The 141,712-nt window shown below is 47.6% G+C and overlaps 4 protein-coding genes across 6 annotated transcripts; 2 read left to right on the plus strand and 2 right to left on the minus strand.

The window, feature by feature from the left end:
* The first annotated feature begins 236 nt into the window (after positions 1-236).
* DOLPP1 (dolichyldiphosphatase 1) lies at positions 237-22,358 on the plus strand. The gene is made up of 8 exons (XM_073314754.1): positions 237-354; positions 8,205-8,305; positions 13,337-13,421; positions 13,697-13,796; positions 14,780-14,878; positions 17,843-17,971; positions 18,947-19,036; positions 19,748-22,358. Exons 1-8 carry the CDS (start codon positions 279-281, stop codon positions 19,782-19,784), a joined length of 717 nt encoding a protein of 238 aa, XP_073170855.1. The 5' UTR covers positions 237-278; the 3' UTR covers positions 19,785-22,358.
* A 998-nt stretch (positions 22,359-23,356) lies between these two features.
* Positions 23,357-47,229, minus strand: CRAT (carnitine O-acetyltransferase). 2 transcript variants are annotated; one of them, XM_073314742.1, is made up of 15 exons: positions 46,973-47,229; positions 42,874-43,032; positions 41,158-41,421; positions 40,416-40,534; positions 38,148-38,201; positions 34,932-35,097; positions 33,345-33,519; positions 32,580-32,758; positions 31,431-31,531; positions 30,694-30,813; positions 30,023-30,145; positions 29,249-29,384; positions 28,094-28,156; positions 27,434-27,571; positions 23,357-26,802 (listed from the first exon to the last, which is right to left on the minus strand). In XM_073314742.1, exons 2-15 carry the CDS (start codon positions 42,901-42,903, stop codon positions 26,587-26,589), a joined length of 1,884 nt encoding a protein of 627 aa, XP_073170843.1. In that variant the 5' UTR covers positions 42,904-43,032; positions 46,973-47,229; the 3' UTR covers positions 23,357-26,586. The 2 variants fall into 2 exon arrangements, with proteins under 2 accessions (XP_073170843.1, XP_073170845.1); XM_073314744.1 differs by lacking the exon at positions 42,874-43,032.
* Positions 47,230-50,759: 3,530 nt separating this feature from the next.
* On the plus strand, positions 50,760-92,715 carry PTPA (protein phosphatase 2 phosphatase activator). 2 transcript variants are annotated; one of them, XM_073315012.1, is made up of 10 exons: positions 50,760-50,853; positions 55,312-55,412; positions 58,475-58,561; positions 64,962-65,087; positions 66,208-66,325; positions 68,547-68,646; positions 70,619-70,743; positions 73,039-73,139; positions 80,416-80,523; positions 89,576-92,715. In XM_073315012.1, exons 1-10 carry the CDS (start codon positions 50,829-50,831, stop codon positions 89,648-89,650), a joined length of 966 nt encoding a protein of 321 aa, XP_073171113.1. In that variant the 5' UTR covers positions 50,760-50,828; the 3' UTR covers positions 89,651-92,715. The 2 variants fall into 2 exon arrangements, with proteins under 2 accessions (XP_073171113.1, XP_073171114.1); XM_073315013.1 differs by lacking the exon at positions 58,475-58,561.
* Positions 92,716-114,260: 21,545 nt separating this feature from the next.
* On the minus strand, positions 114,261-116,886 carry IER5L (immediate early response 5 like). Its single transcript, XM_073313979.1, has one exon. It carries the CDS (start codon positions 116,695-116,697, stop codon positions 115,576-115,578), a length of 1,122 nt encoding a protein of 373 aa, XP_073170080.1. The 5' UTR covers positions 116,698-116,886; the 3' UTR covers positions 114,261-115,575.
* Positions 116,887-141,712: the final 24,826 nt, after the last annotated feature.

Below are 141,712 nucleotides of genomic sequence, written 5' to 3' on the forward strand. Positions count from 1 at the left end.
TTTTGTTCACCAATGATAAAACATTATAACCCCCGCCTTTATCCTGATTGGGACTATAGCTACCTGTGTCTCGCTTGGATTGGACAGTAGTGCGGACATCTCATTGGCTATCGCGCTCCCTGGATTGGATATTTAATTAGGTTTTTATTGATTGGTTGGCGTCTCACCTGCTGCGCCTAGCCATTGGTAATCCAGATTTATCTCCCCGCCCATTGGCCGCTCCGCCTCTTGCATGCGTTCCGATTGGCTGTGGCGGCCCGGCCCGGTATCCGGGTAAAATGGCCGCAGTCGGAGAGTGCTCGCTTCCCGCTCCCTGGCGCCCGGTCTCCCTCACCCATGTCGAGTATCTTGCAGGTAAAGCTCGCTTGAATACCTTTACAGCCTCCGTGGTGCCGGTTCCGCGCGAGTGGGCAGTTCTCAGCTCAGGGTGAATGGGGTCCCAGCGCCCGGTGGCAGTTGCCAAATAGTGAGCCATTGAACAACAGCTCAGGGCCGGAGGGTCGCGCATGCGCACTGGTGCTGCGGGATTTACTACCAGATAGTGAGCCCTGTGTGCTCCATATTGCGCATGTGCATACCCCAGGCTCTGGACTTCTAGCCTCAGGGCAGGGGTTGCTGAGTGCATGGAGGTGACGGGGTCCCAGGGGACCTGCTTCAGCCCCCCTGCAGCAGGCTCCTGGGGATCATGGCGTGTCAATGCCTTGAGGTGTGTCGCCATGTCACCCCTCCACATTGCTGCCTTGTCTTGCCATCTCTCGTTACAGTGTGTTCTCGTTATTCCTTGTTATGATGTCACTGCCATGTGCTAACACCAAGGGTGCACCTCTCCTCTTACAACAGGAGGTTGCAGCATCACTTCACAGTACTCCTGTGTCATGGTGTTGCTGTGTCTGGACATCACTGTGTCACCCTTCTCCCTTGTTGTGTTCTGAGTTGCCCTGGTGTAGAGTTGCCTTAGTGGCACAGAGAAGCTGGGATGCAATGACCCCATATTATGATGCTGTCATGACTGAGAGAAGTATTGTTTTGTGGTGCTGCAGTGATGTTATCCTGGTCCTGAAATAGTTTTCAGGATTATTTTTAGTGTGTTCTGGGTAGGCAGGACTGTGTAAGTAGACAGTATTTTTGGAGGTGTTGAACTTTGTCAGATCATGATAGCATGTTTCAGAGTAGCAGCCGTGTTAGTCTGTATTCGCAAAAAGAAAAGGAATACTTGTGGCACCTTAGAGACTAACCAATTTATTTGAGCATAAGCTCCGATGAAGTGAGCTGTAGCTCACGAAAGCTTATGCTCAGATAAATTGGTTAGTCTCTAAGGATGCCACAAGTACTCCTTTTCTTTTCATGATAGCATGCATTCCCTGGTGGGAGATGTGCAGATTACAGCCTCTGGGCTCCCTGCTTGGAAACTTTTACAGGGCTTGATTTGGGGACTTGAGTAGTACTTAGAAGGGCAGCTGTCAAAGTCCCTTCAACAGCTGTTAACCTCCCAGGACAGATCCTTTCCCAGCTGTTGCATCATTGTCATTCAGTGAGATCCCATATTGTCTTTTGACATTGCATGCTCGCAGTCCAGCCTATTTTGTGTTATGATGATAATAGTTCTCTGCAGCTTGCAAGGGCAGGTTGGGTCGGTACTTTGAATTTCTCTAAACAGCACCTCTGGTGGTGGTGGTTTTTTTTTTAATTATTTATTTGTTTTGTTTATTTTTGGTGACAGAGTGTTAGCTTGCATGACCTGGTGAAATTCCAATTTAGTAATTATATGCTCTCCTAAAATTCTTCCTGAAGACGCAGTAGTCTGATGCACTGTGGCAATGGTCCTTTAAAATCTCTCGTCTCAGGAGAGCTTTAATGTGGCTGGAGACCTGCTGCCATCCTGTCTTTCAGTTGCCAAAAAATGATGCTCCCTGGTTTTATATTCTAGTCCAGAGTTTCCAGAGGGAACTTTTTGACCAAACAGCTTTTCTCTACCCCTGGTGTAGCTGCTCCATGTCTTTGTTGAGTGTTCCTCTGGTGTAATTCAAGAGTGATCATTTACCACATTGCATCTAATTTGGAGAAGTAGCAAACACACTGTGACAGAAGAAAACTGCAAAGAGGCCTGGAGAGATAGGAGCAGTGGTGGCTGCAAGCACCAGTCAAAGAGTTTTTACTAATAAATGTAAAATCCTGCATGCCGGAAGGAGAAATAAACAGCACAGAAACATAATGGTGAGACATAACTCAGCAGCTATTCCCATTGTATTAAAGCAGATCTTTTTTTTTTCAGCTTGTCTTAATGCTGTCCCAATATCACTTTCATGTATAGTCCTGGAACCTTAAAATTCTGTCTGTCCTGTTAAGGGATTTCCTGTCTGCAGGGTGAATTCCATTAGAGAAACATTCAGTTCCTGGTATGTGTGCATGTAAGTGTAACCCACACACCTTCTGGGTCTGGTGTTCTGTCCCATCTAGTGGCACTGAGAACACGAGAGAGAGAGTGTGAGAGTGTGTGTGAGTGTGTGTGTCTGCCTGCTCTACAGCCTTAGCTAACAGCCAGTTGGCTTTTAACTTATGCAGCAGAGGCTCATGCACTAAGCTCCAGAGGTCCTAGGTTCTATCCTGCCTGCTGACGACCAGGGTCTGTTGGTGTTAAATAAGCATGTGTGCACGTTTTTCTTCAGGACAACTGGGATTTTTAAGGATCTGTGACTTCTCGTTTCTTCAAGAAAAATGAAGGGAGGTGTCTGTAAGAGGCTCTGTTTTGAGAAATTGTCCTTGGTGTAGAAAGATGTGGCATAGCAACTCCTGTACCTATGACATATGGAGAATTTTCTAGTTTCTTTGCGTAAAGCACCCTTTTAAAAATTCAGTCTTTGAGAAGCTAAACATGTTTAGGTGATGCTGGGCACTAGCAAAATTAGTATGTATAATTAAATAAGGCATATAAGCAAAAGGTTGTGCACACACATTTTAAAAATATTTGTTTAGCACTTAGTTGTTGCTACTTAACTAACTGACTGTATGTTCTATAAGAATTTTTATTCTTCCACTTTCTTTATTGTGACTTCTGCTGGGACGGTAGCTCTTCAGAGCCAATGCTTCTTTCATATCTTAGTGCTTTAAGCTTGGTCTTCCAGCAGAAACGTGTCACGTTGTGATGTGAACCTTGTCATGCCACAGCATCACATCATCCTCAAAGAGAGCTTGAGACTTTTCTTAATGTCCTGCAAGTTGTACTGGCAGGATATGGACAGTCCCATGAAAAATAAGACAAGGGACAACACTTCATGCATTTTTCATCAGTGTAGAAAGTATTGATGGAGTGGAAAGTATTCATATCATGTAACCGACATGTCTGTGGGTGGCTTCTTTTTCCGCAAGTTTGTGTGATAAACAGCGCTGCCACAAATAGACATTTCTATAGGAAACAGTGGTGGCGGCGGTAAAACAAGACTCTGATAGGATGTGGTAACAGTGCCATTAATTCATATTTTCACGTTGCATTCAGGTTATGCTAACGTGGTAAACCTCAGATCTTTCCAGTCAGTGCCAAAAGGATGCTGGGTAAAAATCATACTTTAAAATAAATATATAAATGTGGCCAGAGGCTAATGTAGAAAATCGAATGTGTTTTTCACCATAACTGCTGCTTCATCCATTTGCATTCTGGATAACTTAAAATAAAGTAATCAGTTTAATCTTTTGGTTCTTGAGCCCAAAATGCTCTCAGGAATGTTTGAGTTAAAATAAAACTCAACATTGAGTTCTTGTTTTTTATTTTTCATGGATTCATTCTTCTTATCAACCCTATTCCATCCCCTTTAAGCTATTAGAGGTTTGGGGAGTGGGAAAAGTCAAAAATAGGTGCATAGTCTTGTTTTTAAACCAGGTCCATGGAAGCACTTCATTTTTTTAGCCGCTTATTAATTTTTTCCTTGGAATAAACTTCTGTAAGACTAGATAATATATTATCTACTTGTGCCACTTCTAAAACTTGAAAACATTATGATATAAACATAGCTGGCCTTGTTTTCTCAGATTCCCCTTCTGCCCCCAATGCATTATCCATCGAAGATTTAAAGCCCTTTCCTCCGTTGGATCAGAACTGCACTAGCTACAACCATCTACTAAACTAGTGAGTACATTATTGGTGTAGCAGGTTTCTAGCATGGTTTACTTGACCAGTGTGGACAGGCAGGGTCTCTCTTTCCTGAGAGCAAGGCCAGAAACAATCACTCACAGTCAACACATCACTACTTAAGTATCTATCCACCTACATAGTCTACTCTGTAGTATGGCTTTAGAATATGGCTGTGCTAGAACCCTGCTGGTATTAATAGTGTTTAATATATGATAGCACTGCTCTGTTCCAAGTAGGGCTGTCGAGTAATCACAGTTAACTCACGCGATTAATTCAAAACAATTAATCGTGATCAAAAAATTTAATCATGATTAATCACAGTTTTAATTGCACTGATAAACAATAGAATACCAATTGAAATTTATTAAATATTTTTGGATGTTTTTCTACATTTTCAAATATATTGATTTCAATTACAACACAATGCAAAGTATACAATGCTCACTTTATATTACTTTTGATTATAAATATTTGCACTATAAAAATGACAAAAGAAATAGTATTTTTCAATTCACCTCATACTAGTACTGTAGTGCAATCTCTTTATCGTGAAAGTGCAACTTACAAATGTAGATTGATTGATTGATTTTTGGTTACGTAACTGCACTCCATAACAAAACAATGTAAAACTTTTTAGAGCCTACAAGTCCACTCAGTCCTATTTCTTGTTCAGCCAATCGCTAAAAGAAACAAGTTTGTTTACATTTGCGGGAGATACTGGTGCCTGCTTCTTATTTACAATGTCACCTGAAAGTGAGAAGAAGTGTTCACATGGCACTTTTGTAGCCAGCACTGCAAGGTATTTATGTGCCAGATATGCTAAACATTTATATGCCCCTTCATGCTTTGACCACCATTTCAGAGGAAATGCTTCCATGCTGATGATGCTTATTAAAAAAAAAAATGTGTTCATTAAATTTGTGACTGAACTCCGTGGAGGAGAATTGTATGTCTCTTGATCCATGGTTTTACCTGCATTCTGCCATATATTTTGTGTTATGGTAGTCTCGGATGATGACCCAGCATATGTTGTTTGATTTAAGAACATTTTCACTGCAAATTTGACAAAACACAAAGAATGTTCCAATATCAGATTTCTAAAGATAGCTACAGCACTGGATCCAAGGTTTAAGAGAAGTGCCTTCCAAAATCTGAGAGGGATGAGGTGTGGAGCATGCTTTCAGAAGTCTTAAAAGAGCAACACTCCGTTGCAGAAACTACAAGAACCTGAACCACCAAAAAAGAAAATCAGCCTTCTGCTGGTGGCATCTCACTCAGATAATGAAAATGAACATGCATCTGTCCACACTGCTTTGGATTGTTATCGAGCAGACTCCGTCAACAGCATGGACGCAGGTCCTCTGGAATGGTGGTTGAAGCATGAAGGGACATATGAATCTTTAGCGCATCTGGCACGTAAATATCTTGCAACGCTGGCTACAACAATGCCATGCAAATGCCTGTTCTCACTTTTAGGTGACATTATAAACAAGAAGTGGGCAGTATTATCTCCTGCAAATATAAAAAAAAAAATTGTCTGAGTGACTGGCTGAACAAGAAGTAGGACTGAGTGGACTTGTAGGCTCTATAAAGTTTTACATTGTTTTATTTTTGAATGCAGGTTTTTTTGTACATAATTCTACATTTGTAAGTTCAACTTTCATGATAAAGAGATTGCACTACAGTATTTGTATTAGGTGAATTGAAAAATACTATTTGTTTTTTTTACAGTGCAACTATCTGTAATCAAAAATAAATATAAAGCGAGCACTATACACTTTGTATTCTGTGTTGTAATTGAAATCAATATATTTGAAAATGTAGAAAACATCCAAAAATATTTAAATAAATGGTATTCTATTGTTGTTTAATAGCAAGATTAAGCACAATTAATTTTTTTAATTGCTTGACAGCTCTAGTTCCAAGTGCTGAACAGATTTTTCAAACAGGATTCAGATTACCTGAGTAGATGATTCCTGTTATACTTCTCTACAGCATTCTGTGTCTGAGGTTCTGGTTCATGGATTTTGGCCTCAGGTTCTTCTGCAGGTCACCAGCCATTACTGACTAGTTGACTTGTATTGGTTCTACTATGTGATATTGGTAGAATCTTTTGTTATGCTCTCTGTAGTTCTACTTTGTGTCCACTGTGACTTTATCTAAGACCAACTGCCTGTAGAGATATTCTTACACCATCTGTGGGAGAAATATAGTCCCTCCTGAGAAAACAAAGTAAAAATTGTCTGCAATTTCTTTATTTTTTTAAATTAATTTTACAGTATTTTAGTCTAATCAAATTTTAAAATTTGCATGTACTACAGATTAGGAAAGTAAATGCTGCGATAAACAATGATCCCTGAACTAGAGACCATCTCTAATATATAATCCTTGAATCGAGACTACTTGAAAGCTTACCCAAGACTTCAGTGCAATTTTGATTGTCCAGTAGTCTAAAATTCTCAGGGCATCTGACGTTAACAGTCACTTAAGGTGGATTTCCTCTTGCATTTATGTAGTTCTTGATCAGTGTTTAGACATAAGGAGCCTGATTCTCTGTTTTCTGGCACCTTGTGCTGTCCCTTACACCAGTGCAAAGTCGGCATAAAACATTACCATTCTGATCTGATAGCATTTGAAACCCACTTTGCATTGGTGTTAATGACTGCACAAGGTCATTGAGCCAAAGATCTATTAAGGGACCCCAGGTTAAATTCAAAACAAAAGAATTTTTTAGGGCTCTTCTGCAAATAATTCCAAATTCCCATTGGTTTTGCAGAATGAAACTCTTCAGCCCATTCTCTTGGTGTTGATGCTCTTGGTGCTTCCTAGTTGTAAGTGACACAGAACCTGCCATGGGAAGCGAGTATGCACCGTGTGTACAACCATCTGGCAATACACCCAGCAATGTGAACTTTTGTAACAGTGAGAATACTTTTGTTCAGGCATTGAAGTTAAAGTTCATCACGTCAAATGCTGCTCAGCTCAAAATGAGGCAACTAGTGTGTGTTGGGGAAGAAGTTCTGTATTATACAGTGGAAGGAAGTGGAATTGATTTAGGAAGGAATCAGGTATTTAGTCATACAGAAATATCCTCTTTTCTTAGCTGGTAGGCAGGAGGGATCAGGTGCTTAGTGATGGGGATTGATCCTTCTGTGGCCATGTGGTGAGACAGGAAGGATTTTGCTGTCTTTTGGAGACTAGCTGTGACCTTCTCTTGATTCAGTTGATACCAGGGTAGCGTTTTTAGTGTCCTCCTTCAAAAATATCTCCACTGTAGCAAAGCCTTTTGGCACGTCTTTTCCCCTGTGAGTTTCATATTGACTCTCTGCAATGATGATTGGCATTTTCAAATGATGCTGCTGGTTTATGTATCTTTTACAATATCTTCTATTAAAAATAAAATTGAAAAACTCTTCTGGTGAGAAGCTGATCTTGGAGCAAAATAGCTTTGTGATTTCCTGTTTGCTTTGAGCCTATGCTTACCTTTTCCAAAAGAGTTCATGTGGAACACATGTTCTTTTAAGTAAACAAATAGATATGGTGCTTTGGCCAGTAGGCAAGGGTGATTTGGGCTGAGTCATATAGTGTGTACCATGTATTGCCATTCTTCACCTCTGACATCTGTCTACCCCGATCTATTCTATCCAAAGCCATCCCAGATGGCTCTTGAGACACTTTATTTTCCTCTGTGAGATTCTGTAATGCAGCTTCCCAACTCTAGCTATTGGAGGCTGTCTAGGTGGGAAACTACTCAGACTCTCAATATCTGTTGTAAACTGGCAGACAGAAATTGCAGTTGAATTATGCTAGGCTCATTTCATTTCCCTTTGGTCCCAATCCTGAAGCTAATAACTGCCATTCTTGCTCTTCAGCACCTTCAGTCCCTGTGAGCACTTGGGATGAAATGCTGAGTCCAAGGAATGGAGCCTGGGTCTGCCATATAATGCTAGGCCATTGATCTAGTGAACTCACACCTTTGCTGTCAGTGAGCTCTGAAGTGCTAGCAAACGGCAGTCTCTATGGCAAGCAAGCACACACAAAATGCAGGCTGATTTGTTTCTCTCATTTGCTTCCTCAGGTGATTTCTCTGGTCAGCTCTTAGCCTACTTGAGTCTCTGTCCAATTTTCATCATAGTCGGCTTTGTTACACTCATCATATTCAAGAGAGAGCTTCATACGGTGAGTCTTCCTCTTCCACCCCAGGTACTTCACATGGCAGGAGACACGAGAAGGGAGGTGAGGGCAGGAGAGATTTGCCATTGCAGAGCTAGCATAACAAATGTGACCTCTTTGCCGAGAGGAAAGCACAATTAATTGTGATACTTTTGAATTACTGTCAAGCCTTAGTTCACTGCCCTGTCTTGCCCTATAGTGTCCCTTCCCTGAATTCCTGGACCAGGACATGCCATACATTTCAGTGACTGTTGCAAATTTTCTGCCTGTCTTTATGAGAAACTGAAGTGGGTCTTTAATATCATTATTATTGCTGTGATCCCATGAGCTCTTGGGTCATGCAGGATGAACAGGAGATACAAGAATAGGAAGAATACCCCATGTGCTGCAGGAGATGGTATTTGTAATTCTGTGGGATGCACTTTCCCCTCTGTGACAGTAGTGAACAAGTGCCTTTAGCATGACTTTGGGAAGGGTTGTGCTGATGGAGGTGCTGTCTCTTGGATGAGATGTAAACATGGGTCCTGATCACTTGTGGTCATTGATACTTTTTGTAAAATGAGGAGGTGTCAACAGTAGTACACTGGCTGAACTTCAGTCTGGATAATTATGTTTGGCCTCTCTAAATTGTCCCTGTGGTGTCAGCTGGATACAATATTCTTCACTTTTTCTCAGCTGTTTGTCATGTTCCCTTGTTCTGTTAGACGTCTGTCTAAGATTGGCTGCATTTTGATGGAGGATGAAGTGATTCTTGTATCTCTTATTTTTCTCCTGGAGAGGTTGTGAAGCTTTATTACCCAATGTTTAAGTGATTTTATTTTTCAGATTCTTTTCTAAATGGGTTTCCCCATGTCATTGTCTTGGTGCTGTATGTTTGCATTAATCTATGAAGAGCACTGACTCTGATGCCAGTTTCAATAAGTGGCAGCCTTGGCTGTCATCTTAGTCGTTAAGGGTCAGATTTTTGGGAGTGTGAGCGCTCACAAGTCCATCTGGTGTTGTGAGTATTCAGGACCTCCATGTCTAGTTGGCAGCCAGTGTCAAGTGGAGTGCCCTAGGGGTCGGTCCTGGGGCCGGTTTTGTTCAATATCTTCATAAATGATCTGGAGGATGGTGTGGATTGCACTCTCAGCAAATTTGCGGATGATACTAAACTGGGAGGAGTGGTAGATACGCTGGAGGGCAGGGATAGGATACAGAGGGACCTAGACAAATTGGAGGATTGGGCCAAAAGAAATCTGATGAGGTTCAATAAGGATAAGTGCAGGGTTCTGCACTTAGGACGGAAGAACCCAATGCACAGCTACAGACTAGGGACCGAATGGCTAGGCAGCAGTTCTGCGGAAAAGGACCTAGGGGTGACAGCGGACGAGAAGCTGGATATGAGTCAGCAGTGTGCCCTTGTTGCCAAGAAGGCCAATAGCATTTTGGGATGTATAAGTAGGGGCATAGCGAGCAGATCGAGGGATGTGATCGTCCCCCTCTATTCGACATTGGTGAGGCCTCATCTGGAGTACTGTGTCCAGTTTTGGGCCCCACACGACAAGAAGGATGTGGATAAATTGGAAAGAGTCCAGCGAAGGGCAACAAAAATGATTAGGGGTCTGGAACACGTGACTTATGAGGAGAGGCTGAGGGAACCGGGATTGTTTAGTCTGCGGAAGAGAAGAATGAGGGGGGATTTGATAGCTGCTTTCAACTACCTGAGAGGTGGTTCCAGAGAGCATGGTTCTAGACTATCCTCAGTGGTGGAAGAGGACAAGACAAGGAGTAATGGTCTCAAGTTGCAGTGGGGGAGGTTTAGGTTGGATATTAGGAAAAAATTTTTCACTAGGAGGGTGGTGAAACACTGGAATGCTTTGCCTAGGGAGGTGGTGGAATCTCCTTCCTTAGAAGTTTGTAAGGTCAGGCTTGACAAAGCCCTGGCTGGGATGATTTAATTGGGGATGGGTCCTGCTTTTGAGCAGGGGTTGGACTAGATGACCTCCTGAGGTCCCTTCCAACCCTGATATTCTATGATTCTATGACCTCTGGAAATCAGGCTGAGTGAAAGAGCGCTTCCCCACAATTTCCCAGGGGAAGCAGTATGCCTGCAAGGCCCATTTCATCTGTGTGTGTGTGACTCCTACTTCTGTCCTGACCAGAAGCTAGTCTTTTCACGACACAGCATGCCACAAGGTCTCTGCTGTTTGTCCTGACAAGTAGCTAGGATGGGATGGCTGAGTACATTCCATACAAGGGATTACAAGCCATTCATAATATTTGCCTTTTGTAAACAGACAGGTGAAATGGAGTTAGTAATAGGATTATGACATCAGGTTTCTGATATTGCTGTGTTTATATAAAGCAACACTGTCATGGGAACTGAATGGCTCAGGGGATTAGTAATGAAACCTCTAGGTTACTAGTGTGATTGCAGCCCAAGGAAGTAGCTTCTGAAAGTCATAACAATCTAAAGGCTTCTTGGAAGCCTTTGTGACCTGAATTGATCATTCCAGTCCAATTTCTAATGGGCAGTTTTCTTTGTCATAAAAAAAAAAATCAGATTAGGCACAAATTGGCCTCCCCATTTTAGCAATCAGCAGAAATACAGAAGATCGAATAGGTCATAAAGACTGAAAGTGTCTTTCATTTCTAGAGGTGATACCTGCTGAAGATTGGGGCACTTTGGCAGGGGATATGCATGTGGGGGGGAGCTTGCATTGCCACTGTCTGTGTTGTATCTGCTCTGTAAATAGAAGACAGTTTTAGGACAGTGAATCTAGCTTCCGTAAGTGAATTTAGGGCTGATCTTTATATGGTGCCTTTCATCCCAGAAGATCCCAAAACACACCCCCCCCACATGGAGAGAGATTGTAAGGTAAGTATTTTGGGACCTTCTGGGAGAGATATAGATATAGGTAGCGTGGGATATATTGTATAATGTGTACATTTTATATATATATATAGTGTCTATATAATACAGTAAAGATCATAGAGATGGAAAAGGCTTGTTGCATCCATCCCCTTGCTAGGAGAGGTTATGGTGCCTTGATAGATGAAGCACCAGGTATTAAACTGCCACTGCACTTGACCTGTACATACATGTTACAGTTTAACATTCTTTTAAGATATTTTACAGTTGCAAGGTAAAGCATTCAAAAATAAGATTTCTCCATGAAATCTTTGCATGCACAAGGGGGTTGTATTTATTATGATAGGAAGTCCAGAGCCAAGTCAGGAATAGACCAAGCTGTACTGGGGCCTAGTGGAGGCCTGAAACACAAAATAACATACTCTTTCTCTTCTTGCAACCCTCTGCCTCATCCGCTGTCTCTCCTGTGCAGTGAATGAGGCAGGGAGCCTCTAAAACAAACAGTATGTGATGACGTAATTAAAGACCGTATCATGAAGGGTAGGAACGAGGAGGCTGAATTAAGGTTGCATAAACAACCTTAATTTTGGCATTTCCTAATGTTGTTTTTTGCAGCATGTGGAGTGCAAAGAATTATAAGCACACCAGGTAGTAGATCTGAGACTAAAACTAATGCTGTCCTGGTGGTGCCCAGAACACCTTCCTCCAATGGCAAAATTAAATTGAATTGTAATGGGGAGCTCTTGCTGCACCAGCCAAGGAGGAATGGGTGCTGTGAAGGAATGCTGTTTCTCTAAACTGGGGAAGACACCTCCTCCTCTCGCTCAGTCCAGAGGGGCAGTGGGCAGATGCCGCATTGTCCTCTGTCCAGAGCTCTAGCTCTGCCTGGTAGCATGCTCAGTTCAGATACCATGTTAAAAAAGCTCTGTAGGGCTGTCGTATTCTCAGTGCAGATGGGATGTTCGAGATTGTAGCAGCAAATCGCTACCGCTCTCTACTGATTTTGTGCAAATGGCAAAGCCCGGAGGCTTATAACTCGTCCATGTATCTGTAGATTTTCATAGAGAAAGCAAAAGGTACCTCTCTGAGTCCAGGACCATTCCCTGGCAGATCTCGCCTTCCTGCTCCAAATGTGGAAGTGCTAGAGCTCTTTGGAGAAACCGTTAATTGAGCCAAAGTTAACATGTTTTTTTCCTACCTTTCTCCCCCAGTCTCATTTTCTGAAATGGCTGATCTGTGTTTGTTTAAATTTAAAAACAAAACCTGCAACCTGAGCAGAGAACAAGCCTGAATGGCCAGCGTTCAACAAAGTTATAAGCAACTGAAAACTGGCTAGTAATAAAAGTGTGAGCAAGTGTTAGTGTTAATGCTGATTACTAATTCTACCCATAGAAAGGAGCCACCATTGGGTTGGAATGTGACAGCTCTTCAGCAGCACACAGTATACTGACCCACAGTTTAGCTCAGGAAGTGAAAAATCCCATAACTATTTGAAACTAGAGGAGGAATTTAGGGAGGCAGAATACGATTACGCAGATTGGAATTTGGCCAGGATGCTAGGGCTAAGAGAGGGAAGAAGTATTCTGGACTACAGAGTGAAATTGATACTATGTTTTTATAATCTGGCCAGGCCCAGAGAATGCCTTGCCTTTAAAGATGTTAGAAATTTGTGGGGAACAGCTTCAGGATGATGATTATTTTCTTTATGATGCTCACTAAAGAGGAAAAATAAAATAAGCCGCCCTTTTAAGCAGAGCATACCAACGGCATCATATGTGCTCCCACTGTTGGCCTGCAGCAAACAGTTGAAGATGTATTGTCAATTTAAAATCTAGGCAAATAAAAAAAAAAATTCCAGCTATGACACTACTCTTGGAGTCCCTCTGCCAATATTTTCTGTTTTATTCTTTTCTCTTCTGTTGCTCTGTGAAAGACTCCCACAAACAGGGGAAACTGAATATATACTCTTTTGGTTAGAGTAATCTTGAGTGTTACTTACAACTGTAGTAGTTTAAAAAAAAAAAAAAGTCAGAGAAAGCGTGGTTTTGTTTTAAGTTGACCATGTCCCTTTAAGGAAAATTCGTCGCAAAGGCTTGATGAGATGCATCACACTTGAGATGACACAGTGGGAAGCTGAGGGATGGATGCAGGGTCATAGGCTGACACAATTATCTCTTTCACAGATATCTTTCTTAGGGGGGCTGGCATTCAACGAAGGAGTGAACTGGCTAATAAAGAATATTATCCGTGAGCCACGGCCCTGTGAAGGTAAGTATGGCCTGGTGGCTTGGGGGAAAGAGCGGGTACATGAATTATCTTTGAACTGTGGTGACAATAATTGGGTTGAAGGTGGTTTTGTCTCAGGTCTGGTATGTTGTGTTTGCACATTCACCTGGGGGTTGGGAAGGGGGGCTTACAGTCCAGATGATCAGATAAATGTATTGTAAATTCACACACTCAGCCAAACACTGACCTGGCTGGATCTTTGAAGTGTTCGGGCAATTGCTGTGTATTGAGCATACTGTTTTTTCTTCTCTTCCCAGAAGCCCATTCAACAGTGACTACAAAATACGGGATGCCATCCAGTCACTCTCAGTTTATGTGGTTTTTCTCTGTTTACTCGTTCCTGTTTCTTTATTTAAGGTGAAGCTTCTTCATTAGGTTTTGGCTGTTTTACACTTTGACCTCTGGGGCATTTGGAATGGGTGGCTACCTGCTGGTGGCATGCCTTTCCTTCTATTCAGTTGATTCCTGTAGGTAGAGCTGAATTCCAGGACCTTTGCAATCTGTTCTGTGGTGGGTGGGATTCCCTCTGGAGTGAGTTCATCCCAAATTGAATATAGGGCTATGGGCTCTGCTGCTGCCTGAGAATGTTGATTAAGGAGGGGAAAGCAAGAGTGAAGGGAAGGAGGCCCCTGATGCCATCGCTCCCATAGCATGAGTCCATTGGAATATGACTGCTGACACAATCTCTTTTGAATCATGCTAAATTGCAAGACTGCCAAAATCCATGCTGAAATGCAATTGGGGAACTAGGAAGGAGGCGAGAGAGAGAGAGAAGAGCTATCTTCTCATGGGGCTCTTCTCCCTTGTATTAGTGAGTTTGTCCTTGCAATCTCTCCAGTGATTCTTGCTGCCCTCTCGCATGACCCATTCATGGTTTGTCTCTGCTGCCTGGTGCTAGGCTTGCATTCTCTGATGTGGGGCTCCCCTTCTGAAGTCCTCTTTGCTCAGCTGTGGCTACCTCCTGCAGCTCTATAATATGGAGGAGCAGACGAGAGACCAGACAACTCTCCTATCCTGTACAAGTGGGCAGCTATAAGGAGATCTGAGGCAAGATGGTTGCATATGCACTCTATGGTACCATGGGCACATTGGCTCCCTTTGTAGTGATCTCCATTAACACCTGGACACTGGGGTCGGGCTTTCTCACTTGCATCCTCTTGGCAGCAGTTGGATACATCAGCACTGCGGTGTTAACAGGTTATCCATGACATCAATGAAGGCTATGTCTTCTTTAGGTCACTGTAATTTGGAGGCGTGGGATATAGGGACTGTTCCGCTCCCTAACACCCTCTCTTTTCCACTGCACTAATGGCTTTTTCCCCGTCTCATTTTTTTTCCAGAATGCACCAAACAAACAATGCCAGGTTTCTGGATTTACTGTGGCGACATGTGCTGTCCATCTGCCTTGTCACGGTGGCCTTTCTAGTCTCATATAGTAGGTATGGAACAGCCGTTTGTCTTACTCTTTTGTACTAATCCTTGGCCTTGTGGGTTTTTGGCAGCACTTTATCCTCCTCCATTTGTGGTTCAGTTCTTGATAACTGTGCCAGAAATACCAAGGGCTAAGAGAGTCCTATGTTACCAGGGACTCTTCAGAATGGGAGCTCTTTCATTTTCTCTTGATTTTTTTTCCTGGTCTAGTTATGTCCCTCAATAGTCACTTCAAAAATTGCAGTCCAATGGGTGGTTTTAAGCTTATATGATTGCACTGGGGCCCCATGGCTGCAAACCCAGCTATGTGGAGGCTGGATCATTGTGAAGAGAGTTCGCCATAGATGGGAAGGGACTTGCATTGAGCCCTGAATCTCTGTCTTCACACGTGGATCTGCAAAACTGAAGACCAGTGTTCCCTCCCCATTCTCTCTGGCCTCCATGTCCAGGATATGGACAGAGTCATTTTGTCTACCTCATCCCTTTTCTGCACTAATCCATAAAAGCATTGAGCTAGGTCACGGGCCAGTACCTTTTGCAGCGTGTGAAGTATTTAATATTGACTGAAATGACTTCTTGTAGAGTCAGTCTAAATGTAGTCACAATTGTTTGGCTTCAGTCATCTTGTAGTATGAACAGACTTAGTCTGTGTGAGTAGTGTCTATGTGCCAGGATAATCTAATATATCATTACTATTGTGACCACTACCAGTAAAAAACTGTACTCTGTCTACAGCAATGAAGCCTTCATTCTGCTAAATTTAAGGTCAGCAAAAACCATGACAAAACAAGTTCCCATCATGCTATATATTCTGAAAGCCTTTAAACCCAGGCTTCAGAGAGTTACTGAAGGAGCAAGTTGACCTGTGGCTGGCTCTGGAAAAATTCTCTCCTGGGATCAACAGCAACAGGCCCCCAGCCAATCTGAACTTCTACTGTGAGAAACATGTAGACACCTTCTTAGATATTGGGCTTCTCAGATTTAGGAGTATTCCTAAACAGAAATTTATGTACACAGAAGGGTCTAAGTTGTTTCCTGATTATCCATTAGTGGATGGGGGGAAGCAAAAGATGTAATAGATCTCAATTTTTAATAAGGCTTTTGACACAGTCCCACATGACATTCTCCTAAGCAAACTATGGAAATACGGTCTAGATGAAACCATTAGGTGGTGCACAACTGGTTGAAAAACCATACTCAGAATAGTTATCAATGGCTTGCTGTCAAACTGAGAGGGCGTATCTCATGGGCTCCCACAGAGTACAGTCCTGGGTCTTGGTGCTATTCAGTATTTTTAGTGACTTGGATAATGAGCGGAGAGTATGCTTATAAAATTTGCAGATGACACCAAGTTGGAAGGGGCTGCAGGCAGTTTGGAGGACAGAATTAGAACTAAAAATGACCTTGACAAATTGGAGAATTGGTCTGAATTCAATAAAATGAAATTCAATAAAGACAAGAGCAAAGTATACACTTAGGAAGGAAAAATTCAGTGCACAACTACAAAATTGGAATTAACTGTCTAGGCCAGAGTTGGGCAAACTACGGCCCGTGGGACTGTCCTGCCCGGTCTCTGAGCTCCCGGCGGGGGAGGCTAGCTCCCGGCCCCTCCCCCGCAGTCACGCTGGCTGGCTCCAGCATGGTAAGGCGGAGGGAAGAGGGGGGGTTGGATAAGGGGCAGGGGGTCCTGAGGGGCAGTCAGGAGACCGGGAGGAGGGGGTGGTTTTATGGGATGGAGATTTGGTGGGGGGGGGGACAGTTAGGGAAAGGGGAGAGCAGGGGGTGTCGGATAGGGGGTGGAGTCCCAGGGGGCGGTTAGGGGCGGGGTTGTGGATAAGGGTCATGGCAGTCAGGGAGCAGGGAGGGGTTGGAAAAGGATTGAGGTCCCGGGGGGCGGTTAGGGGTGGGGTGTCCTGGGACTGGGCAGTCAGAGGTCAAGGAGCAGGAGTGGTTGGATGGGTCAGAGATTCTGAGAGGGGCGGGAAGTGGGAGGGGATGGATAGGGGGTGTGGGCCAGGCTGTTTAGGGAGGCACAGCCTTCCCTACCTGGCCCTCATACAGTTGCGCAACCCCAAAGTGGCTCTTGGGCCAAAAAGTTTGCCCACCCCTGGTCTAGGCAGTATTACTGCAGAAAAGGATCTGAGGGGTTATAGTGGATCACAAATTAAATAAGAGCTAACAGTGTGGTGCAGTTGCGAAGAAGGCTAATACACCCCCAAATTATATTAACAGGAGTGACGTATGCAAGACCTAGAAGGTAGTTTTTCTACTTTAGTCAGCACTGGTGAGGCCTCAGCTGGAGTGCTGGATCCATTATTAGGCACAGCACTTTAAGAAAGATGTGGACAAACTGGAAAGAGACCAGAAGGGAGTAACAAAAATGATAGAAGGTTTAGAAAACCTGATCTATGAGGAAATGTTTAAAAAAGGCATATTTAGTCTTGAGAAAAGACTAGGAGGGAGCACCAGACAATATGTTCAGGGATCTTTAGATATGTTAATAGCTATTACAAAGGGGACGGTGATCAGTTCTTCTTGTTCGCTGAAGATCGGACAAGAAGTAATCAGCTTAATCCGTAGCAGGGGAGATTTAGATTAGATATTAGGAAAAGCCTTCTAACTATAGGGATAGTTAAAGCAAGAAATAGGTTACCAAGGGAGATTGTGGAATCCCCATCCTGTGCGTTTTCTTAGAACAGTTTAGATAAACACCTTGCAGGGATAGTCGATGTATACTCGTTTGCCTCAGCATGGGAGGATGGGATGCATGATCTCTCAAGGGCCCTTCCAGGCCTACATTTTTATGATTTCAATATCTTTTAAATAGGTGCCACTTGGCTGTTTCACATCTGGAAGATAACCTTGCTCTGGCCTTTATAGGGGCCTGTAAAATGCTGTATCCAGCTGTGTGACGCCCTCATTTTGTTTGAAATCCTGTCTCCGGTAATTTTCCTTTCTTGTTTCCTCTGAAGGGTCTATCTGCTCTACCACACCTGGAGCCAGGTCTTATATGGAGGTGTTGCAGGAAGCATCATGGCCATAGCCTGGTTTGCATTCACACAGGAGATCTTAACTCCTTTGTTCCCAAAGATAGCTGCATGGTAAAAACCTTTTATGCTATTTTGTGTCTGTTTTAATCCCCCAAGGCCTCACCCTCCTGCAGAATCAGATACTTGTCCAGCACTGTATGCCTCAAGTTTACTCTGTGTGCCACGAAAGGGGCCACAACAGTGTTTACCTCTTGAAATGTGCTTAACCTACTGGTATCTGGAGCAGCATGACACCCTTGCAAGGGAGTAAAGTCCTATTCAACCTGTACAGGGATAGAGAATTTATACCATATGGTGTAAGAAAACCAATCATGGGATACTTCAGTCCGTAAAACCAAATGATTGTTATGATGTTCTATAGGAATGCAATCCCCATGTAAAGGGGTTTAAACTGCACAGTTTCCCAATGGTCTAGAGGTTAGAGCAGGGGACTCGGAATAGGGACTCCTAGATTCTGTTTCTTGCTCTGTTTACTGACTCCCTATGTGACCATGAGCAAATCATTTAACTAACTTGTGCCACCATTTTATCCATCTGTAAAATGGGGATAATACTTCCCTACCTTTTTGGGGAGGAGGAATTGTGAGGCTTAATTGTTCATAAAGTACTTTGAGATCCTTGGAAGAAAGGTGCTAGAGGATTGCCCAGTGTTATGAGATAGTACCTCCAGGAACTGCTACTTCCTGACCTCCCCATCCATTTCTCCAAACGCACTGTAATGGAAAGGCTGATTCCAATGGGTCAGATCTCTTCTTACCTACACCAAACAAAAAAATGCAAATAAAGTGAAATGGCAATTTAAATTTAACTAGACTAGAAACCTTTCTAATAAGGGAGGGAAAATGGCACTTTTCCTGGTAAACTTATATATTGCTGTTTTCTAAATACACAAAACCTGTCCAGGTTTGCCTTGCAGGTAGCAGTGTTAAATTTCACACGATTTCCTCCATGGCTTATCAGAATTAGGAAAGAAAATGTTTTAATTCTCTGCCCCTCTTTTTCTCCCCCAAACCTTGTTAATTTTAGGCCAGCTTCAGAGTTCTTTTTAATCAGAGATACCAGCCTCATTCCCAACATCCTGTGGTTTGAATACACAGTCACCAGAGCAGAGGCAAGGTAAGCAGGATGGTAGGAGGTTCTGCACACAGGGAGGTGTATCTAAGCTGTTACATGCACTAATAGGGTAATGGTTTATTTACCTGTATCTTGTGATTTACCTTGTGATTATTTTATTTATGTATGAAAATTAAAGTAGCTGATGTGGATAGCTTTTATGGACTGGATAATATAGAGTGTGAAAAGAGACCAAATTGTGGGTTGACTTTAACAGAGTGTATCGTTAAAATATAATCAGTATGAAATGGGAAAAAATGATAAACAAGTACAAATGATTCCAGACACAAAGACATAGGGGACTGCAGCAGTAGGGGAGAAACCAAATGTTGTAACCGTGTTGTAAAGGGTCCCTCTGGATGCAGTAAAGTGTATAACTTGAGCAGAATCATCTGGAGTGGTAAGTCTCCATTTTGTGCTGTGTGAGGTGAATTTGGTATTCCATAAAAAGGGAATCACAATAAGGTAGCCACTGTGTAACTACGTCTAGTCTCTCACATACACCTTGCTAATGCACTTCAGTTGTGACCTACAGACCCTCTGGTTATTGCAGACCTGAGCCTGTAAAAATGGGGAATGAGCACTCTTGACATCGGATGTGGTGGTCTGGTCTATCCAGCTCATTTTATTCCTCCCACCTCTTTAGCCAAGGAATGTGCTATGTCTGGTGATGGGGATCTACCTCACTCTGCCACCTCTACGTTCTCATTGCAGAAACAGACAGCGCAAGCTAGGTACGAAGCTCCAGTGACTCAAGGCATGGGAACAGAATGCAGGACTTAATGGAGAAGGACAAAAGTACAGACCTGGGAGCAGCAAGGAGTCTTCACAGATGGACCAAAGGAACAGGCAGGGACCATACTCAAAGCCTGGAGGCCTTTGCTCTGGCTTTTGCAGCTAGCTGGATGCTCCCTGATGCATGTGGGACCATGCAGGAGCAGAACCTCATTTACCACACAAATGCACATTGCCAGTTGGAATGTACCATCGTGTCTGAGTCGCGGGAGGGGGGAGAAAATACTTGATGGCTTGTTTGGGGGAGGGAGAACCAAAAAAAACATCCTATTTCTGTGACTTTTTTTGCAGCATGAAATATACACACTTATTTATTTTTTTTAATTGAACTATTATTTTTGGGGTGGGTGATGCATGGATTGTGTGTTTGGAAGAAGACAAAACCAAAATTAGGTCTTGCCTAATTCAGGGGTTTTAATTTGCGGGGGGGGGGGGGGGGGAGGCAGGATGGCTTAAGCAAGAGAGGAAGAGGTATTTCTTTCCTTTCTGCAACAGTTGGGAGATCGAAATAAATTCCCACTGCACTTTGTAAGGATATAAAGAAGCTACTTAAAGATTTGCTTTCAAACACTAGTGACATTCCTGTGCGCAAGCCTGCACGGATACCACCTGGGGTGTGGGGGTTAAAACACCGAGGAAAACCTAAAATACACTAATTTTTTTTTTTTTTCACTGCTGCTCCTGTTGTGTAATTAGCCAGGTTGTTTTACCCAGGCCCTCTTCTTTTTAGGTGTCAATAACTTGGTATACGCATTAAATATCCCTTCACTCCCTCTTCCTTTTGTACTTTTATGACCCTAGAGCTGCTGGGACCTCTACAGTTTTTGTTGCTGATCTTAAGCCAGACTCTGTTATTGATTAAGGACACCATGATTAAGTTTAAATAACTGCTAGTTAAGGCACAACTCCATGCTTTTAAGGATTACCCCAAAGTCATTAAAAAAAGCTTTTACTGGTATTAAAAGTTTGTATGATCAGTCTCTGCCCTAAACCCTCTTTCTGATAATGAATCTTCCCATTGAGCTTTTCAGCCATCAGTAAACTTTTTATAAAAATAAAAATTTGGTGAGTGCTGATGTCTGGCTTTAGCACTGCATGAATTACTTTTGGAGAGTCCAGTTAGATTCAAACACAGGTTACTGCTGAAATGAGGCAGTAAGTTTTAACCCTGGCAAACATTTCCATGGGTCATGCTGATTTGTTTTGGGTTCTGCAGTAGTCAAGACTATTGCAAAAGTCTGCACCAGCTACCTAGAATGCATAACTCGTAAGGGATCTTGCCCTTACTTTGTAAGGACTTTCATTTCTCCTTCCTTTTTCATTTTGACTGTTTTTCAAGTGATGAACTTCCTTAGTCTGGAGCTCCGGACAGTAAGTTCTGCTGCTAGATGTTTGGGTACCATTCTCCTGTGATAGGATATCTGACAGCCTCTTCGACTCTGCCAGTACTTAGATCCTCTGCAATAGGCTGGTAAATGGTTTGAGAAGACTATACTAACAGTGAGTCAGCAGTGCATCCTGAATGTACTTCATGGCTGTGCAAAGACTGTTCTATTGCACTTTTTAGCCTATAATCAAGACATTACAATGAAGTTCAGCAACAAGGTGGAGAGACTAACGGTACAATTGCCTTGAAGTTTCATAACAGGGGAAGGCCAGGGCAAGTACAGCTACCAAGCTGGGTCAAAAGAGGAGTATGTTAGCATCTGTCTGATATTGTCACCTGTACAGAGGGTTGGTGACTATGCATGCCCATCTCTGTCTTGCGGCATGTTTTACTAGCTTCCATTAAAAAGCTATTGAGGCTTCATAGAAAACTCATTGGTATGTACTGATGCAAGATGTGATTTTTGGCTCATATCTGATCATCTCTGTATTTTTCTGCCACCTTAATTTAAAAACAGCATTTTAAAGATTTCATCTGCTCCTCTTGCCATGATCCGTGTGTGTGTGTGTGCGTGCTATAGAATCTATTTTATCCTCATCCTAGAATTTGGCCCAGGAGGAGATAGGCCTTTTATTGTAATGTAGTGATTAAGAATGAAAACCTTTTAAAACATACTTGTTCTAAACTGAATATATCTTTCTCTGTAGCAGCAGTTCTTTAGATTTTTTTTTTTTTAAACTAAGGATATGGGGAATTTTTGTCTATTACAATAAATTTCTCTAATTTAGCACTCATTGGAGTGATCTAATATGAACTCTCCATACTGAGATTTCTAGTGCATTTGCACATAAAATAGCACTTTTATTCCTCATAAAAGCACTTTGGCTGGGCTGATCTCTCTCTCTTTTTGAGCTATGGGCTGTGACTTTAATGGGCATTAGCTCAGGCCCATAACTATTTCATTAAAAAAGGCCATGGGTAGGTGAGAGGGGGGGGGGAAAGGAAGTGCGAGTAGCTAAGTTAGCTAGGTAATAGGGTAGTGTAGTAATGAGTTAAGCACCAGAGTAGAATGCAGTACTCATTGATTCTTTTTCTTCTAACCACCAACTGAAAAGCAGAGCCAAATAAATAAAATGTACCACCATTCTTCTCCCTCACTTAAAAAAAAAAAGGGGGGGGGGCAGTTGAGTCATTTCCCAAAGCTGAGGCAAAAAATGTAAATTGCTTCAAAGGTAATTAACACATCCCTCACCTCTTTCAGAGAGACTGTCATCCTAGAGAAGTGGAAAAGTCACCTTAAAAACGACATTTACTTTATTTTCTAATGATTAACATACTCTGTGGCTCTGGCAGTGTTTGTCTACAGTGACACAGTGCATTAAACCCTACAACTTGATAGCACCATCAAGCCTGTGGTTGGGGAAACAGCCCTATGCTTCTCCAGCACAGTTCCTGCCATCTGCTTTCTCTGGCCTTTTATACTATGGCTGCTTCAGCAGTATAGCTGTGGCACCATAGCTATACTGCTGTAACGCTAGCATAGATTCAGACTACAGCAAGGGAATGGTTTTTTCCCCATTGCTGTAGGAACTCCACCTAAATGACTGATAGGAGCATTCTTCCATCTTTCTAGCTCTGTCTACAGAAGGAGTTAGGTCACCATAGCTACGGTGTTCAGCAGTGTGGATTTTTCATATGCCTGCATGCTGTAGCTATATTGATGTAAGTTTTAAGTGTAGACTGGGCTTCGGTCTGCTTCTGCTTTCTTTTTCCATCCCCCAGGAAGCTACACGTTGTTTGACATAGCGATAAAGGCCCCTTGTACATTCTTGGCCAAGTTGAGCAGCCTAGGAGGTGAGAAGAGAAACTTCAGGTAGCCTCCTGCCTTTAGGTAGGTGGATTGAAAAGGAGCAAGGAAGATAGATGACTGCCTTCAGAGAACTACTCCTTGCTTTCCAAGTAGCAGATCTCTTGCTTTGCTCCCTTACCATGGCCTGGGATGGAGATACTAAAACAATAGGAGGAAGATGATAAATTCCTGTGTGATCTATTGTTCTGTGACCCACGATGAACATCCTTCTGTAAAAACGATCATCAAACTTATACCTAGAGCATTTTCTGCATAGAATCAACCCTGTTGGCAACATTTATACTTTTATTTATGTTGGAAGAACATCACCAATCCTTGCAGGACACTGATTACATTATCAAAAAAACATGTAATGCGTTTAACTGGCCGAGCATGCAAAGACACTGGCTATGCCATCAACAACACCTCCAATCCCAGAGTTTAGTTGCACATTAATAATCTACATATTTCCCTAATTGTTCAGTAAATCAGTAGTTTCTTCATAACTTTTACATAGCCTTTAAGACCATGGACACTTCTTGGGCAAGTGACCAGCTAATAAAGGATAAACAAACAAATTGGCACTCAAGATAACTGGTCACTGGAAAAATAAGTCAAGAAGTGATGAGTCAGAGGGACATCACCGCAGCTTGAAATTGGCAACAGTAAAAGGAAAAAACACTTTTTAAAAGAAAACCATGTAAACAGTTGTAATGTAATAAAGCAGCTCCCCTGTTAATCCTGCTTTCTGCCCCCTACATCCTAAAGAGAGAATGGACAAGCTGGATAAGAATCTTTTGTGTTTCCATATGCATGGCACATAAAGACCTCCGCTCCACAGCTGGAGAAATGTCCCTGAAGCCAATGGGATCTCCAGCTTTATATCTGACTTAAGATTAAAACTAGACCCATCCCCTGTATTTTCCATTAATAGCAGAGTGCACTTCCACCTCATCCTTTTCAGGGGGCACTTGCCTTTGGGTGATTACTTCTGCCTTATTGAAGGGGGGAGGAGAGAATTCTTAGTTTCTGAAATTAGCCTTGTAATAATAAGACACGCCAATATGTAGCGATGCTGTGGTTGAAGGCACTTGGTCTTTGGCCTCATGGCCAGAGACCACAGTAGAGTAACATCAGTTATCAGCAGGCACTATATTGACTCATTACATACAGGGAGGAAAAAAACGTTTACTTTGTCTCTGGCTAAAGGAATCTCTTCCAGAATAAAAGCCTCCCTAAAAAGTAGTGTTTTTTTAAATCCCAGCAAGACCTTACCCATTCCAATTCATCCCAAAAGGGTGCAGTCTCTTAAATGGTTATATAAGTACTCATTACATATAATAAATATTAATACAGATTAAGATTTTGGGTGGCCTCTTGTAACTTTCAGTCTCGTTCATTGTGGAAGAATCAGATTGTTAGAGCAGGTGTGTTTGTACCCAGAGCTTTGCATTACATGCTCCCATTGCTTTCTAACCCTCTCATTCCATTTATAATTATTTTTTAAACTTAATTTTTTTTAATGGTGGTTTGTACAATCGTTAGCTGTGCAGGTGAGTTTCAGTAAAACTTTCCCCTCAATATTTAGTTGGGGGGGGGGTGGAATTTGAATTTAAAACAACTGAGAGCAGGTTTGCATCAATTAAAAAGTGAGATGGGGTGACTAAGTGTTCATAAAAGAGAGGTTTTCAATACTAGTAGGATGAACGTACTTCAAATTGGTCAAGTTGCCCTCTACCAAGGCACCAGGATTGTGAATGCTCTCGAGGCCCATCACCAGAAGAGCAGCAATGACCCTACTGATTGGGTGACTTTGTGTTATGGACAAGTGTTTGTGTGATAAAACAGACTACAAACTCAAGTTATTCCTTGGTTCAGCACCGTATGTTTGGGCTTGCAGAACTACTGTTATCCCACTGCAGGAATAGCATCGGCAGGGGCAAACAATGCACTCTCTTCTATAATGGCAGTAGGTCTATGGTTTCACATGTTGCCCTAGGAAAGATATTGGCGGTTTTATATTCCTTTCTTACTGTGTCACAATATTTTTTAAATTGCACATTTATAAATATATAATTCCTTCATTTCTAAAGGTTCAATCAAATTAACACAGATGTGACTATATTCCACAAAAGAGGGAAATTATAAATAACATTAAGGCAAGAAGAAACCAGGTTCTGATGAAGAAGCGCTGTCGGCTATGGAAAAGTCCATTGTTTTGGGCAATGAACAGACAGAGTCTGTACATCCTAGAGTAGACTCCTGTGCTTTCTCCACTACCTCCCTTATTTTAGAGGAACCACAACCTTGGTAGGAGTTGATAATATATGGCAGGGGAGAAGTGTCATTCTGCACCTTTTTTTTCCTTCAGCTCCAACATACATCACCTATGCAATCTGGAACCTATAGGCATTTTGGGAAACTTGATTAGAAGGGCTAATTAAGTTTCTTATGCAGCATCTCCTTAGACTAAAATAAACGCAGCATGGAAAACAGTGCATGATCTCTCAGTTTGCAAGTAACAAAGGGCAACATGGTTCCCATTTCTTTTCCCATTTGAAAGAGAAGGGGCAGAATGAAGAGGACAGGTTCTACAAACAACATCAAGGTCTATGTAATCTCTCCCCACCACAAAATAGTTAAGTGCATAAAGTCAAGGCCAGCAGAGCCTGCATAATTAAAAAAAATCAATTAAAATGTTTAGTAGAAGCAATACAAGAAAGCCAAAGAGGCTCAAGTTGCAGAGCCTGAAGCTCTGAGATGGAGACCCGCCAGCAATCCATCACTTTATGCTTCAAACAAACAAAAGGCCAGAGTAGGGGAAATGAATTCAGTTGTAGCAATGGTGTTTCACAGTTAGTGGAGAAAGTGCAGACCCAAGTGTTAGAAGGATGGGGAAGGGAACGTTCCTAGCTGTGAAAAGCACACAAAGACCAGTCCCCTAGCAAGGTTATGTTAGGAAAACAATTTTCTAGAAAAGCAGCACAATGCATCCTAACAGGACTGGATTTCCTCCGATTTACGGCATTCATCCCCCCACCCCAAAGTTCAATGGCACTGATGACACCACTTTGGGAGGCATAACATGGCCCAAAAGAGATATTCCCAACCCCTCAAAAGCCTGAGCCAACAGAAAGATTCAAGTGGTCTCAGACCTACTCAGCCAGGGGAATACTCCCCCTAGTGGATGAAGAGTGAAGGATGGGATGAAGAATGTGCTTTCTCTGTTCTTTCCACTGTTGCGCCAGTATACCTTCAAGGGAAGAAAGTCATACTTTGCGCATTGTGGGACAGGATCTCTGTCAGATCTAGCTCGGAATAAGGCAGTGCTTCCTTTCACCTTGTAGTCTGATAGCTGGAGATTACCAGTCCTTAATTTCTCTGCAGAGAGATGCGTGCCATATGCTCTTCTAGAGTCCTAATGGAGCCCATCTCCTGTTGCCCAGTTTTTGGAGAGCTGGGAGCTTCTTGTGCACATGAGGCAGCTCCTAAAGCTTAGGGGCTGTGAAGGAGGTTCATTTCTTACAATTTTGATTTGGGTGTGGATTGGAGCAGGAGCCGCATGTCCAGTAGCGCCTTCTCCAGGTAATGTGCCAGGCGGGCTGCATTGGTTTCGGCACAGCTGTTGTACGCCGACATTGCAAAGTTGATGTGGTCATCCATAGGGTTGTAGCAGACTCCGTAGCCATCTGGAACCACTGGACCAAAGCACATCACACAATCTGTCTTTGCTGGGACCTACAGTGGGAAACAACCTGATTAAACACCTCCTCACCCAACTAAAAACAAATAAACGAAAAGGCAGAAGATCACAAGAGCTGTTGGGGAGGGTAAATCAAATGGACTTCTCCCAACTAACACCCCAGGTAAGTTCTCCCGGGCAGGGGCATGATATTCAGACCCATCTGTTCAGCTCCTCGTACACACTGTGGATGCTTTAGAAATACACCAATTGTTTGTGCTATTCCCCAGCACTGTGCTAGTTCTTCATATCGCCCTCTGAAGAGACTTGTGGAGGAGCAGTTATCCACTCATAAGGACAGTGAGCCTCACACAGTACGGCTGCTGTTACAGTGTGCGGGCAGGGCCTCCGCATTACCACAGGCTCTTGGTATCTACCTGGCAATGCGCTGTCCAGCCTGGGGTGGAGAAGATAAATCTGCTAGAATGGCTCTAGTAATGGTAAGGTCATAGTCTTCAGCTTCACCTCACCACCTCTTTAAAGGTCCAGCTCAGCTTGTTGTGGGGCTAGATTCCTATGGCACTATATGCAGAGCAGTTCCTCAAGGAAGGGGGTGGCGGAGGAATGTGGAGAAGAAAGGGAGAAAGAGTGATTGCAGCACTCTCACGGTGGTCAGCCACTTCTTACCTGGCTGGTTGAGAGGTTGAAGTGCATAGCAACAGCGTAAGCTGTATCCATGAACAGTTCCGGCATGCTCACTAGATCCTCAATGGCTTGAATCTTCAGGCCTAGCAGATGACGGTCTATTGCATTCCCCTTTATTGCCTGAAAGGAAGAGAGAGTCTGGATAAGAGATCGGAGAGGCAGGGAAACAAAAATCAGCACCATCTTCAATCTGAACCAGATTTTAAAAATCCTCTTAAATTTAAAGTAGAAAGGGGGAAAAAAAAAAACTGATTGTCCATTAAGAGCAACATTTGACAGACAGATGGAACTAAGCAAACCCTATATCTTCTCAGGATAGGATCCCTGTGATTTTAAAAAAACCCTTGTGCAGCCCTGGCATCTACAGACCCTAGTGATGGGAAGAATAGGAATTCTTCAGAGTATAGCTGCAGACTTGATTTTCTCTCTCCTTTGCCCCCAGTCACCAGGGATACTGAAGGAACGGTACAAAGAGGAAGAGTAAAGACAGTCCTTCAAAGCATTAACTGGTCAGAATCAATCCTAGGGGCAGTATTAACAGGCTGTCTTATATGTCTAGCACCATAAATTGGGATTTTTCTTCCAGCAGCATCTGGCTTACCTCTGCACAGTCCCAGCCTTGGAGCTGTATGGGACACTCACCATATCTGTGTAAGCTCTGTGTGCCTGCGTAGCTCTCCTCAGCAGTTCCACCTTCTCTTGGTTCTAAGGAGAATGCATGGAATGGACGTTAAAAATTTGCTGCCCAGTGATTTCAGTAGCTCACCTGCAGGATGGCATTTCTGGCTTCAAGCTATTGTTAACTTAGATCATATTGTTTGGCTGAATTATTTTTCTCCCCTTCCAGCTCACAAGACTCTATTCTTAAGTGATTCCATAGGAACTACCAGTTGTGGCCCTTTATCCTAGAACTGTTGGAAGCGGAGATGTCAGTGGGACAATTTAGATGACAGAAGGACAATTCAGCAACCAAAGGAGGCAAGTCTTTGCAAGGGGATCACTACAGAGATTCTACAGCCTACAGCAAATGGCTGAACTCTGACTCAGAACTCCATCCCCAGTGAACTGACTTTCATCACTTGCTAGGTTCTAGTCTTGATTCATTGTCTTCTAAGAGAGAACCAGAGTCCCTATCTTTTTCATGGAAGGACTGAAATGAGTCCTGAACACTTAGAATCACAAGTCCTCTCTGTGAATCTGGACATGCTTGGAATCAATAGTGTCTCTGTATCTCCAAGTTTGGGACACCCCAAACACTATACTGTTTGGTCAGGAGCTTGTTTCCTTATTTGTACAACTCTCCATCCAGAAAAACTGCATTAACTTCTAAAATTTTCAATTAAATATAGCATTGTACTAACTGTGTTCATCCCTATTAATTTAAACATTCTAGCAAATCTACTCCCCAAAATAGTACATTTGTTTGCCTGTATATTATCCAAAGTTCATAGGTCAAAACCAAAATGAGGAAATGACCCTTTGAATGATACATTGAGAACCTTCAAGTCCAATAATCTAGTACTTAGGACCTGACTGGCTAGACATTCAGACTGGTCACATGTGATATAGGGTTAGAAACACTCACCTTGGATTTACAGAGATGTAAAAGGAAAGCTGAATGAGACCCAAGATTTGTAATCATATATTCCAGATTGTACCTTAAAACAACCTCAGATCAGATGCAGTTTTTGGCTGAGACCGGAAGATACAGATGCTACACTTCTAGGGTAAGTTGAAAAGCAGTTCTCCCTTTATTTTGGGGTGAAGATAATTCACTCCATCTGTTGGAACTCTCACCTGCTTGCTAGGGTTGTCCATTGCCTCTACAAACTTCAGCGAGTCCACGGAGGCAGAGCGGATGGTGTCTGTCCGACCCAAGCGGAACATCCTCAGTGAGGCACTCTCATATGTAGCACAGACCTGGCCATACATCCTGAAAGACGGGGAGGAGAAGCAGTCACAGGGGAAGAATTGTCCTTGACAAGAAGGGGCTATGCAAATCTTATCCTTCGCAGGGAAATCGTGCAGGTGAATTTCTGGTCCGAAGTATGCAGATACATTTGTTGTATTTCTCCCTTGAATCCTCCCCACCTCCCAGGGAAGAGTAAATTCCATGCAGGAAGGATGAGAAAGATCAGAAGAAATGGTAATTACATGGACCAAGTTGCATCCCTAGCTGACTGACCCTCCTCTACTGGTATTTCATGCATTGCTCTTGGAGGGGCTAATCTTGCCCACTCCTTTGTGACCACGAAGGGCCCTACACAGAGCAGAACCAGTGCCATTCCAGTGCATGGGGAAAGGGCAGGATTTGGGATGTCTGCACATGGCTCTAGATCCATCAGCCATCTAACCCTCCCACATAGAGGCATAGCGAAAAAGTGGGCTATTGCAATAGGTCACCACCCTGTAACCCTGTGGTGTTTGGGGCTCTTTCCCCAAGCCCAGCTAGTTGGGTTTGGTGTTGACCTCTAGTCAGTAGTTTCGTGGAGCAGGGTAAAAATCCCCTGAAGCTCTTTAGAAGGGAGATATAGGGGCTGGAAAGCTAACTGCCTGCAGTGTGCTCCTTACCTATAGTAAGCCAGCTGCAGGGCCATCTGAATAAAGGCATCTGGACTTATCCTCTCCAACTTGGGGAAGTTTTTCCCAAAGTGGTGAAAGACCATCACCTTGATATCCAGATCTTGCACCATTCTGCAGAGAGAGAGGGAGAAGAGAAATTCTTCAGGATGCTCCTTGCTATTACATGACAAAGACCCAGGCCCCAGAGCTTTCGTAAGCCCCAGAGACATCAATCTGCTCAGACCAAATCTACACAAGGACAAAGGGATCTGCCCCACCCAATCTTTTCACAGTGAGCTCAACCTCCGTAACTTGACGCACTATGTGAAGTACCGTGCAACTGGTTAGATGCAAGGGATTTGCCGACTGCTGGAGACAGGATCCAACACTAGTTGGCCCAGTTGTTTGATCTAGTACAGCAGGTCAGGTTCCTGATCAGAGACATCCCTCTTCATAAGTAGATTGGGATGAATAAGCAGCAAGTCCCCTTTCAGCACAGCAGTCACCTGTCAGGAGGAGGCTCAGCAATGCACTTTTCAGCCACATACAGTATAGTTTATGCCCAACAAGACACTGAGCACCATAGAGCACTGACATTTTCCTTACCACCCAGCTCCCCAAGTGGACACATGGATTATTCTCTCGCTCACTCACTGAGCTCTCCTACCCGCTTTACTCACATGTTGAGGTTCTGCTTTGCCTTCTCTATGTCATGTTTGATTTCTGGGGTGATGTTAAACCGCAGCTTCTTGGGCATTGGCAGAGGAATCATTGGTGATCTCACCAGCTCTGGTTTCTTCCTGCACAGAGAAACAGCATTGAAACCATTTAGCCAGACCTTTATCTCCAGCCCCTTGGCCTATAGGATTCTGGTGCCCAGTAGACAGACTCAGATCCCACTGTAGTGAACATAGTGTAAATCCCTGACTATGACATTTTGGGTCTGTGTCACACACTGCAAAGTCCTCTGTCACAAATCTCAGCCTTCCTGACTTGACAGCTGCTCCCTCCACATCTGCTTCTGGTGAAAAACTAGGAGAACAAATGCAGAAGTTTGGTTATAGTGATTCCCTCACCAAGAGATTACAGGTCTAATGCCCTTCGAACCCTTTAAAAAATGTTCTATAGATTCCATCAGGAGCAAACACCAAACAGGAGCCACCCGACTGCCATATTAAACGTAAGCAGTGGCTTCTCTGGAAAGTTCGAGCAGCAGCAAAGTTTACCATTCTCAGCAGGTGGCTAATCCCTGGTCGTTGCTACAAGAGCTGCAGTACCTAACTTGAGATACCGTTAAAGCGCCTCCAGAGCAGATGCCTGGGGGTGAGGGGGGAAATGAGCTGGTGAAGGGGAGCTTTACTGTGGATGGACAGTTTGAGATCCGTGTCTGACTCAGAGACAAGTGAGCAAGCCTCACGTGTACTCCACGATGTGATCCAGAAGGGCAACGATGGGCGGGCCCTCCGCGGGAGCGTGCTCATACACCAGGCCACAGGAGCCGTCCTCAGCAACGATAAACTGCCAGGGAAACGAAAAAGGCAGTGAAGAGAGGCCTCCTCTACAGTGCAAGCACTAGCCCAAGAGGGGCCTCAATGTCTCATTGCTATGTGCTGGAGAAGACCTCAACCCCATCAGCGCATGGTAAACCGCAAAGCCATCAGCCACCTCCCAGAAGAAAGAAACTCCATAACCAAGGTTAGGAGGATTTGGTATCATCATTATATTCAATGAGGCAGATGGTCCCACTGACAGAAGATGCATCAGAGAGGCCAGTGTACCCTGCAGTATGGTACAGCTTCAAAGGGTTTGATTTCCTTGGAGGCTCATGTAACACAGCAGTAACATCCCCCACCAGTTCTGTGAAGACTTTGGTTCATTGCAAAGCTAGAAGAACTTGGCGTTGCCCTGTAAATAAGCAGTGCCAAGCAGAAGCTGAATAACCCAAAATGTTGTTAGGATTGTAAGAGTCCTGTCAAAGCATGGGCTCCATCCCCCTGAAAGGCCCAGAGATAGCCTCCTAATGGAGGATGTGGCCCTTGAATGGTACCATTATACAGATAAAGGGAGATGGGGATCAATGAAATGTTGTTGTGGGATGGCAGCAGATGCCTGAAAGAAGCAGGTTAGTTTCTGACAGAGACAAACAGGGAGAGCAACAATCCCATGGGAAATGCAAGAAACAGACCTTGTTATGCTTGGTCAGCCTCCAGACAGACCAGTCATTGTACACCGCAGGCAGACAGTTAATTTATGAGTAATACAAGGAATAGCTTGGCTGCATTGAGTGAGTGCTGCCAGGAATCTAAGAAACAATGAGAGCTCGGTGGACCTAGCAGGAGAGTGAGAACTTGTTTGATTGCGGGAGAGAATCCCAAACATTCTCCACCAAGCCCACAGGCACTTACGTTGTTGGCATCAGCCTCTTGCTCTTCTCACTTCCCATGCCCCTTTTGATCTGGGAAAGTCTCCTACTGAATGATTTGGGGGCCTGCTGGCCCTTCCAGTTTCAGGAAGTTTGTCTCCCCCAGACCCATGCCTCTAGTTTCTCAAAAACCCCAGCACCCACCTGAAGGGTTTTGTCAAACCATCGGTTCCCACTGTTCCAGCGACTGCCTCCTCCGTGCAGCATCTGAGCTGCCACCCGGCTCTTGTAGATGTCGTCAGACACCCGAGGAATGGGTGAATCCAGGCAGACGGTGAAAATGCTCTTCTCGATCGAACGCACGGACTCCTTGTTGGTTTTATCTGAGAAGGGGGGGGGAAGTAGAAGATGATGGAAGCTGGTTGAAAAACTGCATTTAATTGGAGGGAGGATAAAATTCAGGAGAGCAGATTAATGACACTTGGTGCCCTGACTCCCTTTGTAAGGAAGCATCTCTTGACCATGCTGCAGTGGTATTTGAGTGTTGAAGCTATGGGCTAGATGGCTGTTACAGACTGGAAGCTGTGAGCCTCATAGGGATGCTCCTTCTCACTTGTATCAGCCCTCTGATTTTTTTTTTTAGCTGGGTTATTGGATTTCATCCATTTTGGGGGTGAAATACTACATAACTTCAGCTCTGTCCTGGACCAAACCTTGAACACTTGGAGAACAGAGTGTTTAAACAGAAATAACAATGCTTTGCAATGGGTCTAGTCTGGACACAACCCAGCTGGATAAATACTCCCACACTCAGACTGTTAGAAAGGCCAGTTATCTGGTCAGTGTCTGTTTGCAGAGGGCTTGTAAAGGAGGGAGAAGCCCAGGGGCGCAGCACTGCATGGAGGGCAGCACTGCATGGAGGGCAGCAGTTACTAGCATGGTGTTCCACGTGGGTGGGGCAGGACAGACCTTTGATAAGGTTGTTGTAGGCTTTGGCCCAGCTGTTTCGGTGGTTGGTGGTGAGGATCCCAATTGGCTCCTTGTTTGTTTGGAGGGACGTGTTCCAGATCTTCTCCAGCTGGATGAAGATCTGATCGGTGGTGAGGGGGCTCCCATCACTGCTGTAAACATCCAGCTCAAAGAACTGGGAAGGAGGGAGAGACAAAGGTTTATAGCAGCCAGTCACGCAGACTGACCACAGTCTCATCCAGGAGGCAAGAGCAATGCTGAGGGCTCAGCTAAGGGGCTGATGATTAGTCGGTGGAGAGGAAGGATGACCCAGTGATTAGGGCATAGGCTGGGAGCTGGGAGACCCAGGTTCAAGTCCCTGTTATGACACCGGCTTCCTGTGAGACCTGAGGCAAAGGACTTAACCTCTTTGTGCCTCAGTTTCCATCCATAAAACAGTATAATAGCACTTCCCTACCTCACAGGGATGTTGTGAGGACAAATATATTAAAGATTATCAGGTGCTTGGATACTGCGGTAATGAGGGCCAGATAATTAAGACAGACAGACAGAGGAAAACACTCTTCTCGTAACACCTTCCAGGTTCTACAGTTTCTGAGGCTTGACCATGACTAGGGCCCTGCCAAATTCACGGCCATGAAAAACACGTCATGGATCGTGAAATCTGGTCCGTTGTGTGCTTTTACCCTATACTATACAGATTTCACGGGGAAGACCAGCATTTCTCAGATTGGGGGTCCTGACCCAAAAGGGAGTTGCAGGGGGGTCACAAGGTTATTTTAGGGGGTTTGCGCTATAGCCACCCTTACTTCTGCGCTGCCTTCAGAGCTGAGTGGCCAGAGAGTGGTGGCTGTTGGCCGGGCACCCAGCTCGGAAGGCAGAGTCCTGCCATCAGCAGCGCAGTAGTAAGGGTGGCAATACCATACCATGCCACACTTACTTCTGTGCTGCTGCCTTCAGAGCTAGGCAGCCAGAGTGTGGCAGCTGCTGACTCGGGGCCCAGATCTGCTGGCAGCATCGCAGAAGTAAGGGTAGCAGTACCGCAACCCCCCCTACAATAACCTTGCAACCCCCTCACCCACAACTCCTTTTTGGGTCAGGACCCCTACAATTACAACACCGTGAAATTTCAGATTTAAATAGCTGAAATCATTAACTTTACGATTTTTAAAATCCTATGACCATGAAATTGACCAAAATGGACCATGAATTTGGTAGGGCCCTAGCCATGACTGTTGGGTCCATTATCCCCCCGGCCTCCCAAACCAGCAATTTCTAGCTCCAAACCCAGAGCGGGAGACTGAACTTTCAGGGACTGGAGCTAGGAGGGAAAGAGATATGGGAATGGAGCACTCACATACAGCTCACACACACTGCAGTCCCAGCCATGGGGCCCAAGCCTGCTCTCAGTTAACAGCAAACCCACGACTGACTTCAGGGGGAGCGGGACTGGTTCCCTGGGGAGGCAAACCTCATACTCAGAGTTTTATTGCTTCTTTCTCTTCCTTGGCAAAGCCAGTCAAAGGGGGCACTTAAATCCAAAAGAATAACCTGGCCTTCCTAAGACTTCCACTAAGACTGCTGTACCTGGAAGTTGTGAACCACAGTAATGTGCGAGGGCAGCTTTTTTCCTTTGGTGTAGTTCACAACGGAGTCGTGCTTCGGGCCCGGGATGCGACAGGATGAGAGGATCTGGTAGTACTGGTTCATGCAAAGAGGTTTCCCACCCAGGTATTCCACTGGCAGGGTCTCACTGGCAACGTACACAGAAGAGAGGAAGCAGGGTGGGAGAGGGAAGAAAACAGCAATCAGAATGCCTGCCTTCCAACGATCCACACCTGGCATGCTCTCCCCATGCCCAGCGCCCTTTCGCAGCTGCTCCAGTGAGAGACTAAGGGCTAGTCTACAGTAGAATCATGACGGGTGCAGCTGTACTGATGTCGCTGCACCACTGTAGTGTGGCTAGTGCAGATGCTCCATGCCAATGGGAAAGAGCTCTCCCATTGGCATAATTACTCCCCCTCCTGAGTAGCGATGCCGGCAGGAGAGCTTGTCCCATGTACATAGCACTGTCCACACTGGTGCTTAGGTTGGTGTAACTTACATCGCTCAGGGGGGTGGCTTTTAAGTTTATATCAAAATAAATGCTAGTGTGTACAAGCCCTAAAAGATTTGGAGATTAGAAGTCTCCTCCACTGGGGGCTGAGCATCCCCTGCACCCCCCAACTCTCCGAGCAGAGGCTACCCAGCATGTACATGAGTTGGCTTTTGTTTTATATAGGGGCAAGGTCCTTTTCTCCACATCTGCTAGCATAGGAAAAAACAGACCCTTGGGCCTACACTGCAGCTTGCCCAACTCCAAGAGGAGTTGAGGCCTGGTATACTGAAAGATGCACGGAATGTAGACCCATTGTTTCAAGGGGATTAGCAGTGGGTTACAGGGCACAGGTTCAAATCCAGGCCTATGTCTGGAGTGACCACTAGTTGTTGCCATCTGATTCTTTGTGTGGTGGGTCTCAGTTCACAGACTCCCAAGGCCAGAAGGGACCGTTGTGATCACCTAGTCTGTCCTGCTGTATAACACAAGTCAGAGACTGTCCCTGAAATAATTTTAGAGCAGATCTTTTAGAAAAACATTGAAAATTCATATAAAAATTGTCAGAGATGGAGAATCCACCACACCTCTTGGTAAATTGCTCCAATGGTCTGTTACTCCCACCATTAAAAATTTACACCCTATTTCCAGACTGAATTTGTCTAGCTTCCAGCCCTTGGATCATGTTATACATTTCTCTGTTAAACTGAAGAGCCCATTATTAAATATTTGTTCTCCATTCAGGTACTTATCCACGGTAATCAAGTCATCCCTTAACTTCTCTTTGTTAAGCTAAATAGACTGAGGTCCTGGAGTCTATCACTATAAGGCAGGTTTTCTAACCCTTTAATCATTCTTGAGGCTCTTCTCTGAACCCGCTCCAACTGAACACGGGATTCCAGCAGCGGTTGAACCAGTGCCAAATACAGAGATACAATAATCTCTCTGCTCCTACCCAAGATGCCCATTTATGCATCCAAGGATCATATTAGCCCCTTTGGCCACCATATTACACTGGGAGCTCATGTTTAGCTGATTATCCACCACAAACCCCCAATCTTTTTCAGAATCAGTGTTTCCCAGGATAGAGCCCCATCTCCTGTAACTAGGGCTGACATTCTTTGTTCCCATACACATTTACATTTAGCTGTATTAAAACACATACTGTTGGCTCGCACCCAATTTACCAAGTGATCCAGATTGCTCTGAATCAGTGATCTGTCCTCTTTATTATTCACCACTCCCCATGTTATCAGTGATGATTTTATGTTTTTTCTTTCTGGTCAATGATAAAAATACCTAAATAGCACAGGGCCAAGAACAAATCCCTGTGTGACCCCACTAGAAACACACCCACTTGATGATTCCCCGTTCACAATTCCATTTTGGGTATGACTATCCAGGGATAAAAGACCTGCAGGACACGTCAGCTGACTTGGGCTCGTGGGCACACTGCTTTTAACATATGCTAACCTGGTTGGATTAAAGTCAGGGCCCACTCTGGACTTTAAAGTGACTGGTTTAGCATGTGTTAAAAGCAGTGTGCCTGGACTGCACTAGGCTTTTCAAATGTGTTAGCTAACCTGCTAATATCAAACCTGCAATCCTAGTTCACACAAGGCCTTTGCTGGCAGCCTCATTTTAGAGGCCAAGGACTGAATGAGGCCTAGAGGACTGGACTCCTCTCTCACCTGTAAAAAGAAAAGGAGTACTTGTGGCACCTTATAGACTAACCAATTTATTTGAGCATAAGCTTTCGTGAGCTACAGCTCACTTCATCTGATGAGTGAGATGAGCTGTAGCTCACGAAAGCTTATGCTCAAATAAATTGGTTAGTCTCTAAGGTGCCACAGTACTCCTCTTCTTTTTGCAAATACAGACTAACACGGCTGCTACTCTGAAAGCTCTCACCTGTGGGCTGCTTGTGGCCCAGTCAGCACACAGCTGCAGCGCATGTGACATCCTCAGGGCCATGCAGTGTTAGAATATATATTGTGTGGATGCAACCCACATAACACATAGATATGTAGCCCACAGTGGTAAATAGGTTGAGAACCACAGAGAATGCCCCTGGGGACTTAAAACACATTGAAAGCTTGTGTGTTCTTGCTGACTGAGCTGGACCTGTTCTGTGGATAAATTAAGGATGTGAGTCTGCAGGGCTTCAATCAGGCTTAATTCCCTCCAAGTACAGACATAGGAGCCTCTCCCAAAACACAGTGTGAAGGGAAAAGTTTTTGTGGCACTGCAGCTTTGCAACCCTAAACATCATTACATGAGACCCAAGAAGCAGAATAGACCAGGCTCATTTCCCTATCCAGGTGGAGTAAAAGGCAGAAGTAAATAAAGAGCATAAAAAGGGAAAAGTCAGTTTGCTTTTGTACAGTCCTAACAGTGACCCTGGCTGTTGTCAGTTACACTGATTAGAGGCGCTATTCTTTAGATGCATGGATTTTTATCTTGACTGTTTCCCTTTGAGAGAGAGAGAGAGAGAGACACTTTTGATCTGAACATCCCCTAAGTAAAGGCAGCAGGGACATTTCAGTGTGCCAGAAATGCCTCTAACAGAAGAAGAGCTTGGTGTAAGCTCAAAAATCTTGTCTCTCTCACCAACAGAAGTTGATCCAATAAAAGATATTACCTCACCCACCTTGTCTTTCTAATATATGGCGGCCAACACAGCTACAACACCACTGCATCCAACTTACTTGTCAATCATGGTCTTGAAATCCAGGATGCCCTCAATCAGCTTGGCAGCAAACCTGGAACAGCCAAACATAACAACCGGAGAGATACAAATCAGAACATTTGGGACTTCTGAAATCCTGACCCCCTAGAAATAATAGTGGTTTGGATTTCACCCCCTCTGCTGATAGAATGCTGGGCTTTGGGGACAGCAGAGCAGAGCAAGTTCCTAATATCTTGAGCCCTGGCCAACTGTGGCTGTGTTTTGGTAGCTCCAATGAAACACTTTTTTGTTCACTGACCCATTCAGGTTTTTTTTAGTATTTGTGTGGGTGTAGTACCGAGAGGCTCCAACCAAGGTTGGGGCTCCCTTCTGCTGGACACTGGGCACATACAACAAGAGAAGGACCCTGCCCTAAAGAGTTAAAATAGACAAGACAGACAGGGTGTGTGAGGGGAACAGAGGCACAGAGCAGGACATCACACTAATGTCTCCTGTTGCACAACTTGCACAAGTACCTGAGCTCTAAGGATAGTAACAAAGGCCTGGCTAGCCTAGAAGGGGCTCAGGCAAGTCATCTTGGAGCTGCTCTGCAGCTGAATTTTTTAAAAAATGGAAACTGAAAGAACCGTTTCCACAAAAGATCCAATGGAGAAAGTTTTTAAAAACAACACTCCTTCCCCATCCCCAAAACCCCCCCAACTGTATATTCCCTTGTAGTGTCTGAAAACAAACTTTGCTGCATTTTGCATTGCCCACGCCTGAGAAAGTGAAACTGACTAGAACCAAAAGTAAAGCCAACTAGCCTTTCATCCTAAAAGCAGAGATGAACACAGAGAGTAAAGGACATGATAGCATGTTTTGTTTTCTTTTTAAATTGCAGCACTGCAATGCCCAAGCATTCATAAATTATGTCAGGCCCCATCAAAAGTCATGAGATAAAAGGAAGTTGGATTCTTTTTATTTGCCTTCTGGTTTCTGAGCTGTTTTCAAGTAAAATACAGTACCAAGTATCAGGAGAGTTGGCAACGTTGATTTTAATAAATTTCACAGTCAATAATATAGGGAAGGGTTTTTAAAATAGGATTTTTAGCCCTTACACTGTCTCTTTAAGACATCCTCCCCACTCACTGGGATGGGACAGATTTGGCCAAGTGAGCATACAAGACCTTGCATCAGACAGGGAGGGAGGATTCTTTCACTCTTATTTCTCTCTCACACACACTTCTCTGGTTGGTTGATATTTTTAACCCAGCCAGAAGACATCTTGATGACAGGAGCAGGTGATGATGGGTAAATGTGGAAAAGGCAAACCTGTATAAAGGTCAATGCTATGGCTTTGAATCCACAGAGCCTAGATTTCCCAGAGCCGAACCCAAATCTAAGACAAAACTTCACATGCATGAAAACAAACACCTAAAAACAGTGACTAAATTCAGCGGCAGGCTCCAAAGAGGGTGAGAGAATCAATTCCATGTGTGTGGGGATGACTTCAAAACACCAGCATCTGCAACATGAATTAGCAGGAGGGAAACACACAAATTGCCAGTGTTTGGTTGCATACAGGGCTTGAGTAAGGGGAAGAAACACACTGGAGACAGACAGCAGCTGTGGATTTGACTTGTGCAACTAATGACAGAACAGTGGGAAGCCCTCTGCAAATGCACAAAGCCTGAATGAATCTGCAGACACACACAATATTAGCTGAGTAACCTAATTCATGCAGTAGTCTGTCTCTTCCCCCAAGCCTGCAGAATCTAAAGTCAAATTTAGGGTCTTCTAAAGTATCTTAGGTACTTTGTATGGCTCCTGTCACCATAGTATCTGAGCGCCTCACAATCTGTATTTATCCTCACAACCCCCGCTGTGAAGTGCACTTATCCCCATTTGACAGGTGGGGAACTGAGGCACAAAGATTAATGTAATTTGCCCAAAGTCACAAAGGAAGTTAGTGGCAGAGCAGGGAATTTAATCTAGGTCTTCTAAGTCCGAGCCTCCTCCTCTAACCACTGGACCATCTTTCCTCTTCCATCTTTCCCTTTTGAGGGAATCCTGCTGGGAGAAGCCCTCAGCCTCCCTGTAGCCAGCACTCTTACCTCATTCCCTACAGTGCTTCCTGCTGGGAGAGGCTGCAACTGGAGTAGCTGTGAGCCTCCCCATGGCTAGCAGTCATCTAGGCTGGGAGAGACTTGCTAGTAATCGCCTCCTCCCACCAATCCAAATCAACTCCCCAGCAGCCCAACTAACATCATCTGAAACTTCGGGGAAGAACAGCCAGAAAGGCCTTTACCTGAGCTGGCCTTGCTGATCCAGAAAATCTTGTTTTGGTAAAACCACGCCAGGGCTGGAGTGAACCACAACCGGCAGGCGGTAATCAAGGTAAGCCGTCTTCAGCCACCAGTCAGAGAGCTGGGACAGAAACAGGAAGCATGCAAGAATGGGGGCTCCAGGTTGCAGAGAGCAGGATGCCCACTTTGCAAGCGTGAGTGATCTGTACCCCACAAAATGGCTGGAAGACTTAATCCTGCGACACACCATATCCCACGATACTTTGCAAGTGGAGAAGATTGTGGGATTTGGGTCATGGAATGATTTTTCAGCCATTTTACAGACTAGGTAGAGCAGGGGGCTTGTGGGATGGGAGGGGTGGGGCTGGTGCTCCGTGGGTTGGCGCACTGGGCTTTCCCAACCTTCTGAGGGCAACTATCATTTTAAAGGACTAAGACTTTAGCTGTAGCAGTCAGTGCCCATGACTTCCCATTCAGCTGCACGTGCCTCAGCTCGACATGGGGCTTGGGCAGCTCTGTGCACACAGCGGAGAGAGAGACGGGCAGCAATGCATGGTGCACTAAGTCTCAGCACAGAAGTGTGTGGGGGAGCCTAGATTACCAGTCACAAAAGCACAGGTGCCAGTGGCTGGGAACCACTGGCTTGGAAACCAGGATAGTGATGGCCCTTATAGGACTTGGCTCAGATCCTGCCTCCATCCTCTCCTCTACTGACCAGGACTCAGGGAAGTAGCACCCACCTACCCAGTTCTCAGTTTTCCTGGCTCTCCTCTCCAGGCCCTTCTGCAGCCTTTCCCCAACGCCACCTGGTTTCTGGAATTCATCCACCAGCCCCTTGGTGTGGGTCCATTCCTCCTCGCTGATGATGGGCTGCAGAGCCAGCAGGTAGCGATCCAGGGTCTGCTGAAGGGGTGGCACCGGCAGACATGGCAATCCCTCCTGGTGGGCTAAGTATCTGCCTGTGAGCTTCCCCAAGGCCAAAGGCTTCAGCAAGCCAGATGGCTTTGCCTGCAAACCACAGAGCACACATACAGACAATCTTCCCCGCAGCACAAAAGGAATCAGCAGCTCAGATACATTGAGTCCCCTGTCCCTGACAACACATGGAAGCCTCATCAGGAGCAGAGAGCTCAAAGCACAAACACCAGACATTTATCGACTGGTTACCAGAGCGAGAGGATCAGGAGACATCCAGAACAGCAGCAGAGACACAGCCTCCCACAGGGATGTCAATTCTCAGCCAGCTAAAGGAAATGCCACTGGGATAATAACACATTTGCCCTTCTCTGAGGATCTCCTAGCACTTTACAAACATTAATGGGAATAAGTCTCAGAGTATCCCCTACAACTATACAGTAGGTAAGGAATATACACAGGGACTGTTTTGCCCACTAATGAAATGCAGCCATCTCTGAGGTAGGACACAGCAACGGGCAATGCTACACAACAGTTTAGGATAGGAAGTGAAGAGGAATCCTGTAGCCAACTGAAACTGCTGGAGGAATTTAGCCAAGTTGGAACTGGATCAGGGTTAACAACCCCCACCTGGGAAATGACTGTGCAAAATCAAGAATAATAACCGGAAGCCCGACTGTGGAGCTGGACATTCTGGTGACAGGAGGAGCTTGGCTATGGGATCACCAAGCCTCTCGGGTCAGCAGCGACCGCAGTTGCTCATGTCAGAAAACATAGCTCCAAAAATGATTCCCATCCAGTCCTGCGCAGCAGGAGACTGGCAAGTGCAAAGTGGAGGGAGGGAAGGGGTGTGTGTGGGGGGAGAGAAAATATAGGGAGAAGTTTTTAAAGAATGGGGAAATTGTGGGTGAATCAGAGAGGCTCATGGGGGACAGGCTAGGACAGTTTTGGCAATAAATGCTTCCACAGGGAATATATGCTGTGACAGTTTCTTTTGGGCAGAGAAAAAGAACATGAGAGAGCAAAGAGCAATACTAGCCTTTGACCAGGAGAAGTGCTCTCGCCAACCCTCCCCCAAAACTTTGAGAACATCCTCTTGTTTGGGCAGGAATTTAACAAGGTTCTGTTAGCGAGGATTTAAATCCTGTTTTCCATGCCCTCTTCCCCCACTTTCCCTCCTGTTTCATTCCCTCCCAGTGGTTTAAAATTCCTTGCTAGAGACTTATGACTATGGACTGGAGGGAAATGATACCGGCTAGAACATGCCCTTTGGTCTAAGAAGCAGTCAAGGGAGGGTTTTCCTCAGGGTCAAGTGCAGAGAAGCACAAAGGGTCCAATCCTACAAGGTGCCAATCACCTCCTGCATGGTGCTCAGCCCCTCAAAGAAAGTTCTTGGCTCCTTGCAGGATCTGGCAGCACAGAGGGATCAACATCTCTGGGAAGGTTAAAAGAAAAACTAATCACTAAGCCCGAAGAAAAAGTGCAGGGTTGAAAGGAAGGAAGGGGTTAACCTGCATAATCTAATGATAATGTACCATACTGTACCTTCTCTGACTGCTGCTGCTTCCTCTCCATGGGTGGAATGAGAAAACTGTAAAACTCTCACTCCCTCAGACTTCCTCTCTAATCTCACCCTGTTCTATGGTATACACAGGGAGTCACACACTTTGCAGATAGCAACCTTTGCCATCTGACTGCGCTATTCTGTTGAGAAAACACAAGACCAGGTATTGCAATGCGAGCAGTTGGGTGGGAGGGGCAGCAAACCACGTCCCACGTGCTGGCAAGACACTTTTAAAATTTTTCCCCTGCCCTCAGTGACAGCAGGAGCTTGAAATCGCTTCCTTACTCTATCCTCTGCAACTGGATGGTTTTACTGTTTATTTCAGGGCTGGGGAACTGTATATTTCAGGGATGGGGAAGGGGGCCCAGCTGACAGCTCTGGAGAGAAAAGAGCCCAGTCTATGCACAGGTTGTGTGGGTAGCAAGTAGGGTGACCAGATGTCCTGATTTTGGGGGCTTTTTCTTATACAGGCACCTATTACCCCCCACCCCATCCCAATTTTTTACACTTGATATCTGGTCACCCTAGTAGAAGGCAGCTGTGTGAGCTTCCTCCAACAAACTGATCAGGAGGAAGCGTCTATAGCGATGAAAGTGAAATCCAATCTCCATGGCCTAGTCAGGCTTTTCCCTCTCCGCACACACTGCCAACTGGGGTGGCCACTGCAATGGCAGCGTTCCTGATGTGAATGGTTGTTCACCAGGAGCTAAACCAGGGGTGGGCAAACTTTTTGGCCTGAGGGCCACAGCGGGGTATGGAAATTGTATGGTGGGCCATGAATGCTCACAAAATTGGGGGGAGGGGTGGGGGAGGGGGTGAGGGCTCTGGCTGGGGATGAGGGGCTTGGGGTACAAGAGGGGGCTCTGGACTGGGATCGAGGGGTTTGGAGGGCGGGAGGGGGATCAGGGCTGTGGCAGGGGATTGGGGGAGGAGCTCAGGGGTGTAGGCTCTGGGCAGCACTTACCACAAGCAGCTCCCAGAAGCATGTCCCCCCCCGCCTGCAAGGCGCGGCCAAGTGGCTCTGCACACTGCACCGTCCGCAGGCGCCAACCCTGCAGCTCCGATTGGCCGGGAACCGCGGCCAATGGGAGCTGCGGGGGTGGTGCCTGCAGACGGGGCAGCGCGCAGAGCCGCCTGGCCATTCCTACGCTTACTACGTAGGAGCTGGACGGGGGTCATGCCAGCTGCTTCCTGGGAGCCACGCTGAGTGGGGCAAGCCCCAAACCCCACTCCCCGGCAGGAGCTGAGGGCTGGATGAAATGGTTTGACGGGCTGGATGTGGCCCGCGGGCCGTAGTTTGCCAACCCTTGAGCTAGATAGAGGCCCACCAACCACACAGATCAAACAGTCATCACATGGGAATGAATTCAGTCCCTGGACTGGGTTGATCCAACAGCCTACTGACAAAAGGCCGTATCCTGTAACCAGTCTCTAGAGTCACATGCACACTAATTTAGTATTATAGCACTGCACATCACGAATTCTGAGCTGTTGGCAACTTTGTTTGTCATTAGAAAACATCTCACAACAATAACATTACATGGGCATTCCAGACATAAGGAAAAATAATAAGATGAATATCAGCCTCTTCCAGTCTTACCAGGATGTGTTTAACTAAATGTAATTAATAAATGAGCAGACTTACAAGCAATCAAATTTTTATGCAACAATATTCCAGTAAGAAACACCATGAGAGAGCTATTTTGTTTGTTTGGGATTTTTATTAAAAGGAAAAAAAAGTCATGGATGGATCACAGTGAAAAGGTGAAAAAGAAAAATAAGTAATGAAAATATCACACCCACACAAACTCAAAATCTGAGCATCACATCTGGATATTACCCCAACTAGCCCTTATGTATTCATTTTAGTGCCAGTATCTACCAGGCATGTACTGAGATCCCAGTGAACAAATCAGGAACATAAGAGCAGTCAGTAGACTGCTGACTCTCCTTTCCACATGAGGAAGGGAGGCAATCCACACATACCAGGTGACCCTCCATCAATGCATATATCCACAAGGAATTCAGTCTCATGTGTGTTCTGTGCCAAACCTTGTCCTAACTTTGCTACCAAAGTTACTTCTCTCCCAAGGCCAGACTCATGACACAGCCCTATTACATATTAATTGGTTTACTTTAAGGTAGGGTGTTGTATTAGTTTGGTTCCATCCCACAAACCAAGCCAACCTGTGTTAATCAGAGTCCCTGTGTACTCTTTGCCATGTAGACTGGCCTTTCATGTCCTATTCAGGATGTCACTTAGCAACACTTGTGGGTTTGGAGTCACAAGGAAGGTCTAAATAATGTCTGATTCACTTGTTACCATCACATCCACCCAGCCACCTGCAGAGTGTCAGACAATATGGATCTTTTTAAAGAAAAATTAAAAATCACAGAGCCCATGAATCCCGGGACAGACAACACAGCTGTGATGTGGAGAAATGGGGATTCTTTCAGCAGGTGAAAAAAAAAATCCACAGTTATCCGTTCTCCTGAGCTCTGTCAACTATGGCTCAAACCATGCTAGTTTCAACCATGGTTCAACAGTGATTCTGACAGAAAGGTTCTAATATAATTTCCCCCTTACTGGTGTGGAAAGAGATTTATTAAAGGCACCCCCCTGCTACAGGTACCCACTTCCTTAGAGCCTTGGCTACATCAGGAAATCAAACTGATGCTGAGACTGATTTTCAACCGCGGTTCCCCTTCATCCAATATTGAAAATGGCCTAAGTGTTGTCACAGAACTGACAAAAGCCATTTTATTGCCGCTTCAGACAGCATGACTAGGATCTGATAGAAGCACATGTCTTCCGCATGGTTTAGTAAACACTGGTACGATGCAGTTGTAACTGAGGGAAAATAGAAAAGGAGGACTAATTTGTTAGTCTCTAAGGTGCCACAAGCCCTCCTTTTTCTTTTTGCGAATACAGACTAACACGGCTGCTACTCTGAAACCTGAGGGAAAATATTCATCCATAGATCATGGAAAGCCTGTGAGAATCCTGCTAGCAGCAGCTATAACCCAAACAGAACCATGGAGTCCTTTGCACTGAATGTTCAGCAGTCTCATAGTAGAAGTCAGTTTGTAGGACTTCTCCCCTATGTCGCACATGGAGAACTTTAAGCAAATTTTGGCTGAGTGATGCAATTACTATAGCCATGAGTTCAAGATTCCAAAACGAAAGGAAAGAGTCCAGTTAAAGTACATGGTGGGGCAAATGCAGAAGATTTCACTGACATATTCCTCCTAGAATACGTGAATATTTTCTTAATCAGTTTAAAAAAAAACAAACGGGCAGGTACATATCAGCCCCGCTATCAGTTCCTAAGAAAACCAAGAGGGCGGCACCCCGGTGAAAGGATGAATTAATCAGTAACCAAGCTCTTGGCAGAAGCTTGAGTTGATAGAAAGCACATAATGAAGTTCTGCAAACTGACAAAGGTTACTCCCAGCCCAAGGGAAGACCTAGGAGATGTTTTGCTGGCGACAGACACCAGGGGAAAAAACATTACAAAATCAAAATCCTCAAGCAGAACCTCATTCGCAGCCTTTCATGGACTGTGTCAAACCTGAAGAGTGATCCTGGCACTGGTCAAGACCATCCCATCCCCTTAGTGAAGTTACTATGCATCGAAAGGAAATCCCTGTCCTTTAGCTGAGAGCGATGCCTCGCAGTAATCCTCCCCCGACACCCTCTAATTTGTAATGATCTTTCTTGCAAAACATTTTTGCATCCTACAAGAAAATCACACTACAGCTGCATTGGTACAAGCCAGATCTTCTCCTGCATCATCCTCCCTTCCCCGCCCCATAAAATCAGCGCCGGACATTTATCTCAATGTCCCCCTCAAATCTCCCTGAGCAAAAAAACTTTCAGGTTTCTCCCAACTCTGCCAGTTTCTCAGAGCCTCTAGAAACCCTGGTCTCATCCTCACAGGACCATATCAGACACCTCTGGAAAAGGCCATGGGTCACTGTCCCAAGATTGTTCAAAGCAGGGAATGCTCCCCCCGCCCCCTCCCTCCTTGCTATGAACATTAAACCAGCCTGCAAAGCAGGGATCAGGCTCTTACTTACCATGTTCCTTGCTATGAAGGCCAGCATAGCCCCGTGTATGCACCTCCCTGGCTACCACCCACTGCCCTGAGTGAGCAAAGTCCTGTAAGCACGGCAGCCCCGGCCTTGATCTTGCAAGACACAGAGACAGCTACAGTGTAACTTCAGCAGCAGCAGCAGCCCAGATACAGCGTAACAAGCCCACACTGCCTTCCCTGGCTCAGCAGCCGTTAGGGGAGGGCACAGCAGAGCAGCCATCTTTGTGAGGGGCACATCCCTCCTCTGCAATGACCAATAAGCAGGGGCGCTACCATCTTTGTGAGGGGCAGGGCCCTGCTCTGCATAACTCTCTGATGACAGCAGATCCCTTGCCTGAACTAGTGCAGGCATCTGCCTCCTCTTTCTCTCTTGTATGGAGGGGGGGGGGGGTGAGAAGGCCTGGATTTGTGCTGGGGGTGGCCCACCTTGATTATCATGCGCATTGTGGGGAGAGTGGTCACTTTGGATGAGCTATTGCCAGTGGGATAGTGAGTTTGTGTGTGTGGTTTTTGGGAGGGGGGTGGGGGGGTGAGAGAACCTGGATTTGTGCAGGAAATGGCCCAACTTGATTGTCATGCACATTGTGTGGAGTGTTGTCACTTTGGATGGGCTATCACCAGCAGGAGAGTGAATTTGTGTGGGGGGGGTGGAGGGCGAGAAAACCTGGATTTGTGCTGGAAATGGCCCAACTTGATGATCACTTTAGATAAGCTATTACCAGCAGGACAGTGGGGTGGGAGGAGGTATTGTTTCATATTCTCTGTGTGTATATAAAGTCTGCTGCAGTTTCCACGGTATGCATCTGATGAAGTGAGCTGTAGCTCACGAAAGCTCATGCTCAAATAAATTGGTTAGTCTCTAAGGTGCCACAAGTCCTCCTTTTCTTTTTGCGAATACAGACTAACACGGCTGTTACTCTGAAACTCTTTCTCTCTTTGTCTCTCAGGGGTTGAATTAGGGAGATGAGATCAGTAGAGGGAATGGCTCTGACAGCTGGGACTTGTGCTTGCAGAGAGGCGTGTTCATTTGGAGGAATGTGTATTACATATCCCCCTCTGGGCTGACTCACAGAGGTTATGACAGCCCCTGCTGATGAGCCTTGGGGTCTTTCATTCCATCGACAGCAGCTCATGCTTTTAGCTCCTTGGTGTGTTGTCCAAGGTGGTGGCAGCCGTCACACAGGGTCACTTTACTCCAGTCCATCCAAACTGCTGTCGGTAAAATCACCTGCTTGTCTTGGCACTCTGACCGCACAGCTAGGCTTGGCAGGATTCCATTTCTATGTTTTATAATTTTGATTAATATCTCTGTTTATTTTTAAGCATGTCTTTAGATGTTTATCGAACTTCTTACAGTTGCGGTACATTAAAGGGGGAGTTAGACAACTATTTATTTAGAGTAGACATTGAAATTTATAAAGGTCAAGCTTTGTAAACATTCAAACCCAAACTGTGAACATCACTTCAAAGTGCACAAAATAAATATCCCTAAATCAACAAATCATACCTGTTTTTACTATTCATTTGCTAGCCCATTTGTAACAAGCCTAATTCAAAAGTCAATGGACTTTAATCTAAGTTCTCAAACTATGTTTTTCTTAATTTGCATATCTGTAAATTTCAGTTATTGATGGGAATATTTTTTTGTTGGTTTGTGTGTACAGTGAAATAAATGTTTGCTGACATCTACAGATAAACATTTAATCCTTCAAAGCCTACATATAACCTTTCCCCTCCCAAGCTGTTCAGATCCCTTTCCTGACTTTCTCCTGCAGTAAACTCATGTTCTTCTTCTTTACCTTTGCAACTCTGCAAAATGCTACCCCTTAACTGTTATTTCTGCTCTCTGTTCCTTCCTATTCCCCTTCCACCAGGCAGGGCTAACCCATTGGGGGCCCTAAACAGGAATATTTTGGGGCTCCCACACAAAACACATACTCATAATTAATAGGGGGCCCCCTTGAGCTGCTTAGGCCCCAAGGCAATTGCTTAGTCTGCTTATGCTTAGTGCCCTATTTGCCCCTAGGCTTGCTGACTATGCTCCATCCAGCATTATTCCACTCTTATCTATACATTTTTTTCTCTGTGCCACCCCTTGGGCCAGTTTCTTTCTCATGTGTCACGCATTCTTCCTTTCCTAGGAATCCCTCCTTAAAGCAGCTATCATTCTAGGAAACCTTTAAAGAATAGTAAACAAATAGAAAAGTATAAGAGAAAATATCTGTACTGCAGGGAGATGAGACCCACGGCCCATGTGTTATATCTCAGTGTCTCAGTGATTCTGATTGCCAGCAACTTGGAGCAGGGACAATGTCTGCCTCTTGATCCTGTACAGCACTGAGCATTCTGACTGTGCTCAATACGGAGTTAACAAGAGAGAGGATCAAGCCACAGTAGTTGGACCTGTGTCTGGATTTCCAGCCCTCCTACAGTTTAGAGATGTCTGGTTCTCTTCCCTCATCCCTCCCTTAATAAAGAGAGGAGCCATCTGCAAAATTATAGGCCAAAACTGGGGTTGGGTTTTGGGGGTATTTAGAACTGGGGGTTTAGTTTATTATAGGCAGAACTGGTAGTGGCATCTATAGTTCAGATTACTTTACGCTTTCCATTTTACGGTAGTTTTCACTTGCTTATACCACGACAAACTTCAAGTATTTAAGCTGAAACGTTCAGTGCGGGGTGTCTGCCACAGGCTGAATATTTTGGGAAAGTTTCAACAAAAATAACCAAGCCATTTCTGAGAATGAGATTAGGGAAAAAATACCTTGTTTTGCCCCTGTCAAAAAATTATTTTGCAAGGATCCTATGGAAACAATACTCCATGTTCCTGTAATGAAAGGCTGTAGTGTAATGCAGATGGGCAAGCAGGCAGAACCTTAATTCTGGCATTTATGACTTTTGCATGCTTGACTTTGAAATAGGGTGACCATATTTCTGAAAATAAAAATGGGACAGCCTGGGGCTTGCCCGAGCGGCCCCCTCCCCCTTCTTCCACCACATACAGGGTACCAGAACCACCTTCCCCATGCCGCTTGCAGCTGCGGCTGAGCGCCTGAGCCCCATGCCACCTGCAGATAAGGCTGACCTCCCAAGCTCTGCACCACCTTCTCTGCTGCTGCTGGCGGGCACCGTTGCTTTCAGCTGCCCCCCAGGCAGCAGCCACTGCTCTCCGCTCTGCCTTGCAGCCGGGACAAATGCCCAGTTTTCTCAAAAAAGTAGGGATGGCTGGGACAGAGCTGAAAAAGGGGACTGTCCGGCCAAAACGGGACATATGGTTGCCCTACTTTCAAACCTTTTTTGTCTTTGAACATAGCTGTTTTCAGCAAAACAGAGAAGAGGCCACCCATGACATGGGGATCCGGAGCTGGGCTTGATTCTGACGTGCCACAACCCCAGATTTTAGAGCATGCCGTGGGCTCTGGTTCTGAAGTACACACATCCTGATTTTGGGGGTGCCCAGATCCAGATCCGCCTTACATCCCATCCCACAGTAACCCAGTTCAGAGGCAGATGGCGGAGTCCCCTAGCTCCTGACTGACTCGTGTTCCACAGGGTTAGCTACTTCCTTGAGGCCTGAGATTAAGCCAGCCCCCAAAGGTTCCTTAAATGACACGAGTGCCCCGCACAAACATGGCCGCCCGAGCAGACGTATGGGCTCCGGAGCGCCCCGCACAAACATGGCCGCCCGAGCTACTTTTGAATGCCTTGTGCAAATATGGCCGCCCGTGAAGCTCTATGGTGGATGATATGCCCGGCACAAATATGGCCGCCCGACTGTTCGGTTGTGCTAAGGGGTGAAAGGTGAAAGGTGATAACGGCGGGGCCCTGGTTCCAAGAAGATGGCAGAGAGCGAGCGGCAGACAGGTAGGGAGAAGCCCTGCGAGGGGTGGTTGGTGGTGGAGTAGGGCAGCACTGATCTTCTAGGGGGGCAGGGGTCTTGTGTGGTGCCCAGAGGGGGGAGGCTGCGTGATGCCCTCTATGGGGGCAGGGTCCCGTGCTCCGTCCTGGTGGGGAGTGAAGGCTGGGTGATGCGCTCTATGAGGGCAGGGGGTCTCTGTGCCCCATAGTGTGTGTTGGGGTGGGGGGGAGACTGGGTGATGCGCTCTATGAGGGCAGGGGGTCTCTGTGCCCCATAGTGTGTGTTGGGGGCGGGGGGGAGGCTGGGTGATGCGCTCTATGGGGGCAGGGTCCCGTGCTCCGTCCTGGTGGGGAGTGAAGGCTGGGTGATGCTCTCTATGGGGCAGGGGGGTCTCTGTGCCCCATAGTGTGTGTTGGGGGGGGGAGACTGGGTGATGCGCTCTATGAGGGCAGGGGGTCTCTGTGCCCCATAGTGTGTGTTGGGGGTGGGGAGGCTGGGTGATGCGCTCTATGAGGGCAGGGGGTCTCTGTGCCCCATAGTGTGTGTTGGGGGGGGGAGACTGGGTGATGCGCTCTATGAGGGCAGGGGGTCTCTGTGCCCCATAGTGTGTGTTGGGGGTGGGGAGGTTGGGTGATGCGCTCTATGAGGGCAGGGGGTCTCTGTGCCCCATAGTGTGTGTTGGGGGGGGGAGACTGGGTGATGCGCTCTATGAGGGCAGGGGGTCTCTGTGCCCCATAGTGTGTGTTGGGGGGGGGGGAGACTGGGTGATGCGCTCTATGAGGGCAGGGGGTCTCTGTGCCCCATAGTGTGTGTTGGGGGCGGGGGGGAGGCTGGGTGATGCGCTCTATGGGGGCAGGGTCCCGTGCTCCGTCTTGGTGGGGAGTGAAGGCTGGGTGATGCTCTCTATGGGGCAGGGGGGTCTCTGTGCCCCATAGTGTGTGTTGGGGGGGGAGACTGGGTGATGCGCTCTATGAGGGCAGGGGGTCTCTGTGCCCCATAGTGTGTGTTGGGGGCGGGGGAAGGCTGGGTGATGCTCTCTATGGGGCAGGGGGGTCTCTGTGCCCCATAGTGTGTGTTGGGGGCGGGGGAAGGCTGGGTGATGCTCTCTATGAGGGTAGGGGGTCTCTGTGCTCCATAGTGTGTGTTGGTGGGGGAAGGCTGGGTGATGCTTTCTATGTGAGCAGGGGTCCTGTTCCCCATACTGTGGGGGGGGGCGGGGGAGTCTGAGTGATGCCGGCTATGGGGACAGGTGGTCTCTGTGCACTAAAATGGGGTGGGGGAGGGCGGGGCTTCTCATGAATTCATGTACCCTGGGATGGAAAGGGTGAGTGGGGGGATTCTGTAATGTAGGTTCCCTGCCCCTTAGTAGGGATGGGATCTTGCTGTACTCTTTGGGGGACTGTTCCTGTGCTTGGAGCCTCATAGTGTGGGGGAGCAGGTTGTGATGCCCCTCTTTGAGATTATTATTTTGATGGCCTATACTGGAAGCCCCAGAGAGACTGAAGCTAACTATGGGGGGGGGTTACTCTCCCCCTCTGCAGCCCCCACAACTTCACTTTTGAGCCAGGGGAGTGGGGGAATGGTGAATTACTGAAGTTGTTGGCACCTTGGGCCTTCTACCTGACTGTCACTGGCTGTTTCTAACCTGGGGATAGACCACTGGCCCAAAGCAACTCTTTTGCTCCTCAGCCAAGTGTCTCTCTCCCACCTATATTAAACATCTCCTGGTGCAGGCCATTTCAGAATCTAGGCTGGTGGTTAGAGCAGAGGATTGGGAGTCAGGATATCTAGTTTCTATTCCAGCTCTGGGCAAATTACTTAGCATCTAGGAGCCTCAGTTTCCTATCTGTAAAATGGGGGTAATACCTACCCTTCTCCCAGGAATTAAGTATATGTGGAAAATACTTTGAGATCCTTAGAGACTATGTGCTATAGAAGTGAAAAGGATCCAAAGATAATTTGGAGCAAATGTACAGAGGTGATTCAAATGTAGTAGCAGTTTTTGTTTTGAAATTCAAGTGGGATTTGTGTGTCCCTCATATATGACAATTGGAAGGGAATTAACAATGCTATTTGTGCCACTTGTGAATAAAGCTGTTAATTAATTCTTAAAAGAATCAAATACAAGAAACAAATGCAGAGCTGAGATCCAGCAGCTCACTGGTTTCTGACTGAGGGGCCAAGGTATTCTGTTACCTGAGAAGCCTTCTCTCAGCTGGATTAGATCCAGGTGGATAAGCCGCATTTTCCTGGTGGGGAAAGGACTGGGAAAGTCTCCATTGTCAAGGTCAGTTCTCATCACAAAATACCCTCTTCTCCACCCCAAAGCACAGGTCCTTGCTCTTGCCTAGAAACAAGTTATTGTGTATATACCTATTACAGTAGTCCCTTTTGTGCTAGGTACCTGGTAAGAGACAGTCTTTGCTCCGGAGAACTTGATTTCTAAATAGACAAGGGGTGGGTGGGGGGAAGAAGCAGAGAGATGAAGTGAGTTGCTCAACAGTGACAGAACTGGGACCATAGCTCAGGCCTCCTGAGTCCCAATCTAGTGTCTTATCCCCAGGCCATCCTGTCTGTGAATCCTCCTCTGTCCTGTTTTAGGTGATCAATCTTTTTGCTGGTCTAAGTTTTCACATCTTCCTTTATCAGTGCACTGAAAGTTTGTTGAACTTGCTGTTTATTGTCTTTGATTTTAAAGCATTATTTAAAAACCATTTACCATAATGTGACATTACTGAGTTGTGAGTTTGGTAACCTGCAGCTTTTCTGAATACAGATAAAATTGCACATGCATTGCACCTTCATATCCGGGGCTCTCAAAGTACTTTACAAACATCTGTTAACTAGCCCTCCCATCACCCTTGCAAAGAGGTAATGGTATATATTGTAGAAGGGAAAATTAAGGGACAGAGAGGTTAAATGACTTTCCTGAAGTGAGGCTGTGGCAGAGCTCGCAATGGAATGCAGGAGTTTTGACTCCTAGTCATCTGCTGTGATTCTAGACAGTGCTACCTTGCTGGAGAAAAGGGAAGAGCTGGTGAACGCTTCTGGACAGTATTAACTGTGCAAGTGATTATAAACATTCTTCTTTTAGGCAGTTCAGCTTTTGTTGGAAAATCATGTTTAGAATTTGCCGTTAGTGCTAAGAATGATTATTTAAGTGTTGTCTGGGTGCTCGGTGCTGGACCAAAGGTTTGAAATGTTCTATGGTTGAAAGCATTAATCAAGGGACTATGATCTAGCTGTTAATTTCATGCTAAATACCCTCTTGGTTTTCTGATTCACTGTTTGCTGTATTGCATCTTGATTTTAAGTTTGCCACAAGGTTAAATGCATATTTGCATCACATTGCCATTAGCAATGTTTCCAGCTCTGCAGTGTGCTCGCGTGGGACTGCAGGCTGAGACTAGAACCAGTTGTTCACCTTGGACTGCAGAGGAATTAGGAAAGGACTGACCCATATGTCAGGGTTTATTTCCTTTCTGTGAAAGCTCAGGGGAAAGAGGGTTCCTGGCTAACTGTGTACCTGGGTCGGGGAACAGGAATGCTGCTGACATGCATTAATTATTTGCATTTCTATTGTGCCTGTCATCCCAGGACTGACCCATATGTCAGGGTTTATTTCCTTTCTGTGAAAGCTCAGGGGAAAGAGGGTTCCTGGCTAACTGTGTACCTAGGTCGGGGAACAGGAATGCTGCTGACATTATGCATTAATTATTTGCATTTCTATTGTGCCTGTCATCCCAGGATCTCAAAGTGCTTTATAAAGAACCTCAGTTCGTACTTCCCAGCATCACCCTAAAGCCAACCTAGGGACACTAGTTGAGTACTGAGAGAAGAGTGCCACCTACTGAATCACTGATGCTTTGTGTTCACTGCAAAAAGAGGATGTATTTTTACATGGAGATGACTCCCAATGTAAAACCACACTTTTTGCAGTGAAGACCTAGCCTAATGCTATGATTGCCATGATGCCTACAAAACACTGGATGATGATTAGGCTGGTGGTGTGCTGAGACCATTGCCTATCATGCTGACCAATATAGTTTCATTGTTCACTTATACTCCCCCCTCCATCTGTTGTCTCTTGTTTTATACTGATATTGTAAGTTCTTTGGGGCTGGACAGGTCTTTTTGTTCTGTGAGTGTACAGTGCCTAGCACAGTGGGATCCTGGACCACAACTAGAGCTCCTAGATGCTATGATAATACAAATGATTAATAATAATTTCTGCAGTGTCCTGGGATTTCTTAGGGCTCAGCCATCAAGGTACTGAGCAGGCTTGATGCTGCTTAGCGTGTGAGACCTGATGGGATCAGAGCACGAGAGTGAGAACAGATCATAGAGTTCAGTACCTTTTGGTCCAGAAAAATGAATGTTGCCATCTAAGAAGTGGCTGGAGTTAAAGGGGGAGTCTTTACTATCTGGCTATGTTTGACATCTCTCTCTTCTTTGTCTTCCAGGCTCTCCTGAGGAGGCAATGCCTCCCCTCTGCCAGAGCTTCATGATCCCCAAAAAGGAAATACACATGGTACCCGACATGGCCAAGTGGAAACGCTCTCAGGTATGGAACTGGGTCCAGGGCCAGTCTTTGAGGTTCCTGGTGTGCCCCCGAGGCATCATTTGCATGGAAAAGGCCAACCCTGGTTTGGGCCTAGCTAATGGACTGAACGGGGTTGGGTTGAGCTATGTGGAATAATTCTTCTTAAAAGCAAAAGAGCAGCATGACTAATGCCACGTGAATTGTCATAAAGTTAGTCTACCCCAGTAACCCTTTAATGACAACAATAGGGGGCTTTTGGATACTGACAGCTCTTGCTTGGGGAGTAATTTTTTGATGGCAGGTAGGTCTTGTCTACGTTGACACCAGTGTATCCTGTAGTTCATCACCAGTGGCAGCGGTAGGGTAGACAGAGCTCAGGTGTTTTTGCCAACCTGTAGGATTAGACAACACAGTGGTAAAATGCTTGAGCCGGGTCTATGCTCTCACTTTTGCTACAGTGCTGGTGAACTGTTTTTCCTCTACAGAAGTGTTGAAGGGATGAGAGCCTGGAAGAGGAGGAGAGAGATCCTTCTGTGAGCTTTGATTAACACACAGGCATGGTCTATGCTGCAAGGAGATCTGTACGCCTCATGATCATGTTTAAACATGTTGCTAGCAGAGTTCTAGGCACGTTACCGGTGTAGATAGGGTGTAGTCTGAGAAACGTGATTGTGGCTGGAGTGATTCTGATCTCATTGGGACCATGGTATTAAACCCTGTCTACAGATGGTAGCAGTTGTGCTGTGAAAAATATTCCATCGGGTTCTGGTAAATAAGAAGTGTAAGGTCTCATTTATGCTGCAGCTAAAACAGAGTCAGGGGACCTGGTTACAACATGGTTAGAAGTTGCAGGATATAGCTTTGGCCAGTGTAGGGCTTTAGTCCAGTTATGGAGAAAGAAGTCACCAAGTACTCAGGATTTAATCCTTACCGTGTTGTAATGGGTACCTTTACTCAGGGCTAGTGTAGGCAGAGCCCAAAGTGCCATGGTGAGTGGGCTAAAATTATTAGAACTGTCCTCCTGTAAGTGTTACCCATTCCTGCATAGAGTCTAGGCTAGAAAGTAACTTTATAAGAATGATTATAACTGTCTTGATATGTCTACCCTGGCCCTTCAAACCATGCTAGAACCTGGTTTACCCCCGCAGTGATTGAACTGAAGTTTGAGATGGTTTTAAATATAGTTTTCCCTTTAGTGTTGATAGGGCATGTGATTATAACCCTGTCCACAGTACAGAAGTATCCATGCAAAACTTGTTTTTGGGCCAGCCATGATAGAGCATGTTGTCTCCTTTTCTGTATGACCCTCCATGTTTTAACCAAGTTCAGAAACAAAATTTTAAGTGTGATCACCAAACATAATTTCTTAATATTGTTATAACATAGCTTTCCATCCACAGTTATGTTTATGATCCACCCTGCCATGGTATAATATGAACCCTGATATGGTAGTTCTTGAACTTGAGGTGGCTGGCAGTCTAGGTAATAAGCCAAGAAACTGCGAGAAGTTGGCCCTTCCTAATGTTGGTGTTGGAAAAGGGAGATGATGAAGATATGGTGATTCTGCTGGTGTAGAAGGGCTCTTAGCAAAAGTTTTACTACCAGCACGATTGCAGTTGGTACACTGCAATACATTGAGACAACTTCAGGCTCTCTGTGCAGTTGGCTTTTCCCGGTGCTCTATCCGTCTCGCTGTGTGCGTGAACTTGCCACAGTTGGCCTGTTGGTCAGCCCAGCTCCCTTTGGACTAGATTGAGGCCATTCTCTTTGTCAGCAGTACTGTTTTGTTGAGACTTTAGCCTCTCGTCTAACTGGCCTGAGTGATGTAATGAGTTTGACAGTTCTGAGCATTTCTTGAACTTGATGTCCACAAGCAATGTGGTGTCTGCTCCAGCACATTGTGGCCGACACCCTTTTTGCCAGTCTGGTGTGTTTTTTTTGTTTTTTTTTTTAAACTTGTGTGGAAGAGCCAGGAGAAGAGATCATTTTAAATGGTTAAAAAAAACAAGAACATCAGTCCCGCTTAGAGGGCCTGTAGTGGCACTGGGGTGGCTGTTTTTAATGGGGTCTACTTAGCTTGGTGCAGAAGAAAGGGCTGCAGAGGTAAAGCACATGGTTCCTGAGGTAAATGTTTAGGCTTGAACCCCAGGAACTGTCACAATCTGTGTTCTTGTGTCTGTGGTCCAAACTTGCTGCTGAGGGGTGGGGACAGCAGGGTGGGAATAGCTCTTGCATGGGGACCAAGCTATGATGCCGCCAAGGGGTCTTAAATGATAACAAGGTCTTCACGAAGGCCTGCGGCTGAAGCTTTGTCCCCTTGCTTGGGCTTTAAGTCTTATTTCTGCCCAGGACTTCTGTGGCAGGAAGTCATGGTGGTAGCAGGTGACAATGAGCTCGTCGAGACCTTTGAAAGTGTCTTCCCCAAAAAGAAAAAAGCCATTCCCTAGTCCCAGGGCTTTGTGGCTCTTTCACTTTCGCCACTGTGTTTCCTGAGCAGCCTGACTATATTCCGTACATGGCACTTCACAAGCAGTGGGGTTGAAAGAAGAGAGGAGAAAGGTATGTGTTTGGGGCAACTTTCGGCCACTTCTCCTAGTTGCAGGCAGCGTGAAAGAAGGCCTGGCACAGAGAGCAGGAGAAGTAGATTAAGAGAGAGGTTTGGGAGAAGTGATATGGAGTAGGAAGAAACAAGCAGTGATGTAGACAGGGCCGAGATTGTGCAAAGCCTGGACATGAGGAGCTGGAATGTGGTGGTGTGGTAAGAGACAGGAACCTGGTAAGGGGATTCAAGGAGGAGGGTTGTGGTTTGGGCTGTTTATATAGAGTTTGCTCGGTGTGATGTCACCACTGAGGGCTCAGGGTGCACTTAGTGCTGTTCCAGGAGTTCCCATCAGTCTAGGAGTCCCCAAGGACAAGGCAGTAACAGCAGAACAAGCCGTGTCCTGGGCTATCCCAGAAAACGGATGCAGTGGGTTGGGCATTGTCCCTTTGGTTTGCTCTAGGCTTCTCACACTGGCGTTGCTTGCCTCTAAAGTAACTGTCAGTGCTCCGCTAATACCCCTTCCACTTGTGTTTGTTTGCAGGCGTATGCAGACTACATAGGTTTCATCCTCACCCTGAACGAAGGTGTCAAGGGCAAGAAACTGACCTGTGAATACAAAGTATCTGAGGTGGGAAAAGGGCCCAGCCCTGTTCTTTCCAATCTTGCATTTGCTCTGCTTTTGCTTGTGTGCCTTTCACAGCAGGGCCCAGGGCTGCAATGGCTGCTTTCCTGGTGTCCCACAGAGAATAAAGTGGAGCCAAACTGTATCTGCTTTCCTCATTAACGGTGGTAGAGCAGCCTGTCGGGACTACAAGTACAAGCATGCAATGCTTCATCCGGTAACAAGGTGCCTTTTGCTTACTCGCAAAACTTGTAATTGAGCAAACTGAGAGGAAGCTGGGGTGTATAAGGGCTTGGGGTGAAGAAGAGGGGCTCTGTTCTGTCCACACCCACTACGCTATTGCTGCGTGCTCTCAGCCAGAAAACAAGAAGCCATCTTATTTAATGGCTATAATGGAGGATTGGGAGCCTTGGATTCTCTTCCTGTTGTCTCACTGACTTGCTGTGTGACCTTGGGCAAATCTCTTAACTTCTCTTTACCTCTGTGTCCCCATCTCTCAAATGGAGTTATTAGTAGTGACCTCCCAGTGAGGGCTCATTCATGTTTACTTTAAGCTGAAAGATGCTACAGATGGGCAAAATATTGCTTCCCCCTTTGCCCTTGGTGCCAGTGTTCTTTGGGTTTCTTGTGTCTTCACCCCTGAGGGGACAGTTAGATTCTTCAGACTGTAACAAGCTCTCTTTCCTGTGCTGTTGTCTGGGCAGCAGTTACAGCCGCTCCTGCCCCTTGGTGTGAAGCCTGTCCCAGTCTCTAATCTCTATTGTTTGAACAAGGGGTGTGGTGCAGAGAGGTTTACCCTGGATCCTTCCATGTAGCTAGCCTTGCCCTGCCATGCCTGAACTCTGACTGAGCCCTGCTGGACCCTTTCTTGAGCAGCATTGGCTCCTGTGAGCTTGGGGCAGATTTTTGGCTGGGTCCAGACTGTCTAATGTTGCACTTCATGTTCTTTTAATTTGATTTATGAGACATGAGCAGAGGCTGGGGAGGGAAGAGATGAGCTTGGCACTGAGGTGCCCTAAGCACTAGTTCAGAGGTGTTCAGCAGGCCCTTAGGAGAAGGTAGGGCATTAGTGACCTGGTTTCTCTGGGAGAGTTGTGTGTCTGTCACTTAGTGGCATTTGTAACACTGCAGCTCCTCATGTGCAAGTGTGCTGAAAGTTCTTTCAGCATAGTGGAGTCCATCCTAATGGTCTCCAGGATATTGAGGCCAGAGGAGAGATTCAGAGTGGACTCTCAGGGTTATACTGCAGATTTCCTCTTCATGTGCTTTACCTGCTGGAACTTGTCATGTTTCCGTCATTATTCCAAAGTAAGCAGTGGTGTAGCACTGACCTGTGGTTATTGTGTCAGTCACTGAACTCGTCTTCCAAGCAGCACTGGACTGAGTCCAGTGCAGAGTGACTAAGAGAATTTCTCGGGACCCTCTTAGCTCTTTCCAATTATAACCAGTCACAACTGTGCAGGTTAATGGGGCTGCTTAAAGGAGACCTTCAAGTGGCAGAGGGAGGAATGGACTTGTGCCCTGTCTGGCTGTGGCTTTCTGGGTGGATAAGGAGGCCTGGAAGGAACTTTTTTTCAACATGTTGGTTTTTGTTAGAGATCTCAGGCATGCCAGGGTTGGCCATCCACGTTCTAGATTTCCCTTGAGGAACTGGACATGTGGCTCAGAAACTCACTCGCCCTTTGCTGAAAGAACAGGGGTGTGGAATCTCTACCAAAAGCACTTTTCTTCCAACTTTTGTTCAGGCATTTGGTTAAATAGGAGCTGCCAAAATCCCATTTTAAACAGTCTGAATAAAAACCATTCCCCATTTCAGTTGTTCAAGATTTGACCGCACAGTGTGCCTCTGTCATAACCATGTTGGTCTCCAGTCATCACTAGAGTCTTACAGGGAAAAGAGGGTAGCAAGACCTGAATTTCTAATGTATAAAACAATCAGAATAATAACTTTAAACCCCAGCTGCCCACCCTTTCAGGCCTTTAACCTGAAGAAGCAGAAAAAGCATGAATCTGTTTTTTCCCCCTCTTGGCAGATCCCCTTTAAATGGTTTTAGTGCAAGTGACAAATACCAAATGTGATGTCAACAACTAAGACAATTTCTACAACTTGTCTTGCTGTCTTCATGCTGAGCAGGGTAGAAACCTATGACTGAAGGCAAAATGAATCCGCTTTCCTCTGGGGTGGAAGGTCCCATGGGTTGCCCTGTTGATGAGGCTACATCCATTTTATTCCTGCTTCCTTACGCCCTGCTGAGGTTCCTTCTGCATCTTTATACCTTCCTTGCTGATCAAACATGTGGAACTCCTTCCTGCACCTAACACTCCCTCATATCCCTCCTGTGCATGCACGTCCTCCTTGCAACTGCTCACTTGTTGGTCCACCAAAGAAAGGAGTGATGGGAGAGGAGAAATCAGACGACCTAACAGTCTCCAGGATATTGAGTGGCTGAACCCTTTTGTGTGTCTGACTTAGGGTGTGATCCTGCAAAGTGAGCACACTTAGGGTGTGAGCAGGCTTAGCGCCTGTTGAAATCAGATGACGTCACTGGGGGCTGAGTGCATTCCACACGTCTCAGGAGGAGCTGATCCACCTTGCAGGGCCAGACCTTCAGACTGTAACCTCTGCGGCACCAGCCTGGGTTTTCGTATTGCATTGAACGCAGGCTGCACTTAATAAACAAGAGGGCTGCGCATCTGCCTGTGGGCTGCGTATGGCTCCTGCAGTGGAGGCTGAGGTCTGGTTGCTTGCTGGGAGATGTTCCTAAAGCTGCCTTCCCGGCCAGTCTATAGTAACAGCTGTGGCTTTGGCATGCAGGTCTAATGTGGTGGGGAAAGGTTAATTTTGAGCTTCCAAGTGAGCAGCACTGGGGCAAGAGAACATGCAGCCTGCAGAGAGGTCTCCTACCCTTTAAATAGTCCCTGTGATTCCAGATCACATGTATTTTTCTGGTGTTTGCCCACTTCCATCTTGCATTTGGGAATCTCCTGCACTTGAATGGCTGCCACCCAGCTCTGGGGTGCCTTGCTTGGATTCTAGGAGGGAAGGGTGGGAAAGAGGCAGTCACTCTTGACACCAAGGAGCCTGACTGCTTGGGCTCTAGAGAGGACATTCCCTCTGATTGCCTCCAGTTGCCTGGCTGATGCTTGCAAGAGATGCTGTCAGGTCACTGTTCCATAGGAGGCTACAGGGTTCACCTTTGCGATCACAGGGCACATTTTGGTCTGGGAGGGCGACAGGATGCAAAATCAGCACAACAAAAAGAAGGGGGGGGAGGGGGAGGATTTGCCCTTGCTCGGATGCCTGGGAAGGTAAAGTAAAAATAGATTCTAAAAACCTAGCCACCCAAGACCATGCTGCAGTGGTTCTGATTGCTGAGTTCCTGTGAGCCCTGCTGTTTCCCCTGGCGGGGTTCGCCCCTGGCAGTATGAGTTTCCTCTGCCATGTTAATTCTGCTGGGCAATGGAAACCTGCCCCTTTTAATAAGCCCCTTTTCAAAGGGCCCCAAGCCCAAAATGCGCTGTGTCTCTTTAATTATTTATTGGCATGGCTGAGCCAGCAGCTGGGTCCTGCTCTCCTGCATTCAGCTGGGCTGTTTTTTAATCCCTTTAAAGCAGGCAAGTGAGGAAGGGATGCGTGACTCTGCCTCCCTTTCCTGAGGCCTGGAGGCAGAGACTGCAAAGGGGACAAAAGAAGAAAATTTCTTGCCAGCCATTTATCCAACTGGCACCGAGTGCTGCAGTCATGGCTCGGTGAGAGGGTTTGAAATACGGGAGCTGCTCGTAATGAGCTGCTACTGCTGGCGGATAAATCACTGGCATTATTTAATTATTTAACAAAAGCCACTGCCGGGCCTCTGTTGTTAATTGGAGGGGAGTGCGGTAGCCAGGTCTGGCTGAGCTGAAAACCAAGCCCAATCCCAACCCCATTGGGGGAGGGCCTGTCTCTGTGTTCTGGATTTGTACAGTGCCTAGCGCCATAGGGTTCTGATCAATGACATGGGCTCCAACACCGCAATACAGATAATTAATAGTCTCATCCCACTTTGCTTGAGTCACAGGTGCCGCCCTGTCGCTGATTCCAGCCTGTGATCTTACAGTGGCTCCCAGGTTGCGTGTGGCCTGTTGTCTTACCCAGTGCATCTGCATGCTGTGCTTAGGGTATCCCCTGTGCTTTCTCTGCTTTAATCTGTTCTTGTCTATCCGCCAATCACAGCCATCCTCTTTAGACCCCTTCACTGCTCTGGATTTGGGGCTCCTTTTGCAGCAGATAAATCCTAGATTCCTGCAGTATGGCTCTATGCTGCACCCTCACCTGTTTCCAGCAGCCCCTCCAGAGACAGTGTCTGGACAGGCACCCGCTAAGCTAGCTGCAGATGTCACGAAAGACCTCCCTGCAGGGGAGATGGGAGAGGAGGGGGGACTCACTGCTGGTTCAAAGGCAGAAAAGCGCTGCCTGCCTGTCTCTCCTCCCCCGCCCCTCCAGTTGCGCTTCAAGAGCTAGAAACTTGCTAGGCTCTGCTGTTTCCTAGTCCTCTTCTGACAGGCAGCATGAAGAATTGAACCACAACCCAGGAGACCAGCCTGCTTCACACGGTCGATGCCTCCAGCAAAGTCAAACCAGCCCCTGCCTCGTCTGCCCTCTTTCTCTCCTTGAAGGAGGAATCCCCTCTTGAGACCATGGTGCCTCTGTTGCCCAGGGCCCAGCCGGCTCTGGCTGCTCCGACTTGGGAGTGGAGAATCCCAAGAGCATTGGCAGGTGAAAATATCTCCTGGTTGTTAGCGGGGCCTCCTAGTGCTGCCTTCTGCAGCTTAATCCACTGATTGGGGTTTGGACAATGATCCTGCCACCACGTTTCTGCTTTGCATCTGAACCGGGGCTGTAGTGCTGCCCTCAGAGGGCGTCCGCTCTGGACCCAGGGGGCGTTTGCATGTTCTGGGCTCAAACCCTAAAGCTCTCCAGCAGGCTGCATGTAGCCGGGCAGTGTTGAACCACGCTCTATATTGTCTGCCAGTCTCTGCCCCCGTAGTCATCTCTCTCGCCCAAGGCTCTCCGCTACTTAGAATCCTGCTCTCCCTTTGCTCTGGCCTTGTCTGCCTCTCCTTTAACCCCTGCCCAGGCTGCCTCTCTGTCCTCACATCACAATCAAGCTCCTCATCTCTACCTTCAAGGGGCTGGACGCTTCTGCCTTTCTTGCTCCTCAGTGTGCTCTCACTGCTCCTTCATCATCATCTTCCATTCTCAGCTTCACGTCATCAGTCACACCTCCCTCCTCTTTGGAATGCCCCCTGTCTCCCCTGCGCCAACCGCTTTCCCTCCCTGCTTTCAGGTCCCTCCTCAATCTCTCCTCCTGGGAATCCTCCTTTGCATGAGTGAGACTGTTAGCTCTGGGCGGTGACCATATCTCGTATGTACGCATTTGTGAAGGGCCATGTGCTCTGATCATCTGACTTGCAGAGAGGATTGGTACCGCTGGAAATCAGACTATGATGACAAGATCCTGATCAAGGTTGGGGCCCCTTAGTGCTAGGCACTGTGTAAACACCTAGTAAGAGAGAGACTCTGCCCTAAAGAGCTTACGGTCTAAATAACTGTCTAGATAGACAAAAAGTAGCAGGGAAACAGACCCCAATTCTCAAAGGTATTGGGTGTTTAACTCCTATTGAAATAGTTTGGAGTTAGAAACCTAAACGCCTTTGAGGATCTGGGTCAAAGTGACTTGACCGAGATCAGTCAGTAGCAGTCAGGATACTTTCTAAACAGTACACTGTGTCCTGTGGGGAACATTAGATCTAAAGTGTGTGGTGCAGAGCCCACAACTGCATGTCAGAGACCCCTGAAAGATGTGGCCCTACCCCCAGCCTATTCCTAGCTCCTCTGCTTCGGTCAAGTTCTCTTTGCAAGTATTCAGGCTAGGGAATTCCTTTTTTAAGATGAGATCTTAGACTCTGGAGTACAGTTATGTGACCATTTAAAAAATTTGCAACAATAGAGTATCTTATATGGCCGTAGTATTGCATTGTACATAGGTCTTTGAGTCCCTGGAAGAGATGTCTACCTGCTCAAGCTGCTGTTAATGAGTGGCTGTATCTGGGCTCTCAGAGAGCCCAGGTCAGTATGGGATGTAGGCTGTTGTCTTTTGGACTGGACTGTCCTTTCCTGATGTGAAGAGTTGGGGCTGGCCACTGTGGACCTTAAAGAGATGATGTGTGTCCCATTATCCCCTTCCAACCCTTGCAAGGTCCATTTGGAGGTCTGTGGCTCAATGCCAGGAGAACACTGGCAGGTGTGGGTAAAACAGAAATGCTGGAGCCTGGGGCAATGGTTTTAGGGTGACTGGCTTGTGCTTGTGTGTGAGACTTTCACCTCCTGTCTGATTGTGAGCTGTCACCCATTCTGTCCCTGTAGCCAATTGAAAAGCTGGTGGAGCTCCTGGATACCCTTGACAGGTGGATTGATGAGACCCCGCCAGTGAACCAGCCCTCTCGCTTTGGGAATAAGGCCTTCAGGACTTGGTACGCCAAACTAGACCAGGTATGTAGGGGTTAGGAAAGAGTCTCTTAGATGGTGGACCTAAAAGGATGGCTTCATCAGCAAGAAGTATGTCCTGCAATGATCATGGGAAGGCTGCCATCCTCATGTTGTATCTGGGCAGCCAGTAGATTCACCCACCAACTTGCAGGATTAGATGGGGACTATGTTTCAGGTCTTTTGATCTCAGGCCTGGTGCTGGTCTTGAACCCCCATGGGAGCACAGCTCACCTTTACATGCTCTTTGACAGGGTCTTTGTCCCCTGGAGGTAATCCCAAGGAGCTTCACTGACTGCTCTCCTTCTTTAACCATCCGCTGTGTACACCAGCCTATGGATATGGCAGATGGGAGCAGGCACGTGACAGCTCACGGCAAAGCTTGGCCTGTGTCAGCTGAGAGTGCTCACTCCAGAGAAGGCTCTGTGGAGGTCACGGAGGCAGAGCGCACTGTAGTAGACTGCAGTGCATTTACCCAGGGGCTCCTTCTGAGCCCATAGATACACTGCGATGCAGTTGGTTAAACTTTCGTTTCCAGGGCACTGAGTGCTGGTGAAAGGTTCTAGGTTGATGGCTTTGGAGACTGAAGTCCTCTCTCTCCAAAAAAGATACAGGCCAAGCTGTCTGCACACTGTTCCCCAGCATGCCGCAATCCTGCCCTGGAGAGACCACCTCCAGTGATTGTAGGGGAATTCACTCTCCAGGTCATCTAAGCCTGGAGCTCTCTGCTGAGACTGTCAACAAGTGGGGTGTCTGTATCAATGACTTATCAGAATGGATGCTTTTTAAGTGGAAGAAGTCCTAACAGTGGGCAGGGGAATAAGCCACTCTCTCTCTCTCTGACTAAATCTCTGCCGCCCCAACTGGTGACCTACAAATTCACCAGCCTGGAGACAATGAATGCTGCTCCTTATATTGGCCTGTAACAGGTGCTTTTGAATAATGTTGGAGTTCCTTATTTCCCCTAAGCAATCTGGTTTGTTGGAGGGGGTGGCTTGCTCCATGCAAAACCAACTCCAACCAATAGTGACTGTGTGTCCCTCCCCACACTGGAGCCTTATACCCACCTTTTGGCTTGTGGCACATCTAGGTTAACACTCGGGAACCTTTTGTTGTTGTGTTTAAGGAAGCAGAAAACTTGGTTAAAACAGTGATCCCCGAGCATCTGGCTGAAGCTGCACCAGAGGTAGCCGTGTACCTGAAGGAATCCGTGGGGAACTCCACCCGCATCGACTATGGGACAGGTATCTTCATATGCACACTTAATTCATCTAGCCTTGCTGGGCTTAAATTCCCCAGAGTGAATTCACCCCTACAGTCAATATATGCCATTGCAAGGAACTGCTCTGGATCATGCCAAGGCTAAAATTGGCCAAGAGAGAGCAGGGGATCAGAATCTGATTATACCAGAGCTGTGATTGATGTAGATTCTAGGCTGCCTCCACTTCAGTCCCAGGCATCTTAAGTTTTTCAAAAGAAGCATTCTTAGCTTCACTATAGCATCTTCATCCAAGGAGCTCAAAATGCTGTAGAAACATTAATTGACCATTGCAACCACTGTTGAAATGCTGTCACCTCTGGGGTGTACCATGGGAGCTGCATAACTGCGCACAGCAACACTGCATGATGGCATAGAACAGGAAGCATATGTGGAGTATTGTGTGAAGCTGAATCACAAGGGGGACTTTAAGGAGCTAAAATATAATATCTTGGGTTGGAATCAGATCAGGAAATGAGTTAGGTTTCATACTCTGCGAGAAGTGTCTTCAGCTTGTAGGTGGCCAGAAATGGTTGCTACGTGTGACGTAAGTACCGGATAGGATCTTTGAGACCTAGTGTGAGAGCAGAATCGGGCCCAGGGAGAAATGTCAGAATCAAAAGCTGGAGTAACTCCATTGGCTTTAGTTAGGTTACTTTGGATTTACATCAGTGTGAGAGCATGGACTGAAACTCCGAGGAGTCCCACCTGTGTGTATTGGAGGGAGAGGGCTCGGAGAGGAATGTCCAGCTAATGACTCAATCAAATAGCTAGAGTGAGGGTCATTGTAGCGTGCCAGGAGCCCGAAATATGTGACTTCTGTAATGTGCTGGGTAAGGAGAGGAGGAGGAGAGTTGAGGTAAAGAGACTTGAAAATACAGGTATGCAAATCTCATCACCAGCTGTGCTGCAGCTCTTGATCGCCAGGGGGAGATGTTGCCTTTGGTAAGGGACCTGTTGACTTAGACTGTCAGCTGTAGCTTGGCAAGGGAAATCCAGTCTCTCCACGACTCCTCTGTCTTGAGCATTGGGTTCTGTATTCTTTCAGCTCAGCACAGCTAGACCTTAGGTGCAACTTGTTCATATCCCAGCAACTGCACGGCTTTATAAAGTGGAGCCACCTCCTTTATTTACTCTTTATTGCCATAGTTTCTCCCATCCAAGGGGAAATAAAAGTGCCTTTCTGCATCCAGCCCCAATATCTTATGGGCTCTTCTGAGTGCTGCGTTTATTCTGCTCTCTGCATTGTTAGCCAGAGGACAAAGCTGCATAGAGCGGGTGGTCCATGGCTGACAGTTGGGCACCTTAGGGTGGTGATTTTCCCTGGGGTGGAGCAGGGCTAATGTCCCTCTGACATGGGGCCTTTTGAAAGTAGGAGGAAACCTTTTAATTGCTATTGAGTGTTTGTGTCCGCTCCCACATTCCCAAACACACACTCCCTGCAGAGCTCACTGGGTTATTCTGGAATCCTCTGGCTCCCCCATCCTCTTGCTCAGCTCATAAGAAAGGGAGTTGCTCCCAACACTCCAGTCTCTCAGTGCCTGGCTCTCAAAATATTTAATTCTGCAGTAAGATGGCTCCACTGAGCCAATGGGCCATTGTGGAAGAACCACAGAGATGAAATTGACATCTTAATTCCCTAAGTCTGAGCAGGGAGGGTGTTCATGTGTGGGTGCAGGAGAAGTGTTGTCTAGTGATTCAATTCCTGGACTAGATTCAGGGCTTCTGAATTCTGCCACTGATTCACTGTGTGGTCTTGGTCAAATCACATAACTCTTCTGTGTCTCAGGTTTCAGAGTAGCAGCCGTGTTAGTCTGTATCCGCAAAAAGAAAAGGAGTTAGTCTCTCAGGTGCCGCAAGTACTCCTTTTCTTCTGTGTCTCAGTTTCCACAATTTAGAGATGGGACTAATCCTTCGCTACTTCACGAGGGTATGTGTTTAATTTGTTAATGGCTGTGAAGCACTGTGGGATCCTTGGATAGCGGGTGCTATGTAGGTGTGAAATATTATTGTTGGGTGTTAAGAAGAGGAGGAGTCTCTTTTTTGTGATCTTATCCAAGTAAGAAGGAGCCTTGGTTGGTTGGGGCTCTGCCACTCATGGGGATGTGATTGCTGTGTCCTCTAAAGAGCCATTGTAGCACCTTCAGAGAGCTAATCTATGATGGGAATTGCCAATGTTTTGTCTGTCTCCTCTTCTTCAATCCCAGGTCACGAAGCGGCATTCGCTGCCTTCCTCTGTTGCCTGTGCAAAATTGGTGTTCTTAGGGTGGATGACCAGCTGGCCATTGTCTTCAAAGTGTTTAATAGGTGAGGCAATGCAAGAACAGGTGAGGTAGAGCTGTTCCTAGGGCATTTTCCCCACAGATCTGTCTGTGGTTCACTGGTCATAAAGCATGTGGCCTGCAACCACCAGTCCACCACACCTAATTCTCGCTATCATCTGGTCATAGTGTGCCCCCACACCCTTTGTGTTGTCACGCTGTCTGATGTACAGTAGTCTGTGTCCTCACTCCAAATCCAAGACCAGGAGGTGATTTGATCACTGTGTCCCTCCCCACACTGGAGCCTTATACCCACCTTTTGGCTTGTGGCACATCTAGGTTAACACTCGGGAACCTTTCGTTGTTGTGTTTAAGGAAGCAGAAAACTTGGTTAAAACAGTGATCCCCGAGCTGTGTGTATATATACCTTCATGGAGAAAATGCACCAGTTGCTAACAGGCTGGATAAAAGCATAACAAGACTCAAGGTAAAGCCAGACACATTCAGATGACAAATAAGGGATCTTTTTTTTTAACAAGTGGGGAGATTAACTAGTGGAAGAAACTACCAAGGGCAGTGGTGGATTCTCCATCTCTTAATGGCTTCAGGTCCAGACTAGACAGCTTTCTGGAAGATACACGGTAGTCAATACAAGTTATTAGGCTCAATATAGGGGTAACTGGATGAAAATCTGTGGCTTGTGTTACACAGGAGATCAGGTTAGATGATCTGATGGTATCCTCTGACCTTTCAGTCTGTGAACCTGCCAGCCGTCCATAGCTCCTCTTGACAGCTACCACAATGCAGGAGGTGGGGTTTGTAGTGATGCGAGCAGAGAACTGGCCATTGGGACGCCTACGTTCTAATCCCAACTGTTCCACTGACTCACTGTGTGAACTTGGGCAAGTTGCTTCTCCTCTCTGTGCTTCACTTTCCCCATCTGTAAAGTGGGGATGATCAATCCTCCCTCACAGGGACTGTTGTACAGCTTAACTCAGGGATATTTGTAAAGCGCATTGCGATTCTTTGGTGAAAGGGGCTAGAGATGGGGAAAGTGTCGTTATCAGGCAACAGACAGAAAAATTTTGCAGCAAAGTAAAATACACAGGGATGGTGTTCAAAAGCTGCTGCTCCCTTTTTTTTTTTTTAAATTGAATTCAGTAAAAACCTCAGTGCTGTGTTTGCCATTAAATCTATCATCAGGCCCAATTTTCTCTATGGTCTTGTGGCAGAACATCTGTCAAGTATGCAGCGTTATGCAGGGCACTGTATGCAAGTTATAGATCCAGGGTTCTGATCCTGGTCTGTAAGGAGCACCTTTAAAAGCTTACTCCCTCTTGTCTCCTCACAAATGGGCACAGAGAGAGGATGCAGAGTGATGGGCATGATGGAATATGTTCTACAGTGAGTCAGAGTTGTCATCCACAGGTACTAGCTCTATTTTCATCAAAAGATTCAGGGACTCTGCTGCCTTTTATGCTGTCACCATCACCCACTTACATTATCTCCTCTGGGCAAAGTGCTGATCCTTGATTTCCCTGCTTAGCCTCTTATGTATAGTTGAATGACCAAAATAGGCCCTGGGTAACTCTTCCTCCAGGGGCTCTCTGGGTAACATGAGTAGGGAAGGTTTATTTATACTAGTGTATCCTGTCCTCTGGTTAATCAAAAGGTAAAAATTTGGTACAAGAAAACCAATATCAGATATCCGTTAGCTGTAAACTTAACCCTGCTGTGGACCAGACTGTGTCAAACCTCTGCCTTTCACAAATGGGTTGTTGTTATTTGTTTCTCCTCCAGCATGGACTCTTGATGTTCACTCAGCCAGCAGGCTGTTGGACTGGATCAGGTGCTTGTGCTGGGTCCAGAGAGAACGACCTTGGGGCATCTGGTTCTCTCCTATATATGTAGATGGGCTTTCTGATTGGAAACTCACCATTGTTTCAGCAGGGAGGAGAGGCCTTGAGGCTTTACGTCTGATGTCTTCTATTAGCCCTTCCCTTTCTTCTTTACCTTAGGTACCTGGAGGTGATGCGGAAACTCCAGAAAACTTACAGGATGGAACCAGCTGGTAGCCAGGGAGTGTGGGGCCTGGACGACTTCCAGTTTCTGCCCTTCATATGGGGCAGTTCCCAACTGATAGGTACGAACAAACCTACCAAACTCTGGTCTCTCTCTTTCCTTCTGTCCTTCACTGGGAAGACCAGCAGTGGTTTGGGATATTTTTTTTGCAGCTAAGTGTGACTTTAAAAAAAGCTGATTTTAAATGTTTGCTTGAAGTTAAGAATTCTTGTTCTCTGCTTTCAAAAGAAGCAAGTTGGTCAGACTGTGAAAAAGGAGGGTTACAGTGGAAATGCTGAAACATCTTAAAGTATACCGGTTTTTTATTGAGACTCCTGTGTGTATTTTGGTGCTGAAAAGGACAGTGTATGCCCTGAGTGGGACTCAGATTTGGGTTTAATTTCCAGCTCTGCCATAGGCTCCCAGGGCCACCTTGGGCAAGTCACTTAATATTTCTGGGCTTCATTTCCCTATCTGTAAAATGGGCACATTTCCTTTGTTCTGTCTGTTTAGATGGTAAACTATTTGAGGCAAGGACATAATGTGTACGTATGACACCTAGCACAAGGGGGCACTGATTTCAGCAGGGACCTCTAGGTGCTACTGTGAACAAATAATAATGCATACTCTAGTCTGATCATGACAGGCAACATGCATCTGACACAATGCACTGGTTGGTCCACAGGCTAATTCTGCTTTGGAGCTGTGCTGTGAGATACCATTGATAGGAGCCCTCATCATATTGTTCGTTGCACAAATGTTATGGACCAGGAGGTAGCTGGCCAGGTCTAGTGGGCAGAGCAGGCATACAGTTTGGGGAATGAAGGCGAGGGTCAGCAGCAGAGTCAACTGCCAGTTAACAGAGCTTGGGGTCAAGCCAGAATTGGAATCAGGAATCAAAGCTGAGGGTCAGAGCCGAGGTCAGAGGTCAGATGCCAAATGCCAGAGCCAAGGGTCAAGCTGGAGTCAGGGTCAGAAGTTAGAGGCTGGGTTCGGAACCAGGATTGGTCACTGAGGATTGGCGGTGAGGCATAAGGGCAGAAGGAGAGGCCAGGATGAAGCATGGTGGGAACAGGAGTGAAGGCAGGGGTAAGGTAGGAGCCAGGAGCAGAACAGGAACAGGGTTGCGTGCAGGAGGTAGATACAAGCAGACTCCAATGCAGGCACAACAGAAAACCATCTTGTTACTTGGACAAACTTCTTGTTCCTACTCCTGGCTAAAATTGCATAGTTGGACCTATCGGTGCAGCTGGGCCATCTTCCAATCAGAGCTCCTGTAGGTGGGTGCCTTGGCTGGGGTTACAGCCCTAGTACTATCTCCGCCTACCTGGTTTCAGTAGCCACTGGGTGGAGGCCAGGATATGGCAGCTGTCTGGGGACTCCCAGGCCTGGGTTCAAGATCCAGGACATCTCAACTCATCCTATTGACTTGGGTCTACAGCCAAAGTCAGTGAACCTAGTGCATCACCTTCTTAGAGTTTAGGGTTAGAAATATGGCCTCTAGCGAGGAAGAATGATCTGAGCCTGATTAACATCCACTAAAATCCACTTCAGTCTCTAGTAAAATAATGGAGCAAACATTAAGAAGAGAGTATCTGTAAATATTTAGGGGATAAAAAGCTGTGACCAATGAAGTCATAGGTTTATAAGGAGCAAATGTTACATTTTTGAATTTCAAAATCAGTGGGGGAAAGGAATGGAGTAGTTGTAATATAACTTAATTTTGGTAATGTGTGTCTCATGAAATCTCGTAACTTATGTTGTCGTTGCTGGTAACCACACAGAATGGATGGAAAACTGGCTGGCTGCATGGGCATATACAAAAGCCAAAAAGAGATCTGAGGGAATACTTTAGAAGTCAGTGTTTGCTCGTTTACCAGACAGATGTAGACAAACAGAGAAGAGCCTTGGAGGAGAGCAACCAACCTGGTTAATAGGTTGATGAAAGATTAAAAGGACTAAATGTATGTAGCTTTGTAGCTGAGGGCCATGGGCTCCTCAACCTATCAGTATTTTAATGGTACAAACATCAAGGAGGGAAGATAGATGACATAGGGTGGCACAATGAAAGGATGAAGTGAAGACAGGTCACACATCAGGAAACCTGTGAAAGTGTCTGCCAAGGGAAGTGTGTGAAAGTCCCATCTATGGAGACATTTAAACCTCCACTGGATAAAGCCCTATGCAATGTATGGTTGGTAGGAACCAATCCTTCACTGACACCTGTGGTAGGTGACTTAGTATGAAACTTCTGTCTCTAACTCACCAGAAGGTATTGAAGTGGATTGTGTCTATAATGAGGGGCTGGAGCAGGAAGAGACCAGGCGATTTGACATTGGTTGGTATCTGAAGGACAGACATCTGAATTTTTTTTCAGAACACCCAAACCTGGAACCTCGGCACTTTGTTGATGAGAAGGTAGTGAATGAAAATCATAAGGACTACATGTTCCTGGAGTGCATCCTGTTCATTACAGAGGTGAGGGTGGGGATACTTACCCTATCGAGAGACTTCTCAGCTGTATTGGGTTCTCTTGGGTTTGGATTATTGGGTACCTGCTGTGGCTTTCTCCTCCTCCTTTTTATTTTTGTTCATTTTTGTGGAACATTTGGCTGAGCCTTTGTACAAGCCCCTGACTCTCCTCTTGAATGAGTTTGGCGGGGATGTTGAGAGTGAATGTGATGAAGCTGCATGGGAGATGGATCTGGGTGATTTAGTGGGATTTGCCATGGGCGGTAAATAAAGCAGATATATAGCCTTGGACACCTTTTTGGTTAAGGTAAGGTGTATGTGATTGCAGAACATGTGTGCTAGAAGGGTTGAGGTGGTGGTCCTTGTTAAGTCAGGTCCTTGTGACTGGTACTCCAAGCTATACCTCCCTCGGCAATAAGCCTCTTGACAGGGCCCTAGTGCCTCTGAGTCACCTGTGTGTGCTCCTAACCCACCACAGGGCCTGGGTCGCTCCAAATCCCAGCCTGGCCATTGGTTCTCTGCTTATTATTTATACTTATTAAATGGCCATTCTTGTGAGCTAGTGAGGAGAGCGTCCCTGGCTGATAATGTGTCCAGAACCATATCCGCATTAAAGTGTATCATGGAATCTTGGGATGGGGGAAATAATGCTGGCAAAAGATTTGGGAAAGCCCCTCTATGGTAACATCAGTGTATCTTCACTAGAGGGCGCTGTTTCTAAACTATGGTGCTTACTGCCTCCTGTCTGCAGCCACATGGTGTAAGCGTCTTGTCTGACTAATCTAGGCTGAGAGAAGGTAGGTGAAGTAGTAGCTTTTATTGGATCAACTTCTCTTGGTAGAAAGTCACCAGCTTTTGAGCTTCACAGAACTCTTCTTCAGATCTGGGGAAGGTAACCAGAGTGTTAGACCTGCTACTCCTGAGGGCATTCTGTGCCAAAAAATTTAAAATTCTGTGCACAATATTTAAAAATATTTTTTTAAGTTTTATTTGTCAATAAATAAATGAAGAGGCTCCAGCATGGCAGTGGAGAGCATAGGCCACTGGTTGCACGAAGATGGAAGATCACCCTGCGGCCTCCCCACCCCAGGACACAGACTCAGTCGTGAGGTTGCATCTGACTCTGACACAGCACAAGGCCTGGGCTTGCCCCAGAAACACCCTGGGGCCCTGCTCTTCTGTGCCAGGCGCTCCAGGTGTGGGGCAGGCAGGCTCAACCAGACGGGATCCCAATGTGGGGTGAGAGGATTCTGTGTGGGACAATCTGTGTGCAGGCCGCTCAGTGGGGGATCTAGGTGTGGGAGGATCTGGATGCACAGAGGCTCGTTGGGGTGGTTCCAGGTGCAGGGGCAATGGGACACTGCAGGGGATTCCAGGTGAAGGTGGTTGAGGCTCAGTGGAGGGGTCCAGGTGTGGAGGTCTCAGCAGGGGGGTCTGGTGCTGGGGGAGTGGGGCTTGGTGGGGTGGGGGTCTTGGTTCAGCCAGTTGGGGGTCAATGGCATGGGGGTCTGGATGAGGGAGCTCAGGGTGGTGTAGGGGGGTGGGGCTTGTCAGGGTGGGGGTTTGAGTGCAGGGAGCTTAGTTGGGGGTGGTCTGGAAGCAGGGGTTCTGGGTGCAGGGGGCTCCAGATATAGGGGTTGAGATTCAGTGGGGTGGGGTTCAGGTATGGAGGGCTGGGGGGGGGTTGGGGCATACGGGGAGAGGCTTGGCAGGGGTGTCTGAGTATGGGAGGTCCAGATGCATGGGGTTTGGGCGGATGGGGGAGCAACTCTCTGTACAGTGACCCTTCCCCCCTCAGCTGAGGGGTGATGGGGGCAGGAAGCAGGGGAGGATGCTGAGCTTTTGTGCAGCTGGGGGAGGTTTCGGGGGTTTGGCCTGACACTCCTTGCAGGGAAGAGGAAGTCCCGTCCTCTCCTGCCTCCAGCCCAGCCACTGATCCTTGGCTGAGGGTAAGAGCCACTTAGTGGGGTGTCCGCAGCCCTGCAGTGATTTGCCTGTCCGCTGGCTGCTCTGGGTGCCTGAAACAATGTACCTGCGCAGCTATGGAGTGGTGCGTGACTGCTCTTGCAGCTTCCCTTTGCTTCCCTATCAGAAAGTCATTTTTCTGCAGGGAAGCAAAGAAATCTGCAGGGGACATGATTTCTGCGCACGCGCAGTGGCACCAAATTCCCCCAGGAGCAAGGACCTGCAGGAGAGCTCTGTGAAGCTTGAAAGCTTGTATGTTCCACCAACAGAAGTTGGTCGAATAAAAGATATTACCTCAACTATTTTGTTTCTCTAATGTTTTGGGATCAACATGGCTACAATACTGCAAATAGTCTAGGCTGGACATGTATATGGTGCTCATTCCCATGAGGTCTCAGTGGGGAGAGCAAAGACTGCACTCTATTCCTGTTAGCAATCACTTTTCTGGTAACCTGCTAGAAATAGAGGCTGACACAATTTTTATGCATACAACGACACTCTTTTCTTGCTATTCTATGCCTCTGTGCCCCCTTCTTCTCTATCTCCTCTTGCTAAATTAGTGATCAAACAGACAGGTTCACATGATATGACACCCACCCCACTATAATCAACAGTATAGTGCATTCTTAAAAGTGGCATGTAGCTCCCTTTGAACCAAATCCCGAGAGGTGCTGGGCCCTTGGAACTCCCAGCAGATGCTGCTGGTGCTTAGTATCTCTTGGAATTTAACCCTTGATTTTCAGTTTAAAAATAACCTAGTGGAAACCAAATATCATTGAGAACATGCTAATGTATAATGCCAAAGGAAAAAAAAATTGTGTGGGTGGGGGGGTGAGAATCCATTTGTGCTTCCTGCTCAGTGAAAGCTGAAGCCAAGATGCTGTAAGGTTTATTGTTTACAGTGTTGTTGTAGCTGTGTTGGTCCTAGAATATTAGTGAGACAATGTGGGTAAGGCAATATCTTTCATTGGACCAGCTTCTTTTGGTGAAAGAGACAAGCTTTTGAGCTCATACAGAGGTCTTCTTCAGGACTTCAGGAGCTGTGTGTAACCTTGAAAGTTTGTCTTTCTCCAGCAGAAGTTGGTCCAACATAAGATTTATTTTAATTCTGTTATGTGTAACTTGTTCCTGTATTGAGGGTATATTACAAACACGCATCTCTGCGCACAGGTATAGAAAACTATAAGCAAAATACAGATGACGCTTGGTCGGTTGAAATGGATTTTTAAAACCTCTTTAGTCATTTTATTTTTTTTTTCCTTGCAAGAATTAGCTTTATGGCTATTGTTAAATAAATAAATATTTCTCTGTCTCACAAATTTAATGGGAGCTGGTAGAATCTGGATTTTTAAATTTACCATATTTAGCTGCTGTAGCACCACCTAGTGGCATGAAAAGCTGCTCTGGGTTCCTGTTGGGTGAGCCGATAAAGAGTCAGTCAGGACAACCTGAATGATAAAACATGGGATATTTTTAACCATATTTTCTCATAAATATTGTTTCAAACAGATTTATCTTTTGAAATGTAATTGTTTAGTTTCATGGACAAAGGTTGCTACTGCCACTAGGTGGAGGTATAACAGCTTTTAATACCAGCTTTCTGTCCATTAAATCAACAAGCTGAACAAACAACAAATATCATGGTAAAATAACAGGAAAAAAGGTTTTAAAACTTACTTTAATGCTTTTTTTTCTTCTAATCCCCTTGATTGAAAGCCTGCTTTCCCTTAATAACATTACATACACACAAAGCAAATGTCACGCTTATAGTCCTAGATTGAGTGCATTTTATAGGTACTGGATCATTCCTTGCTTTTGAACCGTTCAAAAAACAGCAACTGCTGTGGTGGTTTTTAAAAAAAAAAAAAAAGTACAGTATTTTCTCCGAGTTCTCCATTCCTTTGCCTTTATGTGATGTTTCAGTAATATAGATACTGGATTACATTATTTTTATATGTGTATTAAACCTCAAATTGTTAAAGTAATAGTCACTCAATGTCTGATTTGAATCCACTAAAACTCTTCTTTAGTGTTCTCTGTAATCTATATGAGTATTCCAGCAAATGTTACATAAATTGACTAATTATAGGGTGACTTTTAAAGATAGCTCCTAAATGGCTTTGGTCCCTAAATGGGAGTTCCCTGTGTGTAAGGGGAAGTAGAGTGTTGTATAGGGGTTAGAGCAGGGGACTGAGAGTCAGGAACCGTCGATTTCCCCCTCCCCACCCCCACCCCCAGCTCTGTGGCAGAGGGCAAGTAATTTAAAATGATCGCAAGATCTTTTGCGCAGGGTCTGTTTCTTTGTATGTGTTCCTACAGTGCCTAGGACAAGGGAACTCTAAGTGCTGCTGCAATGTAAAGAGTATGAACTGAACAAATCTCTGCCTCAGTTTTCCTGTCTGTAAAATGGAATTAACCCTGATGTGCTGGGTGGGGAAATGTGAGGCTTTATTCATGTATGTAACAATGTGTGAAATGTGCCCCTGCAACGTTGTATCACTACTACTGAGTCAGGCCCCTAGGACTGGCTCATTCTCTGGTTCTAACTTCCATGTTCAAACAGCAGTGCTTAACAAGAGAGTGGCAAAAAGCAAGTATAAGAACATCACCCCCACCCCTCCTCAACCAAAAAACCCTTCAGAAGAAATAATCTTCCGTTGCATAATCCCCTTCTCCCCCCCCCCCCGGCCCCCGATTGCTGGTGAGCTGTGATATCTCTGGGTGCTTTGAATGGTGGTGTATGCAGTGTAGTTGGAGTTGTCAGTCCCAGGATATTAGAGGCAAGAGGGGGTGAGGCAATCTATTTATTGGACCAACTTCTGTTGTTGAGAGAGACAAGCTTTTGAGCCACACAGACCTGAAGAAGAGCTGTGTGTGGCTCGAAAGCTTCTCTCTCACCAACAGAAGTTGGTCCAATAAAAGAGATTACCTCACCCACCTTGTCTCTCCAGTGCTGTTAGTTATCTGGTGCCTACAATATGCAGAGCCCTCTGCAAGAGACAAAGATAAAGCTGGTCCCTTGTTAGATCTCCAGTATAATCTGTGGGACTGCGGTACATATAGGGGAAAAGCCCAAGCATTGTGTGTGTGCTGAACTGTGCAGAGGGCTGAAGCCTGAACAAAACAGGGCTGTGTTCCTTTAAGAGCCAAGGGCAGGCAATGAAGAATTTCAGTTTCAATCTGGCTTCTAAATTTGGAGGTTTGGGAAGGGAGGGCTCAGGTTTCAGCTGGAAGGGAAGGAACTGACAGGAAGGCACTGCACAGAGCCGTCCCCCCCCCCTCCCCCTCCAGTTACTGACAGAGGAACCATTTACAAAAGGCTGATTCTCTTGGGAACAGAGAGGCAGGAACGCAGCGTCTGTGAGTAATTTCCTGCTCAATATGGCTGCTCTGACTCACTACATTCCCCTGGGGTCACTGCGGGACTGCAGCGCTCTTGCTGTCTCTCTCGCTCTCTCCAGCTCGCTTGTTTTCTCTCTCTTCTCCCTTTGTGGCTAAAATGAGCTAATTTTTTTTTCTCCCTCTCTGCCCTCCCTCCCCAGTTTGAAACAATAGCCAAGTCTTCTGCTGGAGCGGACACGGGTTAGGAAGGCCGTGGTCACAGATGCGTCAGGTGCTCCAGGCGCCCAAATCCTGTATGGCTTGAACGGGTCTGGCCATCCTAAGCGGCTTTTTCAGAGCTTCCCATCTGCCTTAACTCTTTCAGGCCAGGAGCAAAGCCAAAGGGGTTGATCAGGACTGTGCCAATCTGAACGAAGGAGGGACTGGAGAATGGAATGAGGCTTGTCGCTGCAATGCATGCCGCAGAATCTTCCATGAAGGGAGAGATGCTTTTAAAAACTGCCTTGCAGTGCATCCCAGGCACATGAGACTTGGGGCATGTCAGCTGGACTGTGCCAAGCCTCGTCAGTATAACCCCCTGACATGCACAGTTTTTTTCAGTCACCCACTAGTCATGATGAGATGCCAAATCTTTGTGCTTAATAACACACTAGCTCCCTTTAATTTTGTGTGTGTTTCATCTTGTATCTGCAAGGAAAACATGTGTGCACACACACGCAAAATGAAGGGGAGCAGGCACGGTTTAGTGGCTCATCAGTCATTCCCCAGCTCAGAAGAACTGCAAAGAGGAAGCAGAAATTCATCTGCGTTCTCATCGCAGCTGTTCAGAGCAGACAGAACTACAGAACCGTTACCCACAATGCTTCAGCTCTGAGGTCAATGGAGTCTAAATGTTGTCCTCTGAGTGATTTTTTTTTCTTCTTCTTCTTCTTCCTTGTAAATTGCTGCCACTTTGCATCTGCAGAAGGACAGCAGTTTCTCTCAAATGGATTGATCAGCTTTTTTACAGCAGGCAGCTTCAAAAGCATAAACACTTTTCCCCGCTTGCTGTGTGTGTGTGTGTGTGTGTGGGGGGGGGTTAGTTATTAAAGACCCAGGGTGCTCAAGATAGTCAAAAAGACTCTTATTTCCCCATGATCCTTTTTAGCCTGAGCTTTGGCCTTGTGGTTTATGAAGTCATGAGAATTTCACTCAGTCAGATTGGCTGCATTATTTTTTTCTCCCTGAGGGTCTGTTTATTTGGTGGAGAGTGGCAAACAGTGGGATAATCTAGAGGCAGCTGTCCCTGAGTTTAGCTCCCTCCGCCCCCCAAAATCTATCTCTGGAAAGAAGCTAGCATCAATGATTAAACACTATAGTTAAAAAAATTAATTAAATCCATTGCCCGTTTGCTGCATCTACTGTAAGGTGGAGCCTTGCAGCTTCACCAGCAATATGAAATGCAGGAACTTTAAAGAACCACTAGACCCTCTTGTAGCCCATCTCTGCTCATGGCAGGTGCAGTGTTTGGATCCAAGCGCAAGAGCTGCTGCCAACCTGCGTTGCCCTCTGTATTCATGGTTGGCGGCGGTGGTGGTGGCTGCTGCTGGTTGTTGTTCTGAATGGAGAATGAGTCATTTTCTTGGAAAGCCGTGTTGCATGGGGAGGTTTCTGGGTAGAATGGGAGCAGCGCTGAGCTGGACTGTGTTTGCTCTTTAATGAATTCATACAAGGAGAAGAGAAAAATGTGATTAGAATAGAATGTGGGGCAGAAAATGCTTAGTGCTTTTAGGGTGTGGGGCCTAGGATACCCCCCTCCCTGCTGCAGGAGGGCATGTGGAAGGAAGGAGGTGCGGGCGCAGTGACATGGACGGTGCTTGGGTCACACAGCCCAGCAGGAATGTTTGTTGAAGTGAGCGTGACTGTGAGTCACTGGGCTTGTGCACAAACTTCCCTGTTGGCTCGGCTCCCTTAGCTCTCTTCCTCTGTGTTTTAGATGAAGACTGGCCCTTTCGCTGAGCACTCCAACCAGCTGTGGAACATCAGCGCTGTACCTTCCTGGTCCAAAGTGAACCAGGGTCTCATCCGCATGTACAAGGCAGAGGTGAGTGAAGGGGAGGGAGAGATGAGTGTGGTCTCACTGGATCCGGCACGCAACTCCTGCCTTGCAAATCACAGCAACCTTTCAGATTAGCTCTTCTGTTCTTCTGCTAGTGCATCACTTCCTACACAGCACCTCTTACAAGCTGGGTGTAGGGCACCTCAGAGCTCCTTCAGAGCCAGTAATCATCCACTGACTGTTTGCTCCAAGAGGCTAAGGCTTGCATACTGCACCACTCTCCTACGCTGTTCCCCATAGTACCCCCTGGTGGGAGAGTCTGGATCTAGAGCCTGTGACAAGCTCCTCCCATACATACACTGATACATATAACATCTCTTCTGAGAGGCTGGCCTGGAGTACCTATGAGCTTCCCCCAAAGCTAACACTCTTACCAAAGCTAACACATCTTTAGATGATGTTTGCCTTCCTTCGTCTCTTTGGTCTCTCTCTTTTTCTCTCATGCTAATTATAGGTCTCCAGGTTAAGAGCTGTTGCTTGAAGCAAATGTACTGCTGATCCATACATGGGAATTGCCCAAACTGAACTAGATCAGTTGCCAGCCCCCCTGTGTGGAAACTCCTGAACCAATCTGAGTGTCTGCTCTTGATTGCAGCTTGCCCACATAATCAGAAACCAAATCAGTTAAATCAGTGCAGCTTTGGTATGTAGACAAGGCCACAGCCTGCCTTCCCCTCAGGGTATGTCTACACTACCCACTGGATCGATCGATCCGGTGGGGGTTGATTTATCACGTCTAGTCTAGATGCGGTAAATCGACCCCCGAGCGCTGTCCCCTCGACTCCTGTACTCCAGCTCGGTGAGAGGCGCAGGCAGAGTCGACGGGGGAGCAGCAGGAGTCGACTCACCGCGGTGAAGACACCACGGTAAGTCGATCTAAGTTACGTCAACTTCAGCTACATAATTCACATAGCTTAAGTTGCGTAACTTGGATCGATTCCCCCCCCCAGTGTAGACCAGGCCTCAGTCCTGTTGCTCCACTGTAAACCTTGAGCTAGGGGGTTGGGCAGCTCCCACATATACACCTCCTGCGGCACTTAAGGAAGCTGGACAGGAACTTCCACCTATATTGGGCCTCCAGGGGAAGGACGGAAGGGGTGGGGAGCAGTAGGCCGAAGGAACTGTTCTCCTGCTGGGGAAGCACATTGGCATGGCTCAGCAACAGGGTTCTAGTCATGGGCCTGTGCAGGGTTAGAAGACCTTGGGATGCCATGAGCTGGTGCCTGTCCCTTCCTGTGTGGCACTCTGTACAATGTAACTGCCTGGCACTGGAGGCACCATCGCTCCCCAGGTGTAGGTTTTGAAGGGGTTAATATCCTGCTCAGTGCTCTCCGGTCCAAGGCAGGCCATGCCCCTATCACCAGGAGATACGGTAGAGTCTTGACTAAGCAGCACCACTCAGTGCGAGTGCATGAAAGGGTTAACTGGGCCTCTCCTCCTCCACTCTCTCCCTTCCCTTTTCCCCTCCCCCTTCCCTTCCTCTGAGCTTCACATCCTGTGTTTAGGTTCCAGCCCACATACCTCTCTAATCTGTGAGGCGTCACTCCCAGGGACCGTGCTGGCTCCTTCCGGCTGCAGCTCAGCTTTCCTCTGAAGAGCTGGGATCGCCAGGCAGTGGGGTAATGCCCCCCCACCGCTCCCCTGCTTCTCTGTCTCCTTCAGCTCAGCAGCTTTGTGCTGCCTCCTGTGTCTAAACCAGAGCTACAGCAAGTGCCAGCACTGCTCCCTGGGCTGGGGCCTCTGCCCTGTAAGAAACCTGAGGCCAGATTCTCTGGGGTGACCCATTCTAGCCTGTGGTTACCATGGCAGAGGATTTGGCTCCAAGAGGACTATTAAAGCACCCCGGGGTTCTCCATCCTACCAAGGTGTGAGAGTGACCTGCTGGCTGCTTACCCCTTACCCTGCCTTTGCACCATTTTCCTATACTGCTGTTCCAGTACTACTGCTCCAGGCTAGTGCTCTGAGTGCATCCAATCCTGCCTCTGACACAGACTCCTCTTGGTTTTGCAGGACTGCCAAGGATCTGTCTGCGTTTGTGAAGCACTTTTTGAGACTGGGAAGTGGTCATGGTGTCTGGTCATTTCAAGGGGTGTGTGCTAAATGCATCCCCATCCCTGACATCCTTTGGGGGCTGTGACCAAGACACCAACGTTCATAATACTAAATCTTACCTCTGTGTAGCGCCTTCCTTCCTTCCTTCCTTCCGTTACTGACTGAAATGCAAACTACACACAGGCACCTGGATACCATACTAGTGGGTATTCTTGAAATGCCTAGAGAGATGCATCCACCTCTGGGGAGAAATGCAGAAGCTTTTAAACTGTGTGCGAAATCATGATTAGGACAGGAAGTGAAAAATGCAGAGTACAGTTGAAATTTGCAGGACTTATTTTGATAGGTTAATAGGGTTTTGACAAGGACAATCGAGTTAATGCTTCAGTTAAAAATGCCATTGGCTCTCCAGTAACCACAAGTAGCTAGGATCTCATCTTCTCCAGAAGCCTGGGCCCTCAGCTTGGTGTAGATACAGACTCACCAGCACCATTTCCTGCTGGCTACTTTTGGACGTCTCCCATTCAACTACTGATCCCAGCAGTTCCTGCTCAGTTTGTGAGATCAGACAGGAGCATAGCAGATGATGCTTTTGGCCATAATGGTGTGGGGTGTTTCGGTTTTTTAATTTTTAGTGAGTTTTTTTTTAGTATGGCTGAGCAAATTTTAGCCAAGAACTTCCAAAAGTGATGAGTAATTTTTTAGTTTGGGTGTCCAACTTGAGACACCTTGAGATAGCAGTCAGCCTCCACCCTTTGAAAATCAAGCCCCCTCAAGATGTCTCAAGTTGGGCACCTAAAATCACTCTTGAAAATCTTGGCCCTTAGCTACTGGTCCCTGAAGCAAGTTCATATTTCCCTTTCCCAGCAGCACTGCATTTGCCAATCCTTCCTTCTGCCATCCCTACCTTTCTCTCTCCCTCTCCACACTGCCAATGGTAGCAGACAATACTTTGGTAAATGGAGCTCCTAATTGCTGGCTTGAATCTTCGTTCATCCCCCAGGCAGGCAGCTGCTGTTGACAGAGCTGGGGGGGATTTGCATTCATGTTCTCTCTCACTTGTGCATGCGTGCACTCTCAGGCTCGCTATGATCTGAGCAAGGCCCCTGACTTTTTCTTCCCCCATGGCTTCTTGCTGTTGATTAGATTACATTAACTTAATCTTCAGTATGGAGGCACCAAGCCAGCAATGTTCCAGCTATTAAACAGCTTCTCAGGTATATATCTGCTGTGATTGATGGTGAGAAGCATCCAATGTCATCCAGACACTGAAGTGCTGCCACGTCATCCTATCAGGCAAGTGGAGCCAGCAAGAAGGAAGGGAAAAGGGTCATTCTTTACCGGAGAAGATGGAAATCCATCCACTCAAAACTATTTGATGCCACATAACAATATGGGGCAACTGTCAAGAATAAGATCTAAGGTCCGGATAATTTAGAAGGCAAATTGGTTGCTTCTGTCTCATCTTTGCACCTCTTTGTCTGACTCTTGAATGTAGCAAACCTAAAATAGGAATGATTCCCTTGTGAGTGGGATCTGTTCTCTGGATCCAAGGATTCTGGGTACAAGACCTGTGGATGGGCAGTGGGTTGCAAACAAAGTATCTTCTGCCTTTTGGTTTTTGTTTTTTAATGGATGAAGTTTTTGGCTGGAAGCGAGAGGGACTTTTCTTAGCCTCTTTTCCATCAAAGGACCGAGAATGGAGCATGGCTCAAGCAGCAGCTGTGGTGTGCTCTCCTGAGCCTACTTTGAATTTCCTGCCCTTTCCCTCTCAGCTGCAGTCAGATGGGGAATACTTTCCATCATGACGAGTCTAGTCCCAATCCCATCTGCAAAGGCTGCAGGAGAAACACTAATCCTGCATCTGCTGGTGCTGGAGGAAGAGAGATATCTCTGCTGAACCCCTGGCCTCACTTTCCAGCAGGATGGCTGGAGGAGTCGTCTCTGCCTCTTGTGGAGCTCCTCAGTTTACCCTGCACGTGTCGAGGCCCAGGGTGCTGGGCCAGAAGTCGCATGTAGTGGCTAAATACCCATGCTTTGCTTTAGTGGTGGAATCTGTTCAGCAGGAACCCAAACCAGCCAAGTTCTACAGCGGCACATCTCCTGTAGAACCTCTGGGGTCCGTGAGGATGCTGGAAGCCAGCTCAGCTCCACCCACCAGGGTTTTATTGCTTCAGTTTGCTCTCTCCTTCCTCTGGGTCAGCTTCGCCTACATGTTCTCACTGCTTTCCAGCTCTGCTTCCCTGAAGGCTCCTCTCAGCATTTGCAGGGGCTTCTTCCATGGTTACTATTTCCCCAGCAGGTATTTTAGCCCTCCTGCATCCCACCCCTGGTCTCAGAACCTTTCCAACTTGTTTTGGCTTCTGTGCATTGTGAAGAAGTTAGATTCTGCTGGAAGCAGCCTGACCTCTGGCCCCTGCTGGAATTCCACAGGCCTGGGGGCCTTCTCAGAAATCCCACTGCTTCCCTGATGACGACAGCACCATGGCAGCTTCCTGCCTCTGGCTGTAAACTCCATCTGTGCTCCGCACTGGGGGAGGGTGAGCTGTCCTCCTGGACATACCGGTTCCTTTCCCCAAGGAGCCAGGCAAATGCTTGCTGGTTTCTGGCTTGCCAGCGATGGGTCCTTCAGCTCAGTTAGTGGAGATGAGGGCCCGCCCGCCCATAGAAGAGTGTGCTGGTACAGTGCCAGGCCCCTCGCAGGTACTGACTCCTGCCTCTCTCTCTCTCTCTCAAATACAAAATCAAGACCGCTTTAAAAGAAGTGACTGCAGCAGAAGTGTTTGCCCCCTAGGCAGAAGGGCAGGGAGAACTGGGGCTCTCTGAGGAAGTTTCAGATGATCCAGATGAACCTCTGGGAAAGGAGTCTGGATTTACATTCTCACATGATGGAATTGTTCTGGTTCTGCTGCAATGTGGTGAGCAGCATTCCTGACTCATCGTCCCAGTCCTCCAGCATAGACAAGGCCTGAGATGGCTGTGCCTGTGATGTGCCAGGGAACCATGGCTGGGACAGTGAGTGCACAGAGTGGCTGATTCTCTTGCTTATCCTAATGGTTCAGCACATCGTCACAGGAGCGTTGCTTCTGCCAGCGCTGTGTGGAGCGTTCACATAACGTGTCTGCTGTCACCAGTCCGTTCTGGGATTCCTGAAGGACCTATTCCATAGTGCTTAGCTTCATTGCTGGGAATTGGGTCTTCTGGGAAACTTCCAAACACAAGGCACTGCAGAGTGCAAGGGAGGTAAGACAGGCTGCAGAACTCATGACTTCCCATCCATGCTAGAAAGGAACAATGTCCAACTGCATCTGCTCAGCCTCACCTGAGCTAAAGATCGTGTCTCGGGTATTGCAGTCAGCCGGTGTGACTGCTGCTTGTCGAACATTTAGGACAAACGTTCAGCGTGGCCTCAGGGCCTTCCATGCAATGATTGAGTTCGGTGCACCTTGACTTAGAGTCCAAGTGGAATACCCATCCAATGCAACGAGGTCTAAGCCCCGTGCAACCAGTGCTCAGATCTTCATGGCTTCCTCCTTTAAAGTTAGTCAGAGCCCACACTAAAGGGTCTGTGAGACTGTATTTTTTTAATGTGTAAAAATACCCTCCTGCCTCTGTCCAGTTTCCCACACTCAGTTCTCCATTGAACAAGACTTCAGGAGACGAATGCCTACTGGTGCTGAGAGGCAAGAGTAAAGCTCCCTCTTCTAACTAACCAGAGAACGACTAGTGCCATGGCATAAATCTTTTCCGTTGAACTCCTGGTGGACAGAGGATCTCCTGTTGTGGGTGGGGGAACCCAAACTAGGAATTTGCTCTGAGCTCCCTGTATGCAGACTGGGGAGCAGGGGGGATGTGGTATCATTCTTCTAAGGGCAGTTCTACACCTAAATGCTGCATCTTCTCTGCTGTAGCGTTTCAGTGAAGATGCTACCTATGCTGACAGGAGGGCGTCTTCCATTGGGATAGGTAATCTACCTCCCCGAGAGGCAGCAACTAGAAGAATTCTACTATTGACTAGCCCTGTATGCTCAGAGTTAGGTCAGCTTAACTACGCTGCTCAGGAGTGTGGATTTTTCCCACCTGTGCATGACGTATTTAAGGCAACAGTGTAGACCAGGCCTTACTCGGTTGACTCTTTCTTTTTTTTCAGGTTTTCTTTGCAGCCTTAATAGTGAGAGCTGGCTTCTTCTTTTTTTTCTTTCTTTATGGCATCTACAGCCTGATCTACATGAGATTAGGTCTATATAACTACATAGCTCAGAGATGTGAAAAGACCACTTCCCTGAGCGATGCAGTTAAGCAGAGCCAACCCCTTGTGTAGACAGGGCTAGTCGATGGGAGAATTCTCCCATCAATTGAGCTATTGCCTTTTGGGGAGGTGGAGTTACCTTGCCAAGGGGAGAACTCCTCCCTTTAGTGTAGGTAGTATCTTCACTGACACGGACAAGCCCTAACATTTTGGAAAGCAAGTTAGTAGCTTTGGGGAGGTGTTGACGTGGTGTATTGGTTGTTTCCATGCCCTGTCTGTATGCCAGTGCAAATGGCTTCCACTGGGTAACCAGGCTGGAGAACATCCTAGAATGACCAGCCTAACCCACATAGACAGGGTCCCCAGGCCCTGCTGTGAAGACAAGAGCCCAACTAAAAATAGCACCAGCAGCAGCTGCCACTGCAGAGTGAAGTGTTCAGTCCCAGTGCTGCAGGCGGATTGCTCCTTCTCTCTCTGTCTGAGGGCACTCCTCTCTGCTGCTGCTTCCCGGTCCGTCTGTGGTGTGGAGTGCTGTGGGTGTCTGCTGCCACCCCTGCTGCATTGGGAGAGCGCCTGGCATGCAGTCTGGTTCACGTTCACCCCATGAGCATTGTCCTCGCTTGTTGAGAGTGGGTGTTGGTGTGAGGCAGTTGAGGGACCTATTTGCTGGGGCAGAGGGAGCTGGGTGTAGCCCTGCTACATCACTCACTTCATCTACTGCCCTGTAAACTGTAGAACTCCCCAGGATGTGATGGTGCACACATCCCACTGGGCCATGATGGAGTGAGCCCTTCCCAAGCCTGTGTTCCCTGTGCAGGAATGGATACCCCTCTTTGTCCTTCTTGAACATCCTTTCCATTTATTCTACTCCCTCTGCAGGGAGCGGCCATTTTAGAATCTAAACGGTGCTGCCCAGTTCTGTTGGCACCCGATCAACTGCATGTGGCCTAGCAAAGGAGAATGCCCTCCAGCTCTGCTCTCTGTCCCAGTTCAGAGTGTGACTGCTCTTTCTGCAGCTGTTGTTGCCAGGCACTGCAGAGACGGATGCACATGCAAATGTGAATCTTGCATGCCCCTCTGGGCTATGACGAGGAACAACTTCATACCTCTCCATAGGAAAGGCCAGGTGCTGAGAGACTGCTACAAAGGCGCCAGGTCAAAGATCCTTTCCTTTGATCCAGCTCGTTCCTCCTGACACTTGGCCTTGCCCATGGAGAAGTATCCAAAATGAATCTTTTTTTTTATAGCGCACAGCTTCACCTGTTCCCACTCTAGGCCATGCACCCTGCTTTGGATTAAACCCACTGGCTTTTCTTCTGTTCTCTTCAGTTGTGTGGAAGCAGGTCACATTCCTCAGCTCCCATTGTGGCTGCGCATCTGTCTCATTCCCAAGGTTGCAGGAAGCAGTTGTGTGGCCTGAGGTGTGTTGCCTGGTTGGAGACCCCTACCTCACAGCTAGTTGCTTTGCACACCCTTTTCCCTTCTAGGTGGTCGTCTTTCATTCCTTGGACTCTTTCTCTCCTCCTGCCTTCCCTTGGGTTTGGCCTGACCGCAGCTTGTTCCCTTGGGAAATGCCTCTTGTGAGGTGCACAGGTTGCTTGTATGCTCTGTGTTGGAGCTGCCATCCCTGCTTGTGCAACTGCAAACATGGGACCCTGACAGATGCATGTGTCGGCTTTGTGGGAGCTCTCCTCTGCTGCTCCTTCTCTTTCAGGAATAGCAGGAGGGAGCAAGCACGCTCCTTTACGTACTGTCCCTGCATGTTCATTGGGGAAGTTGGTACTGTACAGCTGGGTCTCAGAGGAGCAGCATCTCCTTCCCATGGCCATCCCATTAGCAAGTGGCCTGAGTTACATCAGCGTTGACAGAAAAGGTCATATGCTACAAAATACAATTCCAAATGGTACCCAGTGCAACTGAAACCTTATCTAGACGGCCCAAAGATGAGGTGCCTAAAATGATTAGGGGCATGGAGAACCCACTCTGCGAGAACAGAGTGAAAAGACTTGGTGGTTAGGGGACTGATAAGAGAACACAAAAGAGGTGTATAAAATAATGAATTGGATGGAGAAGGTCAGTCGACACTTCTGTGTCTCAAAATAAGGGTGCAGCCGAAAGGCAACGGATCTAAAAGCAAAAAAAAAAAAAGGAAATATGGTTTTGGACAATGTATAATCAATGTGGGAAACTCATTGTTGCAAAGCATTTGAATCCAAGAGGCTAGAACTGCCAATCCCAGAGCTGAGGTGGCAAATCTCTTCCCCCACATAGATTTCTGTAACTCCCCGTGTGTTGTTTTCCCCTGGATCTTTGTTGTGGCAAGGTGGTGAACTTAAAGGTATTGATAGAGACATGGCTACTGAGGTAAATCGCCCTCCTCTGCTTCCACTGACACTCAGGGCCTGAATGTCCGAAGTTCTAAGCTCTTGAAGTCCAGCTGAAGACAAGGGGTATTATGGGCACTCAGAATCAAGCCCATGGTGTCTCTGGAATGAGCTGAGGGCGAGAGTCATCAAGGTAGCTCTTCCTTGGCAGTCCCTCTGGATTTTAGAACAGAGCTGCCCTGTCTTTTTGTTGCCCACATGGGTTCCTGAGTCTCAGTCTCAGCCTGGAATTGGGTTTATTCTGGGTGGTTTGTTAAGGTGGAAATGTGCTCTGGTTTTCTCTGCTTCTGGTAGGAGTGATCCCCTGCCTGCAGCATGCTGGTTTTACACCTCTCCTTCTCTGTTCCCGCAGTGCCTGGAGAAGTTTCCTGTGATACAGCACTTTAAGTTTGGCAGCCTGCTTCCTATCCAGCCTGTCACGTCTTAAAGAGGCCATGGGAGGAGTCGATGCAGTGGAGACAACAGTGCGGCACTCTTTCTCCTCCTCCTTCCTTCCTTCCTCCTCCTCACCTCTCTAGCCCCACAGCCCATTCATCCCTTTGTATTTACAACTAGAGAAAGTTACAAAGCACTTAGCGACCTTGCAGGGAAGAAGTGACCAAGAGCAGCTGCTCATGCAAGTGCTCCCCACACTGACTAGACAGTGACAGAACCAGCGCTGTGCTTCTAGCCTCCAGTGCGTTCAGCCTTACACTGTGCGTGGCTCGACAGGCTGCCGCCTACTGAGCTGGGCGTGAGGGTGGCTTGAAAGGAGTTTTGGTCAGGGATACTTCTAGTATGGCTTTACAAGAAGACCTCGGCTTTGATCCCCTGGAGGAACGGGGTTGGGAAGGGGCGGAAGGTATGTAGTGGGGGTTGGGCAGTTACAGTTTCACTCTGAGTTTCACTGAAATCTTTTGCTGTCTTGTTTGAGGAACCCAAGGTGTGTAGACCAGGCCTTCGATTCCATTTAAAAAAAAAAAAAAAAGCCAGCTCTTGCTATTGTGGATGTGAAGAAAACCTGAAAAAGAAGTCCTGGGGTGTGAACGTGCCTGGGTGTCAGGAGGCCCCAGTGTCTATGCTGCTGCCTTTGCTTGCTAGGGGGTGTTTTTAAAGGGGTAGAGGAAGTGGTAGGAAATCCCTGTGGGTCACATGAAGTCAGGGTGCCATCTCTCCCCTAGCCCAGATAAGAAAATGTTTGTCTTTTTCCTCTTCCAACCCCTATCCCTGGTGAACTTCCTTGAGACTTCCTTTCACACCACCTTGTCCTCTCCAGCTGGGAGCCCCACCCCTGCAAGCCTAGGTCCTAGAATGCTGAGCTGGCTTTGGAGCTGGAGCTGGGCTCCGGGGAAGTCTTTGGACACCAGCTGGTTGCATTTATGTGGGAATGGTTCTGCAAAGCCACTGTTTTAGCAGGCTGGGACGGCCCCCTTCTCTACACCCACCTTTTCCTGTGCAGTGCTTAGCAGCCACTAGAATGGGGGCAGCCTTAATGTCCTCACTGTAATTTATCATGGCTGCTTTTGCTTGATTATAAGTTGTTTTGACAGCCCTATAATAAAGGGATTTTTCCCATTAAGTAGCACATCCCTACACACTGTAGACTTTACTGTAGGGAATGGAGCATAGGGCAGGTATATTGGCTTTAAATCTATTATTTAACTGCTGGAAACAAAATGTGTGTCAATGTCCTGGGGCAGCCTTTTGCATTCTTAAAAAAAGTTTTTCACCTCTCTCATTCCCTGCAAGAGCTGCCACCCCACTGGGGCAAACTGTACGATTATTTTTACCAAAACCCCATTAAAGCACCAGACATGCCAAGATGTGCAGGTTGTTTAGAAGGCTTACTCAGCATGCTTAATTCATACAGTGGTTCTAGACTCTCACTTCCAGTGGTTTAGACTTAGGGGCACCTCTGATTAAATGAGGGGCTTAGACATGCCTTTGGTAATTAGCGTGCTAGAAAAGGAATGGCAGAAAACGGATGGGATGGATTTGAGGTGAAATCTTACATGTTCCCTTGGTTTCTGACAAAGATTCTTTTTAAGTTCTTAGCTTGAGAGGGCAAGTTTACTCCCGCGGTATTATTAAACATTGGTTTGGAGTGTGGCAGGGGTTAGCACCAACTGTGCCCTTGCTAGCCCTGCTACACACTCTTTTGCTTGGCTTCCTTAGCGAATGCAATGCCAATTTTTCTCCCGCTGCTGTCATCTGTGGCCAGCCTAACCCTTTCCATCTGAGCCCCTTGATTGCTATTAAATTATTGGAAAAAGTTTATTTTGCTCAAGATATATTTAATTATTTTTCACAATTTTCTCTTTGGCTGCATCCCCTGGAATGAGCCTCTTCCTTCTCCAAAGCTTGTGCCCTGCTGCTGGGGAAAGAAGGGATGAGAAATGCATTTAAATTAAGATGCAGTATCTGTTTCTTGGGCTAAAAAGGCAAACCCTTGCCAAGCTGCAGCCGTCCCCTCTATCCTATTGCTTTGGGCCTGAGCTAGTGCAGTGTGGGACAATTGTAGATAAACTGAATCTGCTGTGGGGTTTTTTTATGTAGTGGCTTTGTCAACTTACATTTTAAATAAAATGTGAAAAAAGACCCAAAATCCATCCCTGTTTTACTACCAAATCATTAACAGGATGTCTATGTAGAGTTAAATTACAAATAAATCCACTGGGAAAGTGAATTAGGAAGACTTTAACCTGCCAGGACCCCTGAGCATTCTGTGTTCTGGTGCTGTAGTTAAAAGGATGCAGTTCAGGGACCAGAGCACAGTGTTCTAGTCCGAGGAGACCTGGTTCTCATCTTGCCCTTACTGCCTCATCGCATGACCTTTGGCAAGTCCTACCATGCAGTAAAACAGGTCTAATAATAGCTTCCGGGCAGACTAGGCATGAATTAAGGTGAGATTCTCAAAGTTGCCTAGGAGATTTGGACACCACATTCCCTTTAATTTCAATGGGAGTTCAAACTAAATGAAAGTCGAGACCTTAATGTCTGCAAAGCTCTCTCCGATCCTTGGTGAAAGATGCAATAAGAGTGCAAAATAGAGTACCAAAAGGTACATTCCTTACATTGCATTAGGCTTTAGTGATGCCACCAACCTTTACTGGGGCCAGCATATAAGTCTGAACGGGGAACATAAGGAGGAGATAATATGGAGTTATTTATTTATGGACCATCTAAGTCTGCACCCTCATTCTGTTAAGGATTTGGAATCTTAAGCAGCTAGTGTTTGTGTGAATCCTATTGGTCCACCTTTAACTTGCCCTCAATAATCTGGCAATAGGCTGCTTCCATTCCTTGGTCATTACTGTGAGTCCTGTCAGATCTCAACCAAGGGCCTGTTTGGGTTTTGTCCCTTTCCCTGAATAGTTCCACGTGCATGCATCACATGACCTGAAACATCACCTGGCTTCCCCCCGGTCTGCAAAAACAATACCTGAGCATCCCACCTCCCCATGTTCTCCAATATTGTGGTTTTAATTAAAAATCTATGTGTTTTGCACCTGGTGATTGTGTTCAACTGTGTTGGAATGGGGTTAGCCATTTGGTGGCTCTGCTTCCAAAGCTAATGGCTACAGCTCTGGCTCTTCCTGGGTGCTTTCATTGATCTCTCACACCAAAAATGAACAGCCCTTGTGTTTAAGGATACACTTGCCTCATCCAGTTCACTAATCAGTCCTTCTCTATTTGCATCATTATTGGATCTTTGTGTAAATTTACTACAGAACATACGCAACCAGCAAGGCATGGAGGCCCATTCCCCTGCAGGCAAATACCTCATGGGGATTCCAAAACTCTAATGGTCAGGTTCATTCTGAGGCAGGGTAAGAGCTGAAATGAAGACATCTCCCCTGTGAGGCTGGCCTGCTGTGGGGTTGTAAAGCATGGCTTTATGGGATGGTTCAGGAGAACAGTTTTGTCTAGGTCCAACCTGAAACCCGTGGCTGGATCTTCTCAACAAGATAAACTGAAGCTTGCAGAAATTCTAAATAAACTCTAGTGTTCCTATCAAAAGGTTATATCCTTCCCTTCTGTATGGCCTGCCTGGGCTGGGTTTTCATGCTGCTCAGGGTGATAGTGTATCATGAGAAAGGATGGGGCAACTGAGCGTCAGCTGTCACGAATATCTCCATGTTTTCTTTAAAGGTACTTGTATTCGCCTTAAACATCTCCCTAGGAGAATCAGCTGCATTATTGAAAAGAACAGGTACTCTGGGTTTCGACCATCTTTCCCTCACACCACGGCCAAAATTCTTCAAAAAAATAAAAAAAAATTAGACAGTCAGAATCTCTTACACATCCATTTATTAAGGATTGGGGAATGTTTATATCAATTGCATTTAAACAGTATATTAATAAATCTCTTGCTAAAATCAGAACAAAGTCATTTCCACAAGCTTCCAGCTGTTGTTTATTGCAGTTGCACTCAAAATCCCTAATCAGGATCAGGGCCCATTTGGGTTAGATCATGTAGAAATACACAGGCAGACCTGGTCTCTGCCCTGAAGAGTTTGCAGTAGGTGGCCCTGATTCAGCAATGCACTTATGTGCTTAAGTCCTTATATAAGGATGGACTTAAGCACATGCTTAAGTGTTTTGCTAAATCTGGGCCTATAAGCAGAGGGACTAGAAAAGGCCCTTGATTAGTTGGCATCTTGCTAGGATACCTAGGAAAAACAGCGCTCACTCCAAAATTCAAGGTATCCAATTAGGACAAAAGGTAAGCTCTGTATTTTAATATGCAAATGATCCCTGAAAGAGCCCCACTTGGTGCTAGTCATAGCAGCCACCTCCTTCGAAAAGTTGGGAAGTGATAAGGTTACAAATTTAGGCCCCAATCCTGCAAACGCATATCAATGGGACTAGTCACATGGTTAAAGTTAAGAATGTGCGTAAGTGGCTACAGGACCAGGGCCATAATGCGTCTACACTACAATAAATAACCCATGGCACCAAGTCTCTGAGCCCAGGTCAATGGACTTGGGCTTGCAGGGCTCAGGCTGCAGGTTCTAAGAATTGCAGTGTAATTCTCCCCCCTCCCAGGGTTTCAGAGCCTGGGCTCCAGCCTGAGTCTGAATGTCTACACTGCAATTTTTAGCCCCACAGCCCAAGCCCTGTGAGCTGGAGTCATCTGACCTGGGCTAGCTGTGGGTCATTTATTGCAGTGTAGATGTATTAAGGTCCTGATCCTGCAATCACAATGAGGACAAAAGTAAAAACCTAGCTCTCAGCGAGCTTATGAACATAAGAGGTGCCATTCTGGGTCAGACCATCTTGCCCAGGATCCTGTCTCTGACAATAGCCCATACCAGTAATATTCCCCTCAATGGGAATACTACTACAGGAAGAGTGCTAAATACAGCTACTGAAAACAGACACATTTTACATTCCTAAGAGTCAATGTATCCTGTAATGGCACAGAATTCTCTAGTGTGCTGCTTATAGAAAAAATCCAGCAAGGTTTAAGACATTGGAATATATTCCTCAGATTGACACTGACCGGGTATAAAACACTAAAAGGAACATTCTGCTGAGATCCCTCCTTTTATTTCAAGTGCATTCTGACAGTGTATATTTTAATACTTTTTTTTTTAAAAAGATCCGTTCATGTAGTACATAGCTTCTTTGAAAAAACACTCCCTGGTGGGCTAGAACTAAACTTCCTGAAAGGCTGTAACACAGGTCATCAGCTCTGTTACACAGGTTGCAGTATGAACCTCGAGCACCAGAGTTTATTCCTTTCCAAATTACAGTCGAGGATTTGACTGTATCTTGCTGATCCATCCACATTTTAATTTCCTCTGAACAGATCTGTCTTGCAGGATGCTGGAAATCCCCAAACCCACTGGAGCTGCAAGACGGGCTGTTTCCGCCTGTAGTTCCAATAAAACGTTAATGTATACTAATAGCAAAGCAAAAAGGATTAGGGAGAAACCTCGGAAGCACTGACTTTTATAATGATCAGGACATCTATGCTGAATAAGAGTTTGGGAGCAAACTGTCAACTATTGCACTTTCATGTCAATGCAGGAAAATAAACCTTTTAAAAAAAACCCCCAATCCCCTACTAATTTTTACTGTTTGGGGCAGGAGAGGAGGAAAGATGATTTCCTGGGGACAGGCCCAACAATTTACCAGCATCGGGGAGGAAGCATTGTCTAGTGACTAGGGTGCCTGGGACGCAGAAGACCCAGGTTCAAGACCCTGCTCTCCCAAGGCCTTTCAGTGTGACCTTGACCAAGTCACTTGGTCTCTCTGAGTACGTCTACACTGCAGCTGGGAGGGAGCCTCCCAGGATAGGTAGACAGACGTGCTGTGATGGGGTTCATGCTAGCGTGCTAAAAATAGCTGGGTGGACATTGTGGCACTGGCAGAGGCTCAGGCTTCACTGCCTGCGCTTGGACCCAGGGAGCAGGGTTGTGGCCTTCGCTGGTGCAGCAGCGTCCCCACAGCTGTGAGCCCGTCTAGCTCCCATCTGTCTGCCTGGGTCGGGAGGTTCCCTCCCAGCCACAGTGTAGATGTACCCTCAGTGCCTCATCTGTAACATGGGGATATCACACTTCTCTACCTCACAGGGGGTTTGTGAGGATAAATACATGAAATGGGGCTACGTAAATACTTAAGACACATTGCAGGAAACCCAGAACGGTGGTGTGAGCATATACTCCTGCAAGTTTGGGTCTCTTGCCACTTGCTCTGCTGAACTGTACCTGCTCACAAGTTCCATCACCTATTGTAAACTCAAACTTAACCCCAACTGAAGCCAACCTGGTACCCTTTCACTGTGTGCCGCAGTCTAATGACATCAACCATGACAAGACTCCAAATTGGAGTTAGAGAAAAATGTATATTAACCCTGTCACATTTCAAATCCTGTTTTTGTCATTCTTCGTTTTTGGCCTTTGTTGCACATTTGGGCCATGCAGGATGGAAGGTTCCACTTTTAACCAGCTCCAGGACAATCCACTCACCAATGTTTGATGGTATCAGTAAAAATATCAGAGATTGTCAAAACCAAGTTTCAGAGTAACAGCCGTGTTAGTCTGTATTCGCAAAAAGAAAAGAAGTACTTGTGGCACCTTAGAGACTAACCAAGTTATTTGAGCATGAGCTTTCGTGAGCTGCAGCTCACTTCATCAGATGCATGCCGTGGAAACTGCAGCAGACTTTATATATACACAGAGAATATGAAGAAATACCTCCTCCCACCCCATTGTCCAGCTGGTAATAGCTTATCTAAAGTGATCATCAGGTGGGCCATTTCCAGCACAAATCAGGTTTTCTCACCCTCCACCCCCCCACACAAATTCACTCTCCTGCTGGATCATCAGGTGGGCCATTTCCAGCACAAATCCAGGTTTTCTCACCCTCCACCCCCCCCACACAAATTCACTCTCCTGCTGGGCTATCACCAGCAGGAGAGTGAATTTGTGTGTGGGGGGGTGGAGGGTGAGAAAACCTGGATTTGTGCTGGAAATGGCCCACCTGATGATCACTTTAGATAAGCTATTACCAGCTGGACAATGGGGTGGGAGGAGGTATTTTTTCATATTCTCTGTGTATATATAAAGTCTGCTGCAGTTTCCACGGCATGCATCTGATGAAGTGAGCTGTAGCTCACGAAAGCTCATGCTCAAATAAATTGGTTAGTCTCTAAGGTGCCACAAGTCCTCCTTTTCTTTTTGTCAAAACCAAGTCACTTTAAAACCATCTCTCTGAGAGATTCTAACCCAATCCCAGCTGGTTGGTGGCTCCATGGTTTACACAGAGACCGTGGTGTGTGGCCAGGGGAGGGAGAATGCTGAGAGACACCGAATTGTTTGTTGTTTGAAAGCGAGCATCCCAAAATCCAGGGATTTTCAAGTATCAGCAGAGACACCGTATAAACCAGAGGTGCTGCATACATCATCAGACGGTTGAGGTGCCAGATATAAACAGAATTTCCATGTACAGGCTCCTTAAACAATGTTAGGCTGAGTTAATCTGACCACAGCTGAATTTCTGCCCTTAATTTATATTGTCATTGAGCAAAAGGCGCTCTAATGGCGTATGAGAGAGCATTAGCCATGGCTATTGTAGCCTTTTATTTTATGTAAAGTGAATTTTGTAATGTGGTATTACACCACCGTGGATTTGGCTCTGGTGGCTACAGTTTCAAGCTTAACAGAGTCAAAGTCACCTCTGCTACTTGCTTTAGAGGTAGAGTCTTTAGGAACACATAAAGACCCAGGGTAGTGACCACACAGACAGTCACAAGTACAAGGTCTAGACCAGTGGTTCCCAAACTTGTTCCACCGCTTGTGCCGGGAAAGCCCCTGGTGGGCAGACCCGGTTTGTTTACCTGCCGCATCCGCAGGTTCGGATGATTGCAGCTCCCAGTGGCCGCGGTTCACTGCTCCAGGCCAATGGGAGCTGCTGGAAGCGGCGCGGGCCGAGGGATGTACTGGAGGCTGCTTCCAGCAGCTCCCATTGGCCTGGAGCAGTGAACCACGGCCACTGGGAGCCGCGATCGGCCAAACCTGCGAATGCGGCAGGTAAACAAACAGGCCCGGCCCGCCAGGGGCTTTCCCTGCACAAGCGGCAGAACAAGTTTGGGAACCACTGGGCTAGACTATTTTACAAGTTTTATTAAAGTTACAATTAAAGTTCTGATTACCCAGGCATACAGAAATGTTATACAGACCTGTGCACAAGTTACAAATATAGTTATACTCACATCCTTAGCAGTGTTAAGGTCTGATAGGTCTCTCATGGCTTGATCATCGGTAGAGGGATGGTTCCTGCTGGAGTCTCCCATAGGGAGCTCAATATTCCCGTTTGGGGCATCCCCTTTTTATAATGTGGTTCTGTTTATAGCTACATTCTGTGCATGTCCATAAAAGTGTCAACCCTCTTTTCTCTTACTGGTCTGTGTCCCCTGGAAACTTAAGGGACCCCAATATTCTACAGGCTGTGTAAGTTCCCTTTATTCTCATTAGCATCGACGCACAGCCTGTATTCTATGGTTAAGACACATGTTGGAGACAGATGCACCTTTACAGTATTTTTATGATCTAATATTAATCTTCTGCAGCGGTGCTGGAACAATTTTGACAGTGGGGGTGCTGAGAACCATTGAACCAAACTGTAAACCCTGCATATAATGGAAACCACTTCAAGATGGGGGCTACAGCACCCCCTGCACCCCTAGTTCCAGCACCTATGATCTTCTGGGTAATTTTTCACAGTATTACTACTTGGTACCTCTTTTCCCATAATCTTAGGACATCAGGTTATTTTCCGGTTACTTATGTCATCATTTCTTGTCTCCAAGGCCTTAAATAGCAAAGCTAAAGTCTTGCAGGCCTCAGCCCACAGGTTCTTCTATTTCAGCTTATCTTACTCATGTCTGATACTTGGTTCCTCTAAATACTGATCAATCTCATACTTTTATAATCCTACAAATTAACTCTAATTAACATACAATGAATATATATAACATATTGATTAATCATAACATCACACAATAAGTGGATAATAAACTGAAATCATTGGCTACACTATTAACTTTCTGGCTTGTGGCCCTTTTTATCACTTTCTTGTCTTCCAATTTGTAATAAACTGAAGATTCACGATCATTACATTACAGCATAACAGAGAATACACCTGCATGGTCCTCTCCAGGGGGAGAAGGAGATCCCATTGTCGGGACTGGAAGGGTGTCCTACTCTGGGTAACATTTATCCAAGCTCAGGTATTGGAGGAATATTTCATTGGCATATGAGATATCTTCTGCCAGGTGCCTCTACCCTGCCCTTGCAAGGGGTAGAGACTTGATGATCTGACAGGCCTTTCCCATCGTCTAAGCTCTGATCCGATGATTGTTCCCCATGATAGGGTTCCCAGAACTTTGCTATAAGCATTGCCTTCATCCTCAGAGCCCAAACAAATACTTAGGACTCAGCTGATGAGGCAAAGGCCTTCAATAGGAGCAGGATCACCTTGCGTTTCTCTGTTCTGTTAGGTTCCTCCTAGTCTGGTCTCAGCAAGGGCCTGAGCCAACGCCCACTGGAGAGATTTTCCATTGACTTCAATGAAAGTTGGATTTGGCCCCCTCATGAGGTACTGAGCATCTTTCTCCTCTCTATCCATTAAGGCTCTATGGATGTCAATTAATCTTTGAGACCAGTGTCTGTTTTTCAAACCCTAAATAAACAAAACAACATTCATTTCAAAGCAAATAAATACATTTTCCCAACGTGGCTCGAGTTGCCCCTGGAGGAGGCTGAGTTCTGGTATATTAATTCGTAATTTCATAAATTTCCATCAACTTTCTCACAGTTAGGCTCACAACTGGGGTAAGCCTACTAGGCCCCAATTATCACTGTCAGGAACTATGGGCTAGAGTTCCCACAGCTGAGCCTGGTGCTAACCCACTCAGTCCTCAGCCTGGTTAAAGAGACCACCTGGGCTGTGGCAGAATCTCCTGATTGGCCCGCCCACCTTAATGGCTGCAAGGAGCCAATAGGTCTGCATTTAAGCTCAGCTCCAGGCTTGTTCCTGTCTGCTTCCTGCTGCTGGCTCTGAACCTTGGCTTATCTCCTGGCTCCACCAGCTAAGTTGGCCTCTGGCTCTACCCACTGGGCTGGGCAGCAGTGCTAATCATTGGGATAGCCTCTTACTCTAACCCAGGGATTGGCAACCTTTAGCCCACAGTCCACCAGGGTAAGCCAGGCCGGTTTGTTTACCTGCCGCGTCCACAGGTTTGGCCCATCACAGCTCCTCCTGGCCACGGTTCACCGCTCCAGGACACTGAGGGCTGCGGGAAGTGACGTGGGCCGAGGGATGTGCTGACCGCTGCTTTCCGCAGCCCCCATTGGCCTGGAGCAGCGAACCGCAGCCAGTGGGAGCAGCAATCGGCCGAACCTGCAGACGTGGCAGGTAAACAAACCAGCCTGGCCCACCAGGGGACTTACCCTGGTGGGCTGTGGGCCAATGTTGCCGATCCCTGCTGTAACCACTAGGTCAGACCAACTTGTCCCTGACAACCACTACAGGTCCCCTCAATGAGGCCTGGATCACAGCTCAGGAAACATTGTTCTAAAAGGATACATGATAAAGGTAAAGAGCAGATTCAGATTAGTACACTCAACTACAGCAAAGAGGTGAAGTAGGGTGACCGGATGTCCCTTTTTTAAAGGGACAGTCCCATTTTTGGGGACTTTTTCTTATACAGGCACCTATTCCCCCCCATCCCCTGTCCCATTTTTTCACAGTTGCTATCTGGTAACCCTAGGGCGAAGTACTGTAACTCCCTGTTCAGTGTGTGTGCACCATGTCTCCCCGGAGGCCTGATCCATAGTTGTCAGGAACCTATCACAGTTCCTCATTAGGAGCTTATTTCTCTCGCTCAAGCAGTGAAGGTCGCCGCTCTTTGTTCTGAAGATCCTGGTTCAATCCCTCCGACAACTAAGACTTGGGACAGAGACTATCTTTTTGCTCTGTGTTTGTACAGCACCTAGCACAATGGGATCCTGGGCCATGATGGGGGGCTCCTAGCTACTCCTGCAATACAAATAATTAATAATAAGATGATGTGGTGACAAACACATTGGAGTTAATAGTCAACAGCAGAGAGAAAGAGATGTGTGTAAGGGAAGCATACTGGGCATTCACTCACCAGAGCTCTGTGAGAGAGTTGGGACAAAACATGAAAAGCATGTGAGTGCACTTGATCTTGCAAAAAGGAAATAAAAACATGCAAAATGTCATGACTTTTTTCCCCTCAAAAGGAGGTGATTTTTTGAGCAAATGGTCCTGGTTTAAAGCAAAACTTTCAACACTTCAAAATGCTGTTGAGGTCAGCATCAATGCTCACATTATAAAAACACAGGTAAATAGTCCCATGTTTCAATGCAAAAGCCACATTTTGGAGAGAGGGGGGAAAATGAAGCTACATTTGCGGATGGTTTAATAAAAAATCCCCAAATGAAATTGTGAAAATGTTCATCAACCCACTGACAGTTTCCCTCAGTCCTAATGCTCGTGGGGACACAAAGCTGCTTCTAAGCCAGCACTGGAGGAGTATGCATGTACATGATCCAGCAGGAGATCCATTACAATTCTAACCCAACCCTTAGGGGATGTGACTTTGTCTTTACCCTGGTTATAGATAATTAAAAGCTGATTGGATCAACTTCAAAGTAGCTCTCTGTTCCCTATACAGCCATCATCCTGATATGACAAGGCTTGGAGCAGGGGTACTGCACAATCACTGCCCATGTGCTGTGTGTCTGCACAGTTTGGTATGGCTCTGTGATAAGAGAAAGTACTCTTCCCACCCACTCCTTATATTGCTGGGATTCTCTTTCAGCTACAGTCCACATATGGGGCCCACAACCAGCTGGGTTGTAGGGACATCATTCCATGACATGTCAAGGGGCAGCGCTTGTATCCCCTATTTCCTGTCCAAGGCTCCCATGAGGGAGGGAAGTATTATCACCCCATTTTACAGCTGGGGAGCTGATACACAGAACAGCTAAGTGATTTGCTGGAGGTCAGTCAGGAGGTCTATAAGAGAGCAGGGACTTGAACCCAGGACATCTGAATCTCAGGCTAGGGTAGCACTCCACCCTCCAGGCTATCCTTCCTCACCTTTACCTCTTCTACTGCATGTACTGATCCTGTAGTGGTTTGAGCATTGGCCTGCTAAACCCAGGGTTGTGAGTTCAATCCTTGAGGGGGCCATTTAGGGGCAAAAATTGGGGATTGGTCCTGCTTCAAGCAGGGGGTTGGATTAGATGACCTCCTGAGGTCCCTTCCAACCCTAACCTTCTATGATTCTATGTAACCAATAGTCTGGTGGGGCAATGACAGCACAGTGCCATGGCCAGGCAAGGACCAGAGACTAGGGGTGAAATCCTGGCTCCATTGAATTCAATAGGAGCTTTGCCACTGACTTCAGTGGGGTCAGGATTTCATGGTGGGTCTTGGGCTGCTGGGCTGGAAGGAAGCATCTTGTAGCAGTTGCTCATGCGGCCCTCTTGCAGAGGATTTCTGTTGGGAGCCATGGCCAGCCCTTTGCTGGAGGGAAGGTTTCTGTACTGGCAACTTGGTAGGAGGAGAATAGTCATAGGGTGTGTGGGGCGTGGGATGACTTCTCACCAAAAGAAAATCTCCCCCCACTCTCCCTTGTGCAGGCTTTATCTGGTTTCCAGCAAGCAGGGGGTTAACTCTCTGCCTGGCCCTCACACAGCTGTAGAGGGTGGAGTAATAAGCCAGGGCTGGGCCAATCAATGTCCCAGTAGGAATATAAGCCAGGATAAAGGCAGCTGCTATAGAGGCAGGTTTCAGGATAGGGATTGGGCTCTTTACCTGCTCAATGGGACTGATGTGAGGCTTAAAATGCAGGGGTGTGAAATGAGCTGCTTAGGTAGAATGGGCCCTGGAAGGGTAAAGAGTTTATCCAAAGGCTCCACAGAGTGAGGTGGAAACAAAACTGCTACAGTAATAGTGGGGATCCTTCTTTAGGGGGCTTGCCTGCTTCTGGGGAAGTTCAGCTTCCTCTCTGGGTGCTGCTAGCCTGTCCCAATACCCCTGAAAAGCCATGCTTTTTAACCTGTGAAATGCACCAGATTGCAGTGTGGTGGGGATATATTAAAACAAAATATTTTTGGGGTGGCCAATTGCCCTGAAATTTTATCCCCATTCTCAAACACATGGTTGTACATCCATAGATCTTAAGGCTAGGTGGTACCATGGTGATCATCTAGTCTGACTTCTTGCATAATACAGGTCAGAGAGGCTCATTGTGTGTTGAGCCCAATAACTCGTGGCTGAATGAGATAATGTCTCTAAGATATCTAGCCTTGACTTAAAGACTCCAAGCAATGGAGAATTCTCAGTTTCCTTTGGCAGTGTCCCAATGGTTCACCACCCCTCACAAGTAAGAATTTGCAACTTATTTCTAGTCTGAACTTTGCTGACTTCCAGTCATGGGATCTTCTTTTTAACTTTGCTAAAAGAGAGCCCTCTGGCCTCAGATCTCTTCTCCCCACATAGGTAATCATAGACCATGACCATGTCCACTGCATCTACTTTGTTTTGACTACTGACCAGTGTGTAGGGTCAAGAAAAACTAAGATGTGACCATAAGGGGAAATTACTTCAGCCCCCTCAAGTAGCTGAATTAATATTCACGCTGTGAGGGCTTTGTCTACACTGGAAATGCTACAGTTCCCATGCTGAAGCTGTACCGCTGTATGCTTCAGTGTAGACACTACCTATGCGGACAGAAAGCATTCTCTTGTCAGTGGAGGTAATCCACTTCCCCCAGAGGTGGCAGCTAGGTTGACAGAAGAATTCTTCTATTGACCTAATGCTGTCTACAGGGGGACTTAGGTCAGCTGAACTATGCTGCTCGAGGCTGTGGATTTTTTACACTCCTGAGCAATGTAGCTGGGTTGATCCAATTTTCTAGTGTAGAGCAGCCCTAAGGGCCTGTCATCCTGAACGATGTGCCCTTATCTCCAACCTGGCACAATCCAACATCTCCAGAGCTGTGGGTGATGGTGCCTCTCCCTGAGAGCTGCCATTGCACTGATGCTTCCCAGTAGCCAGGCTAGTCTGCTGGAGGCACACGATGGCTGGGGGGAGAGTGTCTGTCGGGGACACAGGAAGGCTGGGGGGAGAGTGCCTGTTGGGGACATAGGAAGTGCACCCGGAAGCAGGAGAAAGACAGGCGGCTTCTGAAGTAATTGCAAGGTGAGTTCTGTGACTGATTTGTATTTATCTGGTTATGTTGCATTAGCTGTGGTTTAATTATTAATAGCAGGTAGGAATACAGGCAACCTACCAGAACCAAGGGAGTACAAAGGCAGACCCCTTTGGGGTTCACAAACCTTCCTTTGGGGACCCCGACTTATCCTTTGCTGTGCAAATACGGGTGTCCTTCTAGGCAAATAAGAGACAGCATAAACTAGTGATTAAAGCACAGACTTGGGACTGTACTTTCTATTCCTGGCTCTGCCAATGACTTACTGTGTGACCTTGGGCAAGTCTCTGCTCTGCTCTGTGCCTCAGTTTTCCCCATTTGTAAAGTGGGGATAGGGATAGTTAGCTACTTCCCAGGGGTGTCTGAGATATGCATCATTCATGTCTAGATACTACTCTCAGATCCCTAGATGCCAAGTACAAAGAGTTCTTATTAACTTACCTTTAAAAAACATTGACAGTTTCTTGCTATTCTCATGTTTCATAAGTTGAGGATTTCTTCCTGTGTCCCAAATGGTGTCATTGTATTGTCAAGACAGTTGTTTTGTGGCTAAATATTAATTTCTTACATGCAAGACATTTTTAATTGTAATTTTGCTGAATAGTTCATTCCTTTGTGATTAGATGCAGTGGTTAGAAAATATTTTCTATAACTCTGCAGCTTCCCTTTAACTTTCAAGACAGACCAAATAAACCTTTAAATCAAGGGATAGGATTAAATCAAAGAAGAGCATTAATCATCAAAAATACTAGCAGAATACAGACAGGTCAATGTGAATAATTACTGCTCAGATGCTAATTATGCACCACTACACAAATGTAACATATTAAACACACTGCTAACATGAATGGCCTCTCGACCATATTGCTTTGTCCCTCACAGCTATCCTACTGTTCTCTCTGCATGGGAGTAATTCAAACATCTGCTAACATAGGCACATCCCAAAATATATTTCTGCTAACTCTCACACAAACTGGGGAGACCTTAGCAGACAGAAAAGAGAAAGGGGAAGAATCTGGAACTTGGACCTAGGGAGTCTATGGAGACTTGGGTTTAAGGAAGGGCCGATTCTGGGGAGCTTGAGATAGAAAAGTGCTTTTACTGGCCTGATCCCAGATATATGTGTGACTTCCTCCTTGTCTGACCTACAGCTTAACCAGGTGTTGAGTGGCCACTTCTGCCACCTTTGGTCGGAAAACTCATTTCTTGGCTTCCAGCTTTTTAATAAGGGGCCTGATCCAGTCCCTCCTGGAGTCAATGGAAAGATTCCCGTTGATTAGAATAGGCCCTGGATCAGACCCTAAAGGAACTGAATGCTGGTGAAGGTGCTGAACAGACAGCCCTGGGCATGCTTCTCGGCTATCCTGCACTTTCTACGGTCACTTACATCTGTGCAAACTAAGCACGAGTAACATGCTGCTGCAAATGAGTGGAGAGCTCTCATCTGACTGTATCTTAATCCACTGTGCACGGGTGCTGCTCTTCTTCTGTGCTTGCCCAGCGACTAGCACACTGGGGTCCTGGCCCGTTACTGGAGCAATGCAAACCACTGGCCAAGCTTGCAAGGCCGTACGTTCAACTCAGTGGCATTTCTCAGTATCTGGAATGCAATGACTTTTGGACACCACATCCAATCAATTCCAACAGTTCAGGGACTGTTCTATGAATGCACAGAACCCTATTGATTTTGGCGAACATTGGAAAACCAGGAGGAGGAAGTGGGGCATACATAAAGCCCCTGGTATCTGGTTAGCAGAGCTAGCTCCTTCAACCACCTTGGTAATTGTCTGTAGAACAAAGAATCTTAAACGGGGAGAAAAGTCAAACATTTCCTTGAGCTTTGTCTGTTGTATTTCAGTGCTAACAGTGACCAGCGGTGCTCCACTCTTTATATCGTCCCCAACCTACTCAGAGTCACTGCCAGGATGGGGAAGGTTGGTCTTGTGGCTGAGGCACTGTTAGACTCAAGAGACTTGGGTTCAACTTCCACCTCTTCTGCAGACTGTTTGTGTGACTTTGGGCTCGCTGGGCCTTAGACTCCTGATCTGTAAACTGGGGATAGTAACACACCCTCTGTGTTTTAGCTAGGTAGACTGTAAGCTCCTCAGAACTGGCTCACTGTGCGTGCCTGTTCAATGGGGTCCTGATCTTACCTGGGGCCTCCGAGTGCCACCAGAACTCATCTAAGAATAAATTCTAGGATGGATTTAGCTTCATAGGAGGAGGCACAACTCCTGCATCCTCTGAAAGGGGCCTGCTACCAACCTATGGCACGGGGGCCAGACTCAGAGCAGCTTTATTTCCAACCGGTAGCTTTTGAAAGTGTGGCAGAGTACAACAAAGATGTAGAGACCCACACTTGGAAGGCACTGGCCTCTGGCCACAAGCAGCTTCTTAAAATGACTGCTTTCCAAGCAGGCACACCTGCCCCTTCTTAAAGGGGCCAGCGTGTAAGCAAGCACTCTCCCTCCTTTGTTAAGGAAGAATCTCCATCTCTGCTCCCTGACAGAGCAAGGTGACTCCTACCAGAAAATGCGGGATTCTGATAAGAGACACTAAAGAGGCCCAGGAGAGACCTCTGCATTTGATCTAACCCTGGGAGCATTCTGAGTGGAAATGATTTGCTTGCTGCTATTTTACAATAGCAGGTTAGGGTCTAGGATTTGTTTACTTCTTTCTTTTTCCCAAGGACAGACAGTAGAAGCTCCAGGGAGGGAGAGATGTTTATGCACAGTGAAGAGCAGGCCTTTTCTCTCCACTTTTGTTCGTCCATAGCCATCAGTCTGGCCTGGCTCAGAGGCTCTATGGCTACTTTTGCTGCATGGAAAACTGGGCTTCTTGCTCTTTCCTCATCTCTTCCCAGAATTCCCTCTGAGTTCTCTGGTTCTGCTGCAAACCTTACTAATCAAGTTCCCTTCCTACTAAGGTCTCAGCCCCAGTCCTGGAGAGCACCAGGCCAGATCATTAGGTCACAGCAGTAGTGGCCTTGAGGCCACCTGGATGTGTGTGGTCCTCTCTTTCGGTTGCATTTCCCTTCCCTCTCCACTTTCCAGTGATGTGGGCACGTTGGTGCTGCTCATGAACAGATCCTTTTACTTTACTGCACAGACAGCCAAGAATGAAAGGCATGGTTCCTGATCTCCACTGGTCAAGGACCAAAAGTGGAACAAAGCCTAGCAATGAGAGAGAAATAATAGCAAGAAGGGATGGAAGGAATGATTACTTCAGGATAAATAGCAATGTCTCTAACCTCTGCTCAGTGACACCAGGTCTCTGAGGCTGGAAAGCTTTCAGTCATGGCAGCAAGAGAAACCACAAGATCAGTATGGGATGGGAGCAGATTTGGTACTGAGATGAGGGATGTCCCCTATAACAATAGAGGGGTGTGTGTGTGAATGGCAAATTTCCCATCCCCCCCGAAACGGTTTAGGAGATGTGCAGGCTTCCTCTGGTAACAGATGAGATCAGCCAGACCCTGTGTCCTTCCCCTCACTCCAGCCCATCTGTTCCAGCCTCTTTTACAAGTATCTCTAAGGGATCAGAGGCCAGGAGGGAAGGCTGTCGAGGAGGGGAGGCAAGTTATGCCCTGTCTTGTCAAGGTGGGCACAGCTCTCCTAGCCTGTAGTCTGGGAGAGGCTGTGGGTTCTGGGCTTACAATGAAGGGACAAAAATTTTCTGGGGAAGAGAGAAAGACTCTGTGTGTGTGTGTGTGTAGGGGAGCAACCTTACACTGTCACCTCCCTTCCAGCCAGAATGCTACTGACATCATGATTAATTTATCAGGTGCTTATGAATATGCAGATGAGGCTCCAGTTTCTAGGCTCCGCTTTCAGGAGAGAGGCTGTGTGATGAGGTTGCTGCTGCATCTGCTGCCTTCTTAAGAAGAGAAATGTCCTGTAGTGGTGTTTCAAATATATAAATAAATGAATTCACCTCCAAATAAGTCAGGAACTCAACAGTCCCGCCTGAGCTGGGAGAGCTACGTATTTCCCTTTGTGGGTGGGGTTCTTACCCAACCAAGGAGTCAATTACTTTTTCTTGTGGGGGGACACATCTTTGTCAATGTTGTCAATTGCAGCCTCTTGTCTGTTTCAGTCCATAGGAGAAGGCAAAGAAACTTTTATCCTGGGAAATGTGGCAAGGCTTGATTTGCCCATAGGAATGAAGAGGGAGGGAGCTGACTACAGGTTGTGGGGGTGGGTAAGGCTGGGGGAAGGTATCTGGCTACTGGAGCACAGGGCCACAGGGTTCCCCAGGAGGTGAAGCCTCCACCAGCCGCTCCTTCCTCTTGCAGTTGCAGCCCTGGAAGGCAGAGGAACCGGTTGATCAGGCAGCCTGTTTATAGAGGGCCTGGAGGAGGGAAATGCTGGGGTGTGTGCGTGCATGTGCGTGTGGGAGGGGGCTGGTTAAAACAAGCTTCTGATGCAGCCTGTGGGACTGACTATCCCTGTCCCAAAGGGACCGTGGCAGCACCAGAGAGTAAAAACGAAAGGACTGTTTGATGCACCAGAGTTTGCTGGAAGGTGGCTTGATTGGGGGAGGGGCTGCAATAGGCAGAATTAGGCCAACTAGTTCATGGGAACCTTTCAGTGAACGAGTCATGGCTGCAGGTCAGTCACTTTGAGGGTTTGGTGCATGTTCGGGGAACGAGGGGGTCCCGTCATTAAAGTGGAGGATTGGGACCCAGATCTGACTTTGATTCCTGGTTCTGCCACATCCCATAACAGCTTTGTGCCTCAGTTTCCCCCTCTGTAATCTGGAGGTGGGGGGGGGATAATCCCCTCCTGCCTCAAACAGCAAGGCCGTTGTGAGGCTGGATTAATGAGGGTGCCTACAGAGTTTGGCAATTCCCTGATGGAAGGGACTGGAGAAGGGTGAAAATATTATTTTCCTCCATGTCACGGAGTCCCTGGGCGATGCTCTGGAACTGCTCCTTATGAAGCCAGTCAGGACTCTGGGGAAGTCTCCTCTCTGGGAGCAGCCTGTCTGCAGGACACACAGCTCTCACAGCTTCCACCTTCCTGGGTCTGACCTCGGAGCAAACAGCATCCTCTGCCCCTCCGTGCGCTTCCCACAGCCAGTCCGCCCAGGCGGGGTCCTGGGGGGGCAGAGGTTCCTGCTCCCCAACTCTGCAGTCAGACATGACTCTCAGCCAGCCAGTAAAACAGAAAGTTTATTAGATGACAGGAACATGGTCTAAAACAGAGCTTGTAGGTTCAGAGAACAGGACCCCTCAGCTGGGTCCATTTTGGGGGGCAGTGAGCCAGACAACCATGTCTGGCACTTCACTCCATGTCCCCAGCCAGCCCCAAACTGAAAGTCTCTCCAGCCCCTCCTCCTCTGGGCTTTGTCCCTTTCCTGGGCCAGGAGGTCACTTGATTCCTTTGTTCTCCAACCCGTTAGCCCTTGCAGGGGGGAAGGGCCCAGGCCATCAGTTGCCAGGAAACAGGGTGTTGGCCATTCTCTGTGTCCAGACCCCTGCACACACCTGCCCTCTAGGGCTCTGCAATGATCACACACCCTTATCCCACCACCTAGATACTTCAGAACTGCACAGGGGAAACTGAGGCACCCCCACAATATTCAGAGGAAACATTAAGAACAGTCCTGCTTTGTCACACTCCAACACGGCAAGGAGGCAGCTCCCACCCTTCCAGGATGACTAACTCTCACACAAACTGGGGAGGCTGGAGCAGGGTCCATTAGAAAGCAAGAGAAACCATTTGCACCACCGCTGGGCAGTGATGTGTGGCGGGCTTCATGTTACAATTCTGCCACCAAACTGAACAGAGGGGTGGGGTGATTTGACTGACTCTGGGGAGCCACCACTTCTGTGGATGCTGCTAAGCCATCCCCCGCAGAGATGACTGACACCGGGGGTGCCCTGGAATAGGTCTGAAAAGCTCCAGGTCTCAGCTCTGCTGCATTCCCACGGACACCAGTTGGCTGCTGTGTCAAACCACGTCAGCACAGATCTTTTCAGCAGGTGGCACTTGGTCTCTTTAACAAATGGGGTCAGTTCCCTCCCTTGGTTATGGGAAAATAGGAAAGTGGAGAGATTCTCCAGCCACTCGCTCCCAGCTCTCCGGGAACACTGACTAAGTCATGGGTTTTGCCAAAAGTGAAGAAGGGTAATGCCATTTGCTTAGGGACCCCAGGTCTCTGATTACTAGTGGGCAGAGAGCAAGAAAAACTGCATTAGCAGTGACCCCCAAAGCCAATGGATGGGCAGGTGGGTTTACACCTCCGTAGCTCCTGAGATCTGAATCCCGCCATGGTCTCCTTCCAGGGTGATGTAACACAGCTACCCCTCCCCTGACATACACTGCACTCCCCCATGGACCTTCCGTGCCCTGTGACACACTAGCCAGGGGAGGTGCCATTTGCCCCAAGAGAATTGTGTCCCAGAGCAAAAATGTTCCCTTGCAGTTTCTTTTGGGGGTGGGGGTCAGCAGATCAGAAGAAAATACGAAAGGAGTGACGAATGGCTGCCCATCTCAATAGCCTCATGGCCTGCAGTGCAACCATAGGTGAAAGATGCTGCAACATAGGCCTCCTTCCTCCCCCCCCCCCCCAGCTGTGGGATTAGTAACATCACACTAGCGATACCAGGTGGAAATAGTCCCTTGCCTCCGTCACAGCTCTGCAAGAGGCTCAAGAGACGTGGGATCTATTCCCCCTGTACCTCCAACAGTCCTTGGGCAAATCACTGAAGACCAGACCTTCCAAAGAGCTAAGGGGGTCAGATGCTGAACTAAATTTTCCCTCCAGTGTAAATGGGGACAGTACTTCTATAGTGCTCTCCCTCAGGGGATGCCCCAGCATCTTGTGAACATTAAGTATGCCTCGGGACATGGTAGAGATGTACCAAGTGAGCACCCACCACCCCAGCTTCCACCCTGGAGGGGGCAGGATTTGTCTCATTTCCCCAGGGGAAGGCGGATGTTTGGTTTAGAAAGGTTTGTCTTGGGATTTCACACACATCGCCAACAAGACTCTCTCTCTCTCACAAGGTGCGTGGGGGAGAAGTCACCGAGAGATGACCCAGAGAGACTCAGAGATCCCAGGAGAGGTGGAATGAGTTAGCCAAGTAATTGCTCCTGAGCAAGAGCCCAACTTCACAAAGCATGGCCCGAAAAGGTGTAAGTACCAGCTCCGAACCCTTCCTAATGGGCCAAAGCACCTGTGACCTCAATGCTTTGCCCAGACACAAAACCTAAGGGGAAAGAGAAGTGTCAGATTTCCTCCCATTGGAAGAAGATGCATTTGTTTTAAGTGGAGCCAAGCTACCATTCCAGGATCCATGTTAGAGGGGGTGGGATGTACTTTTTGTAGTTCTGGAGGATACTATTAGCCAGGAGTGACTATTAGCTAAGATGGTCAGGGACACAACCCCATGCTCTGGGTGTCCCTAAGCCTCTAACGGCGAGATGCTGGATGACAGGAATGGATCCCTCCATAATTGCCTGTTCTATTCATTCCCTCTGAAGCACGTGGTATTGGCCACAGGTGGAAGACAGGACACTGGGCTAGGTGGAGCCATTATAGCTGTTCTTATGTGCTAGATGGAAAGCCCATCATCATAGATGGCTCTCCAGGGCTGGGTCTTGGTTTTCGGAAAGCCTTTGCCCCCATTCACCTTCAAGGATGGAACAGCCCAGAGCCTCTCTGGTGGCACCTCACTGGTGCCACTCTTGGGAGGAAGGAGATGTTGCACCAAGTGAGGCAACTAAGTAGGGGTGCTGCTGGGTCCCTATGGTAATTAAATAGGAGGCAGATGCTTCAGGAGGCCAGGTGCGGCCTGGGCAGCCCAAACCCAGGACCTGTAAGATTCTCCCAACCACCCTAGAGCTGCTGCTGGCCAATGGGCTGGCAGGGGCATGGGAGCCAGGTGCACCCATGACCAGCAGCGTCTCTCACCGCCCCCCAAATGTGTGTGTGTGGGGGGGGCCGAGGCTGCCGGCAAAGAGCCGACTTCTAAAGAAGGCCGTGTGCCCTTTAAAGGGGCACCACCGAGAGGCGGGTGCGCGGCGCCCCTCGCCCCACATCCATCCTCATTAAAGCTGAGCGAGGAACTTCAGTCCCACGCTGATCTCTCTCTCGCTTTCCCCCGGAGCGGTTTGTGGTGTTGCAGGCAGGGGGGAGGGAGGCGGGGAGACACAGCAAGCGCCTGTTCAAGCCCTGGCACCAGGGCTGAGCTCTGCTCTGAAGCCCGCTGCTCTCCGCTCGCCAGCCGCCGGGCGCTCCGCGGCGCAAAGTGAACGGGGCAGGGGGGCGAAAGCTGGGAGCTGGAAGGAAGGGCGCTGGGTCGGTTTGTTTAGCTCTGCAAGGGGAGAGGGGCCAGTTTTTGCGCTTCTAACAAAGGCTCACGGTGCTGCTGCTCCCCCGCCCCCTTGGCCATCCTCGCTGGGGCCCGGCCCTCGGGCCCCACCGCGATCCGGGCGCCCGCTCCCCAAAGCTCGCCTCTGCCAGAGGGGCAGGTCGGAGCGTCTGTTCCCATTCCCTCAAAGCAGCGGGAGGGCTGCAGTGCTCAAAAACTGGCGCTAGGGGGAGCTCTGACAACTGGCTTCGCCAGAGAGCCGGGGTAGGTTTTTAATGGAATAAAATCACAATAATAATAATAACACAAAAAAGATTTCGGAGACTTCGAAGAGAAAGCAAGAAAAGAAAGAAACCCTTCCCCTGCAGAACAGGAGACTCCTGCCCGCAGAGCCAGAAAGTTGGTGGGGGGGAGAACAGTTAAAACACCCAGTGAAAGGCGCCCCCCCTAGTAATTCCAGGCTGACACAGGGCGATTTTTAACTTAAATGTTGTATGCGGGTTATTGGGTACACACACACGTTGCTACCTTGTGATTAAGCTCGATATAATCGACTAAATGTTTGCTTGACTAATCGGACTCTCCTGTTGTTTGTGCCTTTCCAATGCGATTTTTTTTCAGCCCCTCCCTCCCCTCTGGTCAATATCTCTGGAGAGGAAAGCACAGGACTTCGTTGCGATCTTTGGGGGTTTTTTTTTAGGGCGAATCGTTGCAGCCATCGGCTCACAAGAGAAATCGTGGCGACGCTGTTGTAAAAGAGCTGGACTCGCAGCGGCACCAGCGGTGGATTTTGCTCGAAACCTGCACGCTTTTTGTAGGGGCTTTCAAAATCCTCCTCTTCTCAGGTCAGCCTGTAGGTGGTCAGGGAGCCTTGATTACCGTCATTCATTTGGTTTTTTAAGAAATAAATAAATAAAACACACCACCAAGTGGCACAGCGTGGTGATAACAAACTGCAACTTAGAAAACAAACAAACCCCAACTTCACACCGGGGAGGATGAGGCAGGGCTGGGGACGGAATTAGCTGAGCGCGCTCCGCCTGGGCTGAGACAGGAATCAGCTTTGGGCCCCCATTTTTCAGACCCTCTCCACGGTTGTTTTTTTTATGGGTCAGCTTGTGGACTCGGAGACCCGTTGCTGGGCTAAGGGTATTTGTGTATTCTGGGGCTAGTAGTTTTGTGCAAACCAGTCACGCTGGGTTTTAGTTCGTTTAAAGCAAGGAGCAGGCACTTGCCTGGAGGAGATCGGATTTATGAAGCTGGAACATCCCTGTCTCCACCCCGCTATTGTCTTGAAGTAGATGAACGGTTAAGACCTGGTTACAATATAAGCCTAGGCAATTAAAAAAAAAAAAAGCAGTGTTTTTACCTCCCTGTTGTTGAGTTGAGGGTCTCCTAGTGTAGGCAGAAGTGCTGTTCTCTGGGTAGTTCAAGGGCCTCTTAGGCAAATGCTTGAGCTCAGTTAATCTATGCCAGGGGTCACCTGAGAATCGCCCACCTGGGAAACTTTGAATAAGTGGCATCTCGACTCAGCTGAAAGCTAAAGATTTGTCAGCTCCTTCCAGTAAAAGACTTCAGGCTAGAGCTAATCTCCCCCCACCCCAATAATGTAGGGTGGGATCTACAGATTCCCCCAAAGAGCTTAGGGGGATCTATAGATCCAGCCCAAATCAGGAGCCCTGCGGTAGGAGGATTCACATCGCCAAGCTTGTGAGCTCCAGCGATTCCATCCACAGTGTGCAAAACCTTCCCAGAATAGTCCTGGGAGACCGAAGAGGGTTAAGCCCACTTAAAAAGACCACCACAAACTTTATAATGGACTTTTTATTAAGATTATAAATTTAAACAAATCTGAACAGTTTTACCCGGTGATATACCATTCAATCTGCACAAAAATACAGGGATACAAAGAAAAAGAAAAAAGAAACCGTTTGGCAAGGCGCCTCTAGTCACATAGTGCTTGTAGGGTGAGGGTTGGGATGATAGGGCTGTAAAGGAAAAAAACAAACCACCTTTTTACAACAAAAGGTTTTTTTTTTTTTTAAACAAAATTCCAAAATAATAACAACGTGGTGGGGCGAGTCAAGGGGCCACAGCTCCGGTCACAAGGACCAAGCAATGCTGGTTTTAGGCTTTGGAAGGCTGAAACCAGAACAGTCCAACTTTAAAACAACCCCCCCCCGCACCCCACATTGAAAGAGACGTTAGAAGTGGGGGGAACACGTTTACCTGTGGCCGTCGCATAGCCCTAGGTGAAGGTACACAAACACAGACGGGGGGGGGGGAAGAGGACTGCAGAGCAGTGCATGATGGGAAATGTAGTGTGCCATGTTGTCCCCAAACCCATCGTGTCCGCGTACAAAGCCGTGGCCGGCGGGACTCCAGGTCCCATGGAGCAGCCGGACGAGTGGAAGGGGGAAAAGACAAACCCGCCCTTCTCTCTCCCCCCGGAGAAGCGACGGGGCTCTGCTGCGTGACCCTGGCACGCACGGCAGGCAGAGGGTCGCCGCAGACAGGTCTCCTGGCGAGAGGGGAAAGTTGAAATAAAGGGGAAAAACCCCAGAGCAAGCGAGAGGAAGGCTGCTCGCTGCGGGGGGGGTCTGACCCAGGCGGCTGCTGCGGGGGGGGTGTTGGGAGGGGAGAAGAAAATGGAACTAAATGAAGTCGATTGAATGGGGGACGGAAGGATTTAATCCGCCCCGCGAGCTATGAACCTTGCAAATGCGCCAGTGGCCCGTCTCCCCCGGCCTGGGACAATTAGTGAGGGTACCAGTGCCGAGGCCACAACAAACAAAAACCTCACTCGCTCACACTCTGCTCCCCCTTTTTCCGGAGGATCCTTCTCCCCGCTTACAGCCCCCGAGACCTACAGGCAGAATCCCCCCCCCCCCCCCGCTAGTCCAACGGCCCCTGCAAGCTTGGGCGTCTCTTCCCACCCCCCCAGCAAAGGCAGCTCGTCCGGAGGCAGCGAAGTGCAGCTTTCCAAACTCTTCCCCGGCACACACGGCTTCCTGCGGCCAGCAGCCCTGGCCTCACGTGGCGTGCTCCCGGGTGGAAGTCGCCCCCGCACTCACTACAAAATAAAGCCCGAGCGGCCACACGGATAGTTAAATAGGTGCTTTTCATCTCTGCAAAAATAAAGTCCCACGATCTGCGATTTTTATTGTACAGTTTATAAAACATGAGCTCGGCTTCCCCCTCCCCCGCCCGCCCAAGCCGCCCGCCCCTCTTTGTTTCAGGGGCCCCTCCGGAGTCCGTGTCCCTTGGATCGCTCCCCCCGCGTCCATCCCCGCCCCTAAAACGCCACGATGGCTCGAGTCCAGGCTCCCAGGCTGGCCAGCGCCTGCTTGCCGCACAGCTGCCCGTTGAGGGGCTGCTCACAGTCCGCCTGCTGCCGGCTCACCAGCCCCGTGAAGCCGGAGCCGAAGATGGAGATCAAGTTGGAGATGTTGGAAGAGTCCGGGGGCTGCTCGGGGCTGAAGTCCTCGAAGCGGGCTCGCTTGCTGCAAGGGGAGAAGGGGGAGCCGCCGCCCCCCACCACCACCACCCCTCCCGGGTCCCCGTCCTCCTCTTCCTCCTGCCCCGGGTAGTACTTGCGCTTGGCGCCCGGGGTAGGCGGCGGGGCGCCGAGTCCCGCGGCGCCCTGGCAGCAGCACGGGCACTGCGAGCAGCAGTCCTGGTGCAGGTAGCCGTTCTCCACCGTGGTCACCACATGGGTGTCCAGGTCCAGCACCGTGGTGCGGCTGCTACAGTGCGCCGCGGCGCCGCCGCTCGCTGCGCTCACGGCCGAGCCCGGAGGCGCCGGGCTGCCGAAGTCACAGCTGGCCGGCAGCGGGTAGAGCAGCCCCGGAGGAGCGCCGCTGTTGCCGCCGCCGCCCCGGTAGAAGCCAGGGGGAGAGTCTCTGCGAAGCACCGAAGGGGCCGCCGGCTGCGGCTGCTGGGGCGGGCTGGGCTGCAGCTCCAGCGGCTCGTCCTCCTGGGGCGCCCCGGGCAGGAGCGCAGCGCACACGGGCACCTCCAGCAGCTCGCCGCCGCCGCCTCTCCCCAGGGCTGCCCCCGCCGCGCCGGCCAGCCCGCAGCTCCGCGGCTGCTGCATGCCCGGCTCCGGGTCCTCGGGCTCGGCCGCCAGCTGGAGCGGGCTGAACTCCGGCGGGATCCCCCCGGCGGGCGCGCAGCCCGGGGGCGCCCCGAGCAGGATGCCGCCCTCCTGGTAGTGCTGCTGGCGGCGGCAGAGCTCGGCGTAGCGCTCGCTCAGGTAGAGCTGCCGGGCGTTGCGGAGCACATAGGAGACCAGCAGGTTCTTGTGGAGCTTGATGCCCCCGCGCTGGGTGCGGGAGCTGTGGATCTTGCGCAGGGAGAGGCTGATCAGGCTCTGGGCGTCCAGGGCGCACTCCATCCTCCTCCGGCCCCCCAGCATCTGCTCGCTCCGCGCTGGCAGCCAGACACCCCGGCCCGCATCCACACGAGCCGGGAAGGGGCTGGGGGCTGCTGGTGGGGAGGGGGGAGTCGGGGTCTGTCTCTGTCTCAGGGGGTCGCCAGCGCCCCGAGGGGAGCCACCATCACCGGTGCGCCCTGCGCCCCCCTCGCCGGCCGCCCGCCCGCACCTTGAGCGCAAAGCAATGAGCGCTCGCCTCCCCAGCCCCCGCTATTTATACGTCCTGCCCAGCCCCGCCCCGGGCTGCCGCAGCCTATCGCCGGGCCCGGCCCGGCCTGACGGGCAGGCGCCTCCCGCCCAGGAGAGACCGGGCTGGCCAATCAGGGGAAGGCGGTTCCTTTGTGCTATTCAAATACCTAACAGACTTGGGGCTGCTGCCTGGAATGTTCTCACGAGAGAGGAGCCGCCGCGGCAGCCCGCAGCCCGGGCCGGGGTGGGCGTGCGGGGCTGCAGCGGGGGGCGGAGAGGGGACGGGTGGGGGGCGCGCAGCGGGTGCGGGGACGTGCACCAAGGGGACCCCCCCCTCACTCCTGGTCCTGCCCGTCTCGGGGTGGGGAGGCTGCTTTCCCCGCGGCTGCGCTGCCTCCCTTGGCAGGTGAGCAGTCACCATGTGCGGGGAGAGGGGGCTGGCCTGAGACGGTGGGTGGCTTCTGGGATTCTCCCTCCCTCCTCCTTCCAGCAGGTGGAATTGGGGGCGATGCCATAATAAAAATACTGAATAATTAATTACTAACAGCGTCCTAGAGACCAGAGCTGGAAAATCCCTCTCCCGGGCGTGTGATCCGGCCCCCACCTGGCCAGGCAGGGAAAGCACATGGCTCACATCCTACCTACGGCAACATTGAACATGTGAGCGCCCGAGAAGACTGGGGAGTTCACCGGGCAGGGCAAGGGATGTTCCCACCCCGCTTCAGTTCCCACGTTCTTTATGAAATGTTAGCATCCACAGAGAAGTTACAAAGAATTACCTTCCTCCAGGTCTCTTCGCCACGGGGTGCTGGGCTTCGGGAAAGCCAGCTGTGGACACGATCCTGCAACCACCTCGGCCCCGATCCTGCAACCCTCGCTGCGCCCGCGGAGCCCTGCACCTGCACGGATTTCCCACTGACTTCAGAGGGAATCCGGCCCTGATCCTGCACCGTAGAAGTCAGTGGCAGTTTTGCCACGGACTTCAATCAAAGCAGGATCAAGCGCACAGGGGGGGTTGACTGCATGGAGCTTATGGCAGAATTAGGGCCTTTAGCAGGTGTGTACATTTACTCCAGTGTCTCCCCCCTTTTAAGGCACTCAGTGTCCCTCCCCCCCTTTTAAGGCAACACTCATTCTTGACTTCAATGGGGCTCCCTGCATGGCTCCAGTTTCAAGGTTCAGGCCCTAGGAAATCATCTCATCCATGCCTCTGACCATAAAGGGAAACCTCATATTTGCATTTATTTATAAAATATGATTATACCAATAGAATAATAAAAATATTTTACAGATAAAAGACCATCTCAGGGCCTTGCCACTGACAGTATTTGCAGCTAACAGTATTTTATGCACTGCACAGTTAAAACATAATACCCTTGAAAACAGTCTATACAATCCAAGTAAAAGACAAGTAGCAAAAACAGGGCATAGGGGATACCTCAGTGGTTTGAGCATCGGCCTGCTAAACCCAAGGCTGTGAGCTCAATCCTTGAGGGGGCCATTTAGGGCTCTGGGGCAAAAATTGGGGATTGGTCCTGCTTTGAGCAGGGGGTTGGACTAGATGACCTCCTGAGGTCCCTTCCGGCCCTGAGATTCTATGATTCTAAAATAGGAGGAGAATCCCTGCTGAGGAAAGGGGGGTCCTGTACAAGGAGCAACAGTGGTAACTGCTGACAGCCACTCCAACAATGCAGCCTTCATTAAAGCTGCCCAGATGGGTATTTTTTCCTGAAAAATGTTTTCATGAAAACAAACTTTTCATCAAAACTTTTCTTCAAAAGTTGTTTGGGTTTTGTTGAAAAGATGAAAAAGTTAGGCCGAACTCCTCTCCCTCCCTCCCCCCCAGCTTTCTTGGTTTTTGATTGTGGAACCCTCTCTCTCCCCTGGGTTTTTTTTTTTTTTCATTATTATTTTTTTAACAAAAATCATGGTGTTGAAACTAGCTGTTTCCCGTGGACATGTCCGTCTTGATGAACAAGCCAGTTCTCAGCGGGGGGGGAGGGCGGGAATTCAAATGCCAAATTTCAGCCAGCTCCAGTTTTCGGTCTTGCTTCTTCACAATGAGTGGGATGGGTCGAGGAAGCTGGACTGCCCTCTGTTTATCTGGATTTGGCCGTGGTGGATACAATACAAAGCACTTTTTAGGGCTTGATCCTGGGCTCCTCACTCTAGCAGTCCTTTCCCATGCAAGCAGCCTCATTAACGGCGCCTTCTTCTTTCACATGGTTGATGCAGAGCAGCGACTACAATTGTGCCTGAAGCTGATGGAGCCAAACGGTTTATTATGCAAAGTTTATTGCAGTGATGCCTCCTTCGTATTTATAAATTGGGCAATAGGTGATGATATCTTTGAAGGTCTGCCATGGGGAGCCACCCTTACACGCCAGGAAGTCCTTGATTTGTGGATTAGATCTCCACATCTACCATGGTCAGTTGGGATTCGGTTCAGAGTTGACCAACATGTCTGTGGAAGGTCGAATCCAGGAACCTTCTGCGTGGGATCTGGCACAAGGTGCTTATTTTTTAAGGCTTGTTTAGCCCAATCTCCTTTCCAAGCCGCTGTCTGATTGTAGCCTGATTGCATGAGGCTAAGAAGCGAATGTTCCCAGGAAGGCTTGCGGGACTTAAGACGTTGGGGGGGGGGCATTGTTGAGGTCTTGGTGGATAGGAAGACAACTGTTTTCCTGGATTCGCGGAGCTTCATGGAGTGTCGCAGCAGTTCAGCATATCGGCGGGGGAGCGGTGTTAGACAGAACAGATAGCCACGGTGTTGGAGTCAACTCAAGGGTTCCGGTGATACACCGCAGCACTGCATTCAGCTGGGTGTCAACAGCAGAGGGCAAAGAAAATTATCAGGGGGCTGGTGCACATGACTTATGAGGAGAGGCTGAGGGAAGTGGGGTTATTTAGTCTGCAGAAGAGAAGAGTGAGGGGGGATTTGATAGCAGCCTTCAACTACCTGAAGGGGGGTTCCAAAGAGGATGGAGCTAGGCTGTTCTCAGTGGTGGAAGATGATAGAACAAGGAGCAACGGTCTCAAGTTGCAGTGGGGGAGGTCCAGGTTGGATATTAGGAAACACTATTTCACTAGGAGGGTGGTGAAGCACTGGAGTGGGTTACCTAGGGAGGTGGTGGAATCTCCATCCTTAGAGGTTTTTAAGGCCCGGCTTGACAAAGCCTTGGCTGGGATGATTTAGTTGCTGTTGATCCTGCTTTGAGCAGGGGGTTGGACTAGATGACCTCCTGAAGTCTCTTCCAGCCCTGATATTCTAGGATTCTAAGTTACATGTGGCTGCATCTGCTCCATACTGGTGTGCAATATTCAGTTACCGCATATACAAATGCTGTTGTTTGCAGATGTTTGCAACACTGATGCCGATGCACCTCAGGTTGTACCTGGTAGTTTCTGAATTATGTTGCCTCTTGTTTTTATCTTTGCAGCTACCTCCTTGCAGGATCAATCTCAGATAAAAACAAGAGCCTCCCTAACTTCAGTGGGCCTGCTCCAGTAATAAGGATGGTATTTGTGGTTAAGGCTCAGGACGGAGACTGAAGAGACCTGAGTGCTACTCTTTGTTTTGACACATGCTTCCTATGTGACCTTGGGCCAAACTTTTCAAAGGAGGCTTCCTTCTAGATTTGGGTGCCTCCGTTTTTGGGTGCCTCACTTGGTACCCATTGGGCCTGATTTTCATTATTTCTCCTGCTACTCCCAGTCACTGGAATTTTGGGGTGTGGCACTTCTGAAAATCAGGCCCCCGGGGTCCTAAGTTGGACACCCCAAAACAGAGGACACTCTTGAAAACTTCTGCCCAGATCCTCTAAACATTTAACCCGTGTTTAACTTTAATACCATGGTCACTGCCCTTGATTTTTATGGGGCCCTCACAGCTGCAAAATTAAGCACGTGCATAAATGTTTGCAGGATTAGAACCTTTGGCTTTAATCTTATTGTGCTTCACTTCCCCAAGTGCAAAATGAGGATATTAAATACTTCCCTACCACACCAGGGTGTTGTGAGGATAAATTCATTCATGTTTCTTGTGGGATGCTCAGCCCCTCTAGGGATGAGCACAATGAAAAATAGTCTAGATATTATTTTTGTATCACATCTTTCATACAAGCTAGATCCTACAGTGTATTATACAGTTACATATACAGCTAAAAGAAAAGGAGTACTTGTGGCACCTTAGAGACTAACCAATTTATTTGAGCCACAAGTACTCCTTTTCTTTTTGCGAATACAGACTAACACGGCTGTTACTCTGAAACCTGTCATAATACAGCTAAAAAGTTAAAATAAAAGTATAGCCGAGGGAGAGAGAAATGAAGAGGGGTAAGCAAACGAGGAAGCATATGCTTTCAGCTGAGATTACAAAATAGATGGGGAACTGATGAGATGGAGAGTCAAAAGGAGGCTAATCTAGAGGGCAAGTGCTGCAGTGGAGAAGGCTCTTGCACCAAACTGGCAAGATTATTGTTTATACATTGTAGTAAATGTACATGGGGCTTTAGGCCTATGTTCACAAGGTTCGTAAGTAGTTCCACTGACTTCAGTGGGAATTCTCATACGCTTAAAGGTGTGAATGGAGAATCAGGACCCAATGTCTGAAGAACTTGGACCTGCTCCTGCATCCCTTACACTCCTCTAATGCTCACAAATCACTGGGTGTGCGAGGAATGTAAGCTTGGGCCCCTTTTGTAAATGGGGGGAGGGAGAGAGAGAGGAGGCCTGTGCTAGGGACCTTCCATTAAAGCCAGTGGGAGGCTTTCGATCGACTCCAGTGGGTTTGGATCACAACTTGGAAAAACAAAGGGAGTAGGCGGGAGAGTGGAGGGAGAATGAACTAACCCCGAGAGAAACAGGACAGTAAAAAGATGCTAGTACAAAAACCAGGGGCAATGTCTCAAAATGCAACACAGGCAGATCCAATCCAACATACAGTAAAGTGATTTCTGCTACAATACAAGAACAAACCTTAGTTACATGTGTCATAAACGCTAGTCAGAGGTAGTGTGTGAGCTACATTAAGGAAATAACCCGTATAAGCTGTTCCGTGGTTTACTTTATAATTTTCACAGCCAGGTGTGCAAGAGCTTGTTTTTGTTTAGTGCTTGGTTTTGCTTTAAAGTGAGAACACGTGTTTAATTCTGGTTTGAAAACATATTGGGATTGGATATACAGCAGGGAAAGGAGACCCTGACCTTCTAGTCATTCTTTTGGAGCTTAGTATTTGTCTGGTCGAAGGTATGTTACAAATCTACTGCAAAAACACTCTATCTGAGTCCATTCCTGCCTTTGTTTTGACATCATTGGTAGTTGAGGTAGGGGTGCCAACTCTGATTGAAGCTTTTCCGGGAGATTCCCCCCCCCCCCCAGCCTGATGTAATGTCATTTTCTTAAAATCGCCTATTAAAATCTCCGGGATTGCCTTCAGTATCACTGGGAGATCAATGCTGATTCCAGGAGACTCCTGGCCAATCCCGGAGGATTGGCAACCCTAAGTTGAGGGTGTACAGCTCCTTGCAGGATCAACCCCATTGTTGTAAGCAATATAATAATAATACCTAGATCTTATTAGTGCTTTTATCCAAGCGCTTTGAAAATCAGTATTTTAGCCCAGTTTTTTACGCATGGGGAAACTGAGGCACTGAGCAGGGACGTGACTTGCCCCAAGTCAACCAGCAGGCTGGTGGCAAAGCTGGGAATAGTCCCCATGTCTCCTAAGTCACAGTCCAGTGCTGTTTAGGGAAATGCACTTGGCATTAACTTTGCATAGAAATGAGAATGAAATACCTGGTTTTCTCTTTCCCTTTGATTATGTGGATTGTCAAATATTCCCTTCTCCTAATGATGCTTAATAGCTGACACCTGCAAACTCCCCCAGGATCTCTGTTTTTTTTTTTCTTTCGTGTGAACCTCCCTAACCTTGGATCTAAAGGCTTGTCTACAACAGGGGTTTTTACACTAACATAGCTACACTTGTAAAAACGCCTAGTCCACCAGTGTGGCATATTCCCGTTTGAAACTTTTCATCTTGGTGCAGAGCAGCTACAGGAGGGGTTTGCACTGGTGTAGCCGCATGGCTGTAGCTACTCTGCTGTAAACCCCCACCCCCGTGCATGCAAGCCTTGAGATATGTCTTCCCCGATCTGCTGCTGTCCATTGTTAAGGGTGAAAATCTAAGAAGGCAGGAACAATTTTGGAGTTTAGGTGGTTAACACACTCATTTCATTCAACTCCACTTACATTTATTGACTTATGAAATCTTTATTAATCCTTCTCAGTGCATGTGCATATTTGTTTTTTAATTTTTTTTTAATTGTGTAGAGGCTAAGCTGGTATTAAAGAGACTTGTCAAATAGAATAGGGTCAGGATTTGTCTTTGGTAAAAAAAAATGTTTCTACAAATATTAAAAGAAATAATTTGTTAATTTTTTTTGTAGGGAAAACGTTAATGAAAAAGTGTTTTCATCCCCTTTTTGTTTGGACTGAAACCTCTCTGGCAGGGTTTTAACCCAAGCATTAGGCTAGTTCATGAAACCCCAAAAGTGACTTGAAAACCCCCCACTGAAATTGACAAATCTATATTCATTGTCCAATAACCAAACAGACCAAATGATGAAAAGTTCTTTCAGCTTTAATTCTCTAAATCCATCTTGCCAACATTTAGGCACGGGTTTAATTTTAAACATGTGAGTACTACTCCTGTGCTTAAAGTTAAATCTGTACTTAAGGCCCAAATCCTCAAAGCCTGGTATTTAGATTCCTGACTTCCAGTGATTTCAGTGGGAGTTGGAAGCCTAAATACCTTTGAGGATCTGGACCTAAACATTTGCTGGATTGGGACACAAGGTATTTGTGTAAAAAAATATTTTGACAGATATGATTGTGAATACATATAATTTATTCTGCTATTAATTATCATTATATTTTGCACATCACCCAGAACTGAGCCATGCACCTCACAGTACAAATAGCACAAGGTCTCTGCCCTGAAAGGCTTACAGTCTAAGACCCCAATCCTGCAAACATTTACCCATGTGAATAACTTAGGGCCCCATGCAGCAAAGCACTTGAGTACATGCTTAACTTTTAAGTCCAGCCCTATTCAGCAAGGCATTTTATAGCAGAGTGTGCTAACCCTTTAAAGCCAATACCTGGTCACCCCACTATGAGCTTTCAGCCCTATAAGGCCCAGCAATGAGGGTGGGTGTGGTTCCTAGAGGGATCATGTGACCAAAAGGGACCCACATGACTGGGCATGGCTATATAAGAGCTAGCCTGTTTCCTTCTTTCTCTTCTCAATGAAAGAAGTGCTAGAGATGAGTTAAGATCTGGTTTGTGTTAGTAGGGAGCAGTCTTGAAAGGACAGCTGTAAAGAAGTTGAGGGGGGCCTGAACAGAGACTGGTATAAGAAAGAGTGGCCTTGGGAGATAATGAAGCAGATTGTCTTGAGTATAAGGCAGACTCCTGCCAGTGGTGTGGGGACCCACCTAGCAGAGGCTGTGGTTAACCTGCCTGTGACCACGGGGAAGGGCTTTTGTCTAGGGAAGATCTCTGACATTTTCTGAAGAGCTCTGCTCTGTTTGGACCCTCCTTTGCTCCAGAGTGAGAAGACTGCTGAGTTGCTAAAGTGCTCAAGAAAGGGGGGTGCTGAAGAGAAATGGTTGTGGACTGGCCTCTTTGGACAGGTAAGAACCAGTTACGCACTTAACCGTGTAAGGAGTGTCACTGAAGTTGATGGGGCTAACACTGCGGAGAGTTACTCAGGCATTCATTTCAGAGGCAAGGCCTAAGCTTTTGACAGAAAAACTACATGGGGGCTATTCATGGGGTGAGTGTTGGCTTCTGAATCCCAGAGGAGCTGACAGTACTGGTGTGCTGTGCAGGGATTTCTACATAGCCCTACAAGAATGGCATGACAAGTTCTGGGGTAGGAGAGTTTCTTAGCCTGTGTGGGCTGGGGGCTGGGCAGGGTGGGGACTGGGAGTCTCTTGGGGAGAGTTTAAAATAGAACCAAGAGCTTCTTGGAGAAGGTCGGTGGGTCCTGTTGTAACATGGCTCCTCCATGCCAGTTGTGAATCCTCTTGTCCCCCAAGGGGCTCTGTGCCAGTTACTCATGTTGGGTGAATTTCACCCATATGTGGAGGGCCCAGGCCAAAAACCTCTGCAGCCCTTCTGCACTGTGGTAGGGCAGGCTGAAGAGAGGCCATGGGCTCTGCGCTGGTGTGGAATCAGTGGCTCAGACCTGTGTTTGAGAGGGGCTGGGGGGCTTGGTGACGGAAGGTGCCTTTCATGCTGTGTTGGTGGGCTGGGGGATGGTGCCTTTCACCTGAGGGCCCAATCCTGCGTTCCTACACCTCACTGTAGCTGAAACCAGTGGGAGGCTTGGGGCCGCATGGGCGGCAGGGTCAGGCTCTTAGTGGATGATGTGACTCTAGGAAACAAACATTTATGTGTTTTCCCCCAATTTCTCACCTGCCGCTGGCAGTGAACTTCCTTTATGTGCCACAAAGGCAAAAACCTCTCTTGCCTGGGCAAGTAGGAGGGTGACTTACCTGGCTGAAGCAGCTTTATTCTTGTATTGTGTGCTCCTGGGTAGGATGGGGGAAAGCTCCCTCTGCATAAGAAAATGAGTGAGAAGCCTGTCTCCTTATTGATGGTGTATGTAGGAAAGAGAGAGGCTCTCTCCTCTAGCCTAGGCAGAGTGTGACAGCTGAGGGTTTGGATAGGCAGGTTTGAGGAATTGTGTGCTTGCGTTTTGAAGCCTCTTCCCTCTTTGTTGCAACAGGAGGTAAAGTGCAGTCAATTGCTAGTTAGATCTGGGTGCACAATGTAACTGGTGCTCATGGTTGCTCCCTGCCTGCACGGACAAACTTCTAAACCCAAGTAACTGAAGGCCTAGTTAAGATTCCCATCCTTTCTCCCAGGGGGCTACACAGGCAGCTGAAGTCTGCTGAGGTGTGCTCATTAAAACATCTCTAGGTGGAGAGAGACTGTCTGAGGGCCGCATTGTGGGCATTCCCAGTGGGGGATGCTTGACTCCATCTTGATTGGCTTTTCCCGACTAGTCTGACAGCCTGAGCTTGTGGATCTTCAGGGCTTGTTGGAAGGCCAACCCCTTCTCTCGGGTGTTTCCCTGAGCTGGGGGATTGTAGCACAGGTATCTCTGTGCTACGGGCCGGCAGTTCTTAATCAGTGTTTAGCCAGGCTTTGTGAGAGGCTTGGGAGGCTGAATCCACCCTGGATCTCTGGGCAAGGCACCCCTCTATGGCCACTAGATCCCCGCTGCACTAGCGGTGCGGTGGTCTTTGTTAGTACAGGAAAGGCAAAATTCTCTTGCCTGGAGATGGGTAGGTGGGAGGTAACTGGGTTATAAACGCTGCTTTATGCAATGGATGTGGCACAAAATCCATGTTCTCGAGGATCACCCCTGTCCATGTCTGCGCTGCTGTAAACGGAGCTGCGCAGAACCCACTTCCACTGTATGCAAGGGGGTGGATTTCTTTGCATGCCCACTCTCTGGCTTTGCGTGATAGAAACATACTGGCTCAGCTGCATAGGTGGCCTTTCAAAGTCTCTGCTATGAAGGAGGAGAGTCACCCAAGGAAATAGGTGCTTGCATCAGTGTTGGGGAGAGGACTGTGTCCTAAGGCTCTTGGCATATGGGTGAGAATGGAAATCTAGGGGCTCCCAAAACACTCGGTGTCTCCTTGTTGGGGAGGAATGCTCTGTATGGACAGATCCACGTGTCCACATGGCTGTTCAATTCTTTCTACTCTTCTTTTGACCCAGGGCTGCCTTTGTTCCCGTGTCCCATTTTCTTTGCAGAGCCTTAGACGCTTTGCTCAGGTTCCCTTCCTCTGATGCCAAGATCGTGAAAGCAAGAGAAGAGTCCTCTTTAAAGGCATCATTCGTGGCTGGTGTTCCAGTATCTGGGGGTTTAGCCCCACTTCAATCCCCTGGTAACAACACTCCCTTGTGGAAGCCACTTGGCATTGGTGCCCCACCCCCAGAGGTGGCTGAGTTCCAGTGATGGGCAAAAGGATGTTGGTTGTATCCTTTGCCCTACCAACCAGAAGTTGTGGGGCTCAATGTTTGTGGAGGATTTTTGCATCCGTGAGCAAGAGGTGCTGCTGAGGACTATGGCCTGCCCAATGTTGAGTGTTGACATGTGTGTGACAGGCAAGTTGGGGGAGATGTATGTTCTTCTGGGGCACTCAACAGAGGGAGTCTTCACAGCTTGGCAGCTGGTCATCTAGACCAGCCCGACCTCTATACCCATATGGCATCATGCAATGGGCATGTGTTTATTGGCTCCAGTGGCCAATGGATCGGGCCCTGTATGCCCAGTGGAGTAGGTGTGCAATTCCTGAGGCTTCTCCCGAGTCCAGTTTGTCTCTGGGGCATGGTGGGTGTGTTCTCCACTGAGGCTGGGTTGGTTTAGATTTCCCAGCTCAATGTGACTCCGCGATCAGCACCCACTTGCTCTCTTTTCCTGGTGGCCTGCCGAAACCACCCCAAAGGTCACTTGCTGTTGACTAGCAAAGGGAGGGGGGAGAAGTTTCGTCTGAAACTTCCAGAAGTGGCCATGGACTCAGTGTGTGTCAACTGTTGGGAGCCCAACGTGAGACTTGCCGGGCCTGTACGCGGAGTTAGGTGCCACTCAACAGGAGAGACAATGTGACCTACTGGTGTAGTTCGTAGAAGTGTTCAGCACCTCCGGAATAGTCCCAGTGGTTTCAATGGGGCGATGCAGGGTCTGATGCTGTTGGGTGGCATGAGTTGGGATGGGGTACACATCTTGGACTGGGCCACCCCAAAAGCAGTGTTCCATTAGGCTGCAGTGAGTATTGGCAGCTGGGCTTGGTCGTGGGGAAGAATGAGCAAGTCACTGGACTGTGCAGTGTGTATTCTGCAAATGTGTGTGTTATACAAGAGACCTGGATAAGCATTGTGCAAAATGGCTTAGGAAAAGGCAACTGGTGAGGGGATGGGCAGTTCAGTCTTGGCCATTTTCCTTCTTGCTTACAAGGAGTCCATTCTGATATTCACACCTTCCAAAACCAAACCCTGGCTAGGGTGCTGGGCTGGAACCTGGGGGACCTGGGTTACATTCCCCAGCTATGCTGCTGGGTGATCTGGGGTAAGTAACTTTATCTATGACTCAGTTTCCCCATCTGTAAAATGGGAGTAATAATACACCTCCTTTGTAAAGTGTTTGGAGATCTAGGGATGAACAAACTAAGCGTTCCCCCAGACCTGGGTGTTTCCTCCCAGAGTATCTCACTTCTTGCCTTTTCTCTCTTCCAGACAATGTCTGTTTTATCCTGGCATGCTTTGCTAGATAGCAGAGTGTTCCCCAGTGCAGTTAGCTGCCTCCAACTTTTGGCTTCTTAATTTTGCTTATCTTTAGTTTTTGTTCCACACAAAACAGTGATTATTGGCCCATGTGAACGTCCATTCAGATCTGTGAAATGGGAATAATGATATTTTGTAGAATCATAGGACTGGAAGGGACCTCAAGAGGTCATCTAGTCCAGTCCCCTGCACTCATGGGAGGATTAAGTATTATCTAGACAATCCCTGACCAGTGTCTGTTTAACCTGCTCTTAAATCTCCAATGACGGAGATTCCACAACCACCCACACAGCAGCGTTGTGGGCTAATTCATGAATATCTGTAGAGCGCTTTGGAAAAACCTCAGCAGGAAAGTGCCTTACCAGTGCAATATGTTAGCATTATGAATTTAGATGCAATCTGCATGTATCACACACATGCATGTTTGTTCCTGCAAATACCTGAAAATTTGTTTCACCTACTATGTCATCTGAAAACTTGTTTTCCTGTGTCAAAAAACCATGGGAAGGTAGTGGAACTTCGCATCTATCTCAGCAATGCCCGCAACAAAGGGGTGTGAAGCAGCTAACGTAGTGCTGATGCTGTACAGATAGCCACTGAGACTAGAACATGTCATTGGAATTCTTTCAGCAAAGTTTATGAAGAAGACCCTCATCTTGCTGTGAGCTCTGTGTGGGCAAACCTCAGTACCCATCTGGAGCCCTGTTTCAGAACTGGGGCATAACATGGGACCCTTGGACTCTTCCTCTTGTGCTTGGTACTTCCACCTGGTGGTGTATCAATGGGGGAACTTTCTTGAGTGGCACTTAGTGATCCTCTCAGTGGGTTCATGTTGATGTACCTGGAAACAAACTGAGAAATTCCTTCACTGTCTGACCATGAAGAGGGTTCAGCCACTTCCTATTGGGTAGTTGGTTAGAGCAGTGGTTCTCAACCTTTTTGGGCTCAGGACCCATTTGTAAATGTTTAGGACCTAGTAAATAGTCTGTGGGTGGAGGGCCTAGGATGGTTTTGGTTGGATCCTGCCTTCCGGGTGGGTTGGGTCCTGCCTGGCACTCACCCCACAATGGCAGCTCCTGTGCTGTGAGGCTGCCTGGCCTTGGCTCTCCACTCTGAGCATTGCAACCTTTGGGCGTGCAGCGCTGCTCAGGGTTGGCCCCATGTCCCTGACTGGACCAAATTTGGTCCTAGTGGAGTTGTGACATGGCTCACGGGGTTGCAGTGCCACTCACTCAAATTTGGCCTACCCAGACTCCAGTCATCACAATGGCTGGGCCAAACCTGAGTGGTGCTGGGACTCCAGAGATTGCAGTGCCTGGAGCAGGAGGGCGAGCCCAGCCAGCCCCATGGGACAGGAGCTGCCACACGACCCTTTGAAACTTTCTGTTTACCCAAGTTTGGGTCCTGACCCCAAGGGGTTGAGAAACCCTGGGTTAGAGAAAACAAGGCAAAATACAACCTGCTTGATTGACACCCTGGCGGACGATGGAGTTAGCTTGGTGTAAGACCACATAAGTCAGCAGAGTTGCAGCCCTTGTAAATGACACATATTAAAGGACAATGTAATTCAACAGGTCAACCTTATTGAAGCATGATGTTGGCAGTGTTGTCTAGTGGCTGGAGTCAGGAGTCCTGGGTTCTGTGCCTGGCATGCTGGTGTGAGATCTGGCAAGTCACATGTAGCCAAACTTTCCAAAGTGGTCACCAGTTTCCAGGTGGCTGAACTGAGACTGCTTGCGCCTCACATCCAAAGGGCATGAGCACCTCTAGCTTCTGCTGACCCGAATGGCATTGTGGGTATTGAACATCACTGACAATCAGGCCCCATGTGTCTAAGTTGGGCACCTGGAAACTTTGGCCTTCCCCACCTCAGTTCCCTGTCTGCAAAGTGAGGCTAGCTCAAGTGATTGCTTCCTTTAGGAGTGCAGAAAACTTCCCTGGTTAGCGAGGAGGTGGGGCTTGAGCCCTAAATCCAAGTGCTCTGAGTCTGTACAGGGCCTTCCAGAGCATGGCAAAGTCTGACTGTTAAACACCTCAAACTCCCTCCAAACTGCTGTGAAACAAACTGCCTGTCAGACACAGGAAGGACGGGACAAGAGGAGGAGAACTGGGTGTTAACCACAGGGTATAACTGTAAATCCGTCTGTGTAGGAAACCAAGCTCTTTGTTAGCCAGGAGGCATGGTGGAGATGGATATTAAGAGCTCAATTCTGCCATTTTTTTTCTCACCTTGAGTGATGAGAGCCCTGCTGATTTTGAGGGGTATGTGGTGCAAGGGTTGGGGAATGTAACCCTAAAAGTTTAAAGGTGGGATTTTTCCAAAAGTGCCTAAGGGAGTCAGGCACCAGGCTCCCAGTGAAAGTCAATGGGAGCTCAACTCTCTGAGGCACTGCTGAAAACCTGACCAGAACTGTAAACTGCTCCGTGATGCGAATCCCCACAGTACTGGGTGGTGAACCCTTCCTGCCCCAGGAAGCCTCAGACAGGCTGGGCACTGCACTCTCCTTTTGCCCCTTGACTTAGTTGTCTCCAGTTCAGGCTGGAGACATGTTAGCAGAGTGACGTGGGGAACTGATCACAGAGGGGAGGCTGGTCTGAGGAGGTGTCTCACTGGTGTGTCTCATCAGTGCTGAATTCACTCACTCTCCTCCCTTCAGTCCTGGCTACTCTAGGAGAATGTTGCATTCCTGACTTTACAGCTACACTACTTTCAAGTTTAAAATATCTAACTGCCTAGGGAGCAGAGGAGCTGGATGCTGGCACATATGTCCCAGGAAAGACTACTTGTTCTCCCCTGCCAACAAACCTGGCTAACGGTGCTTTGTGGCTGGATGAACAACTTTTCCACTCGCTGTCTGTTGCAAAGGCTCTGAGCCTGCAATGAGAGCCATGCTATGGATCAATGCTGCAGGGGTCTGTCTGAACCCTAGAAGAGGAATTCTGTCATACTTCAAGGTAACCTTTTTCCAGAAGAAAATGGTTGCCAATTGCTAAGGTGACCATGTTCCCAAATAAATAAATAGCAATGCCAATTGCTAAGGTGACCATGTTCCCAGTGCTCATACAGACATGCATTTCTTAAAGTGCATTGGTCTTGCTACTCCCAACATCTCACTCAATAGCGACGGGTGCATCTTTCAGAGTTGGAGGGTTTTTTCCCTGTAACTCAGTGTTTAGAATGAGATTATCATGAAACACCAACCCAGTGTTCGCCCTTTCTCTGATTAGAAGAGCAGTTCTGATTCCAGCTGTGCTTTTTGGACTTTTCTCTTTGCTCCAGACACTGTTCAGCATATCAAGCGCTCCTTTCACTGGATTGTTTCTTATAGCAAACACAGAGCAAATTCTAATCTGTATAGAGAGGGGCCTTGAACAATATCACAATATTTTATAAGTACAAAGAGAAACTTGGACACTCCAGGTGTCCCAAAAGTGTGACATGGTTTGAAAGAAGGACTGGGGTGGTAAACTGAGTTCCTCTTAAAAAAAAAAAATGGTTTTCAACCTGTGGTCCATGGGCCCCTGGGGGTCCGCAGACTAAGATTTCCAAAGCGGTCCACACATCCATTTGAAATTTTTTAGGGCTTTGCAAATGAAAAAAAGTTGAAAACCACTGCTCTACAAATTGCCCGTCTGACTGCAAAGTACTCTTAAAAGAAGCAGCTGGTGTATGGGAGAGGAGCTAATGATATTCCCCCATATTTGGAGGATCTGCCATGATTAGAAGATTGGATGATCTCATTTCTAGGATTCTACAGTAGCCCTAATTTGCATAGCGTCAGACCTACAGGGGACTGGAACCAGCAAGTTCCATGGAGGGTCTGGTCAAAAATGCTCCAGGTTTCTTAAAGACTCACATTGGGACTCCAGTGTCCTTGGTCCAAGCCCACTCAGGGGGAGGTATGAAGAAGAATAATGCACAGAAAAAACTTCTCTCAGGCCCATCCTTGGTAGCTGATGCTGATTCTTGGCTCTCATATAATGCTTCTTTGAGAGCTGGGAAAGCTACAGAGGAGAAGGAAGGTGAGAATCCCTGGCTCCAGGTTAATTATACCGGGTTGCCAATTTTGGTTGGCTGTATTCCTGGAGGCTTCATCATAGGATGTAATCTTTAATTAAGGAGACTCCAGGAAAAGCCTGGAGGGTTGGCAACCCTAGTTACATACTGAGAAAGTGAAGCAAAGGTGTGAAGTGGCATGTTCAAGGCCACAGTGCAGGCGGTGGCTGAGCCAGGTCTCCTGATCAGTGCTCTAGCCATTGGGTCGTTTTGCTTTCCAGTCTCTATTGCTTTAGGTATAAAGACTTCCCATAGGCTGCACAGTGGCCTCTTTTTGTGAAATATATTGGAGGGGGTTGTCCCAGGCTGGTGGCAGGTATCTAAAGAACAAAACACCACTGCAATTAGCTCTGATTTGGTCCCTTTATTGGCCAGTCTGAGGCCAATGACTGACTGAAGATGCAGTTTGAATGCCCTTTTGATCCCCAGAGTGGGTCCTTCCAGGTGCAAAGCTGAGGCAGAGTGGCAGGGCAGTGCAGGGGATGCTTCCACTCAGACTACCAGGGTCATGTCTGTTCTTGGGCTAACTGGAGAATGACAGTCTTGTCAGCCAGAAGTGCTGCTCTCCTTTTGCACCCACTGTTCCAACCCATCCTGCACTGGAGAAGGGCTAGGTAGCATATGCCTTACCTGGGTGCAGCTGTTTCCCTACAGGAGAGTGCCTTGGATTCATGATTCTTCTTCTTTGTGTGCTTCGGAAAGTCAGTGTCACAGCCTGGCCTGAGCCCCTGTGAGCGTTATAGCATGTGATTTGAATGTGAACACACTTATGCTAGCCAGAAGGACACCTCAGACTGTCCCTTCTGACTTGGTGTCCCTGGGGACAGAGAGTGAGAGGGTACTCCCCTGTTCCTGTCCAGGGGCTCTTGTGCTTTCTGCTTCAAGATCCCAGTGCCATCTGCAGCAAATTCTTGAGTCCCTTCTATAGTCCTTCCTTTCTGAGGATCTCGAAGTGCTATACAACTAATGGATCAATGACCACAATACCTTTGCGAGGTAACTGATCAAGCTGCCTATTCTGCTTCATGCATCACCGTAGATTCTGGAGTCAAAATATAGCAGAGAGCTCAGAGTGAGGCAGAACGGGGGCTATGCAGCCTTTCTCCCAAAGGTACGCTAGCTGGGCAGTGCAGTTTCCCCATTCGCTGGGCAGGGCTGTGGATGATACCGATGTTCTGTCGATAAGTGAAAACAAATCAAGGTTCTGGACAGATGCAGTGACGATTTTGTATGGTATCAAGGGGGCCCTTTCTGGCCATCAACCCCAATTTAATCACAAGCCTAGTATTTATGAGAAATGCTGGATTGATTTTTGGGAGATGGTTTATCTACTGCACCGCTCCAGCGTAAGCATCGGCAGCACAAGCTTCCCCACCAATGCACTTTAGCCTTTCCCTGAAGGAGATTAGTGCGGACGGTTTTCATTAACATTAACATGTGACACTCAGAGCCCGGGATGGGTGCTTGGAGTAATCAAAACCTCCCCGTAGGGGTACGACACTCCAAGGCTGTTCAGTCCTTTGGCCTGAATGCTGTTTTCTGGGCTGTGGAGTTTAACCTACTAGGAATTAGGCTCTGGCCCCTCAGCTGCTGGTAATATTGTTTTGGTCACTACTTTCCTATGTTACGTTTTAGGTTTAAATGCAACTGCCAACGGCTTTGTATATCTAATTAGCAACCCCCGAAATCATTCCGACTTGACCACAGTCTGTCTTTGCGTCCTCCTCTCGTATTTGCTTGAAATAGTGCAAGGGAGTTTTGTAGGCAATCGGCAAACTGCCGTGACTTACGCGGCCATCATCTTCAAGGCCAGCCCTGTAGTTAGAGATGTCTGATCAGTACAAGAGAAGTTTGCTTTGGGCTGATACAGAGGGCCTTATACCCAAGGAGATTGAAGTGCTTTACAAAGATTAACACATTAAGCCTCACAACCGCCCTGTTAATATTCTCATTTTAGATAGGGAGGCGAGTGGGATAGGAGGAACTGGAACTAGATGGTTGGTCTCCTGTTGTATAACCTTGGGCATGTCACCTCTCCTTGTGCCTCAGTTTCCCTCCCACTTTTTGTCTTGCTTTTGTTTTTAAGCTCTTCGGTGCAGGGACTCATAGACTTTAAGGCCAGAAGGGACCATCATGATCCTCTAGTCTGACCTACTTCACATTACAGGAGTGGGGTGAGGTTCTGTGGCCTGCAATAGACGCCTAACCTCTGGCTGAGTTTCTGAAGTCCTTTAAATCATGATTTAAAGACTTCAGGTTAGAGAATTCACCATTTACACTAGTTTAAACCAGCAAGTGACCCCGCCCCATGCTGCAGAGGAAGGTGAAACCCCCTGCAGGGTCTCTGCCAATCTGACCAAGGGAGAAAATTCCTTCCTGACCCCAAATCTGGTGATTAATTAGACCCTGAGCATCTGGGCAAGACCCACCATCCAGACACCTGGGACTTTCTCTTACTAAGTGTATGTACAGTGCTGAGCACAAAAGGGGCCTGTAGCTACTGGGCTGTCTTTGTTCTGTTTGTTCAGCACCTACCATGAGAAGGTCCGGTCCCTGACTGGGGCTCTGGGCACAATGATAATGCAAATAATAACAAATGATCAATAAAAGTGAAGTGTCTTGCAGGAGAAACACAGCAGGCTACTACCAGCACTGGGAACAGAACCTGATCTCCTGACCCCCAATCCTTGGTGTTAGCTAGAAAACGGTTCCCCCCCCCCACTCTTGCCCCAGTGCTTACCCACTAGTGACGAGGGTCTCGATTAGTGGGAGATCTGGGGAGCAGGGGTGGTCATCTGAGCTGGACTCCTTTAGAACTGAAAACCTGCAATAACGCTTCAGAGTCGAGCTGGTTTTGAATTTCAGAATTCCACTGGCCCTAGCAACACAGGACGCCCAGACCCTCCCTGCTTGTGCCCCCATCCCAAGCTGGGCATGATAGTCTCCCGCTCTCTTCAGCTTCACTCCTTACAGGAATGCACCCGATGAAGTGAGCTGTAGCTCACGAAAACTTGTGCTCAAATCAATTTGTGAGTCTCCAAGGTGCCACAAGTCCTCCTTACACAGTGCACTGTCTTTATTCTCCAGGGAGACTGACTGAAAAGTATAACCAGTTGGGTCAGAGGCAGGGAATCGGGGTTGTGGGGTTAAATGTGTGTGGTGCGTCCTGTGGGATGGAAAATGCAGCATTCCCAGGGAGACCCTGGTTCTGCTCTGCCGGCTGGGGAGGCGGGGTCCCTGCCGTGCCCCTTGGAAGGGCGAGTCAAAGACTACACTACCCAGCTGGGAAGAACAGCCCCTGCCCTCATCTTGTAGCTGTGAGCAGGGCATTCTGGGAGTGGTAGTTCGTCGCCCTGAACTGGGGTCCCTGCTGTCACTGGCTGGGGCGGGGGGACCCTGAGGGAATGGACAGACGCTGGGAGGAGCCAGCCTGCTCAACCGCTTTGTTGTTAAATACCTTAAAGGAACAGCAGCTGTGCCCAAGCGAGCTGCCTTGTGCAGCCTGTAACCCGGGATGTGGGCTTTTTAAAGATAAAACTCGCGAGTCCTGCCCTCCTGTTGTCAAGGCGCTCTGGGACTGGGAGTAACCCTTGTGCTGCCTCACCCTCCCTAGCAATCGCTGCTCGGATTCACGCTGCAGCCTGCAGTCTGTGGTGGCTGCCGTGGAGCTGGCTGGGGTGCAGGTCAGGGAAGTATCTGGCCCTTCGTTGCCCCCCATATACGCTGCATCCCCTGGGACTTGAAATCAGGAGGGTTGTGGCTGAAGAGCCAGCGCGGACGGGTCAGCCCCCAGCAGACACATGGGGCGGCTGTCTCCTTGGGGGGGGATGTTGGGGCACAAGGCAGTGCCGGCTGGCTAGCCCGGGAGATTGTTCTCTAGCTAGGAACAGAGCAGATGCTGCATGGGCAGTGGAGCTGGTGCCCCTGCTGCCGTGCCGCAGCTGGGACCAGTGGCTGCCACCTGTAGTGTAATTCAGTTTGTTGGCCCGTACAGCCTGTCCCTAGCCCAACAGCCAGGCCTGGGCTCTGGCATGTGCCCGGCCAGACACCCACATCAAAGCACCCAGGGCTGGCTTGTTGGCGCATATCCTGCCGGCACTGGCACTCGCATCTCAGCTACTTACACGAACCTGGGGGGGTGATGACATCAAAGCAGCCAGCTCTGGCTGCTGGCACCTTGTTAATAATAGGTGCCGCAACATGGGGGTGCGCTAAGTGAGTGGTAGGCATGCGACTGGGCAAACGCTGGTATTGAAGGAACCCAAGTATAGTTCCTGCCTGTCCCTTCGACGCAATCCTGTGAATTAAAAACCTGCCCAGAGGTTTGTGGGCTCGAATTTTCTCCAAAGAGAAACTTGACTAGGCACTTGGAGCCAGGTTGACCCCCTTTGCACTCATTAGTGAGCAGCTACTTGCCTGGGGACAGGCCTGCTGACTTCAATGGATTACTCAGTGAGTCACCGCTGAGCAGTGGGAGTCAGGCTTGCAATTGGACGCTTGCTCTGGATATTAGTTGCCTAAACGTGGCACATGTTTGTCCTGCTTTAGCCATAAGAAAAATCAAATTGTACTTAACTGGCAGAGGTACTGAGCACCCTCCTTTTAGAGAACAGACACCAAAGTCAGCCTTGCTAATCTTAAAACAGGCATCTTTGGCCGTTCACAGAAATGTAGGGCCCAATTACACCAGTGCTGCATAGTACCGTACCCTTTGCTTATTTCCGTGGGAGTCCATGTGGGGTGAGGTGCGACTCACCAGGGGTCAGGGTGGCAGAGTCTGACCCACAGACAGCAACAGGAACCAGTAAAGAGGCTCTTAAAATTAGATGTTTTTGGTACCTTTGCTCAGGTGAGTAGGACTCTACTCCATAAGTACTTCCACTGAAGTCAGCCGTCCGACTCGTGGAGTAAGACACTACTCAGTGTAAAAGTACCAGAATCTGGCCCTTCTATTGCAGTCTGTGTTGAGATGACAGGGTAATATAGTCATTATCTTGGGGTAAAGCTGTTGGATTCTGGGGTGGCTGATCTGGGGCAACCAGGTAGAGAATCATGTTTCCTAGGAGAGAGTCCTTGTTGGAACGCCTCAAGATTATGTGCTTACTCCCTTTTGTGTTGCGCTAGGGTCCTCTGTTTTCACGGCCTGGTTCTAGGGTGGTGACCATACTGACAGCAAGATCTTGAAGGGCAGACACATGCTTGTGTTAAATAAACATTACGTTTGTAATGACTCTACTGGGAGGTTTCAGTGTTAGTGTCCGTCTGTCAGGATAAATTCACCTGTTCTTTGCCATTGCTGCTTACACACTTGTTGGTCACATTGAGGCCCTTATGCTTTATGGTGGATTGGAGCACACCTATTTAAGTGGCTGATGGGCAGTAGAGACTGGGGCCCACCAAAGATGCACATAATTAAAGTAGGGTGTTGACAGGGCTAGAAGCCTATAGTACCTGGTACTGGTTTGCTGGGAAGCATTGGTGTAGACTTACCCATCTGAGAGCTGTCCATTCTTACCTTCCAGAGGTGAGTTGAAGACTTGCCTTTAGAAGGGCTGAGATCTTAAGGGTCTGTTCTGAAGCAAATTGAACACAGTGGAAAGGCTCAGTGGGATTTGGATCAGCCCCAGCTTTTGTGGGTGGGAATAGGCAAGACACCTGGAGAAACAGTGGAGTGGTCCATGCAGCGTTTTTTGCTGTACTGAGAAGCCCTCTTATGCAGGCTAAAGAAATACTTACTGCTGCCTTCACTTGTGCATCCAGCGTGTGGATCATGCAGTTTCCCAGATGTATGGACCAGGCTCCTAGGGAATGGAGCAAAGGAAAGAGACAATGGCTTGAACATTGGCATGTCAGGATCCCACAACAGCATGACCATTCGCTGGCAAGTCAGGGCCCTTTCATGCTAGGGTTCCTGATTCTGTATGAGCAGGTACTGTAGGCTGATAGGAGCACCCTATGGGCCATAAAGTGATGTCCTTCGTATACCTCATAAGGTAAGGGAATTGGGAACTGAAGCAGTTCACTAGTTCCCTTGTATCAGCACACGGAGCTCTGTACTGATCCTTGTTAGCTGGTGGAGTGGACCTACTGATCAGTCTCTCAGCCAGCAGGTTGCTCTCCTCAGTCCTATTCTTGAGAACCAAGAAACACAATTCTTAAAGGAAGGATGCATTTAGTGAACAGGAATTCCTGGCTCTGCCCAAGTTCGCTGTGACCTTGGGTAAGTCACTTAATCCCTCTGACTCTGTTCCCTGTCTGAAAAAATGGATACTTGCTTTGTCTTGTCCAGTTAAACTGTACAGCTGGCTGTCTCACTGTATGTACAGCACCCAGCACACTGGGGTCTCAGCTGGGCCCTCTTGGGGCTACAAGAATGTGAAAAATGCACTTCATATACAAACAAGGAATCAAACAGCCCCAGGCTGGTTGGGGACTCGGTAGAATAGCCAGTGGGTATGAACCGTGACTGGCTTGCAGACCTCTCCCCTTTCTGACTACTAAGAGGGCTGTGTCTGCAGAACTCAGTCATGGCGTCAGAGGAAAGCTGGGGGTCTTTAGTACCCAGCCCAGCATCGACTCCATCCTGTGGGAGAGCCAAAGGTTAACTCCTGGCTTGTGGGATGCTCAGCACCCTGCCACCACCACTCTGATTGTTTTTAATGCTGTGTGAAGGGCCCTCTTTTCAGCGGTTTAGACCAACTGTTTGTGGAATAGGGCTGGGGTTGCCTGATCTCACTGAATCTTTGGCTACACAATCTTGGGTCCCACCAAAGTGCCAGGGAGGAGGTTTGCTGTCTTTCCCACCCCCTCAATGATCCTGCAGGAAGGAGGGTGTCATTATGCCAGGGTGAGACCTGCAATGTCTGTGGAAATGCACTCTCTAGACAGGACACTGTATTGGTGCAAGTGTCAACCAGTGAAAGGATGATAGCCACAATTCCTAGTAGGAGAGTTTAATGCTGTGGCCAAGGGCCAGCTTATCTTGGGTGAGTTGTTGGGTTAGGGAGGACGTGTCCTCCTTCCTGAGCAGGGAACTCAAGACACTGATGAGCATCAAGGTGAAATGAGCACAGGTCCCAGCTGGATGGGCTCTGCCTTTTGTTCTTTAAAGGTAGATAAGTGAGTCCCATGCAGTTTATTGCATGTGGTCGTTTTGTTTGGGACCTTAGAAGATGAGACCCTGGCTGCTTTGTGTGGACATCCAAGATCCAATGGTGCTTTAAGCATGGGAGCTTGCCCAGCCATTCAGTGTGCTGTGAATGAAATACATTTCTTCCTGCTATCTGGTGTTCCCACTGGATGGGGTGTGGGGGGATTGACGCACCTCTTCCGTTTTGGACCCCTGGGCAAGCAATCTACACCCAGGCTCCAGAGGGAAAGTGGCGCATGGGTTCCATGCGCATCTTCCAAGCCTCCGCCTTTGCCTCTGGATTGGTCCCTTTCTCTGCTCGCTTCCCTTTGGTTCTGTCTCTCCTTCCTGTCTCTTGCTATTACCCCTCTTCTCTCTCGCCTTCTTCCTCTATTCCCCGGCACGCCCAGCACAGTTGGTTGCAGATCACACCAGCAGCCTGGGCAGCTGTCTAATGCAATGTGATGGTTGAGCTGTTGTGGGAGCTCGGGAAGGAGGGCCTACCGAGGTGCACTCTGCTCCGACTCCTGTGATCTGATCACTCCTGACAAACTCCCCGCGCACCCACGTTCTGCTTCCCATTAGAATCCAGATAGTTTCCGTTTGCTGTGGGTTTGAAAACATAAGTGCTGGAACCGGGAGTGCGGCAGTGCCTTGGCATGGTTTCCATCCTATTCAGGGTTGAATGGCTCTCAGCGCCCCTCTGTTTGAAAACCCCAAAGAATTAAACATCGGAATCTAGTTAAAGGCTGAGTGGAGAGGAAGAGTGTGTTGAGGAACCTCAGAGGTTCAATTGCATTCATGAATCATTTCTTCTTTCGTGATTTCTTTGAGTGATACCTGTGATTTTTCCCTCCCCCCTTTCCCCCAGCGCACACTGTAAAAACTGAATGGAACTTTTCTTTTCTGGAAGCTACAAAAATGCCTGAACAAACGTTGTCTCCCAAATGAAAATTAAACATAAAGTTGCCCAAATGCCAATCCTAACAAGATCTTAAACACCAAGAAAATCCTCCACTAAAGACATCCCATCCAAGCCAGTCTCAACTCCCTTGCTCGACCCCTCAGCATCAGAACACCAACACATTCAGCTCTCCATTCTAACACCGCCAGGTGCACTGAATGCCTCCAGCTTCAAGCAGTCGCACTCAAGCACAGGCTGAACCCCTCTCTCTTATTGTGTTGTGGACGCACAACACATGGCTATCCCTAGAGGGAGGGTGGCCTTGTGGTTAAGGGAACATCGGGGAAGCTTGCATTGTTTTGTGGATAAACTACCTGATTCCGGCACTGGGGAGCAGAGCCACAATTTGTGCATAGTTTGAAAACCCCAAACAAACCCCTAAACCCTCCACTCTCGAAATGACTCTTAGAGTGAGGACGGGCAATACCAGTCAGGGAGGATACTAGTGAAGGCTGACCCTGCTCTAAGTATGGCTAAGCGATATGCTGCAATAACATCCCAAACTGTACGTGGCCACTTTGCAGGGACTTAGATGGGAACAACCATGGCTAGGAGGGAACCAGCTGTGTGGTGAATTTACCCATGACGTGCTGGAATTTGTGGGCCCACGATAGCATTTAGAAGCTTCCTGTCTGGGGCATACAATGGCCAGATTTGTGCAATCGAAGGCGTTACTGCACCATACCCCTTTCCTGCTTTCTTGTGCACAGAGAGCCTTCAAGTGTCAGTACAATTTGCGCTCGTCAAGGGGGCATAGTGTAAATGTACAGGGTTGCGGCCTTATTTTCGTTTAGTTGCAGTAACAGGCATCTGTCTAGTATAGTGGTTTTCAGCCTGTGCTCTGCAGACCCCTGGGTTCTGTAGATTGTCTAAGATTTCCAAAGAGGTCTCACCTCCATTTGAAAATTTTTAGGGGTCTGCAAATAAAAAAAGTTGAAAACTGGTTTAGTACCATCCTCCTGGGGCTCTCAGAGCCCTTTGTATCCATTAAGGGCAGACCAGTCTTTACCTCCATTTCAAAAGCTGGGGGAAACTAAGGCACAGAGGGGAAGTGGCTTGCCCAAGGCTTCGCAGGGAGTCTGTGGCAGACCTGGGAAGAGAACCCAGATCTCTTGTCTCCCAATCCTGGGGTCGTAGCACAAGACTACCCTTGCCTTTGTAGTGTAGCTTAGCACTTGCCAGGAGACCAAAGGGGAAAGGAACGGAGCATTAATTGCTGGGGGTCAATCCCTTTATCTCGTCCTCCCTCCAAGTGTTGCAGTGCCTGGAATTCTGGGAAACAGAGGATTCTGGT

This window comes from Lepidochelys kempii, chromosome 16 (genome assembly GCF_965140265.1).
Source record: "Lepidochelys kempii isolate rLepKem1 chromosome 16, rLepKem1.hap2, whole genome shotgun sequence".
Classification (NCBI taxonomy): domain Eukaryota; kingdom Metazoa; phylum Chordata; order Testudines; family Cheloniidae; genus Lepidochelys; species Lepidochelys kempii.

What these genes read in the sequence shown, in the direction of transcription:
- DOLPP1 (XM_073314754.1), top strand. Translation starts at nt 279, where the DNA reads ATGGCCGCAGTCGGAGAGTGCTCGCTTCCCGCTCCCTGGCGCCCGGTC. An exon ending in CCATGTCGAGTATCTTGCAG is followed by an intron (nt 355 to 8,204) that starts GTAAAGCTCGCT and finishes TTGCTTCCTCAG; the next exon opens with GTGATTTCTCTGGTCAGCTC. An exon ending in TTTCTAGTCTCATATAGTAG is followed by an intron (nt 14,879 to 17,842) that starts GTATGGAACAGC and finishes TTTCCTCTGAAG; the next exon opens with GGTCTATCTGCTCTACCACA.
- CRAT (XM_073314742.1), bottom strand. Translation starts at nt 42,903, where the DNA reads ATGGAGAGGAAGCAGCAGCAGTCAGAGAAG. An exon ending in GCAAAGCAGAACCTCAACAT is followed by an intron (nt 30,146 to 30,693) that starts GTGAGTAAAGCG and finishes CTCTCTCTGCAG; the next exon opens with AATGGTGCAAGATCTGGATA. An exon ending in CTGCAGCTGGCTTACTATAG is followed by an intron (nt 29,385 to 30,022) that starts GTAAGGAGCACA and finishes CCCGTCTTTCAG; the next exon opens with GATGTATGGCCAGGTCTGTG.
- PTPA (XM_073315012.1), top strand. Translation starts at nt 50,829, where the DNA reads ATGGCAGAGAGCGAGCGGCAGACAG. An exon ending in CCAAGTGGAAACGCTCTCAG is followed by an intron (nt 55,413 to 58,474) that starts GTATGGAACTGG and finishes GTTTGTTTGCAG; the next exon opens with GCGTATGCAGACTACATAGG. An exon ending in GGGCAGTTCCCAACTGATAG is followed by an intron (nt 70,744 to 73,038) that starts GTACGAACAAAC and finishes ATTTTTTTTCAG; the next exon opens with AACACCCAAACCTGGAACCT.
- IER5L (XM_073313979.1), bottom strand. Translation starts at nt 116,697, where the DNA reads ATGCTGGGGGGCCGGAGGAGGATGGAGTGCGCCCTGGACGCCCAGAGC.